Source organism: Mesocricetus auratus, unplaced genomic scaffold (assembly GCF_017639785.1).
Source record: "Mesocricetus auratus isolate SY011 unplaced genomic scaffold, BCM_Maur_2.0 Super-Scaffold_100691, whole genome shotgun sequence".
Classification (NCBI taxonomy): Eukaryota; Metazoa; Chordata; class Mammalia; order Rodentia; family Cricetidae; genus Mesocricetus; species Mesocricetus auratus.
Genome location: NW_024429267.1, coordinates 52092459 through 52236637, shown reverse-complemented (window position 1 = coordinate 52236637; position 144179 = coordinate 52092459). Strand labels below are relative to the sequence as shown.

Sequence of the window (144179 nt, the reverse complement as noted above, 5' to 3'; positions counted from 1 at the left end):
GCCAGGGCAGGAACCTGCAGGCAGGAGCTGTAGCAGTGGCAATGAGGGACAGCGGCTTACTGGCTCGCTCCCCATGGCTTGCTCAACCTGCTTTCTTACACATAGAACCACCAAGTCCGTGGGTGGCACCGCCCACAGTGGGCTGGACCCTCCGGCATCAATCACTTATCAAGAAACGCCCCCACACACTTGCCTAGACGTCAATCTGATAGAGGCAATTTTTTAATTGAGGCTCATCTTTCCAGACGACCCAGACGTGTGTCCTGTTAACAAGAACTAACCAGGATACTCAGTTAAGCCAAACCTTCAAAATAAGGAACGTTTCCCATTGCCTGTTCTTATCTAGCCCCTCTGCGCGGCTGGCCCACACCCAGAGCCCAGCCTGAGTCTCCCAAACGCTATGCTCATGTCGGTTCACATGGCTGCCCGCAGACATGCCTGGCTCATTTCAGAACAAACAAGCACCTTGTTCTACAAATCTTTTTTTTGTATTAAATCCACAGAGTCGCTTTGCATTAAAGCATATCAAATTCAATGGTACGCGCTACGGATCGTATGAAATAATTAGTTCTTCGACAATCAAGGAGGGAGCAACTGTGGAGGAAGGAGTTCCCAGGAGGCGAGAGCGAGGCAGGTGAAGAAGTTGCCCCCGGCCCAAATGTTAAGGAGATACTGAAAAATTTAGCAATTTAGGAAAATAATGTTTTAGTACAGTATTTCTTTAAAAAAAACATAATATTAGAGCCAGGGAGATGGCTCAGTGGGCAGAAGCCCTGGCCGCAGGAGCCTGGCAGCCTGAGTTCCCACCCCAGAGTGCATATAACAAGCTGGAAGCCAGCAGGGACCCTGAATTCCTGCATGGAATTCAGGCTAAGATGGGAAATGAAGATAAGAATCACCCTGAGGCTCACAGACCAGCTAGCCTGAAGCACAGCCCTGCAGTCAGTAAACCGAGAAAGACCCTGCCTCCTGAAAATATCCTCCTGATGGTGGCCACACTTACACACACACACACACACACACACACACACACACACACACACACACACACATCCTGGTCCCCGAGCCTCCAGGGTCTTCCTTTGTCTCTCTCTGCTCCCCAGCTCTGGGTCTCAGGTTTACAACACCATGCCCAACTTTTATGGGGATGCTGGGGATTTGAACTGACGGCTTCACGCTTACTCAACAAGCCTACTGGGTCGTCTCCCCAGGGCTAGACTTTTAAGGCACTTCCATGATCATGGGAACAACAGACCTTGGCCTGAGGCCCACTTCCCCATCAGCCTGGGAGCAGGCATCTGGAAGACAATGTTTACCAAAAACATGTTTACTAAAAACAATACAGTGCCCAGAGCCTGATAAGGGCTGGCCCACAGGAACACCCTGACCTTGAACTTTCCAAAGACTAACCGCCTCTTTCTGACCCACCCACTACCACCTCTGATGTTAGGGTTTATATAACCTGCCAGGGTAGGAATAAAGTAGAGCCTTCTTGAGGAGCCTTCTGGAAGCCACCAACTGGTCTCTGTGTCATCAATCCCGACACCCTCTGCAATTCTCGGATACAGGCTGCGCAGCGGGCGCGGCACATGATGATTTCTGTAGTGGCTACACTAATTTGTAAGAAAGTTTCCCCTACACACATCCATCCCCATCAGCATTTGTTGCTGTTTTTTTTACCTGATGATAACCGCTCTGCTTGGGGTGAGATGAAATGCTTTCCTTGATTTTGCAATTAAATTTCTTTTCTTTCTTTTTTTGTTTTGGTTTGGTTGGTTTTTGTTGTTGTTGTTGTTGTTTTGAGACAGGGTTTCTCTGTGTAGCTTTAAAGCCTGTCCCGGAACTCACTCTATAGACCAGGCTGGCCTTGAACTCACAGAGATCCTCCTGCCTCTCCCTCTTGAGTGCTGGGATTAAAGGCGTGTGCCGGCAACAATTAAATTTCTTAATGAACTTTATCATTAAAAATATTTGCAAATAAAATAAGCATCACACATCAAAATTAGACAGCTTTAAAAAAAAAAGAAATGTGAATGGCCAGTAACTGTTTTTCAAAGTTTTCAATATCCTTAACCATCAGAGGAATGAAAATTAAAACGACTTTGAGATACCATCGCATACCCTTGTCAGAATGGCTATCAACAAACCCGACAGATGTTGGAGAGGAGCTGGAGAGAAAAGAACCCTTATTCACTGTTGGTAGGGAGTGTAAATTAAACAGCCATTGTGGAAATAAGTTTGGAGATCTCTAAGAGTTTTGAAATGGCCTTTCCTTCACCTTGCCTTGTCTGGGGACAACTGATGCTGGGTTGTTGATAGCGTGACAAAAACACAAGATGAGTATGAGCAAAAAGCAAACAGAGGTTCAGAATGAAAACTGAAGATGTTTAAAGTTCCGTTCCAGCTCTTCTGTGCTTGCCTTAAATCTTAACACTGTTGCTCTTAACGAGGGTCTGTCTTAGTCACTGCTCTGTGGCTGGGAAGAGACACCATGGCCAAGGCAACATATATAAGAAAACATTTAATTAAGGGCTTGCTTAGTACCTGACCATCACGGTTCAAAACCTCAAGGCCCGCCCCCAGTGACACATCCCTCCTCTAAACAGTCCACCAACCTGGAACTGGACATTTAAATATGCTAACCGAGCCAGGCATTGGTGGCGCACGCCTTTAATCCCAGCACTCGGGAGGCAGAGGCAGGCGGATCTCTGTGAGTTTGAGGCCAGCCTGGTCTACAGAGTGAGTGCCAGGACAGCCTCCAAAGCCACAGAGAAACCCTGTCTCGAAAAACCAAATAAATAAATAAATAAATAAATAAATAAATAAATAAATAAATATGCGAACCTACGGGGTCATTCTCATTCAAACCACCAGGGGTTCCTTCCATTCACTGTTTACCAAACCAGCTACTGACCAAAGTGTTCGTTCTCTCTTCCTAGACCATATTTGCGACACGGTCTCATTACATGGAAGGCTGTATTGTCATCTAAGTAATTTCTGTGTAGTTTCCTCTTACCCTCTGAAAATGACCAGTCTGGTCATGTGAGCCATTATGTGATCCTATGAGCTATGCTAGGAATATTCTCCCGCAGTATGTCCCAAGTCATCACAATGGAGAAAACTCAACTCCGTCTCATCACATCCCTGGAGGAGTAGCTCTCCATCCCTCAAGCTGAAGTGACCAGCCCATCCCCCACCCCCATTTTAGCAGCCATGACAGAGTAACATGTATTCATCTGACCTTGCTGCTCCTGTCCTGGTCACTTGGAGGTCAGATGCCCTCCTCGTAGCAAGGAACCAATCAAAAGTTAGCTGGCGAGGCTGTGTTTTAAGGCTCTGAGTGTGCTTTACAGACAAGTGCACAACAGTGATGTGCAGAGCATGGCAACTGCCCTGGGAGGGCCTATGAGCCATAGCAACCAGTTGACCAATCAACACAGGGCAGGTCGTCCAAGCCTGGAAGCTCACCAATCCTGAGACTGTTGTGTATCCCTAGACACTCTTTATGCTGCCCTTTAAGATCTCCAACTTAAGGTTTCTCGGGGTCTTTCTCTAGCCATATGCTGCGGTGAATGGATGAAAGGCCCGAGCTAATGGGGTTAGCTCGTTAAACAATACAATAAAAGACACTTTGCTTTTGTATCGGAATGGGCCTCTTGGTGATTTTGGGGTTCAGAATTTGGGCATAACAATGCAACACTCCCCTACAAAAGGACCATCACCTTAGCAGCAGCATCAGGCAGATGGCACAGCCACCAGCAGCCTAAGAGGTCCTTTCTGAGCCTTTAGGGACCTCCACTTTGGTAAAGCAAGATACTTGATGCCATGGTTTGTATGAGAAATGCCGCCAATTGGCCTGCGTGTTTGAGCATCTGGTACTCAGGCGGTAGTGCTGTCCGGGGAGGTGATGGAACCTTTAGGAGGTGGAGCCTTGCTGCAGGAAGTGAGTCACAGGGGGTGGGCTTTGAGGTTTTATACCTGGCTCTACTTCCGGCTCTCGCAGCTTTCTGGCTGCAGTTGAAATGTGATCAAGCCTGCTTCCTGAGTGCTAGGCTGACCTCACAGCTCAGAGCCCACGCGTCCTCTCTGCGCTCATCCTCACAGCTCAACAGCCATGTCTTCCTCTCTGGAACTATACGCTAAAAATAAACCCTTTCTCCTCTAAGTTGCTTTCCGCCCAGGTATTTTATCACAGCAATAGAAAGGCCGCTAATACACTGGACTATGCCACAGAAAAGAATTTCATGATGAGCCAAAGCTAGAGAGTTTTAAGTAGAGAGATTGGGGGGGATGGCACCTACTCCCAAAACATGGGCTTGGGTTTCTTCAAGAGAGCCACACTCAGGTGCTTTCACAATGGTTGTGTTTGGTCCCTTGCTTTTCTAAGTTCACCTCGCCAATGCTTAAATTTGCAAGATTTAGAGATCCACCACACATAAACTTTAAGTAAAAAATGTAAAATTAAGTACAAATCAGGTACTGATGTATTTTTCTTTTTTTTTTAAAGATTTATATTTTTTGCCAGACATGGTAGTGCAAACCTTTGGTCTCAGCACTCAGGAGCCAGAGGCAGGCAGATCTCTGTGAGTTCAAGGCCAGCCTGGTCTACAGAGCAAGTTCCAGCACAGCACAGAGAAACCTCATCTTGAAAAAGATATTTCATTGTTTTCAAGTGTGCGTGCGTGCGTGCGTGCGTGCGTGTGTGTGTGTGTGTGTGTGTGTGTGTGTGTGTTCAGGTAACTGAGGCCAGAGGTATTCACTCTTCTTAGAGCTGGAGTTACATGTAACACAAATAATAAAAACCCACAGACAGACTTTGGAGCTAAAGCTGTACATCAGAGAAGCAAAGCAGCCAACCACTACCAATGCTCAGACCAAAGGGGCCATCTTGTCCTCTAATTGCAGTAACAAGAAGTTGTGAGCCACCTGGTAGGTGCTGGGGATGGAACTTAGGTCCTCTGGAAGGAGCAGCAAATGCTGCTAACCTTGGAGCCATCTCCCCAGCCCCTACTTCGTTTCTTATCTCAAAGAATTTCCTTTGACAAATGCAATTGTGAGATGGCTTTCTGAAGTGTATTTTTGGGGTTTGGGAATGAGAAAGGAGCTTTAACACACTGAAACTCAGCATGGTTTGGTGTTTTTAACATCCTTACCTGAGATTCAGGAAGACAGTCATTGTCTCTATAGCAACCTCAATTTTATATTGTGTTCAAATTTCCCTTAGTTCCCTTAGTTTCTCATGCTCCCTTAGTTTTCCCTGGTCATTTTTTTTTAATCCTGCATCAATCTGGTAGGTCAAAACAATAGTTCTGTTTAGATTAGAACCTCACAAAGACCAAGGATAAAATGTGTGCCAAGTCCTTGCAAGAAATGTTGGAAGCACTAATTAGTCTTCTGTAGAACATTGACCGGAGGTGATAAAATGATGGACACTCCCATCTCTTCCACTGCCAACTCCCAAAGAATGAAACATTTTATTGTACCATGGAATTCAGGAAAGTGGAAAGGTGTATGTATTTTGAAAAAGCTCCTTTGATACTCTGATGTTTATATTTATTTGTTGTTTCTTGCTAAGTCATGCTCTGTTAGTCGTTTTTATTTCAGCATTCTTCTGTTCTATGTGATATTTATGAGTTTTTGTTGTTGGTTTTGGAACAGTTATAGTGTATTTATCCTCCTACTTGCCCCTTCAAAAAAGATTTTGTTTCGGTTAGGAAACAAGGTTGTACTATGTAACCCAAACTGGCCTTAAATTTGTAATCCCCCTGCTTCTACTTCCCAAGTATTGGTATTACAAGCGTGCACCCCATGCCCAGCTGGGCCTTCAGAATGCAAGGATTATGCTGTGGTGATTTGAATGTAATTGCCTGCATAAGCTCAAAGGGAGTGGCACTATTAGGAGGTGTGACTTTGTTGGAGTGGGTATGGTCTTGTTGGAGGAAGTGTGTCACTGTGGAGGTGGGCTTTGAGAACTCATATATGCTCAAGTCACTACCAGCATCTCAGACCACTTCCTGTTGCCTTCAGATCAAGATGGAGAACTCTCAGCTCCATCTCCAGCACCATGTCTGTCTGCATGCTGCTATGGCCCACCATTATGATAACTGACTAAACCTCTGAACTGTAAGGCAGCCCCAATTAAATGTTTTTCCTTTGTAAGAGTTTCTGTGGCCATGGTGTCTCTCCACAGCAATTGAAACCCTAAAACATATGCTTTCTTTCCCTCTTGTTCTCCTGTCTCCTTATTTCCCTCAGAATCTCTTCTTTCTCTTATTATCCCTTCTCTCACATAACTCATCATAATGCAGAATTCAAGTTTAATCCTTTTAAAATAACTTCCTTTGGTGGTGGGGGTGGGAGTCTTTCTGGAAAGACAGCTTAGCAGTTAAGAGTGGATACTATTATTGCAGGGGATATAAGTTCAGTTCCCAGCAGCCATGTCGGGTGACTCCCAGATGCCTGTAACTCTAGCTCCAGGGGGATCCAGTGTCCCTGGCCTCTGCTGGCATCTGCACTCATATGCTCATATCCCCCATCTCACACACACACACACACACACACACACACACAATTAAAAATAAAACAACACATTTCTTTAAAAACAACTTTCTTGCCGGGTGGTGGTGGCGCATGCCTTTAATCCCAGCACTTGGGAGGCAGAGGCAGGTGGATCTCTGTGAATTCGAGGCCGGGCTGGACCGATAGCCTCCGAAACAATACAGAGAAACCCTGTCTCATAAAAACAAACAAACAAAAAAAACCAACAACAACAACAAAAAACCCAACTTTCTTTACTCTTTTATAATATTTAAAAGAATTTGGGGTGGCAGGGTTTAAATTTGTCTTTGGCATTTAACTCCATTTCTCATCCTGGGCACTGCTAGCCCTTTGGCCCAGGAATCCTTTGTTGCAGAGAAATCCTGTGTGGTGTAAGATGCTTAACAATGTGGTTGCCCTTAGGTGTCTGTGGGGGCCAATTTTAGGGCCTAGGTACTAAAATCTATAAATTTTCCACTCCCTTCTATAAAATCACACGTGTTTGCATGAAGCCCTCGTGTGTGCTCTTGTGTGCCTGAAATAATACCCATGATTTATGTACCTGAGTATTAGTTATTTTTCTTATCACTGTGACGATATACCCAAGTGACACAACTTCAAGGAGGACTCCCTTTCTCTGGCTCACCATTCCAGGGCATATAGTCCACTGTGGCAAGGAAGGTGTGGGAGACATCCTGGTGGCTGATGCATGTGAGTGGGACTTCTCATACCTCAGTGGACCAGGACGTGGAGAGCTTGGACCAAAACCAGAGCCAGTGTAACACAGTGTAAATGGTTCACAAGTACTCAGGTAACCTCATCTAACACTGTATAAATGGTACACAAGTACTCAGGTAACCTCATCTAACACTGTATAAATGGTGCACAAGTACTCAGGTAACCTCATCTAACACAATATAAAAGGTGCACAAGTACTCAGGTAACCTCATCTAACACAATATAAATGGTGCACAAGTACTCGGGTAACTGTGGGGACAACAGACCCTGGCCGGAAACCCACTCTTCCATCAGCCTGGGAGCAGGCAGCTGCAAGACAATGTTTACTGAAAGCATGTTTACTGAAAACAGTCCAGTGCCCTAAGAAATGTTTACCGGAGCCATAAGTTCCTGATAAGGGCTCCCTCACGGAAACACCCTGACTTTGATCTTCCCAATGGCTAGCCACTTCCTGCTCCCTGCTGTCACCGATTCTGGTGTCAGGGATTTAACCACCAGCCAGGAGGAGAAAGGGAGGATGTGTGGGAGATGTGTGCGTGTATGGATGGCAGAAGTTTTTCTGAAGGGAAGCATTTTCTTGGGAAGTTCTCCTGAGCCTTCTTGGGGAGCATAAAGATTTCTTAACGCAACCGACTGGTCTCTGTGTCATCAATCCCGACACCCTCACCACATTCTCAGATACAGGCTGCACAGCGGGCGCGGCAAGTAACCTCATCTAACACTGTATAAATGGTGCACAAGTACTCCGGGTAACCTCATTTAACACTGTATAAATCGTGCACAAGTCCAAGCACTTGGATAACAGTGGAAAAGTACAGTCTGGGCAAGTTTAGTACAGAGGCTTATTTTTGCTTTGTTCTTTTTTTTTTTTTCAAAAAATGTCCAGTCCGTGGACACAGAGTGACTGTGTACTCTGGCCTACATTCACGTCTCGAGACATAACAAATGACCTTTAAAGGTTAAAACCAGCTCTGGTTGAGAATCGTGAGGCACACAAGCACCTCCCGGAACTGCATTTATTTAGAGTCGCCAACTTTAATGAGGGTGTGTCTCTTTCAGCTCTGCCGTCTCTGAGTGCGTACGTACTCAACAGATACACAGGCTGCCAGGCTTCTCCCAAGCCCAGGCCTCCTCCTGCTTCCTCTGGGCAGAGACATTCTCCTAAACACATGGCACCTGCCATTCTGCACCTTCCCCAGCCTCCCTCCATCCGCCACCATGATGTCACCCGCCCAAGAGGCGAGCGGGATCTCTCAAGGCAGTTCTGTCAGGGTCAACTGGGATGTCCACCCAGCCTGAAGCATTCAAGATGCCAGCTTCAGGCTGATGCTGCCTACATCACGGTGCCCCCTGCACCAGGTTATTCCAGGCCCTTCTATGCCCCTCTGTATTTGGAGTCTGCCAGTCCCCCCACCACCCCCACCTATCTTGTCTCTGGGGTCCTCATGAAGGCAGGCCTCCCAGCACAATGATCTTCAGTTAGGCCAGATCATCTCAAAGGGAACATGCCCTCGGGGCTTGTGAATGGACAGCTTCTGACCCTGCAGACTGGAGGTGGGCCCTGAGGGTCTGCCTTTCCCAAAGGCTCCCAGGGAGGAATCGCCCCACAGTATAGGTCAGAAGCCACTGGAGTATAGATGTCTACACTCTTCCACCAGAGACACTGCCCAAAGGGTCGTGGGAGCCAGGCATTTGTGTTTGCAACGACTTCCCTCAAACGGTTCGGAGTCCACACCCCGCACAGGGCCTGACTGCAGCTCTTATCTTATAGGGCTGAAAATCTGGCCCATGAGGCTGGGCCTCTGTCCTTAGAGCCATAAAACCAGTAACACAGGTCTGTTCTCTTCCTGGTTATAAGGTTCAGCCCCAAGGCAAATCACCTCATGCAAATACCTGTCCCTGTGTCACCCTAAGGCCCTCAGAGAGAAGGAATAAGCCCAGGCCCTCGGCAGGTCACCTTCCAGACCTGCTGTGCCTCTGGCAGATAAGATGGATGCTGGTGCAAGGAGAGCCTTTTAAAGGGAAGGTGCCATGGCCAGTGTGGGAAGTGCACATGCTCCCTAGCAATGCCTTGTAAATGTTTGGCCACGGCAGCAAACACAGACTATTTTAGAGTCTCAAATAAAAATATATTTTCTAAATTATTTTTGTGTGTATTTGGGTATTTGTTTTGGTTTGTTTGGTTGTTTGCCTGATTTTTGTTTGTTTCTTTCTGTTGGGGGTCTTTCCATGATGCTCAGCCGGGCCTGGAGCTCCAAGCCCGGTCCCAAAAACCACAAACCTCCACCCTCGCCTGCCCAGGGCTGCAATTACAGCCTTGTGCCCCTACCTTCTGGGCTCTGAGTATTTATGACAAGAGAGAAAGTTTGAGGGGTGAAGATGGATAACGAGTCACACCAAGTACACCAGGAAGGGAAGTCGTATGATACTTCATTAGAGAGAGACGTCACTTCCATGAGAGGCCAAGAACCGAGGTCAGCACTCTGCTGGTCTGTGACCTCGACAGCAGCCCCAAGAGACAGCGTACAACCCCTCCTTCCTGGCCTGTATCCCTGTATCCCCCACAGACCTGTGACCACGCCCAAAGAGGCGTGGGCAATGCTGCGGGTGTGTGAGATCCCTGCCTCCAGAGAGGATCCTTTCTGAGCTGAAATCTAAAGGCCACCCTCTGTGGGGGTCGCCAGAATTCCTCGGCAGTCCATCCCCCAGGAATCTCACTTTCTCCCCCTGAGAACGGGCAGGAGAAAGGAAGGGAAGACAAAACGGTTCTAGAAGGAAGGCAGGAAGGGAGGGAGAGTGTCTGTGTGCTTATGTAAAGGAGAGAAGAGGGGAGGTATGAATGTGCGAGGGAGGAGAGAGGGAGCCCAGCAGCTCTATGACCCGCTTACCTGAAGGGGCCCCGGATGTCCAGGACCATGACCTGAGGGCGGTGTGAAGAGCAGAGCAGGAGCCCTGCTGTGGAGAGAGGCCCCGCTGGCCTCGCCTCTTCACACCTCCCCAGGTACAACAAGGCATCATCACTCCCACTGTGAGGATGAAGGCTCTGGCCACAAGATCTATGGCATTGGGTTTATAGCCAGGAGCCTCACACACAAGGCTGGCACATCTTATATATTCATCAATTTTCTCTCTGAAGTCAGTAAATAAATACGGTTTTCTTTATGGGTAAGTGAAGAAGTGAAGGTTCCAGGCATTAGAGAGAAAGTCCCCCCTGTGTGAGGAGGCGGTGTGAGCCGCATAGAGGGAATAGGTAACTCAGAGCCTTCAGCTACTTCACCAGGAACCCACAACTTGACAGGGTTTCTCTGTGTAACAGCCTTGGCTGTCCAGGAACTCACTCTGTAGACCAGGGTGGCCTTGAACTCACTGAGATCCATCTGCCTCTGCCTCCCAAGTGCCAGGATTAAGGCGTGCAGTAGGTCCTTATTTTCAAAGAAGTTCAAAATCTGGGTAAGGAGAGGGATGCACACGTGTGCTCCTGCGAGCATTTATTGAGCCACTGAGCATTTATTAAGCCACTGGGGTCTGGAGTATCCCTATGGCAGTAGCTGACATCCATAACCTACCTAATGTAATCGGATACTATGTCCAAAATTACCAGGGTAAGTACAGTATTGAAGCAGTATAATTTGGAAGGTTTCATGTCCCTTTTACCTGAGTGCATTTTGAGGATGGTGTTTTAGCTCATGGAGAGTGAGTGTCCACTGCTTGACCTTTCCAGTGCCCCTGAACTCTCCTCTCTCCCCTTCCCAGCTGACACCAGTAGTGACATCTATCAAGCCCTTCTCTTAAGTACAGCCTTCACAGAAATGTCCTGACAGATGTGGCGGGGATCAGGGTACATTTACCCAGGGAGGAAATGTCATTTTCAGTTTTCACAACAGACGTGTACCTATCTGACTGGACATGGCTTTTATGAGAAGAAACAGTCAACAGTTTACATTTTAGGCTCCGTCCGTCTGTGTGTCTGCCTGTCTGTCTCACTCTCTGTTGTAGGTGTAGACGGTTGTGCAGACTGTGCATGTACAAACCAGCTAGATGAGGATGTCCAGTGTTTCCACTGTTGCTTTCTGTCTCCTTCCCGTAACACAGGGTTGCTCATTGAGCATGGAGCTGGCTGCCTCCATCCCGTCGGGCTTGCAAACTAGGAAATCCCAGATGCGCTCCTGTCTCGTTTCCCCCATCTCCTACCAGCAGGCTGCAGATTCATATAGTTATATCCGATTTTTTTGTCACGTGCTTGCTGGGGATTCGAACTGAAGTCCTCATACTTAGTAGTAACAGTCACTGAACCATCTGCCAGTGCCCGCATTCTTACTCATTCCACTTGAAATAGTGAAACATTTACTGTCGTATCTGAAATTTTGGTATCACACTTGTTCCCCAATTTGTTTAGCTTAGGCAACTGGAATGCTTCTGCAAAACTTACCTTCTGTGGCTGCCAGTTTCAGCCTTCCTCTGTATTTCTTTCCGGCGGTGATGATGGCAGCTAGGAGAATGGTTGCCGGGCTTAGACTTTGCACACAGGGACACGTGCGCGCAGTCCTCTCTTTGCTCAGACTCCACACCCCTTGAAAGCGTGTCCCCCTGCATTTGGCCTTGTATCTGTACACCTCGCCCACAGGGCTAGAACTCAATACATGTTCAATAACTCCCAGTCTTAACAAAAAGGAGTAAATACGTTTTTGCTCATAAGTAAGTACGAAAACGGAGATTCCGGGTACCAGGGAGAAAGTTGGGTCTGTGTGAGTTGCATCTCCCAGGCAGCGCGAACGGCTTGGAGAGGATGGTGAGGAAAAGAATGTGCTAATGGGGGAAAGGAAGCCAACAACACATGGAAGTGATTCTCTCCCAGTTTCCGCCAAAAGCTTGTCTTGTCTGTGGCAATCACAGAGAGATAAATTGTATAGCTGTCAAGGGCCAAGGGGCACATTGGCTGACGCAGAAACAAATTTCAAAGCTGAAGAGCAAAGAATAAATATCCTACTCTAAGAACTGCTCTAAGGAGTGCGTCCTGCAAAATCTGTCAGTGCAGGGCTGGCACAAAGCTTGTGGGAGTTGTTGGGGGAAGTCCTGTGTATATGTCAATAAAGTACTGTTGAGCCTATAGAAAACCTAGATAGGAGGGACTAGGAGTCCAGGAGGATTCTGGGAAGGAGACACACAAGAGAGTTCGAGATGTAACCGCCATTGGGGTAGGAAGCATGGAAACCTCTCCGGTAAGAGACATACTTAGATTAACAATTATGGGGTAATTACTTAATGCAGAGCTAGCCAGTAAGGGACAAACAAGGCCAACAGCTTCATAATGAATATAGCCTCCTGTGTGTTTATTTGGGACTGATGCGGTTCTGGAACCAGGCTGGTGGGAAGGCTCCACTCAAGGAAAGCTTCTCTTAACAAAATGGTGATCAGGAGTGGGATCATGAATTTCCACGCAGCATGACAAAAGCTTTAAAGGAATTTTAGAAACAGAAGAACGGAGAGAAGCACAGAATTTTGGTAGCAGCATTTTCTCAGTTGTGCTCTGTTTTGCTATCAACAAGCCAAGATTCACGTGGCTTGCTTACCGGAGTCTTCCTGACTCGGCATAAAAAGAAAAAAAAAACCCAGCAAGGTTGTTTTAAGACACTCTGCTAACGATTGAAAGGTGTGTACGTACAGCTGGAAGTGGCAGCTTTTGCTGGATGTCAGCATGGACTGAGGCGGTAAGCTGAAGTCACGCTTACGCTCGCCATCTTGAAAAAAAAACGGCAGTTTAAAACAGCGCGGTTTTACAGATAAGACACGTGGCCAGAAAAACATAAAGATTTACAGTAAAGTCAGACTTGGATAAAAAAAACTTCTAAAGGTTTACAGTGTGTTTAAAAATATATGTGAGATTGAGAGAGAAACTGAAACAACAAAGTGGTAAATAAATACAAAAGCCGGCTGTGGTGGCGCACGCCGGTAGGAATTGCCCCAGAGGCAGAGGCAGGCAGGTTTCCGAAGAGAAACCCTGTCTCAGAGAAAAATAAATAAAAGTGAAAGAAATAAAGTAATAATAGATAAATAAATAAGCCACGTAAAGATGGAAAATACACAGAGAGTCTGGATACTGTACACTATTGTGTTTTTCAGTTTTTTGCTTGCTCAGGAAGGAACTGATACTAAAGTACACTTGCTTATAAATGCTGCTAAATTAATACAACTTATATCTTTTGAAAATACCTTGACTTCAAAATTTAAGCATAAGGATATGTTACTCGGAAAAGGAGTTTTTATTTATGTTTCTACAGAAAATGAAAAGCTGAAGATTTCTTCCAGGCTTCTGTGGTTTCACGAACCAAGACCCCCGGAAGCAGTGGACCAGGTGTTCCAACGACTGAGACAGTTAAGATGATGGAGCTTTACAGACCCCGAAAATACGGACTTATACAGGTTTCTGAGTTTTGTCATGATCCCCATGGTATAAACAGCGCCCCCTTCCAGCAGGAAGCAGTTTGGAATGAGCGACGTCCCAATTCCCATCTTGGTTATAAATCTTTGTTTTCATTTAAATGGGATTGTTTATAATTGGCTAGTGATCACAGCCAATCTTTTTTAATGGTAAAAAAGGGGAATTATGGTATGGATATTGTTTTTCATTTATTGAGACAAAATCAAGGTCAATTTTGTGATGCTTATATTTCTCCTCTTGATTAAGTATTGTGCTTATACTGATCTTTTACAACGTAATGCATAATTGAATACAGACTATAGATAGTTACTTATAATAGAATTTCTAGTTACATAAGTTAGGTTTCTAGATATACAGAAATATATTTGAGATGGACAGTCTTCAAACCTCTCAAAGACCTTCAGAACATGGCATTTAAAATGGTTTAGGGTTTGTCTTGACAATGAGAAATGTCTGCTCCTGGCAGCACCAATTAACGTCTGAGAGGAAGATGGGCATCGAAGAAACTCGTTATAAAGTTTGCTTTCAACATGGCAAGATTAGCCATTTGGGCAAGAAACTGCTCTTGCCTAGACTGTTTGACTATTGTTGTATAATCTGGACATGCAGGACCCATAGGGATGTGACTGCTGAACTAAGTCTTACAGTGTTCCTGCTGCATGAAAGAGTCTACGGGACTTTCTGCAGGACAAAGAAAAATGACTGACAGACTGCCAACGCAGATGGACAGCGTGAAATTTCCTGCTTTGCTGAGAAGTTTTCCAGACACATTGTGGCCTATGGGCTGAAGATGGATGCCCCAACGTTACAGAGGAACTTCGGGTGACTGTCCAGGCAGTAAGATATCTCTGTCAATCCTAGTGTTTATATATTATCCTTCTGTGGTCTTTGATGGAGTTGAAGACAGATAGTTATAGTTATAGTTTTCCTTAGTTATGATAAAAGATAAGCTACATATAGGACTTTGGACTCACAAGGATGGGATGGATGATATTTTCTTTAGATCTTGCTAAATGTTAATAGACAAAATATTGTAACTATGTTCTTATTTGATAACTGTTCTGTTATATACAATTTGACTATGTTAAAGTTAAGACCTTTCTTTTTGTTTAAACAGAAAAGAGGAGATGTTGGGGGAAGTCCTGTGTATATGTCAATAAAGTACTGTTGAGCCTATAGAAAACCTAGATAGGAGGGACTAGGAGTCCAGGAGGATTCTGGGAAGGAGACACACAAGAGAGTTCGAGATGTAACCGCCATTGGGGTAGGAAGCATGGAAACCTCTCCGGTAAGAGACATACTTAGATTAACAATTATGGGGTAATTACTTAATGCAGAGCTAGCCAGTAAGGGACAAACAAGGCCAACAGCTTCATAATGAATATAGCCTCCTGTGTGTTTATTTGGGACTGATGCGGTTCTGGAACCAGGCTGGTGGGAAGGCTCCACTCAAGGAAAGCTTCTCTTAACAGGAGTGACCAACCGACGTCAGATTTGATGCAGGGTCCATTCCCAACACTGCTTGGGAGACCAAGAACATGGGACGAGATAGCCCAGGGGCCTCCAGTAAAGCCAAGTACTACTGTTCAAAAAAAAGTAGGAATAAAGTAATTCCTAATGACATTCTGCTATATGTACAGACCAGTGCCTTGCTCAGCCATCATCGGAGATGCTTCCTCCTGCAGCAGGTGGGAACAAATGCAGAGACGCACATGTAAATGAAGGCTTCTCATCCTGCCTGCCAGTTCCCAAATAGCCACTCTAAGGCTTAATATGAATTATAATTGTCTGGCCAATGGCTCAGGCATATTACTGAGTAGCTCTCAAATTTAAATTAACCCATTTCTATTAGTTTATATTTTACCACGAGGCTCGTGGCTTATTACCTCACATTTTGCTTCTCTGGTAGCTACATGGCCTCTATCTAACTCTTGCCTTCTTTCTCTCCGTGTCTTTATTTGGATGTCCTGCCTGGCTCTATTCTGCCTGGCCATTGGCCAAATCAGCTTTATTTATCAGCCAATAAAAGCAATACATATTCATAGCATACTAGAAGGACATGCCACGTTGCCCACAACTAGACATTATACTACAAATGAGAGACCTTGGAACCCACAGCTCTAAATGGGATGTGTCCGCCAAATCCCTCCCCCGCTCAGTGAACCCTGCAGAAGAGGGGTAGAACCAGTGTAAGAGCCAGAGAGGATGGAGGACACCGAGAAAACCAGGCCCTCTAAGTCAACAAGAGCAAAGCACACATGACCTCAGAGTCTGCAGAAGCGTGCACAGGCCCTGCATGGGTCTGCACCAGATCCTGTGCGTGCACATATTACAGCTTCCAGATTGTTGTTTCTATGGGACTCCTGAGCATGCAAACTAGAGGCTCTCTGATTCTTATGCCTTCTCTTGGGCTCTTTCTCTTCTGTTTGTTTGTTTTGTCCAATTTGAATGTGTCGGTTTTTGTTTTATCTTTTTATTTTATTTTCTGATTTTCCCCCTAGAAGCCTGTTTATTTTCTAATGAGAGACAGAAAGGGAGAGGAGGTGGGGGAGGGGAACTGGGAGGAGCTGAAGGAGGGGAAACTGTAATCAGGATATATTATGTGAGGAAAAATAAATCTGTTTTCAATTAAAGGAAAAACACTTAAAATTTTAAAAAATGAAAACCAGAAACCAACAGGACTTAAAAGGAGCTAACTTGTAAGTGGTGTATGATTTTAACTCTAGGACTCTGGAGGCAGGGGCAGGGGCAGAGGCAGGGGCAGGGGCAGGGGCAGGAGGTCCAAGCTCCAGACCAGCTAGTATGCTGTGTTTGAATGTGAACTGTCTCCCATGGGCTTTTGCATTTGAACACTTGGGAAGTTATGGCGCCTTTAGGAGGGGGTGAAGTCTTACAGGTGTGCCTTTAAAAGACAGAAGGCGCAGCACCTTGTGGCAGGAATGGTTCACGTAAACAGAACATCCCTAAGTTATTGACCTAGACGATCTGGGGCCAAGCATGGGGAGGGGGCTGAACTGGCTTGACCACAGTCAGTCTGCCTGGGTTCTCCTCAGCTCATGTCAGGTCTCCTCACACAGTCCAGTTCCCAGGCAACACTGCTCAACCAAGGGAAGAGAGGCTACAAACCAGACCTCTCCTCTGGAGTCCCTGGCCTCCAGCCAGGACAGAGGTGCCCTCAGGACCAAGACCAGGTCCCTACTAAAACTTGTGGTGGTTTAAAAGAAAGGGAGTGACACTATTAGGAGCTGTGGCCTAATTGGAGGAAGTGTGCCACTGTGTGTGTGGGGGATCCTTTGAGGTCTCTTTGTAACAAGATAAATAAATGACCCAGAGACTGATGTTGGGCTTCACACTTCAAGCTAAAGATTAGAAAACCAAAGTAGTGGGGGATCATTAGCTCTTACCACTACCTCAGGCTGAATGAGTTGATACTGCGGCCTCTCCTCGGCATGGCTGGAGAACCCTGAGACTGAATGTCTTCCTGTCCTCAGTGTGGCTGGAGAATGAATCCCTGATATTGCCTACTGAAGACGGGGCTCCTATCTTTTATACCCCTCTAGTGCTGGGATCCCAGGTGCTGAGATCACCTTTGTGTGAGCTGTTTCTCTTTAGGACTGGATCAATCTTGTGTAGATCTGGGTGACCTTGGGCTCACAGAGATCTGTCTCCCTCTTAATCCTGAGTCCTAGGATTAAAAGTGTGTACCACCACTTTCTAGCTCTGGCTTCTGGGATTAAAGGTGTGTATCACTACTGCCTGATCTCTATAGCTTGAGGCTGTCTTTGCTTTCTGAATCTTCAGGCAAGCTTTAATAAATCATAAATAATATATCACCACATCTCTTCACTGAAGCTTCCTCATGTGACAGTCAGTTGACTTCCTGCTGCCTTCTGGTCAAGATATAACTCTCCACTGATCCAGCACCATATCTGCCTGCATGCCGCCATGCTCCCCGTCATGACAATAACGGGCTGAACCTTGAAATTTTAAGTGAGCCACCTCAACTAAATGTTTTCATTAATAAGAGTTGCTGTGGTCATTGTGTCTTTCTGCAGCCATAGAAAACTCTAAACAAAACTGCCTGGCCAGTTTTCACCCTCTGTTGCTGTCATCTCGTTGTTTCCTAAGTTTTATTTTAGTCAGGGGGACGTGGAAACTACCTCAAGTGACATATCATCAAGGCCTCACACTGCAGTCACTTCCTATAGCCCATACATGCATAAGTCGAAATATATCACCTACCAAGCAGAAAATATCCTCAAGCCAGGGTGTCCAATCCTAGCACTCAACAGACTGAGGCAGGAGGATCACCAGGAGTTTGAGGTCAGCCTGTGCTACACAGTGAGACCATGACACATTTTTTTTAAGTTTAAAATGATAACTTCCAAAGTTGGATTTGTTTTCCCCAAAGCCTAAAAGAGATTTATGGTTTGCATATTTTTTTTGACTTATTTGTGAAATCCGGATACTTCTTCCTCCGAGTTCTGAGTTTTGATTTGTGATTATTTCCCCCCTCTGGTAGATAAAAGCCCTACATCCTCTCTTGGCACTCTGCACCCTCAACTTAGTCACCAGAAGAAGCAGATGGCTGCAATCATATGATCAAACTTTTTTCTAATGACTTTTTTAAAGCCAATACATCAGTGCACGAGAGCAGCAGGCAGGCTGGGAGCCTGAAATAATAAGCCCCACAAACCCTTCTGTGTGTGAAGTGAAAACTTTTCTCTCATGTACTCCCTCCGTTCTGAGGTTCCACACAGCGTTGACACTCTTCTTCCCTTGGTCGGGATGATCGGTTACTCTTGACATCACTGTGTGCGATTCCGCAGTAACGCCAACAGCCAGCACTCCGCACTGGCAGATCCACGTACACAGTTACAGATGGGGACTTTGGGACGCTAGCGTAGCCCTCGCCTCCCTGTGTTCCTCTAAAGTCACGGAGCCAGCAAGCTCCTCTCAACACCTTGTTCTCCCCCTCCCCCTCTTAGCTTAATTAAGTCCTTTGTCGCTCTAAATAAAGCTTGGGTTTCACTGAACTCAGCAAAAGGAAAGTGTGTTTGTTAAAGTCCTCCAGTTGCAAACAGCACAAATACAATTAGACAAACTGAAACTCACCAGGGATGTAACTTTGATGCTGTGCAGTCTCCAAGGCCTGGGGACCCTGCGGGCAGAAAGATGTCAGGCTTGAGAAGAGCAGTCTGCAAATGACAAAACCAGAGTTACCTGAGCTGTTAAGGTCAGCACCCAGGCCAAGGCAGCCATAGCCAGCCAGGCTTGTGTCGCCCCCCCCCCATCCTCAATAGACCAATTTACTGACAGGTAATGGTGAAAAGCAGAAAAGGGAGATTTACTCAATGTCACTCAGTGGGATCACATTGGGAGGGAACAAAGAGCTCTGGTGATGCCCTATCCCATTCCATTTTGGGATCCTGACATGAAGTTCAGATCTAATTAGAAGGTAGGAGGGACGTGTAGCTAAGCACCATGGTCAAATGGGTCGCCCATCATTGTCTGGACTACCTGCAAGGTAGTCCGCTATGTCCTCAGAACTGTGTGAAGTATCTTGAGAGAGACAAACTCCCCTTCTGCCTTCAGCCTTTTCCTTCTCCCAGCATGAGACTGTCACATTCAATTGCTAGGCAAAGGGGATGCACAAGGATCTCTTCAGAATGACTCAGTTCCTGTCAGGGGAAGTTCTCACCAGGGGCGTCCTCTGCATACTCCGTCTCTGCAGGAACTGTCTGTCTGTGTCTCAGGCCAGAGGCATCCACTGATGGGGAAGTCCTGTGTATATGTCAATACAGTACTGTTGGCCAATAGGGAAGCAAGATGGGTGGGACTTGGAGTTGAGGAGGATTCTGGGAAAGAGAGACACAGAGAGACACCATGTAGCCACCATAGGGGTAAGAGGTCCGGACCCTTTCTCCAGTAAGAGAAATATTTAAATTAACAATTATGGGTTAAATACTTAAGTCAGAGATAGCCAGTAAGAAACAAGCAAAAGGCCAATAGCTTCATAATTAATATAGTGTCTTCTGTGTTATTTGGGGACTGCAACTGTGGCAGAGCCCAGGTGACTGGTGGGGGTAAAACCAAAGCGGCTGGCAAGGAAAAAACTACACTGTACAATCCACCCCAGAGCAAACTTCCTTCCAGTCTCCATCCCATGTGTCTGGTTTGGATCTGGTATGTGATCTGGTGCAAGTGGCTAAAACCAGAGATGGCATCATGAAGAATAATCATAGTGGCTAGGGGACCATGACCAGGCTGTGAGATGGAAATCATTTCTGGGAAAATGAAAGCCAACGGCTCATGAGACATACCCAAAGCAACCTACCAATGAATGCTATCTTTAAAAACATGACCAGGGAGATGGATGGCTTAATGGAACTTGCTGCCAAACCTGAAGATCTGACTTCATTCTACAGGTCCAAATTGGTGGAAGGAGACTCTCTCTGATGTGTACACACACACACACACACACACACACACACACACACACACACACACGGGGGGGGGGATTTAAGAATGAAAGTGCCCTGGAGCCAGGGAAATGGTTGAGTGGGTAGTGTTTGGCATGAAGACCTAAATTCAGTGCCCAGTGCCCACATAAAAATCCAGGCATGGTGCATGCACTTGTATTCCCAGTGCTGGGGAGGCAGAGCTGGTAGGATCATTGGAGCATGATGACCAGTCAGCCTAGCCTAGGCAGAGAGCCTCAGGTCCTGGTGACAGAAAACAAGATGGACAGCTCTGGAGCTAAAGAATAACACTCAAGGTTGATCTCTGGCCTCCACACACACACACACACACACACACACGTACGCACATGAGCACACATGCACCCCACTCACAGGTGCCTCATACACACACACAGAGAGAGAGAGAGAGAGAGAGAGAGAGAGAGAGAGAGAGAGAGAGAGAGAGAGAGAGAGAGAGAGGGAGAGGGAGAGGGAGAGGGAGAGGGAGAGGGAGAGGGAGAGGGAGAGGGAGAGAGGGAGAGGGAGAGGGAGAGAGGGAGAGGGAGAGGGAGGGAGAGAGAGATTAGTGCCTGCTCTTGGAAGGCTGAGGTAGAAGGACTGCAAATTCAAGGCTAGCCTAGGCTATATAAAAGCCATCTCGGGGTAATAGAAAAGGAAAAGAAGGGAAGGTAGAAGGAGAAAATGAGTATAAAAATATTTAAACACTCGGCAATTCCACAGAAAACAGGAAGCAGCAAGTCTAATAATTAGGGTGAAAAATGAGAATATTACTATAAGAAAACATCGTCCATTACTCTGAAAGGAAGTGGCTGCCGTGTGCAGCTCGCCACAGGAAAAATAATGAGGATTTGGGGGCAGTTCTCTTAAACCTTATTTTTGTAATGCTTGCTATTTGGTTCAAGTACCACGGTTTTCCACAGTGCCAAACAAATCTACATTTTAATAGAAGCTTCTAAATCCATTTAAAACCTAACAGATATTGCTTTATAAAAGTGTGTTGCTAGGTTTTTTCTCCCCTCCACCAAAACTCTGAAAGCGCTAAAGTGTGGTCAGCGCACCTCAGTGTGTCAAGTAATGTAGACAGCATTCATACTCTACAGATTTTCCTTTTACTCCTACTGTTCATTGCTTTCTTTCAACTTTTCCTCCCTAATCAGCTAGGGAAGGGGCTGGGCCCAGTGGCAAAACTCAAACAGTGCATTTTCTAGCTTGGGTTGGGGAATGAGAAAGAAACTAGCTTTGGTATAGACAGAAATTCAGAGGAGACGGAGAAGGAGACTTGGGGGGGGCAGATCAGTGAGGAGAGTGGGGACCATTTGCATGGATCAGCTTAAGACCAGCAGGAGGAGATGCACCCAGATGTGTTCTGATGACCCACAATCCCCCGGGATTTAGAAACAATCCTAAAAGAGATGAAGGCAGACCATTGTGCATTAAGTAAGGTTAAGTTCCTGCCCCTCAGCAGACTGGGGGCTCAAAACAGAATTAGGTTGTATGATGGGAAAATAATGTTGTGTGCTGTGCTCACTTGAAGTTCTGGACTGAGATGTACGCACCCGTTAAACAAAAATGCAGGGGAACGGGGAAACAGAAGGACAAAGTCAGCAGACCTGCTGGAAAGGCATTTGGTACTGCTGAGCACAGGGAGATGCTCCTCAGCCCCACTCTGTCTTTCCCACTTTGCTGAAGCCACCCCACTCTCTGTGTCTCACGGGTACTGGGCACAGGGAATGAAGCACGGGTAGATACAACACGGGTAAAAGGAAGAAGGTTTTGAGGTACAGCACGGTTCAGCTTGATGCTCTGGCCTATTAGCCATGCAGCTCTCCTTCCAGTGCGAGAGAGGCAGAGAGTTGAAGAAAGTCCAGCCCACAGCCCAAGGCAGGGACCCCTAGTGGGTAACCCCCAAACAGTGACTAAGAAAAAAGCATTTATTGTAAACCACAGAGGCTTTGGACTATGTGTTTTACAGGTTAACAATGGGCCATTACATATGAAAAACTTTAGCTCTGGGAAGTACGAGCATTCTGACGATGCCATGAAATCTTACCAGGGCATATGCTCAAAAGCAGTTATGGTGGGCAAGATGCCTCAGTTGGTAAGAGCACTTTCTGGGGAGCCTGACAACCTGAGCTCTATCCTCAGAATCCAAATGGTGGAAAGAGAGAACCGGCTCCCATGAGATGTCATCTGACCTTCTCATATGCACCGTGGCACACACTCACATGCACAGAGTGCAAAATAATTTAGAAACTAAAGACTAGGTATGTCTGGATTCTTCCTCTTCCATTCTGGTGGCAGTAACTCTACCCAGTTTTTCTGTCTTCTTTGGAGAAATGAACCCTACTGCTCTTGGAGACCTGGTTTTCTTTCCAATGGGATGCTTTTATTTATTTGTTTGTTTTTCAAAACAGGGTTTCTCTGTGTAGCTTTGGAGGCTGTCCTGGAACTCACTCTGTAGACCAGGCTGGCCTCGAACTCACAGAGATCCACCTGCCTCTGCCTCCCGAGTGCTGGGATTAAAGGCGTGAGCCACCAACGCCTGGCTCCAATGGGATGCTTTTAGTACTGGGATTGTTGTGGGCCATGTCCCCTCCTTCTTTGTGGAAGAAAGACATTGATGAAAAGAGAGAATGAAGCAAACACACCATCAAAGGACTGGAACAAGGACATAAATTTCTGTAATTGTCCCTTTCTTGCCCCTGCCTGACCCATGCCTGACCTTCCCAGCTGTGTTCATCACCACATTTCCCATTTTGTCTACAAACTTCACCTTGACCCTTGGCACCAAGTTTCTTAAGGAGTGGCCTTGAGTGTCTCCTACTCCAGCATCCCAGGAGAAGCTAACCAAGAAAATTATAGAGCCAGGCCCTCTCAGATTCTGCTAAATGTGGCTGTCTTTTACCTGGAGGCTGTCACTGTCTCCCAGGAAGGTGTGTCCAGGATGGTAGAAGAAGCACGATACATACATGACCCACATGGGCAAAGGACTTTGCGGAGAGGGTCGGTGGCCTTAGCAGCCCACCGGGGCTTCTCACAAACTCCCAGGAGGCACCTGTCTTGTTGATTCTGGTTGCTTTCTTTGATCCTCCACATTGTGGCTTCTCCCTTTGCACAGACAACAGGGAGCACCAACTGGACGCGAAGGCAGAAGTCGGTTTCTGTTTGTAGAGCAATGTGGAATAGGAGAGTTTGGGAGACAACTGGTCTTCAGGGTGTAACTAAGCAAAGACTCGTATTCTAGTCTGCTTCTGTTTGTGATAAACACCATGACCAAAAGCAACTTGGGGAGGAAAGGGTGCGTTTCATCTTACAAGTTACAGTCCATCATTAATGCAAGCCAGGACAGGAGCTCAACACCAGATCCTGGAGGCAGGGACTGAACCAGAAACCATGGAAGGGTGTTGCTTATTGGCTTGCTCCCCATGGCTCATTCCACCTACTTACTTATGCAACCCAGGATCACCTCCCCAGGGGGTAGCACCACCCAACGATAGGCTAGGCCCTCCCAAACCAATCACCAGTCAAGAAAATGTCCCGTAGACTTACCCACAGTCCAGCCTGATGGGGGCAATTGCAAAGGACATCCGTAACATTGATGAGAAACCTTGCAGTTGCATAACGAGGGCAAGACCCAGGGCCCAAAGCGCAAACTCCTATGAAGGACTCCCTTTGAAAGGAAAATGCCTGGAAAACAGCATCTGGGGCACTTGCCTCCAAGCCTAACAACCTAAGTTCAGTGCCTGTTGTTGCCCTTGTGGTGAAGGAGAGAACCGACTCTGCAAACCATCCTTTGCCCTCCACGTGTGCAACAGAGCACACACATAAGTAAATATATAAAGGTATGCATTTTTAAAAAAATATCTGAAAAGAGAGCCCCTTCAGGGTGCTCTGCTCAGCAGGACAGCATAGGAATGTGTTTCCTCAGGTCCAACAGCACAGGCACCTAGCAAGCCTGGTTTCATCTCAAGTTGGCGGAAGAACTTGGCACCATCCATGTGAGGCTGTTTTTACAGACATGCTACTGAGTGGAAATGTTACAGGATCATGAGGTCTGTGCCAAGGGCTGGGAGAAAAGCCTTTGAGGCCAAGTTATGTGTAGTGGAGTCAAATGAGAGGGCTATGTGTGAAGCTGTGATAGATACTGCAGCCAGGTTACCGTGGAGATCCCAGAATGCTGAAGATGCCAGGAGCACGAGACATCTGCCAGAAAAAGCTACAGATCCACAGGAGTCAGCCCAAGAGAGGGGCCGTGTGTGCTGCGGTGATAGGAATACTGGGGTGACTACCCCAAGCACACTGGCGTTCTCGGCATGTCACCATGTGCCCTGGGTGCCTCACTTGGAGCTGCAGGGTTTGATGTTTGCCCTGATGAGCTTTGGTCTTGATTTGGCCCCATCTTTCCTTGTCACCTTTCCATTCCTCCTTTTTTAGAATGGCCTCATTTACTCGGACCATTGTATACTGGACATCGATAACTTGTCCTTTTATCTCTCAGAGACCTGTAGTCAGGCTGTTATGCCCAAATCCTGAACCCCAAAATCACCAAGAGGCCCATTTTGATGCAAAAGCAAAGAGTCTTTTATTGTAGATGTTTAACGAGCTAACCCCATTAGCTCGGGCCCTTCACCCCGCCACCATGGCAGATGGCTGGAGAAAGACCCCAAGCAACCTCGAGGCAGGGATCTTGAAGGGTAGCGTAAGGGGAGTGTCTAGGGGCATGAAACAGTCCCGAGACTGGTGCGCTTCTAGGTTTGGGTGACCCGCCCTGTGTTGACTGGGCAACTGGTTGTTATGTTCCACAGGCCCTCCCAGGGCGGTTGCTATGTTCTGCACGTCACTGTTGTGTGCTGTCCGTAAAGCACACCCAGAGCCGTAAAGCACAGCCCCACCAGCTAACTTCTGATTGGTTCCTTGCCACGAGGAGGGCATCTGACCTTAGTGACCAGGACAGGAGCAGCAAGGTCATGCAAGCACATGTTAGCCTGTAATGGCTGCTAAAATGGGGGACTGGTCACTACAGGGCATGTTTCTTGACTGCCAGAAGAGACTTTGGACTTAAGAGCAGTGTACACCTACAATCCTTGCAATGGGATTGTAGGTGTACACTACTGTGCCTGTCTTTTTCAAGTGGGTCCTGGGATCCTTGTGCTTTTATGCAGCAAGTACTTTACCAACCAAGTCCTTCCAATTTGATGCACATTGAAAAATGTAAAATTCAGAAGAGTTTTGATTTATTCAAGCATCAGCAACTATGTACTCTTACATTTACCACACAATGTTATTGATTGGAATATTTTACTCTATCAGGATGAGATCACAAAAATGAAAAAGATGAAACAAACAGCCTAAAGGAGGTCAAGGTCTTGTCTAGGAGCCCCAAAAGGCAGGAGCAGACCTATACCAGACTTTACTGAGAAGCTGATTGAGTCTGACTTGGTAGAGTCTGGAGAACAGAACTGCTCATGAACTCAGTGAGTGGCTGATTTGAGCCTGCTGTTCTAGCAAGATGAAGAGTAGTAAGATGAACAAAAATGGAGAAGTTGGAGAGATGGCAGCGGGTAATGAGGGACCTGAGTTCAGATCCCCAGTGCCCACATAAAGGCCACATGCAGCAGTATGCATCTGTAACCCCAGCACTGTGGAGTGGTGCCAAGTGGATCCCAGTTGACTAGCTGATCTTGCCAAAATGGCAAGCTCCAGATTCCATGGGAAACCCTGACTCAAAACATTAAGTGAAGAATAGTAGAAGATGACTCTCAAAACCAACCCCTGGTGCCCATGAATGAACACACCCTTACTTACATGGGCATGCTCACACTCATACTGCGCACACACACTCATACACCACACACACATGCTAAGTCATCAAAAAATGAAAATATTTGAATACATTTGTGAAAACAACAGAACTAGTAGGTTTGAGTGAGGTATCTGAAGGAGAGCTAGATATAGGGGCATAGTTGCTGTTCTTGGGTGTGGTTCTAGAAGCTTCCATTTATCTACCTTTGTACCTTCTTCCTGGCAGAAGTGTCATGGTGGGTATGCACTGGCTACATAGTTTGCCAAAGCCCTTGGAAGTCTTTAAGCCAAAAATCAAGAGACATCCTCACTTGTAGAATGGAGTTAATAATATTCTTCTTCTATCCATTTCACAGGGTTCTGGTAAGAATCAAAACGAAAGAAAGCTTGTGAACATCCTTTGTTGTCTGACAAGCAATTTATCCCACATGGTAATTATTATCACCCACAGCCACTGGACCCATTTTCACATTCACACCATCCACATGGGGCTGGGTGGGACTTCCTCCAGCAACTTCACAGAACGTGTGAAAAAGCATGTAATACATGCAGGATTTTATTAACCTCACTGTGGATGGTGCCATCAACTAATCAGCAAGCCATAAACTTTTATGGGCTAATTAATTGATAGATTTTTCCCCAATTAAATTAATCTCTCAGAAGATGAAAATGAAGTTCTTTGGCTTATGTCTGGTCTTTGACCATTTCTCCTACAAAATATATGTCTCATGATATCAGGGATCTATCGATTCTGTCTCAAAGAGGACAGAAGAGAGTTTTGGGCAGCCCAGTGTGAGGTGAGAAATTTCCTTATTTCATGCACTGAAGAGCCAGGGGTTCATGAAAAACACTTGATTTGTGGATCAGTTCATCCTCAAGGCTTTGATTCCTTGGTTGTTCGGCTCCCTGTAGATGGAAAAGTCAGACTCCATAGGAGACGCTCTTAAGATGGCTGACGGGTAGACAAGACGCCTGCTTTTCCATCTTTACCACAGGGCATCTCAGAGTAAACCTGCCACCAAAGAAGCCTGTGTGGGATGTCTAGCCAGGCTGCCTGCCTCCTTTTGTTTCTCGTTAAGTGTCCTCAGAAGGGAGCCACACACTGGAAGCCTGCTGTGTGTAATTAAGAGATAATTGGTCTTCCCGGGCATTGCCACCTCCTATACCATTAGCTTATTTGCAAGTGGTGTGTAAATGTGGTTGGGATGACAATTTCAAAAATGAATAAAGAATATGTCTTGGAGGATGAGACGTATGATAATGTGAAAACCCGACTTACCTTGTTTTGTTGAGATATGCTACTTTCGCACTCCATGCCTTCACAACAAAGCTAGATTTTGTAAATGAAGCCAGCTTGCTTTGTTCTCTGAGAGTAACTGTGCATTTTGGCCTACTATGTATAGCCTAGAAAAGTTTAACTTTTGAGACCACAGCTTTTCTTCCTAGGAGATATGTAACACAATCTTTGGACAGCTTAATGTGATTAAATATATTCTAGGACAGTGAGGGATGGTTCCCAATGAATTTTGGAGCAAGCCTATTCAATTCCCCTACCATTAGCTAGATGGAGACACTGATGGTGCTAACCTGGGTGGGACTGTTCGCTATACTCCACAGCATGACAGATGCAAGTGAGCTAAAGAGAACAGAAAATCCTGCAACAATCTATAGAGAAAGGGCAAGTCATCTGGTCAGACCCTAGGTGGATGAGGAGTCAATGGATAAAGGCCAAAATGTTAAAGCAGAGTAATTCATGCAATCCCTGTTTTATTACCATTTCCTCTGCTGAAGTGCGAGATGCTGGTGCTTAGACTCTTCCCAAGGTGGCCTGCAGAGGTCTTAGGCACTTGTAAATGGTAACCCTGAGCTGTGCGTATGAATTAATTATATATTCCCAGTGCTCATGCAGCCAAGCTGTGTTATTGTGCAATGGGCCTGTGAGTGTGTGAGTGTGTGTGTGTGTGTGTGTATCTGAGCACATGAGCACTTATGAAGCGTGAGTGTAAGTATGGGTATACCTGTGCCATGTACATGGAGAGGCTAACCTCAAGGGTCTGCCTTCACCTTCTGCCACGTTTGAGACAGGGTCTCCTATTGTTTGCCATCCACCAAGCTAACTGTTAGCTTACGGGGTTCTAGGAACTCTCTCTCTTCCCTCCCTCCATAAGAGCACTGGAATTCCAGATGTGCACTGCTGCCCCTGGTTTTCTATGCAGTGCCAGGGTCCGGCCTGTATCAGTCCTACTCTGCAGGAGCTGTCTATTCTGGACTGATGTCTTTGGGGCTGCGATTGGAACCAACCAAACAGCCCCGGGTCCGACCCTGAGTGAGGAAGTGTGGATGAGGGAAAGCCTAGCTATCCAACGATGTTAAGGAGGAGACAGAGACATCTGGTCATCTCAGGAGGGCTCTCGGTCAACACTGGAGAGCACAGTTTATTCCAGCATCCTCTTTTTTGTTTTTTGTTTTTTTTGTTGTTTTGTTTTCGAGACAGGGTTTCTCTGTGGCTTTGGAGGTTGTCCTGGAACTCGCTTGGTAGTCCAGGCTGGTCTCCAACTTACAGAGATCCGCCTGCCTCTGCCTCCCGAGTGCTGGGATTAAAGGCGTGCGCCACCAACGCCTGGCTCCAGCATCCTCTTAAATAACTTTCCAAAAGTGGGGGTATTGGCCGTATGTACACACCAGCCTTCAGGGTGTGCGTGGTCTTTTGTTACACAAACTAGGAGCCATTCCCCACGCCATCTGGAGGTAACCAGCTGACATCTAAAGACTATAGGAGTTCTGAGCTCCTAGAATTCTTGACTGGGCCAAGGATATTTCTGAGATAATAAATTTTGGGCCCCGACAATGAAGGTTACTCAAACCTGGGCTCTCCGGCTTGCAGAACGAGCTCTTTACCCACTGAGGCATCTCCCCAGTCATTTATCCCCTCTCTCACTTAGGCACCTGACTTAAGAAAAAGAACAAGAGCCAAGAGCAATTCATTCATGCACAAGATACTTGAGAAAGTCAGTTTGCATTTAACAGTGTCCTGAGTAAGACACTCACTCACTTTCTTCCCCTCTCCTGCTACCCTACCCTCTGTCTCCCTCCCTCCCCTTCTCTTCTTTCCTTTCCTCCCTTCTCTCTTCCTTCCCTCTAGAAATTACTTACAAGGAGTTGATACAGCACTTATAAAACAGAAAGGATCCTGCAGAGATGGCTCTGTGAGGTAAAGTTCTTGTTACACAGGCATGAGGATCTGAGTTCAAATCCCCAGAACCCACAAAGAACAACCGGAGAAGCAGTGGGCCCACAACCCCACTTCTGGGAAACAATGATAGGAGGGTCCCAGGAGCTTGACAGCCAGCCAGCCAGCCTAACCAATCAATGAGCTCCAGGGTCAGAAGCAGACTTTATCTCCCAAAAATGAAGTGGACAACTATAGGGAAAGACACCCTAGGTCAACCTCTGTCCTCCATGTGCACACACACTGGTATGTACACTGCATAGATGTTGCACACGCGTGTGCACACACACACATGCACATACATATACCACACAAAGTAACAAAACAGAAGGTAGGAGTTCTTTGCTCCTTAGCAAAAATTATGTCTCTTTGTTGTGAAATAGATACCATAAGTAACATAGACTTAGAATTGACATTGTTATCAAATATTCTTTGAGTCCCTCTTCAAGGCACCTGCAGATTATTGTATTCATAGAACTGTTTAAAGCCAGTCAACGCCCACCACAGTCCATCCTCTATGGAGACCACCGAGATCATCACGGACCCTCCTCTCCTGGTGTTCAAACTGCCTTGGGCTCATCCCTTCTACACTGCTCACCTCCCATTCTCCTAAACTTGCCCCCTCATGAGAATCTGGGAGATAATCCAGGGAGGTGTTGAGAGTAAGAGAGAGGAGCAGGGAAGGGTAGGAAACCAAGTAGGAGGGTGTTAATTAGCAAGACTCCTGCTGTGGCAACAGGAGCTCAGTCCCTCCAGCTGGAGACCCATGGATGGAGCACATCTCCTTGGGGTGTCAGAAAGTGGGGGCATCTACTCTTCACTTCCTGCCTGGGGTGTTAAATCCCAGGCACGGGCACCTGGCAGCTTTGTCACAGAGGCCCAGCACAATCGCACATCCAGGAAGTCTTCTTCGCAGTGGAGGAAGAAGACAGCAGACTCCGTGGGGATGCCAGGGGCCACCTGGGGATGAGCGGTGCAGGGGAGGGGTGAGGGGGCTTTCACAGCATCTGCTACTCCACTTGGATGAAAGGGAGCCCTGGCGTAAAGCCATCCTTGGAATACTTAGGATGCAAACCATTTTTACCACTGTTTTAAGATACCATATACTTCCCTGTACTAAAACATTATGTAGTGCCTAATTTAGTCTTGAATAACCCATCCTGATTTTAAATAGCCTAGAAATTAGCACCCATGTCTGGATCATTTTTTATCACAAATGTGATACACTGTTTGTTCCCCCTTGTCATCGATTTTTTTTCCTTATAGGGCAATGAGTACCTAAGAAAAGAAATTATCCATCTTATATAAGAAGAAAATTGCCTCCAAGATTCAAAGTGAAATCCATGCTAACCAAAATATTATATACATTAATGTCACCAAGCCCCTCGGAGTCTGTTTCTGAGGCCCCATCCCTACCCAACAGGTTGAGTCGGATTCAGTTTGACAAGATTGCATTCCACAGCATCTGTTTTTAGTGTCTGTTCTCACATGGGGTAGGTTCCCTCACTCTGACTCTCCCAGTCTGACTGTTCATCCACCACCTCTGGGAGCAGAGGACTTCAGATGCTCATGTCACTTCTCTGGACCACAGATGGCGTCCTGACAAAGGACCTCACTTAGTTCTTCCTTAAGCTGGGCACACAGACCAGTTCCACCCCCCAACCCCCCCACTCAGATTCCCTTCCCGATTAACTCAAAGTTCTCAATGTGTTACTATACCGTGCAAGATTGGACCTTGGTGGGGTCCAAACCACTAGGCAGGTGAGGGACAAGCCGCACTAAGTTTTATTGGGGGAAGGGAATGGGGAAAGGGAAGGAAGAGAAGGGTGAGAGAAAGGGAGAGAGGGGAGAAGGAGGGGAGGGGAGAGGAAGGGAGGAGGGGAGGGAAGGAGGGGAGAGACAGGAGAAGACCTGCCTGTCTCTTCAGAGGCACAGCAGGAGAGAGTGGGAGTTAGCAGAGCTGTCTCTTAAGAGACCTTTTGTGCCTGCATACAAAGCCAGGATTCTGCTTGACATGTGCCCCAAGGGGCAAGGCCAAGGTGTGTCTGGATGCTAACAGGAAGCACATAGAAGTGCTCCATCTCATTATGTCCCTTGATGTCAGCCGTGAGACCTAGGAGACCCATGCTCTGCTGTGACAGTCTGAAGTGTTAGGACACTGTTTAAATTCTAAAGAGGGATGGGTTGAGGAGATGACTCAGTCTACGAGGTGCTTGCCACTCCAGAGTAAAGACCAGAGTTCAATTCCCAGGACCCACATCAAAACCTGGGCATGGTGGTATGTGCTTGCAATCCCAGCACTGGGGAAGCAGAACAAGGCCGATTCCTGGGATTTTCTGGCCAGCCTGCCTACCTATACAGCAAGCTCCAGGCCAGTGAGAGATTCTGTCTCTAAGCACAAGGTTAGATGGTGCCTGGGGAACAGCACCGGAAGCTGTCCTCTGCTGGGCTAATTCAAACACACAGATGTGTAGCTTGACTCTGTGACAGTCTCAGAGAGACACGTCACTCTCATCGTAAATCCAAAGACTTGCCTAACGCCTGGACATTTGCTGAATCTGACCTCCTGCTTCGAAGCATTAAGAGTCTCTGTAGTGCCCCTTGAAATAATTGCCTTAAGCTGGTGACAACAGCTTATAACGCCTTTGGGGGACTTGAATGACATTCTGTGACCAGGCTAAAGAAACTTAACTAGAAAGGATAAATGAGACAGATAGATTTCTCCACCCCCTGAATTTTGTCCTTCGGGACTCTGTAGCATCGAGCAGTGGGTGCTGGTCAGTAGCTGATTTGGGTGAGTCCTTGGCTGTGGCTATGATGGCTCTTGCCATCATGGAAGGCGATAGGTAATGCTTAGCTTCAAGGCCCCTGACCTGGACTTTGACCTTGTTAGTCAGTCCCCAAACTTGAGAGGAGCTTACCCAGAGGAAGGCCTTGAGTGGTCCTCACTGCAGTGGTCACGTGTTACTGGGACAGAACTGAGATTCACAGAGTAAAGTTTTGGAGCACTGGAGTTGCTGTCTGCAGACAATCCACTCCTACCCACTTTACTGACATAAACAGGCACAGAAAGGCAGGGTAACTTAGGAATCAGAATCTGATAGGAAAGCCTAATGTTTCATGTCTTGTGTTTCAAAGGAAAGACCTAGGAAAATGGAACAGACCAGGCAAATGGCTACTATTAGCAAAGTTACTTTAAAAAATTTTTAAATGCTATCCTGCTGACCAATTATTTGGAACACTTTAAAAAGAAACCTATCACAGCAGGACTCTCAGATGAACAGAAAGAAATCCATTAGGCCCCAATTACCACAGACACTGTTAATGTTATAAAAGTCATCACTGAGAAAGAGGAGGAGGTGGTGGCCAAACTATCTCCACGCAGGAGTCTCTACTGAAAAGCATGAGAATTCCAAGAAGCATTTGAGAAAGATCAATCAAAGATCCTGGGCAGGACTGAGAATGCCAGTTTATGGATTTTAGTCAAGATCTCATAAAAACTTTAAAAAATTTCCCATTAATCCCAAAAGGAAAGTTCTACAAAGTGCCAGCAGGTCCCTGTCCTGTAAGATGAAAGGGAAAGGGACACAAAGGTGACTAACTTAGCCCTTGGGAGAGCGTGAGGAGGACTCAGCTCTCGAGAACAGAGAATCTGGGGTCTTAGTTTCTCTTAATCTCATGTTAGTGGTTCTGGTCTCTCGTTTGTCACAGCTGATTCTTCAGCCCCAGCCGACCAGACACCACATATCCATTACCCCTATGACCTGGTAGAGTCTGTTCTTCTCTCTAAGCATCACAAGCCAGGCCTCTATCATCTGCACCGCTCTCAACATTCTTATCGGCCAGGCTCCTACAGAACATCCCACTGAGCTCTCAACACTCAATGGCTTTTCTAGCCCAAGGTCCTTCCACAATCCTCCCAAAACAACATTGCCAGGTCTGTCACAGAAATACCCCACCATCCTGGTACCAACTTCTCTCCTACTTAAGGTTTCTATTACCATGATGAAACACCATGAACAAAAGCAAGTTATAGAGGAAAGGGTTTTTTGCCTTACGCTTCCATATCATAGTCCATCACTGAAGGAAGTCAGGACAGGAACTCAAGCAGGGCAGGGAGCTGGAGGCAGGAGCTGATGACGAGACCACAGAGGAGTGCTGCTTGCTAGCTAGCTCACCATGGCTTGTTCAACCCGCTTTCTTAAAGAATCCAGGACCACCTACCCAGGGGTGGCTCCACCCACAGTGGGCTGGGCCTTCCCACATCAATCACTAATTAAGAAAATGCTCTACAGGCTTGCCTGCAGCCCAATTTTATGGAGGCATTTTCTCAGTTGAGGCTCCCTCCTCTGCAGAGATGTCAAGTTGATGTAAAATTAGCCAGCATACAGGAAGAAAAAGAAATAAAGATAAGCTTGTGATCTGTGTCAGGAGACTCCTCCTTCCTGTACCATGGAGGGTTGGTGGTTCTTTATCTGAACAGGAGAGTAGAAAGATGGGGAAGTGAGAAGAGAATGGAGGGAGGGAAGGAAGAGGAAGGAAGGGAGGGAAGGAGAAAGGGAGGGAAGGAAGAAAGGAAGGAAGGATGGAGGGAGGGGGAGGGAGGAAAGGAGGAAAGGAAGGAAGGAAAGATGAAGGGAGGAAGAGAGAGGGAGGGAAGGAGGAAGGAAGGACGGATGAAGAGGGGAAGAGAGGGAGGGAGGGAGGAGGGAAGGAGGGTGGGAGGGTGGGAGGGAAAAGGAAGATATGAGCTTGACTAACAAGGATATGTTGCCTTCAGGTGCAGCTTGACCCAGAGGCTCAATAATATGGTTAGAGAGTAATTTGTCTCTTGTCAGCACTAAATTTTGTTCACCCTCTCTCTTCTCAAGTAGATTCCCCTTTTGTGAGAATGCAGCAAAGATGACCCATTATCTCCAAATCGCTGGCTCCTTTCCTTTCTTTGTAATAGCACATCCCACCCCCAAAGTAGAAGCGTCATGAACAATTTACAAAATCAAGGCATATTTATTTTGGTTTTTAAGACAGGATCTCATGTAACCCAGGCTGGCCTGAGAGTCCATTAGCTAAGGATGACTTTGAACTTCTCATCTTCCTGCCTCCACTTCTAGGGTGCCTGGATTATAGGTGTATCCAACCACTCCTGGATTATGCAGAGCTGGAGAGAAAAACCAGGGCTTTGCACATTATATACTAAGCATGCTTTCTAGCAACCGAGCTATGCTCTCAGCTGTAAAAGGTATCTTTGAAGCCTGATTCAGTCCTTCCTCCTCCTTGTTGCCTAAAGCTCAAGTAGCCACCCTGGAAGCCCCTGGTGGAGCAGAGCACCAAGGACATCAGAGAGAAGAAGCTCTCTCCCTGATGAGCACGGAGCACCAGGTAGCCCTACGCCGCTACTTATGTAAGAGAAAAGCCATTCTAGAGGCTGGGGATCTGGCTCAACAGGTAAAGAAAGCACTGGTTACACAGACGTGAAGACCTGAGTTCAGATCCCAAGAGTGTGGACAAGCTGGTGCCACAGATGTTGTGCCTTCTGAGCCCAAGAGGCTTATTTAACTTCAGAGGAAGTCTGAAACTACTTTCCCAAGTGGAAATCAGGTGCTCAGCTGGGCAAAGGAAAGGAAAAGGGGACATCAAAGACCAGAGTTCGAGTCGTGGACTATTGCATGGGGGATAAATATTTCTAATAAAGCCCCCAGGCCTCAAACAAAATGAGAACAAGAGAACGTTTGGTGTTGACTTGGTGAGAACGCACTCCATCTTGTTGGGAGGGTCACGTGCAAGAATTAAATGCCAGGCTTAATCCTGTTCTACGTAGTGAAGACTCTCCTTCAACTTGAAGATACCCAGAATGGTTTCTTGGTGATAACCCTGGGCATTCTGATTCCCTCTGAAGAGCTGAGTGTCTTCAACATTCAGTGTGTCCCATACAATACACACACATATGCCCTGCCTGTAAGGTGCTGGCTCCGACAGTTAATGTGTCAACTTGACAGGATCTAGACTCATCAAAGAGACAAATCCCTGAGCATGCACCCTGCTTTCTTTCCTATTGCTGTGATGAGCAACTTGGGGGAGAAAGGATTTTGCTTTTTTTTTTTTTATTTTGTATTAGATGTATGAGAGTTTTGCCTGCAAGTGTGTCTATATGTGGGCATGGTGCCTACAGAGGCCAGAAGAGGGCTTCAGATCTCCTGGGACTAGAGTTACAGACAGTTGTGAGTCACCACATGGGTGCTGAAAATGGAATTTGGGTTCTCTGGAAGAACAGTCAGTGCTCTTAACCGCTGAGCCATCTCTCCAGCACAGGAACGGGTTTGTTTCACTTTCACAGTTCCAGGTTACAGTCCATCCTAGCAGGGGAGTCAAGGCAGCAAGTCACATCACACCCACAGTCAAGAGTTGACAGAAACAAAACAATATATACATAATTATACTCAGTTAACTTTCTCTTCCTTTATACAGTCTAGAAACCAAACCTAGAAAACCCTCTTGTAGGCTGAGTCTTCACACACACACATCAGTTAATATAAAGTAATCTCTGCCAGGCACACCCATAGGCCACCCTGATCTGGAAAACCTTGCTGGAGCTCTCTTCCCAAGAGATTGTAGGCTGTGACAAGGTGACAATAATAAATACCAAATCTTAGAGTGTAACTGTGAGAGACTATCTACATTAGGTTAACCAAAGATGCACCTGACTATGAGTGGCACCATTTCAGGGGCTGTAATTCTCGTCTGGACAAAAGGAGAAAGCCAGTTGAAGCTTCTTGACTATGGGTGTAATGTGACCAGCCACCTGGAATTCCAGCCATCGTGCCTTCCCTGCCATGATGGACTGTAACCTCAAACTGGGAGCCAAAAATAAGCAATACCCAAGTTTTCTTTTGTTTGTTATTTTGTCATAGCTATGAGACAAGTACCTAATACAATGACCTAGTTCTAAAATTCTAAAACATCTTTTAAAGCAGAGACAAAACAAGGTGTCTCCCGCTAGAGAGAATGCAAAGCAACAGTTAAATGCAGAACATAAATAAAGGCACTCTGAACACCAGAAAAAAAAATCACATTACAGATTTCATCACGCTCCTAAAAGTTACTACTTAACCCTTTATTATTTATGTCTAAAGCTACCCATACATGGATTTGATTTTTCCCTTCTACCTCTTTCTCCTCCTCTTCCTCCTCCTCCTCCTCCTCCTTCTCTTCCTCCTCCTCCTTTTCTTTTGATGCAGGGCTTCATTCTGTTGTTAGGCTGTCATGAAAGTCACTATGCATTCTAGGCTGGTCTTGAACTCATGACCATCCTCTTGCCTCAGTTTCCCACATGATGGAATTACAGGCATGAGGGACCATGCCTGGCAGAAATAAGAATTTCTTATGTCAAAACTACTTAGTTTTCACTGGATGGTGGTGATGCAGGCCTCTAATCCCAGCACTCAGGAGGCAGAGGCAGGCAGAGCTCTGTGAGTTTGAGGCCAGCCTGGTCTACAAAGCTACAAAGAGAAACCCTGTCTCAAAAAAACAAAAAAGACAAAACAAACAAAAGAACTCCTTAGTTTTCAAACTTGAATTTTGAAGTGTATTCAGAGTTAGAGGAACTTACTCCTGATTGTAGCAGCCTAAGTTTCCTGGACACTGGATTTAATGAGTGTTCTCATTTAGAGAAGTACAAACTTGAAATTCAAAGAGGAGGGGGGGTGGATTTAATTTTGAAGTTCATCTTCAGGTGTGTTGGCACATCTAAATAAGATTGCTTTTATTTGATTAGGTTCTCAATGTTGAAATGAAAGAGAGTCCACTTGGGGGTGCTGGGGGTGGTGCCAGATACTACTCAAGTCCATCCTAGTACTGGCTGGTTGTTTCCAGACCCACCCAGCTGGAGGAGCTGTAAGGTCCCATCTCCCTTCAAGGAGCCTCCACAAGTGAGCACTTACCATCCCGGAGAGAGGACAAGAAGGGTCCCACATGATAGAGAGTTCAGGGAGAGATCAAATGCAGCTCCTGTGTATTGGGGCCACAGCAAATAAGGTCATATTTAATAAAATCTGTATTTTTCCTCTTAGCTTCACTTCTTTTTTTTTTTTTTCCGAGACAGGGTTTCTCTGTGGCTTTGGAGGCTGTCCTGGAACTCGCTCTGTAGACCAGGCTGGCCTCGAACTCACAGAGATCCACCTGCCTCTGCCTCCCGAGTGCTGGGATTAAAGGTGTGCGCCACCAATGCCCGGCCTAGCTTCACTTCTTAAAACAATTTAATGCCATTATTTATTTTATTCTTTGTGTACAAGTATGGAGGTTAGAGGGCAGCTTTGAAGAGCAGGATGTCTCCTAGCAAGTGGGTCCTGGGAATCCCGAGCTCAGGTCTCTTCCAGCTTGGGTGGCAGCGTCTTCTGCCCACTGGGACATCCCACCAGCCCTTGACTTTACTTCTTGTTTGGTGAGTATGCAAGCCCCTGTCTCGGGATACCGCATTATGTTCATGACCCCTGAGGAGACACCATACTGATTGAGCTTGCATTTAACTTAAAAATACGTTGCTGCTTTATATATTTTTTTTAATATTTTTTTTATTTTCCATTTTAAATTTAGATAAGAAACAAGGTTGCTTCACAAGTCAGTACGAGGTCCCTCTCCCTTTCCCTCCCCTCCTCCCGTGCCCTCCCCCATCCCCCCCCCCGTTATCCCCTCATTCCCCCAGGGAGGGTGAGGCCCTCCATGGGGGTGTCCATAGTCTGTCATTTCATATAGGGCAGGGCCTAGACCCTTCCCCAAGAGTTCAGGGTGAGAGTGCACCTCACATTGTTCTATGGGAGTCCAGAGACCGTGTGTATACTTGGGATGGGTACTGATCTGCTGTCCAAGGCTCAATAGATTACCTAGGCCTCCTCACTGACACCCAGATTCAGGGGGTCTTGATCAGTCCCATGCTGGATTCCCAGGCTGATGCCTGGGATTCAAGAGTTAACCTTTGTCTGGTCAGCTGTTTCTGGGGGTTCAACCAGCCCAGTCTTAATCCCTTTGATCATCAGTCCTCCCTCTCTGATACTGGCTTTCTTGAGTTCAGCTCAGTACTTAACCAGCCAGTAAATGAAGTTTCTGTTTCCCAGACTCTCTGGCAATAGGATTGTAGGCTGGCACTCCCCAGATCTATGTCTAAAATCCATATATAAGAGAGTATATGCCATGTTTCTCTTTTTGTGACTGGGTTACCTCACTCAGGATGGTTTCTTCTAGTGTCATCCATTTGCCTGCGAATCTCATGATTCCATTATTTTTTTCTGCTGAATAGTACTCCATTGTGTAGATGTACCACATTTTCTCTATCCATTCTTCGGGTGAGGGACATCTAGGTTGCTTCCAAGTTCTGGCTATTACAAATAAGGCTGCTATGAACATAGTGGAACAGACATCTTTGTTATATGAATGGGCATCTTTTGGATATATGCCTAAGAGTGCAGTTGCTGGGTCTTGTGGTAGGTTTATTCCCATTTTTCTGAGGAATCTCCATACTGCTTTCCAAAGTGGCTGAACCAGTTGGCACTCCCACCAGCAATGGAGGAGTGTCCCCCTTTCACCACATCCTCTCCAGCATAAATTGTCATTGGTGTTTTTGATTTTAGCCATTCTGACAGGAGTGAGATGGTATCTCAGAGTTGCTTTGATTTGCATTTCCCGGATGGCTAAGGATGTTGAGCACTTTCTCAAGTGCCTCTCAGCCATTTTAGACTCCTCTATTGAAAACTCTCTATTTAGTTCTGCAGCCCACTTCTTAATTGGGTCCTTTGCTGTTTTGGAGACTTGCTTCTTGAGTTCTTTGTAAATTTTGGAGATCAACCCTCTGTCAAATGTGGGACTAGTGAATATTTTTTCCCATTCTGTGGGCTGCCTTTTTGTCTTGCTGACTGTGTCCTTTGCCTTACAGAAGCTTCTCAGTTTCAGTAGGTCCCATTTATTAATTGTTGATCTCACTGTCTGTGCTACTGGTGTTATGTTCAGGAAGCTGATCCTGTACCAATTCGTTCAAGGGTACCACCCACTTTCTCTTCTAAGAGGTTCAGTGTGGCTGGATTTATGTTGAGGTCTTTGATCCATTTGGACTTAAGTTTTGTGCATGGCAATAAACATGGATCGATCCGCATTTTTCTACATGCCAGTCTCCAGTTATGCCAGCACCATTTGTTGAAGATGCTTTCTTTATTCCATTGTATATTTTTAGCTTCTTTGTCAAAGATCAGATGTTCGTACGTGTGTGGGTTAATACCCGGATTTTCAATTCGATTCCATTGGTCTGCCTGTCTATTTTTGTGCCAATACCAAGCTGTTTTCAGGACTATAGCTCTATAATAGAGCTTGAGGTCAGGGATAGTGATGCCTCCGGACGTTGCCTTGTTGAACAGGGTTGTTTTGGCTATCCTGGGTCTTTTGTTTTTCCATACAAAATTGATTATTGTTCTTTCAAGGTCTGTGAAGAATTGTGCTGGGATTTTAATGGGGATAGCATTGAATCTGTAGATTGCTTTTGGCAGGATTGCCATTTTTACTACATTGATCCTACCTATCCAAGAGCATGGGAGATCTTTCCATTTTCTGAGGGCTTCTTTAATTTCTTTCTTTAAAGATTCAAAGTTCTTACGATACAGGTCTTTCACTTGTTTGGTTAGCGTACCCCAAGGTATTTTATGTTGTTTGTGGCAATTGTAAAGGGTGATGTTTCTCTGATTTCTCTTTCAGCCCTTTTATCATCTGTATATAATAGGGCTACTGACTTTCTTGAGTTGGTCTTGTAACCTGCCACTTTGCTGAAGGTGTTAATCAGCTGTAAGAGTTCCCTGGTAGAGTTCTTTGGGTCATTGATGTAAACTATCATATCGTCTGCAAACAGTGAAAGTTTGACTTCTTCCTTCCCAATTTGTATCCCCTTGATCCCCCTTTGTTGTCGTATGGCTATAGCTAGAACTTCAAGTACCATGTTGAAAAGGTATGGAGAGAGTGGACAGCCTTGTTTTGTTCCTGATTTTAGAGGAATTGCGTTGAGTTTCTGTCCATTTAGTTTGATGTTGGCTGTTGGTTTACTGTATATGGCTTTTATTATGTTTAAGTATGTCCCTGTTATCCCAGATCTCTCCAAGACCTTTATCATGAAGGGGTGTTGGATTTTGTCAAAGGCTTTTTCAGCATCTAGTGAGATGATCATGTGATTTTGTTTTTCAGCTTGTTTATATGGTGGATTACGTTGATGGATTTTCGTATGTTGAACCATCCCTGCATCCCTGGGATGAAACCTACTTGATCGTGGTGAATGATTGTTTTGATGTGTTCTTGGATCCGATTTGCCAGTATTTTATTGAGTATTTTTGCATCAATGTTCATGAGGGATATTGGTCTGAAGTTCTCTTTCTTGGTCTATTTAAATTGCTTATCTGTTCTTGATTTAGTTTTGGCAAATGATAGCTGTCCAGGAAGTCATCCATTTCCTTTAAATTTTCGAATTTTGTGGAGTACAGGTTTTCAAAGTATGACCTAATGATTCTCTGGATTTCCTCAGAGTCTGTTGTTATGTCCCCCTTTTCATTTCTGATTTTGTTAATTTGCGTGTTCACTCTCTGCTGTTTGGTAAGTTTGGACAAAGGTTTGTCTATCTTGTTGATTTTCTCAAAGAACCAACTCTTCGTTGCATTGATTCTTTGTATTGTTTTCCTGGTTTCTACTTTGTTGATTTCAGCCCTCAATTTGATTATTTCCTGGCGTCTACTCCTCCTGGGGGAGTTTGCTTCTTTGTGTTCTAGAGCTTTTAGCTGTGATGTTAATTCTCTGGTATAACTGTTTTCCTGTTTCTTCATGTGAGCACTTAGTGCTATGAACTTCCCCGTAGCACTGCTTTCAAAGTGTCCCATAGGTTTGGGTATGTTGTGTCTTCATTCTCATTGAATTCGAGGAAGTCTTTAATTTCTTTTTTTATTTCCTCTTTGACCCAGGGATAGTGCAGTTGAGCATTATTCAATTTCCATGAGTTTGTAGGTTTTCTGCAATTTGTGTTGTTGTTGAATTCTAATTTTAAGGCATGGTGGTCTGATAAGATGCATGGAGTTATTCCAATTTTTTTGTAGCTGCTGAGGTTTGATATGTTGCCAAGTATGTGGTCAATTTTTGAGAAGGTTCCATGTGGTGGTGAGAAGAAGGTATATTCTTTTTTATGTGGATGAAATGTTCTATAGATATCTGTTAATCCCAGTTGGGTCATTACTTCTATTAGACCCTTTGCTTCTTTGTTGAGTTTCTGTCTGGTATTCTTGTCTAGTGGTGAGAGTGGTGTGTTGAAATCTCCCACTATAACTGTGTGGGGCTTTAGATGAGATTTAAGTTCTAATAATGTTTCTTTAACGAATGTGGATGCCTTTGTATTGGGGGCATAGATGTTCAGGATAGACACTTCATCTTGGTGGGTTTCACCTGTGATGAGTATGTAATGACCTCCTTCATCTCTTTTGATTGATTTTATTTTAAAGTCTAGTTTGTTAGATATTAGGATTGCTACCCCTGCTTGTTTCTTGGGTCCATTTGATTGAAAAAATTTTTCCCAACCTTTAACTCTCAAGTAATGTCTGTCTTTGAGGGTGAGGTGTGTTTCTTGTATGCAGCAGAAGGAAGGGTTCTGTCTTCGAATCCATTCTGCTAGTCTGTGTCTTTTTATGGGTGAGTTAAGGCCGTTAATATTGAGGGATATTAATGACCATTGATTGCTCATCCTTCTTCGATTTGCGATGGTTGTTGTTGGTGGAATTATGGGTGGAATTTCACCCCTTTGTTCTTTTGGCTGTTGGTAGAGAGGGATTCTCTAATGCTTATGTTTTTCTGGTTGTAGTTAGCTTCCTTGGGTTGGAGTTTTCCTTCCAAAATTTTCTGTAGGGCTGGGTTAGTGGACACATATTGGTTGAATCTAGTTTTGTCATGGAATATTTTGTTTTCTCCGTCTATAGTGATTGAGAGCTTTGCCGGGTATAGTAGTCTGGGCTGGCATCCATGGTCTCTTAGTGTAGGTAGAATATCTATCCAGGACCTTCTGGCTTTCAGAGTTTCCATGGAGAAATCAGGTGTAATTCTAATAGGTCTGCCTTTATATGTTACTTGACCTTTTTCCTTAGCTGCTCTTAATATTCTTTCTTTATTCTGTATGTTTGGGGTCTTGATTATTATGTGGCGAGGGATTTTTTTTGTGGTCCACTCTATTTGGTGTTCTGTAGGCTTCTTGTACCTTCATTGGCATGTCTTTTTTAAGGTTGGGAAAGTTTTCTTCTATGATTTTGTTGAATATGCCTTCTGCCCCTTTGAGGTGGTTTTCTTCTCCTTCTTCTATACCTATTATTCTTAGGTTTGGTCTTTTCATGGTGTCCCATAATTCCTGGATGTTTTGTGTTAAGGATTTGTTGGATTTAAGGTTTTCTTTGGTTGATAAATCCATTTCTCCTAATGTATCTTCAACACTTGAGATTCTCTCTTCCATCTCTTCTATTCTGTTGGTAATGCTTGTATTGGTAGTGCCTGACTGTTTGTCCAGCTTTTCTATTTTCTGCCTTTCTTCAGATTGTGTTTTTTTTAGTGTCTCTATTTCAGTTTTCAACCCTTGCAGCGTTTGCATTGCTTCTTGCAATTTTCTGTTTATCTGTTCGTCCGTTTGTTGCCTTTTATGAATTTTTTGGTTTGTTCTTTCTTCCATTTCTTGCATTTTTTGGTTTGCTTTTTGTTCCATTTCTTGGATTTTGTGCTTTGTTTCTTCTTCCATTTCCTGCCTTTTTTGGTTTGTTTCTTCCTCCATTTTTTTCATTTTTTGCTTTGTTTTTTCTACCATTTCTTGCATTTTTTGCTTTGTTTCTTCTTCCATTTCCTGCCTTATTTGGTATGTTTCTTCTTCTAATTCTTGCATTTTTTGCTTTGCTTTTTCTTCCATTTCTTGCATTTTTTGCTTCATTTCTTCTTCCATTTCGTGCCTTTTTTGGTTTGTTTTTTCTTCCAATTCTTGCATTTTTTGGTTTGTTTTTTCTTCCATTTCTTGCATTTTTTGGTTTGTTTTTTCTTCCATTTCTTTGAGGGATTTTCCAATATCCTCTTTTAGGGCCTCTATCATTTTCATGAAAATGCTTTTAAGGTCGTTCTCTTCTGCTTCCTTCGCGTTGGAATATTGGGGTCTTGCTGGTGTGGAGTCTCTAGAATCTGGCGGTGTCATATTTGGTTTTCTGTTGCTGACTGTGTTTTTGTATTGTCTCTTTCCCATCTCTTCTTCTAGTGGGTGCAGAAAGAGTTCCCTTTTGGTGGGTGCTAGTAAGTCCAGTAATCTGGTGGTTCTTCTATGCCTTGTCCAAATGCTGGTCCGTGGGTAGAGAAGAAGAACAGGAATCTGGGGCGCTTAGCCTCCTACCTGGTCCCCTGGACCCTATGCTGGGTCCTGTTGTACCTGATCCGGAACAGCTACTCCCCTGGTCTCCCTGGCTCCTGTAGTTTCCTGGTCTCTTTGGTGGGAGAGAAGATCTGGAGTCTGGGGTGCTTGGCTCCCGCCGGGATTGGGAGCTCTGTGCAGTTCCCAGGCGATCTGCAGGCTCTGGAACACAGGCCGGGAAGCTGGCCTGTTTACCTGATGATGCCAGAGGGACAGCTACTTCCGCTGCTTTATATTTTATATCCTGTGTCCATGTCTGCGCACACACATATTCCATCTGTCAGGAAAGACACCCTCCCTGAGCTAAACCTCTTTCACACACTTGACACTTAAGACTCCTATTCCAGTAGTGCTTTGAGATGTACACTGCTGTTCCCTCCTGCCTTCGTGACCCAGGGTTCTTCCGCCCAAATTTTACAAGTGAAATATCTTCTTTGTAGCTGGAAAACAGCTTTTTCTCAGGGAAATAGCTAAGTGGTTCCATAATTACCATAACAAGTTTGTCTTGTTTTGTGTTGTTTTTTTGAAGGGAATGGAGAGACGTCACAATGACTAAGAACACACATCGTTCTTGTAGAGGATCCAAGTTTTGTTCCCAGCCCCTGTGCCAAGTGGCTCACAACCATCTCCAGTTCCAGCCCTGGGGGATCTGACACCCTCTGCTGGCCTCCTCAGGCACCTATACTCATATGTACATACCAACTCATAGGCACACACACATACACATAATAAAAAATTTAGAAATGAAATCTTAAAAAATATGTCCAGTGCTTGTGGACTCATCGTTTAGAGTACGGTCTGGGGCTATCTTATAAAAAACTCACTCAGTCCTGATCCAGACATCATGATGATGATGATGATGATGATGATGATGATGATGATATCTCCCCTCCCCAGGCAAAAAGACAGAAGACACAAATGCAGAAAGTCTTGTTCTCACAGCTATGCTCCCAGTTACTGCCCAGCTTCTAGAGATGTGAGAAATCCTTAGCTATTGATGCTCTAAGCAATTTATTTTTATAATTTTTAATTACGGGCAAGTGTCTGTGTCTGTGCACATGGATATAGTACCCATGGAAGTCAGAGGCATTGGATACCCTGCAACAGGAGTTACAGGGGATTGTGAGCCACCCAATCCGGGTGCTGAGCACTGAACTTGGAAGAGCATTAAGCATTCTTAACCACTGAGCCACCTCTACAGCCCCAACTACTGGTGCTTTAAAATGGGGCTGGAGTGATGGTTCACAGAATGAGAGCAGTGGCTGGTTTTTTAAAGGAGGGAACAGAACCCCTTTTCTGGCTCCCTTAGGCACCAGGCATGCACTTGGTGCATAGACTTTACATACAAGCAAATCACCAGTACACATACAATAAAAATAAATAAATAAATCAGGGCTTCTTCACTTGACTTAGCCAAAAGGGTGAGAAACAGCAAAAAAAAAAAAAAAAAAAAAAGAAAAAAAGAAAAAGAAAAGAACAAAGAAAAAAGAAAAAGTCTTCTTAAACCTTTTCACTTGTACCCTCTTTTGGCCAGAGAAGTTTTTCACCAACCCAGCCATAATGTGGATAATCAAGCATTTACCAGTAAAGAGCTCTATTTTAGATCAGTTCTCCTGTATACAGATAATCTTATCAATTGGCAAACTTGCATACTAAAGAGATAGGTGTGCTTGTTTATTTCTACATGAGAATTAAATCTTGGCTGAACACTTGCATGGCAGGATCAATGCTTTTCAGACTTGATCGATGTTTTGATTTTGTAACTGTCAATGCTGAGAACGCCATTTTGCACACACATGCACATAAAACAGCAAAGCAAGTGTAGGGCCTTTTCAGAAAGCGCCGGAATTCCTGTCCTGAAACGCTAAGCTAGGGTTCATCGAGCACTTTTTCTAATGAAACTCAAGTGAACAGCGCCAGCAATGCTTTTAAAATGAACACAGTCCAAAGATACACTAAGATAGTGCATACACACTAAGGAAAATACCGAAAGTCTTGGTTTTCTGTAAGTAAACCACTTTCCTACAAAAACAGAGAACTTTGTGGCATACACTGTAATTCATAGTGTGGGACCAGCTCAGTCTGAGCTGAGGTGAGCTAGACCCCTACTGCAGGACATTGCAGAACGTCCAGTGTGGGCTTGCTCAGCATCAAGGGTCATGACGCGCCATGTGCAGAGTTGAGTGCTTGTCATGTCTGTGCTTATAGCCAAGGCTGTAAGAGTTACGTGACGCAACACGGACAAGTGTTGCCAGAGATACCCCATACACATTATGCATTTGGTTTTGAATCCATTTGTGGCCACCGTGTGTTCAGAAACCTTTTGCTATCACCAACTCTCTTGTGACTTCATATCCAGTGATGTGGCCCAGCACAGGATTGTGGCCCACAGTTTAAGACATTTTGCTTTGGGGGATGGTGTTACACAGCTCAGCAGGTAAAGATGCTTGATCCTCACGACCCACATGGTAGAGAGAGAGAACCAAGGCCTGCAAGCTGTCTCTGACCGTTGTATGCATGTGATCAGGATTGAGGATAAGCATGCCCGCACCACATACTAACACATACACTACATACCCACCAGACAGAAAAGTAATTTAAAATAAACTGTAAAGAAGATCTTGAAAAAGAGAAATAGAATGTAGTTGTTGCGCCCCTTCCCCCCAAAAGAGGGAAAGTAGAGATTTGGGTCTATTGGACAGAATCCCTATCCGGCAGTTGTAGGATGGCCTCTGTGACAGGGATCCTGTTGTCACTGGATGTCCCAATGCCGTGTTCTGTCTTCTAGGTCCCAGAGTGACAATGCAGGCCATGTGACTGGCCTTGCCACGGGCTGGAAATGGAAGGAGTGAGCCACTGATTGCTGAGGAGTTTACAGAACAGCTGGGTACCTGCCTAGCAGGCACCTGGCCAGCGTGTGACTTTGCTGCTATCTCTCCATCTGCCAGGATGACTGAGGTCATTGGTCCAGACGGAGTGACCTTAAGGATGCAGAGCCTTCCTCAACTGCAGTGGGACACAGGTCCTCCTTAATCCTCTTGGATGTGAGTCAGCACCAGGAAAACAAGCAAGCAAATAAACAAATAAACAAAACACCTGTGTTAAGGCCTTAATTTAAAAAAAAAAGGCTTAGCCAGGCATTGGTGGCACACGCCTTTAATCCCAGCACTCAGGAGGCAGAGGCAGGTGGATCTCTGTGAGTTCGAGGCCAGCCTGGTCTACAGAGTGAGTTCTAGGACCGCCTCCAAAACAATACAGAGAAACCCTGTATCGAAAAACCAAAAAAAAAAAAGGCTTATTTGCTTTTGATATTGTTTAATTAACATAGACTATGAGTGTTGCCAGGTTCTCTAAGTGTTCATACAAAAGTCACTTGATCTCTGAGAACATCATTGCATTTACTACATTTTTTAAAATTACATTTATTTATTTACATCTTTGTGTATGGGAGATGGATGCACAGGCACCACGGCACCCGTGTTGAGGTCAGAGGTGGACGTTTTGGAGTTTGTTCTATCTCAGGACGTCAGGATTGTCAGCATCAGTTGCCTGTGAGCAACCCCACTTGGGTTCAGTTCTTCCTTGTTAAGGTGTGGGTGGACACATTTTCCTGGCATGGCTGACAACTGAAAACACAGGATGTGACACCTGATGGCTCTGACAATTAGTGTGACACCACACAAGAGCAGAAAGGCTTGGGAGACAGCTGAACTATCACAGTATGTGAGGGACTTTACTTTTTCTAGTCAGGGTCCCATGTAACCCAGGCTGGTCTCAACTCGCTATGTGTGGGTAGCTTGAATGTAATTAGTCCCCATAAGCTCACAGGGAGTGGCACTACTAGGAGGGGTGGTCTTGTTGGAGCCAGTGTGCCAAGGTGGGGCTGGGCTTCGAGGTCCGTATATGCTCAAGCCATGCGCAGTGTCTCAGTCCACTTCCTGTTGCCAGTGGGTTAAGATGCAGAACTCTCAACTCCTGCTCCAGCACCGTGTCTGCCAGCACACTTCCTGGTCACACCATCATGAAAATGAACTGAACCTCTGAAAATGTAAGCCACCCAATAAAATGTTTTTCTTTTATAGGAGTTGCCGTGGTCATGGTGTCCCTTCGCAGCAATACAAACCCTAAGACACTGTATAACCATTGATGACCTTGAACTTCTGATCTTCCTGCCTTCCCCTCCCCATTGCTGACATTATAGGTGTGTCCCCACCATGCCTGATTATGCTAGGGACTGAGCCAAGGGCTTTGCACATGCAAGGCAAACACTTTATTTACTGAGCTACTTCCTCAGCCTAGGACATTTTCTTAGAATAATTTATTACCAGAGTTCTATAAATCATGTATAACCTTAAGATAGCTAAAAGGTATCTCAAATACAATATTTAAGGTAGTATATAATGTACATGCATTTTATAAATACCTTTTGTTATGGAACCTAGTATTCATACTCTTGTGTGTTAACTGTAGTTCAAATCCCCTCCCCACTGGCAACAGACTCCAGGTGGGATGCCACTAAAATTCTCAACAGAGCCCAGGAGTTGAGGCTAAGCCAGTTAATACCCACAGGGATGGGTTCAAGGATAGAGGCACTGCCTGCTCAGAGCCAAATGTAACAAGGAGGGTGGGAATCCTTAATAAAAAAATATGACCTCCTCATCTGAACCTGAGATGTCCACACAGCTGCAGAGGCGGAAGCCACTGTCAGGGAATAGAGCCAGTGAGAGGTAAATGCTACCACAGATGGTTTTGATGGAGAAATCCTCAGGTGGTGTGTTCTGATCCTCTGATCAAACTGCTTCTAAAACTCAAACAGTGAGATTCTTGTGACAGTGAAATAGCAGATTCTCTTCTTGCTCAACCCATCGTTAAATGAAATTTTGATTAGAATTATGTTTGGTCAAAAGCAAAATACCTAACTTTAACTAGACTTAGTTAAAATAGGTATCACCTAAATTTAGATAGGACTCTTTCCTCTTCCTAGAGCTCCCAGGAGCTTCTCCACAGTCCTTCTGCCTGGAACCTGCACTGAATTCTCCACTTTCTCTGAAGCCCACATTCTTGGATTTAGAACCCTCCTTTGCCTAACAGTGGAATCCGTGGTGAGGTAAATAAAGCAGGTTTGTGTGCTTAATCACTGAAGCCCTAATATAATTAACATCTTTCCAATACAAGTTTACAACCGCAATATATTTTGTTTTCTCTCATGTAAGCAAAGCCTTGCATATAACAAAAGTGGATATTCTTTAGAGGAAGCATACCAGTCCAATAAATATGTAACTTGCAATTAATAGTGTTTTCTTATCTTAAAGAAAGAGAATGTGTAAAACACATTGAAATTCATTCTTGCTTTTGGCTCATAAATTTGTTGCATGGAACTTTAGAAACTACGCATTATTAACTGTATTTGTGATAACCAGGGAGCATGAGTGATATTTCTCACAGATTGAATTATTTTAAATTTACCGTTCTCCTGAAATAGGATTATATACTCGGGCTCTTTGCCATGAGTCTTTAGAACAATCCTCAAGAGAGTTGATGATATAAAGAGCCCCGCCTTACTGATGTTACATATAGCCACAGGCTTGCTTGGGTTAGCAAAATATTGGTAAACACTATACGAACAGCCGGTTTGGATCTGTTTGCAGATGCTGAAGAAGTGGGTCAGTGGTTAAAAGCACTGCTATTCTCAGAGGAGCTGGGTTCAGTTCCCAGTCCATACACAACCATCTGTAATTCTAGTTCCAGGAGAACGGACAGCCTCTTCCGGCCTCTGCAGACACTGAATACACATGCCATATATAAACTCCCACAAGCATCCACACACATAAAAATTAAATAAAGAAATAGATCTATTTGTACAATTTGATTTAGATCATGAGCTATCCTCTGTTCTTAAAAACATATCCAAATAGCAAACAGGAGCAAGGAAACATGAGACATTTGAGTTTTTTCCATTCTTTTTTTTTTTTTTTTTTTTTACAAGACAGGGTTTCTCTGTATTGTTTTGGAGGCTGTCAGTCCAGCCTGGCCTCGAACTCACGGAGATCCGCCTACCTCTGCCTCCTGAGTGCTGGGATTAAAGGCGTGCACCACCACTGCCCAGCAAGTTTTTTACATTCTTTTAAAGCTGAGTTTGGCTGGTATTAGCTGAGCTCAACAGAATCACAAACTACTCATCCTACCAAAATACAGTAGAAAAAAAAACTTGCTGTGATAAGTTACTGTTTTGGGATTGTTTCTTATACAGCACTGTTGTGTCAATAGTTCAACTGATGCATTGTTATTAGAAGGAAATGCTAACACACACACACACACACACACACACACACACACATACACACAAAGGCAGTGCTGGTGCATACCTTTAATACAAGCACTCAGAAGGCAGTGATAGGTGGATCTCTGTGAGTTTGAGCCCAGCCTGGTATACAAAACTTCACAGAGAAACCCAGCCTCAAATAAATAAATAAATAAAAATAGGGACGGTTTTAACTCTAATACAGTAAAACTATATACAGTAAGAACTATTTTTAAGTAAGAAATTCATTCACAATGTCCAGTCCATTAGCATTTGGAAAATTCAGAGAAAATACTCTATTATATATCCTATTTCAGTAAGTCCAAAGTTTTGTACCTGACTTAGTTTCTATTAAAACTACAAAAAACTGTAACTATAACTGTCTAATCTTCAATCTCATCAGAGACCCGAGAAGGATATGACATTACCTGATTGAACATGAAGTACAGTGTAAACAACTTCCAATAGGAACAATAGACATCTATCTTCCTGGACAGTCACCCAAGTTTCCTCTGTAATGCTGGGGCATCCATCTTTGGCCTACAGGCCTAGAATATCTGATAGACTTTTTTGTGAAATAGGAACTCTGAAGGACTGTCCTACCTTGTCTTGGCAAAGTTTAGCAATTGTTTTCTTTGTGTTCAGCTTGTATGATTTTAACAGCATACTGTCAGCAGTCGAGGCAAGGGAAGTTTCTTGCCCAGTGACTAACTTTGCCACATTGAAAGCAAACCCCATATACAGGTTTTCAATTCCCAGCATCCTTTTTTAAAGTAAATTGGTGCTGCTAGGAACAGCGGTGTCGAAAAGCACTGAGTTGTTAAAACATTATAAATGCCATATTGTGTAGGTCTTTGAAGTGTTTGAAGACCATCTATGCATTTAAAATACATCTCTGTTTGACCGTGAAAACATACCAAACATGACTACAAGTTGTCTGGTCTCTGTGTAATTGGAAAGTGCAGGATTTATCAAAGTTCTGCTGAGAGTATTTGTTAGACTGGACCGTCTCAGCTAGCCACTTTGAAGATGTTCTGGGCAAATCTCTATCTATGCCATATAAAAGGATGGCATGTAATAATAAGTCATGAGGACTCTGTAGCCAACAAGATTTATCATGTCTCATCCAGTCTCAGAGTTGTTCCCATGTCAAGGGATCAGCTTATACAGCACCTTGCAATCTTCCTTGGCTTTTTTCCTCATGTCTGTAGCCAAGATTTTCAGGAGGTCTCCCCCAGTCAAATCTGATCTCTATTAACTTTGAAGTAATCCATAGCTTTTTGTTTCCTGTGGAAACAAAATTATAACCTCTTCCCCAATGCAACATGCTTTTTGATTTCCATTCTGAAGCCAAGATATCTTTAAAGTATATAGGCTGGTTTCATTCAGAAATCCCTTTCATAATCCAATGTCTCTCAGCAGCTATTGTTATCTGTTCATTAGCATTCAAAAAAGTTCAACAAAGCACCATACAGGATAGAGATAAGTTCAACAAAGCACCATACAGGATAGAGATAAGTTCAACAAAGCACCATACAGGATAGAGATGCCCAGTGTATTTTCCATCTTTATGTGCCTTTTCTTTTTGTATATTATTTTACCTCTCTTTAGAGACTTTATTATTTTTAAACTATTTCTTTTTTATGACTTTCTATACATTTTTTTCTTTTTTTAGCATCTAAACACATTTTTAAGCATATTGTACCTTTTAGAGTCTTTTTGTGCCTGGACCTGGCTTTACTAAGCACCTACAGCATTCTTTCACTGTGTGAGACAAACTTTAAACTGCTATGCCAGCTGCTTCGTGGCTCAGCTTATCACATGGTGCTGGTGGCTGGCTCCAGCCTGCAGGCAGCATCCAGGAACTGAATCTCTATATGTACCTGAGCAACTACAGGACTAGAAATCCACATTCAGCTGTTTGTCCAGAACTTCTGTTATTTTTCTCAGGCCCTATGTTTGGATATTCAGGCCTCACATTGGACACCAAATGTAGTAAGTTTTTTCATAGGCTGCCAGCTTCCAAATAATAACATGGAGACTTTTTATTAATTATGAAAGCTCGGCCTTAGGTTAGGCTTACTTCTAACTAGATCTTATAACTTAAATTAGCCCATTTCTATTAATCTATGTGCTGTCACGTGGCTCATGGCCTTTACCTCTCCTCCTACATGCCCTGCTTCCTCTGCATCTGACTGGCAACTCTGCCTTCTTCCCAGCATTCTCTCTCTGCCCAGAAGTCCCACTTCTCTCTCCTGCCTAGCTATTGTCCATTCAGCTTTTTATTACACCAACCACAGCAATACATTATTACACCAACCACAGCAATACGTCTTCACAGTGTACAGACACCCCACTACACGCACTTTGTGACCTCCTCAGACCCAACCTTGAGAGCTGCAGTCTACATGACACTTGACTCCAGGACATCACCTGCACCCAAAATCCTCAAGGTCTCTCTACCATTTATGTCTATCCTTCCTCAGACCTTTTCCTTCCAGCACTCTGGTTGCTGGAAGGACCCAGAACCTGATCACTTAACCAGTGACTGACAGTTGTTCAAGTAGGAATGCCTCAGCTCCTGTGCCTACTCTACGCATTTGAGAAGATTGAGCTAAAGAGTTTCTGCATGTCTGAGATGCAACTATACCATGGCTTGGATACTTACTTAAATATTTGCGTTGTCTTTCTGATTTTTTTTCTTCCTCTGAGAACATTTTCTTTATAAATCACCTAAAAAAAATTCCCTTCAAATTCAAGGGTTATATCTAAGAGAACTGATATAAGACAGATGCTCAAAAATTTCATGAGAAACAAACAGATGTTAGAGAGGGGCTTTCAGTAAACAGAAGCCACCACATGATAAAAACTGTGAAGATGCATCAGCAAAGAAATTAGAAGGAGGCCAGAAAGATGGCTAAGTAGGTAACAGTGCTTGCCTCATGAGCCTGACAACCTGAGGTGTATCCTGGATCCCATGGGAAAGAAAGAACCTCGGCATTGTCCTCTGACCTCCACGTGTGCCATGGTACACACATGCTCTCCCCTAATAATAATGAAATAATACTAATAACAATAACAGTATTTAAAGAGCTTAGGACGAGCAGGCAGTGAGAAGGCAGGCAAGCAGCCACAGCAGGAACCGGAGCAGAATGCAGAGCCAACCTCAGATCTACGCTGCAAGACGCGGCACACAGGGGCAGACGGACCCTGCCACATCTCCCAAGACGCTGCACACAGGGGCAGACAGACCCTGCCACATCTCCCGAGACGCTGCACACAGGGGCAGATGGACCCTGCCACATCTCCCGAGACGCGGCACACAGGGGCAGACGGACCCTGCCACATCTCCCGAGACGCTGCACACAGGGGCAGACAGACCCTGCCACATCTCCCGAGACGCTGCACACAGGGGCAGACAGACCCTGCCACATCTCCCGAGACGCTGCACACAGGGGCAGACGGACCCTGCCACATCTCCCGAGACTCACACAGGGGCAGACGGACCCTGCCACATCTCCCAGAGAGCTGCTGTGTCCTGGGATAACTTCCTGTCTCCTGCATGGTCTGGCTCTGCAGCTGCTGAGACAGCTTTGTGTGCCTCTAACACCTCTATGCACCTAATTCCACTCCCCAGCAACTCAAACAGAAGCCTGGTGTTTGACAAGAGCCCCACATAGCACCCCAATCATAAATGCATATACAGTGCTTGGGATAGTTACCACTTTTTATAATTAATAAGTCCCTTCAGCTCCTTTTAATTTTGTTTTTATTATCAAAATTATAATTTGGTTTTCTATTTTATAACTTCTAGTTAATGTGGCCTCCCATTCTTCATCGTGTCGCTAATTTAATAACCAACAAAATCCCTTCTAATTCCTTAGTAAATGAATTTGTTCTGTGTAATTATTAAATGGAATACATTTATTCAGCATAATATTTATTGTGCCTAAATTTAAAATTAAACATTTGTGATAACAACTTATAATAGGAAGTAGGAAGAGCAGGAAGTTTTTTTTTAAATGTGTGATGCTGTAGCTTTGAATCTATTAAGTGTTCCCATTAAGCCAGAGAGACTCCTTATTTCCTGAGAAGATGGGGTACCATCTTCATACTCTACAAATTTCACATTTTATAAACTTCTGCTCATAATAGCCCTCTGTCTTATTTCATGGTCCACCACTGAAGAACATAACTTAATCAATTTTGTTATAAACTGAATGCAGTTACTCATCTTAGGATTGCTTGGATTTGTTTGAAAAGCAAAACAAAGAAGGAGGCTCCATGACCATGCCGCATCCTGGGTGCTTTGACTACTAGTTGAAATGCTTGGAGAAAAAGTACCGTAGGGAGATGGCTCTCTTGGGAAAGCGCTCATTGCATAAATATGAGGACCCAAGTTTGGATTCTCAGGACTCACATAAAACTGGATGCAGGAGTGTGCATCTGTAATGCCAGCACTCTTGCAGAGAGATGGAAGGGGGAGACAGGGGAATCCCTGGAAGCTTGTGAGCCAGCTAGTCTGACTGGCATGCCCCATGACAAAAAAATAAAAAAGACATCTGCATAAGTGAAGATAGAAGAGGACCAAAATCTGAGATTGTCCCCCGATCTCCACAAGCACAAGTTACAATATTCACATGCCTACATGAACACGGGGAGAAAAGGGTGTCAGGGAGGACTACAATATGTGCATGCCCACATGAGCACTGGGAGGAGGGTTGTGGGAGGAGGGAGAGTCAAAAGAGGGAGCAGACATTTGGAACGGATTTTCTCATAAAACTCTCAGCAAAGAGAACACAGTATAGCTGGACATCAGGAAGGCACAAATGTTCATCCTATTAGAATAAACAAACTGTCATGCTTCTACCAGAAGGTGTGTTGCCGACAGTTACTTTATCCTCAGAAAATATCTAACTTTCTTAATGCACCATAAAGAAAATCCCTTTATGGCTTCAAGGATAATTTCATGAAATACATGATCTAGAATAGATAATCTAAAGGATATTTTGAATTGAACATTAGAAGAGCTATGCTTTTTAAAAAGAACATATTCGAATGAATTTAATATGGATGACCTTGTTTGCTGAGCAACGAGCAAATAGAACTATACATGTTAACGTTTTCCATAACATTGGCACATACTACTCCAATAATTATGCTAAAGAATATACAATCAGTGATGGTAATTCTGCCTCATTGAGAGTGTGTAAAGACTGCCTTAAATGTTAAATAAGTACCCTCAGCCTAGCTCAGAGAGGAAATGCAAATTAAAACTACTAGTTTCCATGTCATCTGTTGGCAGAGAGTCAACAGTGTGCTAGCACACTGAGTGAACCCTGGGAAGTGGGCTTCTCACATATTTTGGAAATTCAATAATTATAAGCTCATATGGAGGAGAATTTATCTGCAGAAATTACAGACGGACATATTTGTACTAAATTTTGCTCACGGTAAAAATTACTTCTGCTGGTGCTTATTAAATATACCCTTGTTTATCATCGTACTAGACTGGAAATAGCCAACGTTCACCAAAGAGTGAGTTATTTGACTAACTACAGTATATCTTCTAGAATACTGTCTTAGTAAGGGTTACTATTGCTGTGATAAAAACACCATTAAAAAGCAAATTAGGGAGGAAAGGGCCTATTTGAATTATAATTCCACATCATAGTCCATTATTGAAGGAAATCAGGGTCAGAATCTGGAGGCAGGGGCTGATGCATAGACCATGGATGGGTGCTGCTTATTGGCTTGCTCCTCATGGCTTTCTCATCCTGCTTTCCTAATAGAATCTAGGACCACCAGCCCAGGGATGGCATCACTGCAAATGGTCTGGGCCCTTCCCCATCAATCACTAACTAAGAAAATGCCCAACAGCTGGATCTTATGGAGGCATTTTCTCAGTTGAGGTTCCTGTCTCTCAAGTGACTCCCGCCTGTGTCAAGTTGATGTCAAGCTAGCCAGCACAAATACTATGAGACCATAAAAAGAGATGAAAGAGAGTCAATGTGGAAAGCTCTTGAGGATAAATGTTTAGGGGAAAAAAATAAAGATGGACGGAAACGTTTAGAGCATGGAGGAAGAATTGAAAAAGAATATGTTCATCTGTACATTGAAAAGAATGAAAGCAACATCTTATCTGGCTGAGACTGAGGAGAGCTGGGGAGTCAGCTTCCAATGTGGGAGGCAGAGCCTTTACCGTGAACATATGTCCTCTTACACAGAATTAATGAAAACAATATAATAAATGACAAGAAAGGCAATGGGGGGGCTGAAAAGGCTTGTAGCGTGAGTTCTAATTGGTCTTAGTAATAAAAACCTGGAGTCAGATGTTAGGGGGCAAAAGCTGAAAGATCAGAGAAGCAGAGCAGCCAGCCGCTAGTGGTCTTACCTCTATGAGATCCCCAGGCCTAGAAGAGGCCAAGCTACTGTCTCCTCTCACTTTATATTCCTCTCCCTACCCAGCCACCTCATTTCCTGTCTGTCTTTACAGACCTCCAGACCTCTATGGTTAACTAGTGGCTAGCTCTGTCCTCTGATCTTCAGGCAAGCTTTATTTGTTAGAGTACAAACAAGACATCTTCACAAAGGCTCATTTCCCATGTTTACATCACTTCCGGGTAACAGATGCTGTAGTTCAGGGGTGGGTGAGCAGCCACCTTCATGCCAGCTGCGGCTTGTGGCGTGCTTCCGTAACACATTGCTTAGCTCCGCGCATTGCCGACCGAATGAAAGACGTAAAGGAGGAGTTCTTTACTCTGCCTCACAGCTGCAGAGCCGTCAGTCTATGATTGGCTGGCTCCCTTGCTTTGGACTGACCACCAGGCTGACTATCTAGGTAGCAGGAGCATGTGTGGCGGAGGAGGCCGGTTGGGGTCTGGATGTGCAATATCCCTCACAGGCTCCTGTTTGCACCGCTCCTCGCCAGGGAGTGGTGCTGTTTGGGAAGGGTGTGGCATCTTTAGGAGGTGCAGCCTGGCCAGAGATCACTGAAAGGAGCCTCTAAGGTTTTACAGCCAGGCTCTACTTCCTGTCCACCTTCTGCTTCCTGAGGTCAGCCTCCCACTTCTCCCCCACGGCCCCTCCACTTGAATGACCCTGGCTCTCCTCACATTGCTTCTCTTCAGGTAGTCAAGCCTCTTCACCTCCTAGAGGGCAGGAGTCAGGGAAGCACAGAAAGAGAGACTAATGGGGCCTGAACAAGATTCAACCCCAAAGGCACCCTCTGTGAATGACTTCCAACTAGGCCTCTTCAACTCAGGTTTCCCAACTCTCCAAAAGCAAGTGTCACAGTTGGGGACCAACATTTTGACCCGTGAGCTTACAAGGTACAGTTCCTATCCAACCATTAACGCCAAATCAGATTTTATGGAACACGGCCAATCATTTACTTATGTATTGTCTATGACTGTTTTAGCTTCAGGGTACCAAAGTTGAGTGGTTGAACCAGAGAGCTGATAAGGTCTAAATATTCACCATCTGAACTTTCACAGAAGCGCTTTACCAGCCTCTGCTCTGGGCTCATACCAAGTTGCATCAAGCCATAAATGAATAAGGAAAACTGTAGACACATACCTTAAAATATACATTCCTCAAATTGAGGTTTCTCACAACTAGAGTCTTGTTCAAATCGGGATCCAGAGTGGCATAAGCCAATGAGTGTTTGTCATCTTGGCAAAGTCCTAGGTCAGGAGTTGGTACATGATCTGAGTTGGGCCACTCAGAGCCACAGAAACACAGCTGCTGCTGTCAGCAAGGCCAGGCATGCCTGAAGAAATGGAGCTCTAGCCAGGAGAGACACCGAGTCAGCACACTTGTGGGAAGTGGCAGTGCCTGTGAGACCTGAGAGAAAGTTTGCCAAAATCATTTTTGGAAAATGTGTCCCCCACCCCCAAAACAACAACCACAAAAAAAGGGACCTAAGTGACAGTCCACACCCCACCCCCACCCTCCACCCCCCACGTAATTTTTTCCTTCACACGCTAATTTCACATCTGTCTTCAGCCCTTCAGTGCTCTTACAATGCCAATGCATTCGGGAGTTAAGCATGTATTACTGTGTTCACTGGGGAAAACAGAGCTATTCTGGGTGTTTCAGAAATAAAAGCTTTAATGCAGGAATGATTACTTACACGAATATCAGAAGACCACAGGGAACAAGGATCAGGGAAATTGCCGCTCTGAGTTCAGGGCCAGGGAAAGAGACTGAACACTGCAGCCCGAAGGTCTGAAGAGCGTGGTTCCCAAATGCTCTCTGGAAACTGCTCAATTGTCAACCATCTCCAGAAGCTCCCACAAACTCCTAAGCTGGTTCTCCCACCAGCCCCCAAAACATTCTTCTTTTTTTTTAAAGTTTATTGTAGATGAAAGGGAGAGCATAGGTAGGGACAGAGACATCTGGAAGAGTCCAGACTGGACATGACCAGACTGAGCTGGGCCACGTGGGGAGAGGGGCAGGGGGTAGAGAGAGGAGAGGAGGGGTAACTGGGTACCGCAGCCAAAAGGCCTAAGGTACAAAAAAGGGTGGCCCTATACATTTTTGTTTGTTTGTTTGTTTTCGAGACAGGGTTTCTCTGTGGCTTTGGAGGCCGTCCTGGAACTAGCTCCTGTAGACCAGGCTGGTCTTGAACTCACAGAGATCCGCCTGCCTCTGCTTCTCGAGTGCTGGGACTAAAGGCGTGCACCACCACCACCCAGCTGGCCCCGTACATCTTACCTGTCATGCTCTTCCCTGTATCTTTGACACCTCCTCTTTGTCTTGTCTGTTTTCCAGGACTTCTTTCTCTCACTGACAAACTGTGATGTAGAACCAAACAGGGCTAGGGACCTGAGAGTTGAAGGTCTCAGTTTCTTCTACACAGGGAAGAGGAGGCAGTGGCAGGTGCCAGAGATGAGCTACAAGGACATACAATCCAGCACACACAGCAAAGGTACAAAGCCTCCAGGGCGTCACTGAGGGCCAGAAACCAGCAGCCACACAAGCCCACGTTATGGGAGAGAGTATACCACTTTGTTTAAGCTAAGACTTCTTTGTTGTGGAATATTATTTTAAGACATGTTACGATTGTTTAATGCTGTGGGTCATTCCTTTTCATGACGAAAAGATATGTTGCGTTCTTTTATGCTGCATCTGTTTAACTCTGTGAAGCTGTGCTGCTTTGCCTGTCGAAAACACCTGACTGGTCTAATAAAGAGCCGAACTGTCAATAGCAAGGCAGGAGAGAAGATAGCCAGGGCTGGCAGGCAGAGAGAATAAACAGAAGGAGAAACAGAGGGATCAAGGATGGCGAGAAAGAGGAGAAGAGGAAGAAACGAGGTACCAGCCACCCAGCCATGGAGAGACAAGCAAAGGAAGGTATACAGGAATAGAGAAATAGAGAAGCCCAGAGGCAAAAGATAGACATAATAATCTAAGAAAAGCTGGCAAGAAACAAGCCAAGCTAAGGCCAGGCATTTACAAGTAAGAATTAAGTCTCTGTGTGTGATTGCTTGGGAGCTGGGTGGCAGCCCTCTGCCCCCACAGAGGCAAAGATTAAAACAACAAACAACACTTCTTTCAATTTTTCTACTCATACCTCTTCTGTCCTAAAATATTTTTGGGTGGTGGTGGTGGTGGTGGTGGTGGTGGTGGTGTGTGTGTGTGTGTGTGTGTGAATTATTGAGGGTCAACTTGTCAGGTTCTAGGGTCAGGTAAGAGACATACCTCTGGGCATGTCTGCAAGGAAGTTTATAGGCTGGGTTGATTGAGGTGGCAGGAGGACACGCCTTGAATGTGGATGGTGGCACCATTCTGCAGACTGAGCCCCAGACCAAATAGAGAGGAGAGAGTGAGCGGCATCCATTAGGCCACCAGTCTCTGTCCTCCAGCTGCCAGTGAAAGGAAGCATCCGTCGGCCTCTGCTTCCTGACTGTGGGTGCCATGTGACCAGCCGCCTCATGCTCTGGCTGCCGTGCTTCCACCGCCATGCTGGATCGGACCTTAAACCGTGAACTCAAATATCACCTGCTTTTCTTAAGTTGCTGCTTGCCTGGTATTTTTGTCACAGCAATGAAAAATTAACTAATTCAATATGTTTATAAAATAGGTATACACATCAAACATATGCTGATAATAAATCATAAAAGTGTATTCTAAAACAATTATATATTATATATATGCAAACATGTACACATATGTTTACCATGTGTTAAAGATTAAAGCAAGGCTTGAGATATAGTTCGTTGATAAATAACACACGACTCAAGCCGGGCGTTGGTGGCGCAAGCCTTTAATCCCAGCACTCGGGAGGCAGAGGCAGGCGGATCTCTGTGAGTTCGAGACCAGCCTGGACTACCAAGCGAGTTCCAGGACAACCTCCAAAGCCACAGAGAAACCCTGTTCGAAAAACCAAAAAAAAAAAAAAAAAAGAAACCACACGACTCTTGCAGAAGATCCAAGTTCTGATCCCAGTATCTGTTTTGGGTTTCTCTCAACAGCTGGTAACTCCCAACTCCCGGGGATACAGTGCCCTCTTGAGTACCTGTACTCATGTGCACATACATATACATAGACACACACACATACATAAACATTTTAAACATTAAAAAAAAAAAACAGGAGTGCTGGAGAGATGGCTGAGCCGTTAAAGGCTAGGCTCACAACCAAAAAAAAAAAAAAAAAAAAAACAGGAGTGGCCAGGCAGTGGTGGCACATGCCTTTAATCCCAGCACTTGGGAGGCAGAGTAGGCCTGGACTACAAAACGAGTTCCAACAAAGCCAGGGCTATTACATAGAGAAACCCTGTCTCAAAAAGACAAAGTTAAAAAAAGGAGTGGTGGGGTGGTTCAACTGTTAGAGTACTTGCTGCTCTTGAGAGGGCCCAGGTTCTATTCCCAGCACCAACTCAGCGGCTCATTCACCTGAACCTTAGCTCCAGAGAATTTGGTGTCCTCTCTGGCTTCCATGGCCACTGAGTCCACATGGTACACTAATAGGCAAGCAAAATACTCACGAATATTAAATAAAATGTGAAATATTAAAAAAAATAAAGTTAGCCAGGTGTTGGTGGCGCACGCCTTTAGTCCCAGCACTAGGGAGGCAGAGGCAGGTGGATCTCTGTGAGTTCGAGGCCAGCCTGGTATACAGAGCAAGTTCCAGGACAGCCTCCAAAAACAATACAGAGAAACCGTTTTGAAAAACCAAAAAATAAATAAATAAATAAAAATAAAGATTAAAGCAAATGTACATGCCAATGACATGAAAGTACTTTATTATTACACACGGAATTATTCTCAGCTGAGTATATGTGGCAGGGTGTAGACCATCTTCAGTTCTTTTGAGTGTTGATTAACATTTTCATTTTAGAATCATCAATGTTGACAATGCCACTTTGCACAAATATATGGCAGGAGTATGTTTAGTGTTACTTCTTAAACTACTGGAAATCCTGTCCTAGTCTCAAGACAGAATTCATTTAATGATTTGTTTTTTAAGCGAAACTCAAGTCAGCACCCAAACTGCAATCGGTAGAATCAAACATTCTAACACGACCCAGTCCAAAGACATACTAACTTGACCCTACATGCTGAAGAATGACGGTGATGTGGAAGGCTTTGTTTTTCCAAAATAAACACTGTGTCCTTATAAGAACAGCATAAATCAGTTGTGTACACAGAAAACCATGGTAAGTCCTTACATGCAAGCACCCTGACCCCGAGCCGCCAGGCTTCAGAGGGTAATTGTGTGTCACAGCAGGCTACACAGCACAGGGTGCACATGTCTGTGTGTTCAGAACCAAGGCTGCAGAAAATTCACGACTCATCGTTGGCAAACTGCAGCCAGAAGCATCTCACATTCATTCTGGGTTTCACTTTGAATTAATTATATGTTGTTGCCTGCTCAGGAAGCTTTTGCAGTTGCCAAATTTTTCAGAGGCCCCATATTTAGTTACAAAACCCCATGTCACAACCCACCGTTTAAGAGGTTGTGGTTTGAGCCACCATCTCCCGGCTCTGTGTTACATTTGGCTACATGCTTGCCTAATTAACAAGCCTTTCTTCTATCGGAGCCACAAGATAATGGACACAGAAGTGGGAACTTCCAGAAGAAGACACAATACTGGTTGGCCTTTAGGTCCTCAAGTCTAAAACTGAACGGTGCCTTTGTTTCAGTGGTAGCAAAGAATGATAAACTATGCTTGCAGTGGCTAGCTTGTCAACTTGGCACCACCTAGGATCAGCGGGGAGAGAAACTCCATTGAGGAATCGTTGGCCTTTGGGGTCTTGGTTATCGTCATCGATGCGGGAAGAACGAACCTGGCAGTAGGTAGCGCCGCTCCCTTATTGGGGGCCCTGGACAGTATTAACTGAGCTCTGAATGCGCATGCGTTTCTCTCTCTGTTCTCGACTGTGGGCATGATGTGACTGGCCGCTCCAAGCTCCTGCCTCTGTGGCTTCTCTACAGTGATAGACTGTAACTGGGACTTGTAAGCTAAAATAAACCATTTCTCCCTTCCGTTGCTTGTTGTCGGGATAACTTACCAAAGCAAGAAAAATGAAACTAGGCCTGTACTACTGCTCCAGCTGATGGCACTATTGACAAGTGACCGCATCATAGTAGTGCTAACTTCACTAGTGAGTTTGCATTGAATGAATGAGTGGACGGTGGGGTCCAATGGAGGAAGTAGGTCGCTAGGTTCATCTTTGAAGGGTGTGGCTTGTCCTAGGCACCTCCCCTCTCCCTCCCGTCTTCCACACGCCCTGCTCCCTGGCTGCCATGAGGGAAGCTGCTTTCTTTTGGCAGACCCTTCCACTTGGGGGTTTTGCCATAGCCTAAAAGTAATGGAGCCACTGATCATAGACTAACACCTCTTCTAAGTCAATTTTCTTGAGTATTTAGGCACAAAGATGGAGACTACCTAATACTGTGTAGGACCAGACAAAAAAGGGACAGATAAGGTCCCTGATCCGAATTCTAGATTCCTGTTATAAAGCTGCATGGAACAGTCTCATAGACTTGCAGAGCCATGCTAACACAGCTCTGTGTAGTTTACCTGTGCATACGGGAAACTTTGGTGACTTCCCTCAAGTCACTTGACCTATTAGTAAAGCTCTCCCTGAAGTTCAACTCTTGGGTCCTGGCTCTTCAGTATGGCCTTTCGTATCTGAGGACTGAGGCTAAAGTGCCAACTCACATCTCATGCAGTGTTTCCCCAAATACCTTCTGGTGAGTAGATGTTTCACGTTCTGTCAGCTAGCACTATGAGGAAAAGGCATCATAGGGTACTGAGGTCCACTATCTGCATTTGGGCAATCCTGGGTTAAATCCCTGGGTCAAATTCCAAGGCCTCCAATATAGACTCGCTTAGCACTGATTTACTTTTTTTTCCACTAATACATAAAAAAGTGCATATAATGCAGTGCTTCGTGATGTTTTAATGTGTGACACAAATTAAATATTGCATAGACATTATGCAACATTTAAATGAGGGTGAATGTGTCTCTATCTCCATTTATCATTTCTTATAGTGGAAACATTTGAATTGGTGCCGAGCTTATTGAACTATGCAGTGCAGAGATGGTGTCTATAGTCCCACTCTGTGCTACAGCACGACAGGGCGGCTTACACTTATCTAACCTAATATCTACTTAGCAACCTCTCTTTTCCTCCCCCACCAAACTCCTTAGCCTCTGGCAACTCTACGGATCATAAGGTTTGTAGTGATACCAGCTCCACACCTGTAGCACTAACCACGCCTTTTGGGCGTGGTCACAGGTGTGGACATGACAGGTGATAGGATTAGGTCTGGTGCTCAGGAGCTCTCTTGCTTCCTGCTCGGGTCTCTGAGAGAGCATCCGGGTGGCAGGGTTGGCATCCTTGGAGCGGTAATCTGTTTCCTGTGTAAGTACAATCTCCCGGACTAAACTTCACTTCACCTGTACAGAGTCTAGTGAATCTTGATTCCCACGCTCATAAAAGCTGATTTTTTTAATATTCCAAATTAGGGATTTTAAAATTTTTATTTTCATCATTTAAAAATGTTGTGCGGGTATGTGCACACAAATACAGGTGCCTGAAGGGGCCAGAGGCATTGGATCTGCTGGAGCTAGATTACAGATGATGGTGGGGCCCCTGAAGTGGTGTCTAGAACTAACTTCAGTCCTCTGCCAGAGCAGTGTGAGCTCTTAACTGCTGAGCCATTTCTCCAACTGCACCAACTCTTTGAAACTCCACACAGCGGGGCTAGAGAGATGGCTCCACGGTTAAGGGCACAGGGTTCTCCTGCTCAGGAACCTGATGCAGTTCCCAGCACCCACAAGGTGGCTCACAACCGTCTCTAACCCCGGTTTCAGGGAGCCTGATACCTTCCTCTCACCTACTTGGGGGCCAGCCATGCACATATATTCATATTCATTCAGGCAAAACACTCATGCACATAAATCTTTTAAAATATTTTTTAACTAAATCCCCCACACAACTGCCATGATGCAGAGCTTATCCTTCCGTGCCTGGTTTGTTTCACTTAACATAATCACCATCGGGTCTCTGTTTTGCTAATGAGAGGACTCCATCCTTTTGCAGCAGGTAATACTCTGTGGGCGTAGAAGCTCATGAGTTAAGGGAAACTTTTAGTTTCTTTTCAGTGGCTGTGATAGGAACGTGCTGACAACAGCAACTCATGTTCCTCTGAGCTCACTGAGGCTACAGTCCGTCATGGTGGGGACATCAAGACAGCAGGAGCTTGAAGCAGCCGAGCCCATGGCACCCTCAGGCAAGAAGCAAAGAGAGCAATGAGGGCAAGTACCCTGCTCATTCCCTCCACTTTATACAGTCTAATATCTCCAACTGGGGGATGCTCCTGCCCACAGTCAATTAAGACAGCTCTTGCCACACCGGCTAACCTATCGCGGACATTGTCAACAGCTAACCTTAATCTAGGAATTTCCTCACTGGGCTCATGGAGCCTTGTCTCCTGGGTGATTCCAGATTCAAGCTGACACCTGAATCACTATCACAGACACTCGGGTTGTTTCTGTTTGGGGCCATTATGAATCGTGTTACACTGAACACAGGCATGCACCTTGTCTCTTCAACATACTGACCTCATTTCCATTGGATAAGGCCCAGGGCTAGGTGCTCCATCACATGATGGTTTAGGTTCTAGGTTTCTGAGGGACTGCCGAGATGTCTTCCATGACTAATCTAATTTTGTATCGCCAATTCTGTCCTGGGATTCCCTCCTTCGCTCCACATCCTCGACATCCCTTCTTGTTTGTCTTTTCCCCAACAGCTATGCTTACTGGGCTGAGGTGTTGTAAGGCTCTGATTTGCATTTCTCTGACCCTGAATTCCTTTCTCATACAACTATTAATCACTTATGTGTTTTCTTAAGAGCCACCCATTTAAGTCTATGGCCTACTTTTACAGCCAGGTTGTCTGACCATAAAGAGGACAGCGAAGCCATAGATTTGGTTGTCTGAAAGCCCCACTCCTTGGACTGCCAATGAGTCTGTGGGATGAGTGCCCATTAGGGTATTCTTTCACTGGCACAGTAGGGATGGAGGGTGTTTTGTCCTTGCTGGTTATGAGTTTTCCTGGTTGGTTTCCTCCTTTTGAGGAAGTTTGCCATTCTTCAGTCTCACTAATCTGTTAGCCACAACTGTGTGAGAAATAACCCTGGGTCTCAGAAGCTTAGGAATATGATGATTATCTTACAGCTCTAGAGCCTAGGAATCCGTGTGCAGCTGTGGAAGGCCCGTGTCTCTGTGTCTCTCTGTGCTGCACTCAGGTGACTGAGAACCAAGCGGCTGCTTTCAGGCTTACAGCCGTTGGCTGACTGCAGGTCCTGCGCATGGCTGGCCAGAGACAAGGGTTCCCTGCCCTGTGGTGTTTCTTGTGTATGTGTGGGCAGGCGCTGGGGGAGATGCGGGTTTTATTCCATACGAGTGCTCTTGAGCCTGAAGAAACAGAGGGGCCTCCGGATGGGCTTGGGCTGGGGGGGACTCCTTTCCTGATCTCTAGGAAGTCGAGTCACCTTACCACCTGCCTGCACAAGGCAGTGGTCCCACTGACACTATTAACAGCCACCACAGAGTGCCCGCTCCCCTTTGGACCTGGCACTGCTCCGAGTTCTTTTCATGTGTTGCTCCTCTCTTTCTGAACAGCACCCGTCTAGGAAGGGACGGTTACAAACTCGGAGGCACGGAGGTGGAGTGACTTACCAAATGGACGCAAGGAGAGCTGAGTGAGGATGGTGCCCGGCGCTGTCTTCAGAACCATCTTCTGCCACAGTATCATGGCAGGAGATTTAAGCTGACACAAACACATGACTCTGTGTTCCCCATGACTCTGTGTTCCCCACTTTGCTTCCCTCTCCTCTCTGGGGACTGGAGACTCCCAGAAAGCCATTGTGGCAGGCAGGACAATACAAGAGTCACCCAATATTTGTCATTGTCAATTACATGCCCGACCTCTGGTGTGTTCTCTGCAGGGCAAAAGTGTGTACCATCCTGGTTTTATGTCTCTAGGAAGGGTGGAGTCCTATCTTAGACCTTTGTCTTTCCTGAGACATAGACAATCTTTATCCTGTTTGCAGCCATGCATGTGGGCTAGCTATGTGTTCTTTTTTTTAATGTTTATTTTATGTGTATACATGTGTGCCTAATACATATACACCTTATGCATGCAGTCAGAAGAGGGGTCAGATCTCCTGAGCTGCAGGCAGTTGTGAACTCTTATGTAATAGGACCTGAACCTGGGTCCTCTGCAAGAGCAGTAAATACTCTTAACTGCTGAGCCGTCTCTCTCCAGCCCCGATGCTCTTCTCTTGGCATGACTTGGTCTTCTGTACTTTTGATGCCAGACCTCTGGAAAAAGTGTAGTCTATGCTCTCTCCTACCATTTGTGTGGGTTCAATCCAACCAGTAAACTTGCTAAGGAAACTGGCGAAATTCCAGCTGCCCAAGCAAAGGTTCACTTTTCAGCTCAGCAGGGCCATGACAGGCACCAAAGGACCATGGAAGTTGTGTATGCAGTGGTCCACACACAGGAGTTTCCTCACAGGCTGGAAGCCGCTTTTCTACATTGACAGGCTGTAAATCCAGAGCGTGTAATATCCGACTGGAAACCCATGGACTCTCACGAGACAGTCTACTGACGTGCTCTTACTGCCTCCCTCTCTAAGCACTTTCCACATTGCAGACCCAGGAGTCTTAAGGCACACGCTTGACCAACTCACTCGTCTCAAACACACTCTACACCTAACTTCAACGCTTTATGGTCTCCCAGTACTCTCGCGTTAAAACAATGCAACAATCTTCCTCTGAGCATGGCCTCTTGATTTGCTCTGCAGCTGTGTGTGGCAGCTGTACTGGCTTTTTCCCGGGTTCCTTGTATTCTCCCAGCACCACGGGGCCTTTGCGTCTTTGGGTAGCTCTCTTCCTTTCTTCCTGTGATCCACTCACCCCTCTCCCCAGTGCTGCATCCTCGGGTCCCTCCCCGGTGTCAGTCAACTCTCCCTGTACTGTTCCTCTAATGTTTGTGTGCTCACCCTACCCGCTGGCACCACTTCCGGAGGCTGACTGATGTGGCATTGTGAGGACAAGGCTCGTGTCTCCCGGGCTTCCTGCTGCAGCCCCGTGAGACCTCACGCTTTGACAGAGCTTTACTCGTGCTTGCCATGTCATGACCCCGCATTTCCTTATGTCCCCAACAGTGACCCATAGTGGTCTCCTAGGATAAGCTTGTATTATATTAACTAGCCACACAAGTGTGAGGACCTGAGTTTGAACGCCCAGAACCCATAAGAAGCTGGGTATGCTAGCAGGCACCTATGATCCCAATGCTCCCATGGTGAGATGGGAGGTGGAGACCAGAGAATTCCTGGAAGCAAAAAGGCCAGCTAACCTGGTGTACTTGGAGGACCAAAATCCCAGCACCTTATGATTTCCACATGCACGCCATAGTACCCACATGCCCACTCTCACACACAAAGATTAAAGCTGACTTTAAGAGTTACAAAGGGGAGGGGGCTGGAGAGATGGCTCAGAGGTTAAGAGCACTGACTGCTCTCCCAGGGGTCCTAAGCTCAATTCCCAGCAACCACAAGGTGGCTCACAACCATCTGTAATGAGATCTGGTGCCCTCTTCTGGCCTGAAAGCATATGTGCAGACAGAACACTGTATACATAATACATCTTTTTTAAAAAAAGTTACAAAGGGTTGTCCTACCCAGGTGACTTGCGTTTTTAATTATGATTGCTTTTACTCTCTTTCAGACCGGACCTCCAGCCTCTAAACAACCAAGAGGGGCAGAAGATAGCGTCAAACCCAACAGGGAACATCTGCAGTAAGACAGACACTCAAGCAGCCTAAAATAAAAGTCACGAGATAATTTCCGTTATTTTAGGTTGATACGGCATTGGCTCATGCAACATTGGCAAAAAATGCTGCCATTTTAATGTGTACTTTTCTGGCTCCAAGAAAGGATGTCACCTCTCTTTGTTTAAAAAGGGTTGGCTAGTACTCTACCATAAATCTTATTAAAATTTAGATGTTTAATGAATGTTGGATGTGAAGTTGGTGGTGAGGAAGTCTATTTCTGGGAAGCTTCTCATTCTTTCTTTAATAAGATCATTTATTTTTGTAAGGAAACCAGCAAAGTTAAGTCTCCTAGGTTGGGAGTGGCTGGGCCTGTTCAGTTTCAAAGAACAACCTCAAATTAGGTACACTTGCTCATGTACCTAACCTCTGAGAATGAGCAACGAAACACAATTTGTATAAATCTTTTCACACATTTAAAAAATTCCAGTGTTACCTAACGAGATGGATAGTTGTGAATGTACACGAGACACCAATCAAAATTAACTGGCCCGTGTTCTTTACAACTCCTTCACCTGCTATTGGGGGCTTCTCCCACAGCCATGATCCAGCTCTGACCTTTGAGATTTGGGGGTGAAGGAAGTTCGTTGTGGAGGAGGAGGAAGGTATAGCAAGCCGCCCAGACAAGGCAAAAGTTCGTACATAGGGCCTTTGATCATTAGTCTGGGCAATGGCCAATATAGTCCAGGAAAAGCTAGTTTGGAAAACAGTTACGATGGAACGTAGGCAGGTGTAAACAATAAATTCTTGCAGTCAAAAGATTTAAAACCCGCTACATCCTGCTCGGACGAATCTGCCCTCTCTAAGATTTCGGCGTGGCACAACGGGGACCCGAGTATGCAGCGACCGGGCCACCCAGGCACGTTCAGCTCAGCAGCTGGACCCACGCGCCCGGGGCCGCGCACCGCGCCTGCGCGCCCAGTCACGTGGCGGCACTCGTCGCCCGCCGAGCGGGTTAAAAGTCACGGCCGCCGAGCACCCGGCCGGGTGGTGCTCCCCGCGTCGCTCCAGCGGGCTGGGACGCGGGGCCATCTCCTGCTCCTCGGGTCGGGAGCCACGCGGGGAAGCAAGCCGAGCCTCCAGGCACCCTTCCTCGGGGGTCCCCTCCCCCCGAACAGGCCGGCGCGCGAAACCGCGTCTTTCAACTGACAATGAAATCGTAGCCGCCGGCGGCGGCGAATAGGCGCGAGGCCGCGAGGCGGAGGGAGGGAGGGAGGCCGACCGGGGAGGGCCATTGCGCCGAAGCCCCGCCCAGGGCCCCTGCTCGCGCTCCCATTGGCGCCTGCCGCCATTCCGGCTCCTCCCCTTAACGGACCTGTCGCTCTGTGACAGGCGGAGGGGCCAGTTCCTGTTGGGCGAGGGGGCGGAGTCAAGGGTTGCTTGAGCTCCGCCCGGACTCCGGGGGGCTCCTCCCCCTTTGTGCTCCTCACGGCGGGGCGGGCGTGAGGGGGGAATGTCATTGCCGCTCGCAGCCGCCGCTCCTCTGGCGCCCTCGTCCCGTCGGCTCTCGCCGCCGCCGCCTCCTCAGCCGCACGGGGGACACGGATGGCTAGTGGGGCGCAGGGGCCTTCTGGGTTGAGACCGCGGCGGTCGCGGCCGCTGCCGAGGCGGAGACTCGGGATCGCCGCCGCCGCCGCCGCCGCCGCCTCCTCCTCCTCCTTCTCCTCCTCCTCCCCTAGTGTCCCGGCCTCGCGGTGCTGAGGGCGGGAGCGCGCCCAGCTCTTCCTCCGCCTCCACCTCCTCCTCCTCGTTGTCGTCGCCGTCGCCCTCCTCCTCCTCCTCCTCCTCCTCTGGGTCTCCGCCCAGCACCCCTCGCTCCAGGCGGCGGCGGCCGCGGAGGACGAGCGAGACCCGCCGCCGGGGCACAACATGGCGGAGCCCTCGGCCCCGGAGAGCAAGCACAAGTCGTCCCTCAACTCGTCCCCGTGGAGCGGCCTCATGGCTCTGGGGAACAGCCGCCACGGGCATCACGGGCCCGGAGCCCAGAGCGCGTCCAGGGCGGCGGCGCCGCCGAAGCCGGGGCCCCCCGCGGGGCTGTCCGGGGGCTTGTCGCAGCCGGCCGGGTGGCAGTCGTTGCTCTCCTTCACCATCCTCTTCCTGGCCTGGCTGGCCGGCTTCAGCTCGCGCCTCTTCGCCGTCATCCGCTTCGAGAGCATCATCCACGAGTTCGACCCGTGGTGAGTGTGGCCGCCCTTCCCCCGCAGGCAGCCCGCGGTCCCCGGCGTGTCGGGAGCCCCCTCGGATTCCAGCCGCTCGCACGCGGCCCGGCCCGGGCCGGGCGCGCCCCCCGCCCGCCCGCTCGCCCGCTCGCCCGCTCGGCGAAGTTTGCCCGGGAGCCGGAGCCTCGATCCTCGGCCGCCGGCGGCGGCGCCTCCTCCCCGCCGCGCTTCGGCTGCCTCCCGGGGCCCCTTCCCCACGCCCTCTCCGCCGCAGCTTTGCGCCTTGTTGCATTTTATTCCATTTCTCTCTCCTTCCTGCCATCCGGGCAGCCCCGGGATCGATCGCCTCCTGGCCGCTGGAGGTGACTGGATCTCCTCGTCCGTCCGCTCAGCCTCGCAGTTTCTATTTTCTCTCTCGGAGAGCGGGGTGTTAGAGGTTAGGGAAAAGGTGTATTGCCCCGAAAGCGAACGCCGCGCTAGGTGTCTTCCCGCACCGGGTATTTTCAAGTGTGGCCCCCACCCCCCAAGGCCCTTAAGTGCACTCAGAACGCCACAGTTTCCACGGTTGTATTGGGTTGCTTTTTAGAGCGAGATCGTTATTCTGTTAGCCCAACTCTCGCCCTGGGTGTTACCACAGTATCCGACCGCGGTGCCTGAGTTCCTTGATTGGTCTCTCTCTGCGGGAAGGTCTTGGAGAAGGGAACCGACAGGACCAAGGTGCCGGGAGCTCTAGATTGTGCCCAAGTTGCAGACACTGCATGGCACTGACCGACCTGAAGAGTTTAGGGAATTACCCCCACTCCGAACACTGAGTTACCTGGAGGGGAAGATTGCTTTAACTTTTTCTCCATCAGTCCAACCTGAGTTAAGTTTTTTTCCACCTGGGAGAGAGAAAGAGAGAGCATGCCGCTTTAGTTTATTCGACTGGCTGCCTATCAACCTTGAATTATCCTAATTAAACGTTAGGGTATTTGTCTTACCATTTGAAATGCACAGAGAATCTTCTTAAGAGCAAATAAATAGGTTATGAGTTTTGGTGGGAGGTTTATATGTTAAGTATCAGATTTAAGTTGTGCTTTAAGAAAAATATTTATGCTGCAACATCTATTGAACACCAGAGGGGCCTACTCAAGGAAAATTCTTTTTAGAGAAACAATTATGATGACAGACTTCTGTGAGATGCTTTCGTCCCATTTTAGAGGTTTCGATTTTTTTCTAACGTTAGTTTTGCTTTTAAAATGATCATTATGTTATTTGGAATCACATATTGGTGCAGATTACATATAAACTTGTGAAGTATTGCTAACTGGATAGGGTATTCTTTTGAAACACTAAAGCATTAGATTAAAAATGAAATTGAGACCAGAAATGAAAGCTACTAGAATTTACTGAACAGCATGAAAAGAGAAAGTTGTGTCTTTTCAGATGAAGATAGCACAGGGTGACTGATTGGCCAAACGTTTTGTGTTTTAAGAAAAATTGTTAGTATTTCCAGGGTAATTTTACAAATATTTCCAAAAAGTAACATTCTTATAAGTGGAAGGCTGTTAACTGCTTAAGGGTTACTCAAGTTGAAGTTAATGATTGTGGTTAAATGCACAACTAAAGTAAGTGATGTGATTTTTCTTTTTCTTTTTTTTTTGTGTCATTTTCTGCCCTATTTTGCAGGGGGATTATAAGTCTGCATCAACTGCATAGTGTAATGAGAAGGCTTAGATTGTTTTTCGAAGCAGTTACGCTTTTAGGAAATGAATAGGAAAAGTGAGTAGCTTCAGTTTCAGATAATTTGAGAGTGTAACTTCATTCTCATGAAAATCTGTTTTGTTTCTATTCTGCTATGTATGGAAACACATTTTAGTTATATATTTGTCTGAATCTGTCTCATTTGAATTTTAATTCTTACTGATCTGCAAGTGTCCACAGCTAAAGGCTACTAAAGTTAGCTATTCCATCTACCTATGGTAGTGTTAATGTTTATTCTTGATGAAATGTTGATGCTCATGGTGTTACAGCTTTCTAATTAGGAAGTAGATAGGGGTAATAAAGCAATTGTTCCTGCACCTCCCTGCATGGAGCCTTGTCTGAATGAGTGTCATGAAGTGTCTAATTCAAGTAACCTAATGAGAGAAATCAAGTTCAAGCAAAAAGATTGCTCTGTTTAGTTTTTCTTTTCATGGCTGTTAATGTTAGGCATGCCATTCATTCCTCCGTCTCATAATCATTCTTGAAATTTTTTTTTTACAAGGAAGGTTGTGTAGATTGCCTGTTCTGTTGCCTGTCATTACTTTTGACTTTAAAAGACAGTTTTTCTCCAAAGCTAGTAATACCCCAGTGTCACATACTACCTCGGAAGTAGCTCAGACTACCCTGCACAATGAGGGGGAGGGGGAACCTCATTGCACAAACCAGTTTATCCTGGCCTTCCTCCTTCAGCTCTCTCCCCTTCCGATTCTGTATCCTTTCTGTGAAAGGCTGTTTGATTGTGAGCTGCTTCTATAAATTTTACAGGAGCTCTTGAATTGTGTGAGGTTTCAGGTAGCTGCCCAAAATGACTTGTCGCCAGGTTGCATTTTTTAAATTTGTTACCCAAGTTATAAAGTTTACCAACTGTTATAAGATGCAGTGTGTGAGGCTTGTGAGTTAAGCACCTTTTATGTTGAGAACTTGGCAACATTTTTGGATTACAACCTCCCCTTCTCAAGCCAGTGATTTCCTCCCTCCTCAGTTGAGTTGATGAGATTCCAGGAAGCAGTAGAGACTGTTCTGTAGTTGCCAAACTTTGGTTGACCAACTAGTTTAACAGCATCTTTTTATCTTTTTATCGGAAATAATATTAGTCCTTGCAAAGTTTCGCTGTGATTTATGAACAGTTTACATGTTACATTAGCCAGACCCTTACCTGTTAGCTTCTGACAGATTCTGGTAACTCTCTCCATTAGCAGTACGCTGTGAAGAGAGTCCCTTGCAGCTTTTGAGGGGCTTCTCTTTGGAGAGAATTTAGGAAATTTAGAGCTTTAGGTTTTAGCTGCAGTTATCAAAAAGGCAAAAGAAACTGGGCACACCTGTGATCCTGTTCTCTCCTAGTAGATCTTGTCTACACACACCTTTTTTCTGTTTTGTTAGGGCAAAGTTTAATAAAACAGGGACAGGGAATGCTTTTTTCTTAGAAACTGTGGTATAAATAGGTTAATTAGCACATGCACATTTTCAAAGGAGTGACAAGCCTTGGAAAGTAAGCTGTTTCTGACTTGGGGACTGCTTCCTGTCTTTTGAGGTCTCCCATGTTTTTCTTCACTTTACAGGTGACAAAACAAAACGAAATTTAAACGACAAACACCTAAGTGTTGACCTCATTTCTGAAGAGGGCGTAGTTGTAGAGTACAAAGCTTCCCAGGTCTTAGAGCCCCTACCCGACTGTGGGGTCATTAGCAGCAGTCCAGCTGCACTTCAACCACTGACTTCATTGTAATCTGCACCTCCTAACCGGGAGCTTCTGGATCATTCTGAGTTAGAAGCATGGTGTCATGGGAAGTGCTTGAGTGGCTGTCTTTGATGGTGGCATTAGAACCTGCCCCTACTTTGCAGGCACTATAACTTAGTGGTGAATTTCATGAAGTGCATGATAGATCCCGTAGCAGTTAGGAGCTATCACCAAAGCCCATGGAATCTTTTCCTTGAGGATTTTTTCTTTTAGGACCAAAAAGGGCTGCATGCCTCTCAGTGTCATGAGTGGTTTGCATGAAGATGGTTGTCCACCAAGCATTAGAAACTAATATTCTCTGCTTCTGTACCTATGGATGTGGAAGTAACTTGGCAACCTGCCTCTGCCTGACATCCAATCTTCATGCCCTTAAAGTGCTGAGTGTATAGGAAAAATTTAAAATATTCTTCATCGTACTATCTTAGTATTCTCACCAGTATACCTGTGTCCTCAGAAGTCACTTTCTATAAGGCTGATGTTATTTGAGTGACCAAGTCTCATTTTTACTTTACGAAATCATAGGGTACAACAATATTGCAGCTGCTTAGAGTTAAAAGCCTCTGCATTTCAGTAGGTCTGCCTTCTACTAAGTGATTGTGCTATAAGTTTTCAACATAAAGAAAGTTGAATTTTAGAGTCAGCATTACATTACTACTACTTATGTTCTCCAATTGATAGATTTTACTTCACTTTTAACGCCTATAGCTGTGCTTACACCCTTCTAGACTTGAGAGACTGCTTGCTGGGGCGTTGTTCCTGTGATACAGGATGCTACCCTGATTTCCTCTGCTTCATGATAAAGGAGAACTTTCTTTCCTGACCAAATTTGTTTTCTGTAAAACCTGAGCCCAGCATGCACAAATAACTCTTTGTATATCTCCACTTGGACTGCAGGTTGGGATCTGATTCCATCCCTTTCAGGTTTGGTCAGTAGTTTTACCTGAGGACACTGTAGGCCAGTGCATTAGCCAAGTCTGTTGAATGACTTGGCTTTGCTTAACCTGAAGTAGGTTTTTTTTTTTTAAAGTTTATTTATTCAAGCCATCTTCCTCTTACAAGCAAAGGGATGGTGGAAGATCGGTGTAATAGTCACCGATTTGATACAAGGAAAGATGAGCTTAGCGCCCCATGTGCTTTCGTGGTCCACACACAGAGTAATGGTCCAAACCAGTGCTGTGGTCCCTTGTTGCCTGGGGATGGGTCCGGGTTCTCTTTACTCATCTGTATAGCCAGTCGGAAGTGGGTTCACATGAGGGTTGTGGAAAAGGGCATGGTTACCATCTCCCCAGGGGAAGGGCTTGGTCCTGATGCGGAGGTGGGGATAAGTGAGGCATTCGGGTTTCTCCTGCTCCCCATGCTTACTCCCACCCCGGGCAGCGCCATGAAGTAGCTGAAGGCACCACTTGACATGGGCTGCCCCACCCATGGGAGGGTCCAGCCCAGCAGCCCAGACACCCAGACACACGGCCGACAAAATCTTGGAACTACCTTATGGTTGGTTTTATTAGACTTACTTCGATAGAACTTCTAACCTCTTGAATGTCTTAGTGTTTAGCCTGTTGTCTCTGCCATGTTTCATCCAAATAATACATACAGAACCTGAAAACATATACACCGATATTAAGGTAGCCAGATTTGGATCATCCTGCTGCTTCTGATTGATGAGACTTCTCGTTTTTAAACATTTTGGTCTTCCTGAGAAGGGTTCCCTCCTCACCTTAGCCTATTTTTTCTTTCTTCCTCTCCTTAGTCTGGCAAGGACTATTAAGCTGGCCCAGACTGGCAGGCAGGAATATATGTGTGTTCTGCCACACCCTGCATCTCCATTTACATACTTCAGGCCATGAATAATTTACCTAGAACTTAGAAATGGATGGAAATGGCAGTAAATGGGATAAAAGAAAAGAGCTCCATATATAGTGGGAGTAAATGTTGGTAGAGATGGGGCAGTTGTTTCAGAAGCTCCTGTATTTTGAGCAGATTTGTTAACTGGCATTTGTAGGCTGGCCAAAAGATCTAACCGCTTTTTATAGTTTGTGTGTTTGGAAAAATGTTTCCTTAGTTAGTTTGAGACATCTAAACATTTTGGAATAGATCTTTAACATAAATTAATAAATGCCCATTTATCCAATTTTGCACCACTTGAAGATAAGCAAATCTGAGTAAGTTAACCATATCCCCTGTAACCTTTCCTTTACAGGAAACAGTAACATGTTTCAAGTGGTGATGGCACACCTAAGTTGAACAGTGTCTCCCAGTCTGACAGTTACCTTTGAATTGAGGAAATCAGGAGTAAAATCTTTAGACAAGCTGTATTTTAGTTCAGTGCTTTCCCGATCTGGGTGATTCCAAAGTCTTTTTACTGTACCCCAACTTCTAAGGCAGGCTTTAAAAAAGTCTTCCTTTTTTTTTTTTTTTTTCTTTTTTCTTTTCCTGGAGACAGGGTTTCTCTGTGTGTACCTGGCTTTCCTGGAACTCACTCTGTAGACCAGGTTGGCCTTGAACTTGTGCCTCTGCCTCCTGAGTGCTGGGATAAAGGGGTTTGCCACCACCACCTGCTTCATACGTTTCTTAGTCATCTAGTCTAATTCTAAACACATTGGCCAATCAAAATGCTTGGTCACAGCCCTCTTTAGCAGAGTAAGCTTGCTAGTTTGATGATAGCTAGTTATTTTTATCATTTTAATGTAGGCAAAGAAGAAAAGCTAATTGTTTTAGTTTGGGCTTTTTTTTTTTTGGTGAAAGATGATTAATGGATTTTCAGAAATGGGCCTTTTAAAAAAGTAGCTGATAGCCAAGCGGTCGTGGCACACACCTTTAATCCCAGCACTTGGGAGGCAGAGGCCTGCAGATCTCTGTGAGTTCATGACCAGCCTGGTCTACAAGAGCTAGTTCCAGGACAGCCTCCAAAGCCACAGAGAAACCCTGTCTCAAACCACCCCCCCCCCAAAAAAAAACCAAAACAACAACAAAAGTTAGCTGATTGAGAAAAAAAGATGATCAAATTAAGTTGAATATTTCCACAGGTTTGTTTGTAAAAAATTCATAGTGTTGAGCTTGGAAGCATTAAGTCATTCCATCATGGGAATATTGAGCAAACAGCTGTGCTTTTAGAGTAGACTCGGAATTCTATAGGTAAATAGATGTCACCTATCTTGCTTGTTTCCAAGATAAAGAACCTAAAGGTAGTTGAGGCCTTTTCCTGTTGAGGTTTTTTTGAAAGTTCAGAATACGAGAGGGTGTTTTTTGTATATTACCACTCATTTTGAATTGAGGGTGTTGAAAATAATAGTTCAAGTGTAGATTTGGAAACAGTACTTGCGTGTAAAGTTTAATTTGGAGTTGGTGATGTAAAAAAGCTGTAGGCATGAATTGTCTGTCACTGCCATAAATTAAGTTATAAAACTATTTTATGTTCATCCCTGTCAAGAGACATGTCTTTGGATACAGTAGTCAAAGAAATTATATTTGTATGAGTAAAATTCTAAAGTGTTAATTGATAAGCAAGTTGATGAGTTTCTTTTCTAAGCTTTATATAAGCTTATTTATTAATCCTTCTCAAGTACACATTTTTTCTCCCTAGCATGTTTTTTTTAAGTGATAGCTAGCAGTCCTTTCAACTTAAAATGATTTTTTTTTTACTTAAAATATTGGCAGTTCTTGCTTTTGCCTCTTAGTATCTAATGTTGCAATTTATGGTGTCTGTGTTTGTGTGTGTGTGTACATGCCTGTGTACTAATGTTGAAAATGAACTATTGTCAGCAACACCACAGAAATTAAAATTGAGTAGTAAGTAACTCATACCAAAAGTGTACATTATGCATGTTTTATATTATTTTTGTTGCTGGTCACATTTGTCTGAAGAAAAGCATAAGGTCAAATTAAACGGCTTTGAAGAAAAGAATCATGCCCAGAAATCTATTTATGAAAGTAAATTATTGCACTGTGTGCAGTCTACAGCAAAAAAAAAAACTAAAATAAAAAAGCGAATGCAGTGTTATCAAAAAGAAAGCAGTACTCTTGTAGTTTTTGAGATGTTCTTTAAAAGTAATTTTTAAGTGCTTATATAAGAAAGAGTAAACACATTGGCAAAGACTTTATAGGTGAAAAGGGGTTTCAGTCTTTAAGAAAGCTGCTACACAGTGAAATGAGGACCCATCTGACCGTTCCTCAGGTCATGGTCAGTTCCTCAGGTCATGGTCATTGTCATCTACGACACTGTTTGCTTCCCCAGTCTGTCTCCCACACCGCAAGTCAACGAAGTAATTATGTCCTTTGTTTCTTGCCATAAGAGGTGAGCTTTCTGTATTGCTAAATAGCAGTTTAGTTCATGTATTTTAGTAAGGCGGAATTGTAACTTTTATGTCTTTCTCTTTTTGCTCATCTCTCAGAAGATTCAGAACAAGTGAACAGTAAGGCCCAGCAGTGTAGCACCAAGGATTTCGTCTCTTCTTTTTATAGCACAAAGTAATTAAAGAGGGAAAAGTTTCCTTTTCACTTGAAATAACAAGTGATCTTTAAAAAAATTAAATTTATTTTATATGTATGTTTTCTATCTTCATATAGGTACCATGTGCATGCCTACTGCCCACAAAGCCCACAAGTTACAAATAGTTTTGCACTGCCATATAGGTGCTGGGGACTGAACCCAGGACCTCTGAGGAGCAGCCAGTTCTCTTAACCACTGAGCCACCTCTGCAGCCCTAGATGATCTTAAAGCTGACTCTTTAGATGGAGTCAGCCTTTTCTCCAGATACCCTTGAAAGATTGAACCTCTCAGAAGATGAGGCTATAGGAAACAGGGCATGAGAATGCTGCTTCATTCCCTTTCTGGAGACAGATGATAGTTGAATCAATTAAAAAAAAACCTGCTCAAGAACTGGGCATTGTGGGAGGGAGCCACAGTGGTATTAGGCTGTATGTATTCCTGCAGTCCTAGTTACTTTGTGAAACTTTTCGGTGGGAACTTTCTTGAGCTTCTGGTGTTCAAACCATCCTAGCCAACATAATGGGACTTTATCCCAGACAAGAACTCGATTGTATCAGCCGTTGCTCATTTTTAAAGTGTGTACATATATTTAGTGAATGGATGGTTGGTAATTCTTTTGTAATTTCAGACAGGATTTTACTATGCAGTTCAGGATGGTGTAGAACTTGTGAGGTAGTCCAGACTGCCTGGAATTCTCCATCCTGCTTCCTTCCCCTAAACCCGCTCAAGTGCTGGGACCATGCCTACCAGTAAGTTTGAGGTGTGTGTGTGTGTGTGTGTGTGTGTGTGTCTGTGTGTGTCTGTGTGTGTCTGTGTGTGTACCCACTTGCACATATATGTGCATGCATGATCACCTGTGTGTAAGCAGGTTGATACCATGTGTCTTCCTTGGATCACTCACTACCTTATATATGTTGATCCATGATCTCTCACTTGAACCCAGCTTATGTTGAGTGAGCTAGTCCAGTTAGCTCAGGGATCCCTCCTAGCCTCCACTTTCCAGCAAAGTAGGATTGCAAAGGGGTGCCATCACAGCACCCAGCATTTGCACGGGTGCTGGCCATCGGAACACCCATTAAGCCAGTCCTTAGCCCTCTAGGCAGTGTATTCTGTAAAGACGGGGGTTTGGTATCTGAGATGAATTTAGTAAAGTCCTATGAATGTGCTGTTTTATGTGTTGTTTTGTTATTTTTGTGGGGAATTGCTAGTTTTGGGTGGTGTATGTTTGTTTAGATTGGGTTTTTTTTTTTCGTTTTTCAAGACAGGGTTTCTCTATATTGTTTTGGAGGCTGTTCTGGAACTCGCTCTGTAGACCAGGCTGGCCTCGAACTCACAGAGATCCTCCTGCCTCTGCCTCCCTAGTGCTGGGATTAAAGGCATGCGCTGCCGAAGCTCAGTTTAGACAGGGATTCTTAAACGGCTTTCCTGAGTTCTCTTACTGTTTCCCAGGTTGCTTTCTTCTAGTGCAGCAGTTCTCAGCCTGTGGATCAAACAAACCTTTCACAGCAAAACTACAGTTAGGAATAGCAAGGAAAAAATTTTATGGTTTGGGTCACCACAATATGAGGAATTGTATTAAAGGTCACAGCATTAGGAATGTTGAGCTAGTGTGGTTATTTATTTTTATCTTTTTCAATTTATTTCCCTGATTGTTTACTGGCTGTGACTTATCTTCAGGAAGATTGAGAAAGAGGCATATTAGGAAGAGTTTCTCAAAAACCATCTTCAGGATAAAATTAATTCAAAGAATGATACAAGGTCGTTGACCTTCATGTGGAGACCTGAACTGTGTTGGGCTGTGAGAACTGGTTGTCTGGTAGCAAATTAGTATCAGGAATGTGGCTCTAGTTGCTAAGGCTTCCTTTTATAATTAGAAAGCACTTTCTTAAGTGAAACAGACGAGGAAACTCAACATGCATTTCTCTTTTGTGTTTGAATGAGTTTGATCAGATTTGGTGGTGTTTTCTGCTGTGCATTAGTATAAAACCCATGCAACTTGAGTGGATAACGTTTATTTCTTTTGTGAACAAATAATGGGCTGTCATCAAACTTAATTCATCGCTGAAGAAAAATTTAAATCTGGAACTGCCTTTCTTAAAACTCTCAATTGAGCCCAGCCAGTATTTGAATTCTGTAATCGAAACTTTAAAACTTAAGCCAAATATCCTAAGAAAGATGTTTAACATATCTCATCATCTCAGATTCCATTCAGAACATGGCCTGGAATGATGCAAATGCCTTGAATGAAACTCACTTGAGTAATGCTCCCATGTAAGGATAGAAACCCCTTCTAATGCTCCTGATAGTTTTCATGTATGAATTCCCAAGTGGAGATCCTCTCCTGAAATATCTTAACTGTTATGAAACATGCCAGACACACTCCTTTTGGAAAAATAATCTGATAATCACTTATCTGCTGCATGTGAGAAGTTAATCAGTGTAGGCTCTATTAATAACATTATAAAACAATCTTTTGTTAAACTTCGAGGACTGTGCAGCTGACTAAACAGACTGAAGCCATTTTTTGAAGAATTTCACATCTGTAAAGTAAAAATACTCGAGAGTAGGAGTGTATGTGAGAGAGAGAGAGAGAGAGAGAGAGAGAGAGAAATTAGGCATTGTTGTTTGGATTTCGATGCTCATTTGCCCCTATAGTGAATAATGATTTAATGTTACCATAGAACACAGAAAAAAAATCCTTTTAGTCAAGAAAATTATTTGTATTCTCCCTGTAATATTTTATACAATATTAGGGTGTGGTGAACACTCAGTGAATATTAAAAACCTTTTGTCTTTAACTGTACCATTTTAAAAATTACCTTCAACTGGGTGTTGGTGGCAGCTCACGCCTTTAATCCCAGCACTCTGGAAGCAGAGGCAGGGCTACACAGAGAAACCCTGTCTCGGAAAAGAAAAAAAGAAATGAACTTCGTCTTAAACTGTATCTGTTGTTTTGGGGATAATGGTCCTATAATAAGTCTCCTGGGTATGACTTTGGTAAATCTTGGGTTCTACTGTAGCAGCAGTAAAGGCATATGCAGTGAACATGGTAACTCACTTTCACTAGTGCTTTAGTTTTAGGGTTGCTGGAGTGGAGTGAGACCACTTGAAGAAGAGACGGTTGTGACCAGCACTGCTGGCCACTAGCAGTAAGGGTAAATGGCTGACTGGATGCATTACGAAGAACTTTGAAGAGACTGGAGAGATGGCAGTTAAGAACACTGACTGCTCTTCCAGAGGTCTTGAGTTCAATTCCCAGCAACCACGTGGTGGCTCACAGACTTCTATAGTGAGAACTGACGCTCTCTTCTGGCATGCAAACATACATGCAGACAGAATGTGCAGGCATAAAATACATAAACCGAAAAAAGGAAAAGTGTAATTTTAGTTGCATGAGTGTTTCTTTTTTTTTTTTTTTTTTTTTTTTTTTTGGTTTTTCGAGACAGGGTTTCTCCGTATTGTTTTGGAGGCTGCCCTCCTGGAACTCACTCAGTAGACCAGGCTGGCCTCGAACTCACAGAGGTCCGCCTGTCTCTGCCTCCCGAGTGCTGGGATTAAAGGTGTGCGCCACCAACGCCTGGCTTGCATGAGTGTTTCTTACAAGTACAAATATCTCTCAAACAGTTCCTTTTCAAGTTTTAACTCATTAGTTGAACACTGAATCAGACCAAAAAAAAAAAAAACAGTTAAAAATCTATAAGCCACCTGAAGTATAAAAGTTGTATTGTTATTGAGATGATGGAAAAGATACCATTGATAAAAATTAGTTTACAAACTAATTTGAGTTTGAGGAATAGTAAGAGCTGAACTTACTGTATGCTGTGATATTAGTTAATACACACTAAATTTATGCCAACAATTTAGTTTAGGTAGGGTTGGATGAAGGTAAATGATACATAAATCCAGCCACACTTCAGGAGGCATCAGAGTTCTAACCTCATTCTGAACTTTACCTTAGAGATTAAAGGATACTAAATAAAAAATACTCATTATTAGGAAATAAATTACCATCTTCACCAAAGTGTCTTTGCAGTAGAAGTAACTTTGTCTATATTTAATTATTAGTTGGGTCATTGAATAGTAGATATTAGTATATCTACTATTAGACTCTTTTCAATTTTTAAATTATTAACCAAGCTCTAATAGAAATGATCGGTCTGCTATATAATTACACTGCTGAATTCCATGTCATAATGGTGGCACTCCTGTAAGTCCTTGAACTGAAAACCTGGAATGATCTCACATGATTTTTTAAATTTTATTTAACAATACTATGTGCCTAGGAAAAAATTCTTTATGTATCGATGCACTTTAAAAAGAAAGCCTGATACATGTGCAAAGCCCCTAGTCTCCTGCACAGCACAAGAATGATGACAGCAGTGAAAAGAGTCCTCTTATCAGTGACTGGAATTTGTTCAATACATTAACCAACATTGTATACTCAGTCACTTTTTAAAAAATCTTAATACACCTGTCTCATGGAAGTATAACCTGGTTCTCACAACATTTTTACTCTAGACTTTAACTAAGGGAGGCTTTTATTTTATGCTACACAGCTTTCTGGTATTTGAAGGAGGAATATGATAATGAAACCATGTGAGATAAATGAAATCTGATCTTAACGTGGTTTAAAGGTCAGTCATATGTTCAAAGTAGAAAAACGAGCTTGAGCAGTTAATTTTAAAAAAATCAGCGATTTATTTATGGTCTTAATTTAATTGAGTCGGCCACTTTAAAAAGGAGACATTTTCCTCCCCATTTAAGATTATTTTGGTTGTTAAAGTAACTTACTGAACTTAAAATGTCTAATATAAACAGCTTTTATACAGAAGGCTTTCCTTTTAAATAAAATCACTTTGGATATTACAAAATATTTATGTTATTTAGTGATATTAATTAGACCTATTGGGTTTGAATCACAACATATGACATTACTAATAACTAGAGGTGTGTTTAAAATGTAACATGCACATAAATGGAATATGTGTACTCTATATAATTGTGAAGCTTACTGATGACATTGGGAATCTTACCCAGCGGCTGCAGAACAAGGACATGGCCATCTTTATATTTATCTATTAACTCTCTAGCCTGTCCTCTTATTTTTTCTGTTGCAACTAGGAAACCATTCTGACTTTTTAAATAGAGATTTGATTTTTGACTATGTGTGTAAGTGTTTGGCAGGGATATGGGAACCTGAGTATAGGTGTCCACAAAGTCTAGAAGAGACTGAAGAGCTAAAGTTATAGCCACTGTGAGCCACTGGATGTGGGTTGTAACACATAAATAAGACAGAAACCGATATTGGGCTTCAACCCGAAGATCAGGGAAGTAAAGCAGCCTGCCACTAGCTTCTTCTACTTCAGGCTGAATGGGCTGAGCCTGTCTCCACGAGCTCTCACAAAGCCTCAGACTACCTTTCCTCATCTTGACTGGAGAATGAATGCCTCTCTGAGACCTTGCTTCTGTCTTATGTACTTCCCTAACGTTGAGATTAAAAGTATGAGCTATAATTCTCTTTTAAACTGATTCACTCTTGTGTAGATCTGGGTAGCCTTGGGCTCACAGAGATCCCGCTATGTCTTAATCCTGAATCCTAGGATTAAAGGTGTGTACCTACCTGTATGGCCTGTGGCTGACTTTGCTTTCTGAATCCTCAGGCAAGCTTTAATAAATCATAAAAATATATCACCACAGTGGGTGCTAGGAACTGAAGCTTGGTTTTTGCAAGAGTAATTTGTATTGTGTTTGTAAACTGCTGAACCATCTCTCCAGCCCCCATTTCTATCGCTGCCTTTGAAAACAAAACAAAAAATCACTTAACAGTATATTGGTAAGTTTTGGAATTTTAGAAGACAGCCTTCTCTTTTAAAAGTTCTGTGTCTTTGAGTGAGGGGCTCACTTTAGCCCTGGCTGTCCTGGAACTGGCTGTGTAGATCAGGCTTGCCTTTATAACCCATGGTTATCTGCCTGCCTTTGTAAATGCTGGGATTAAAAATGTGTGTTGCCACATCAGACAATAATAATCTTACTTACACATGTTTTATTTTGACTTAGATTATTGCATTTATTGGCTAATGAATTTTGGGCTTCTAATTTTGTTATGAATAATGTTGCTAATGATAAAACTTTTCCAATGTATACATGTGTTCGCTTGACAGCTGTGTACCTCAACTGACATTTTATTTCAGCTTTTTTTGGGGGGGGTTGTTTTTTCGAAACAGGGTTTCTCTGTAGCTTTGGAGCCTGTCCTGGCACTGCCTCTGCCTCCTGAGTGCTGGGATTAAAAGTGTGCGCCACCACCACCCAGCTATTTGTAAAAGATGCCATTTTAAAACACAGCAGCCAACACTTTCCCACCATTTTGTGGGTTGTATTTACTCCATTGTATCAGCCTGCATGTGGTAAAGATTGTAGTTGTCTCCACAGGCTGTAGTTAGCTGGAGCAAGAATGTCTCAGATGCCTGGGCCTTGGTGACATCTGGAACTTTGACTTTTTGGCTTTTCCCGTGTTGTTACTTTGGCTGCCTCAATATGTGGCTCCTGTACTCCCAGAGAGAATGCCAAGATGGGAAAAGCTGGCTGACTGAAGGTCAGAGTTGGAGTGTACTCTTATCAGTTCCAGAATATTTTACTGTTCAAATGACAGAGGCTACCTTAGTGTCAAAAGAGAACCTTTGTGTATAGATAGGTGCGGAATTATTTAGGACTACTTTAGAAATTCCACCACAATGTGTTTATCATTTTAATCTCCTGTGAATATCTTTGGCCACTTTGGATGTTTTGTCTTTATTGGCTTATATTTGAGACAGGGTCTTGCTATGTAATCCAAACTGCTTTCTCCTGTCCCAGTTTCCCAAATATTGGAGTATCAGGCATACACCATCAAGCAGTTTTTAAAATGGTCTTTTTCTTAATGATTTAATAAGGGACTACATATATATATGTATATTTATACACTCTACACTGAATTGAGATTAAACTTGTGAATATTTTATTTCAGCTTGTGACTTACCACAATCCTATGGCATCAATATTTTCCCCCTACTTTACAGATGTGCTGTAGTTAGTGTATGTTAAAAGAATGTAGTTTTGAAGTCAGATGGCTCCCAAAGGTGACATTTTGTTTTAAAAAATGGTGTTTGCAAAGGCATATGGTGTCCCAACCTATTTCCTTTCTCAAACGAGGTCAAGGCTTAAAAAAACTTCTGATTATCACTCTGTGACACTTTGTTAGGAATACACTGAGAACAGGTAGTGCTGGAGAACTAATGGCTCTAGAACCAGTATATTCAGCTCCAAGTGTTCTCCAGTGCTGCTCGCCTTCTTCATCTCTTGGTTTTCCTTTCTGATCCTGGGATCGGTCACTGTCTGCATGAACTTGCATACTTGTTTCCCATAGCCAGGCTAATTGCTATCAGTGCTCTTTCTGAGAGTGTGCTGAGTTCTCAGAGGGCAAAGGGTTTGACTGACACTTAAGATTCTCTTGACTACCCCTATACTTTTATATTTTATCATAGAAATTACGGTTGTTAAGTGTTGTGGCCAGAATAGTTTCAAAATTACATAAACTTTAGAAATTCTGTGAGTATTCAAATGTTTGCCCTATCTATGTTCTTAGAACGTAGTGGACAGGTACCAAGCAAGATTAAAGTCCAGGATGCAAAGCTTTGAGGGAAATGAAACTGCATTCTTTCATGCCTGAGCAAATAGAAAAAGATGTAAATACATTTGTAGACACTTCCTCTCTGCTCTCAAATTAGGAAGATTTGTTTGTGTGGTTTCCAGTTATTTCAGTTCTGTACATTGATGGCAGGCACCCCAGTAGGCCCAGTACGAACACGCCACCTCACATTTCTTGTATTTAATATCCAAACACAGCACTGCACACCTATTTAAACTTTAATCCTAGCAATAGGTAGGCAGATTTGTGAGTTCGAGGCCAGCTTGATTTGCATAGTTATGTTCCAGGCCAGGCAAGGCTAAGTACTGAGACCTTGTCTTGGTAAATAAATAATAAATATCCAAAGGCAGAGGTAGAAGTTAAACAGCATTTCTTATTGGAAAGATTTTTCTATTTTTTCTTTTTTGGTGGGGAAGTGGAGGAGGAGGAGGAGGAGTATATCCCTGACTGACCTGGAACTAGCTCTGTAGACTAGACTGGCCTCAAACTCAAGAAATCCACCTGCCTGTCTGATGGGATTAAAGGAATGCACCACTACCTCTGGCCGCAAGGATTTGCACTTATAGTGGATTCACAGCTTCTTGGGTTTTTGATTTAAGTGTCTGGTGTGGCAAATTTGCATAATACTGGTTCTTTAGCGTCTCAAGGGCTGAGCAATTTAATGAGACCAAGTCACAAAGATTCTGACTTGGGAATGCTATCCACCAGTGACTTCCATTGCGTGTAGAAGCTTTTTCATTTTTGTTCTTTGACTTTAGGGTCATAAAGTATTAATTACTCTTCCCAGAAAACTGAATGCAGTTGAGTCTGTGACCCTGTTATCTTGATAAATTACTGGTGTCAAGTAATTTGGCAAAAAAGTCAAATTCCACCATGTTGAGTGTAGTACGGGCCATTTGCAAAACGAAATTCAGTAAATGGGTCTTTATCTTGGTATCCAAGTTGAGTATTACGACACGGAGTATTTAAGGGTATCAGCTTGTGAATATGCCTCCTCTTGGTCTTGAGAACTAGCATGTCCAAGAAGGCTTGTATACACTGCCTTCTCTGGGCGACCGCTGTTAGTTCATCCCTTGTTACTTCCCTACCCCCATGAGAGTATTTCTTGTAGAATGATCATTTTGCTTTTGAGTTTCAGTTGACCAAACCACTGTCATCATAGCAAATTGTAGATCTTGGGACATTATTACTTTAGATCATGTTTGCTATACATGTTATTTCTATAGCAGATGAATTTATTTCCTGGTTTATATATATTTTTTATGTATACAAATACATATTATACATATAGCTGATTAGTTGGAAATTCTATTTATGTAGTACAATACATAATTTTGTGCCTAAAGTAGTATTGGAGATTTCTATAATATATATTTTATAACATACTGTATGTATATTTAATATCGTATGTATATTTAATAATTATTGTTTGTATAATAAGAAACATGCTTTTCTTTACCTTAAGTTTTAGATTTAGTCTATATTAGACTTAGCTGAGCGGAGCTCGTTTGATAGAATCAAATATTTTTATGTGTACTAATTTTTTGGTTCATATAATAGCATATAAACCTTATTTGAATATTTAATTTTTAGTTCTTGCTAACTTTTCATTTTTCACCAATTAGTTTTTTCTTTTTATTTTGTGTGGGGATGGGAAGTGCTTACATGCCATGGCACACAGGTTGGAGGACAACTTGCCAGAATCAGTTCTCATCTTACCATGTGGTTTTTATCCACTGAGCCATCTTACCAGCCTTCTGGTTTTTTGTTTTTTTTAATGTCCATTATAGCCAGGTGTGGTAGGATGCACACGTAATCCTAGCACTTTGGAGGCTGAGGTGGGAGTTTTCCAAGTTTGAGGACAAGCTGGCCTCAGAGGAAGAGCCTCTCCCCAAACAGCAAACCACATGTCCTTGATAGTACAGAGAGATTGTCCACTTCCAGGGTCTGCTGACCGGAATTGGCAGCAGACAGTAAAGCAGTTTTGATCAGATGGGACTCAACCAGGGCCCTTATTTGTTGTTAATGTGCATTGTGAAGTTCTGTGTGTCACCTGACCCTTTTGGTCTTGTACATGTCCCTTTGAGAGAAGAGAGCGATTTAAAGGAGAGTGGCAAGACAGTTGCAGACTTTACACAGCCCTGTGCTTTCTCCTGTTGTGCTCACCAGGAGAGAAGCAGGTGCTTTGTCTCAGGACATGCGCTGTCTGCTGAAGGTCTTGTATCAAAGTGGCCCAACTATCCATGAGTGGAGTCAGGGAGCATCATTTCAGGGCCAAGTGCTAGTGCGCTGCTGAGTACATTTATGGTGGTACGGCAGTGGCTGTTTGGTCTCTTTGACTTGAAGTTCTTTTTCCATGTGTCATTTGTAGTCCTCTGCTGTGAATATCTATAACATTCTAGCCTTGGCATACCTTTCTTTGGGTTTCCATATCTTAAGTTATAAACTTGACTAATGGAGTTACATAGACAGTGCTCTTAAGATGTCAGCTGGTACAAGTGGGTTTAAAATAGCAGAATAAAGCAGGCTTCCTGTACAGGCTTGCCTGTAATGAAGCTGTCTGTGAAGTCTGGCTTCCTTGGTTGGGTTTTTGATCCTGCCACTAGGTGGCAGGGATAATAAAAGGCAGACAGAAATGCCAGTGTTAGTGTACGCTTAGCTGGTGCCCTTCTCTAGCTTCACTAGTACTGAATTTGGGGTGCGTATTGAAGGGTCAACTGGAGGACCTACCTAACTCTGTAAGACAGCTGTAAAACGTATCTTGAGCAGAGTTAGTAAGTAACAAAGTAAAGGAGAAAGAATGGAAAAGTTTTTGACCTTGAGGTAATCATTGGTGTTCAGTTTAAAAAGTGTTGCTGTGGTGCTGCTGGTGGTGTGTTTGCATGATGTGTATATGAGGGTTCACATGCCATGGTGTATGTGTCAAGTCTCGCGGAGACAACTTTGTAGAGTCTGTTCTTTCACATTTACATGTGAATGGATGGAATATTTTGGGGATGGTCACCAGGCTCATTGTGACAATCACCTTCACCTGCTGAGTGTCTCTTAGCTGACAGTCAGTGTTCTGACCTGCCTTGCATTCTGTATGCACCTTTATTAAATTTGACTTCTCTATTTCTTGATTCTGTTAGGCTTACTTTAGTGTCTATAACTGGTCATTCTTTTGGTGCCACTACTTGCTTTCCTACTAAGTTGAATACATGTTAACATCAACAGTATTAATGGTTACATGTAAAATCCTAGAACTATATGTATAAAATGTAGAACTTCAGAGTGTCCATGTAAATCTTTTTGCCAAATAGATTTTCTAAAGATCTTGTTTGTTGATAGCCTGGTAAATGCTTTATTTGTAAGCACCTAAAAACATCAGACTTCCCTAAATACATGGGGGTTTGTTTTGTGCCGGGCGTTGGTTGCGCACGCCTTTAATCCCAGCACTTGGGAGGCAGAGGCAGGTGGATCTCTGTGAGTTCGAGGCCAGCCTGGTCTACAAGAGCTAGTTCCAGGACAGCCTCCAAAGCCACAGAGAAACCCTGTCTCGAAAAACCAAAAAAAAAAAAAAATCATTTTGTTCTGAATTTCTTGTTGCTACCTCAGAGTTTTGTGAGGAGGTAAAGAGGAGAAGCTAAATTGCTGTGTGGGTTGGTTTCTGTTTGGTTTTGTCTTGTTTTGTGATACAAGAGCTAGTAAACAAGAGTGATGTGAAAAGCAGCTGTGTGGTCATATGATACTGTGCCTAATTGATACTGTCTTAGTCTTCCCTAATCGAAATAACTAATTATTAAATGATATAACACGACAGAAACTTGAAAAATAAGTTCAGTTGGATCACCCCAAAGTGCCCTGTCATGGGGACAGTTTCTGAAACTGCTGAAGTGGACCAGTGCTGCTTGCTGAGTCTGATTTTTTCTTTTACTTGATGCCACCTTTTGTGACTTAGATTGAGGATATTTCAAAACCAGTTTTGAATTGTACACCTGTATGTAAATTCTAGTGAGGGAGTTCATATTGTCTGTGGCTGTCATCCAGAAAGAATAGAAACCCTGCTCTTGCCTCTGTTTGCTGTGATGCTTATGTTGCCAGCTGCCAGTTTTGCCAACTTGTGAGACGCATAGCTAGCCATACGGTTGGCAGGAAATTACTCCGTATTGAGCACTTGCCTGTGCTGAACATTGTCAGTGTGTTTGATGTATTTGTTGTGTCTTGGCTTCAATTCTGTTTTTACTCTATTTCTGACCTTTTTGGTTGGAGAACTATATCATAATTCCTGGGCTCCACTGACTGGCCTCTCTGCTTCTCTATTCCAAACCACCCCTGGCGCCGTATAATAAGAAGGATGAACAGAAAACAGTCTGTTTAGCAAACCTGTTTTTTTTATTAGAGTCAGAACATGCTTGTTCTGGATGGAAACTTCTGAGGAGTTTAGGAATGCCAAAATCTGAACCTGTTGGCCTTGGCATATCCTTTCACCTTCTATCTTAGCTGCTGCATGTGCCTGCCTGCTTGCCTGCCTGCCTGCCTGCGTGCGTGTCTGTGTTTGTGTGTATGTATGCATACATATATTGTAGGTGTGTTAGAAATAGATAACATTTCTGTGATTGATCATAGATTTTCTAACAGGGCTAGTCTAACAGGGCTCTTGAGGAAGGAATATAGGGCTTTAAAGACCGTATGTTTTTCCACACTCTTTTTGACTTGGTGTTGTAATTTCTACTAAGTTTTTGAGTGTGTATAGTGTGTATTATGAATAGGTTTAAATAGGAATGACTCCTGTAGATTCATGTGTTTGAATGCTTGGCCCATAGAGAGTGGCACTATTAGGAGCTGTGGCCTTGTTGGGGGAAGTGTGTCACTGTGGGGGTGGGCTTTGAGGTCTCATCTATGCCCATGCTATGCCCAATACCCAGTGTCTCCTTCTGCTGCCTGTGGATCAAGATGTAGAACTCTCAGCTCCTTCTCCAGCACTGTTTTTGTATGCATGCCACCATGTCACGCCATGTCTATAGCTCTGAAACTTAACCCAGTCCCAATTAAATATTTTTCAGGGTGTCTCTTCACAGCAGCAGAACCCTTGTTTTTTTGTTTTTTGTTTTTTTAAGTAAAATGGGAATTCCTGTTAATCAGTTTATACTCTGTTGAGAAGTAAGCACGGAGAGCAAGCTTTCTGTGTGAGAATGCTTTCATGTCCTCCTGCTACACTCAGCACTGATGTCATTGCTGTGCTGGAGTGGTAGCAGGCATTTTTATTAGCTGATCTCCCAAAGTAGTTCTCGATACTGGCCAGCACAGTGGGAGGAGAGGTTGAGCCTTGTTGGCAGAAAGGGAGGGTTGTTGTTGTGCTCATGCTTGCACATCACTTCGTAAGACAGAAGTACAGTGTACAGCACAGCAGGACAGATAGACATCAGCTTACTGAGAAAAGGTCCATCAAGGCTGATAGAAGTTGAACTTAAGTTATGTAGTGCCAGAAAGGTTCAAGTAGGGCAGAGATGGAGACACACTGCTCTGGTTTCCTTTATGAGAGGGAAATGTTTGAAAGAAGGCATTTATAGACAGCATGTGACCTTTTAGGAGGTGGTGGTCGTTACCCACCAAGCAGGTCTTGGTTAAGGCCTTTAAGGGTTGTTGTAACTCTACTAAAGACTTAAATCTGAAGCAACACAGCCATTTGCTGAGTTTCTGTGCTTTTGTTTCCAAAGTAACTTAAACAAAAGTCTTACATTTCAAGGGTCCACCTCACAAAGATTTACCTGCCTCTGTCTCCTGGGTGCTGGGATTAAAAGATGTGTGCTGCAAGTTGCATTTGAAAACTTGTTTTGTTTTCTCTAAGATTCATTTTGTGTGTGTGAGTGGTTAGCCCCCCTCTCTTGTGTATGTGTACCACATGCATGCCTGATGGCACAGAGATAAGAACATGTTGTATCCCCTAAACCAAAGTTACAGATAGTTATGAACTGCCCTGTGAGTGCTAGAAACTGAACCGGATTATCTGTTAGAGCAGCAAGTACTGTTACCCACTGAGCCATCTCTGCAGCCCAGCATCTTAAAACATTTAAGAGAACTTTATCAGTGGTTTCTCTTTACACATATTTAAACATGTATAAACAGTGACAGTGCTTTTCAAACACTTTTTTTAACCTTTTCATTAAATGAAGTTTATACAAGAACCCAGTACATAAACAGAAATGCAGATTAAATACAAGACACTGTTGTCAGGAACATAGCCATGGGGGAGTCTTTTAAACTCCCAAGCAGTTTGAAATCTACTTCAAAGTAAACAACAGTGCCCAGAAGGTGATGTCAGTGAACCTCTGTAGCCACTGCACTGATGACCTTGCTGTGGGTGCTGGGACCAGAGCTGCCGTTCTTGGCCACTGCACAGCTGTATGACTGGTCAAGTGATAGACATTTGTGTCTTAATTCAGTCATCTCATTCAAAGGTGTGTGTGTGTGTAAATGTGTGCCTGATGAATAAATGAAGAAATACAATATTTTAACACAAGTTACAAGAATTGTAAAGGTCTTGAAACACATCTCATAACCACTTTCCCTCTCGGGCACTGTGACCGCAAACACCTGGGGAGAGGGATCTTCAACTGAGAAAGTGACTTCATCAGATGAGTTTGTGGAGCCTTCCCTGGATGATAGTTGATAGGAGAGGGACCAGCCTATTCTGGGCGAACCCACCCTGGGCAGGCGGTTCTGAGTTGTATTAAAAACTGAGCAAGCCGTGAGGGTCAAGCAGATAAGCAGTGTTGTTCCTTTGTGGCCTGTTTTATTCAGTTCCTGCCCTGACTTCCCTTCATGGTGAACTGTGATTAGGACATAGAATCTGAAATAAACCCTCTCTTTCCCCAAGTTGCTTTTGGTCCAAATGTTTTATCACAGCAATAGAAAGCAAATTAAGACAGACGCCGCCTTTCCGAGCTTTGCATTGGCTTACTAGTTTCTTTTGAGTAGATGACTACTTCATCCTTAAGTGGTTTACAGATGGTGTGAGATAGGACTTTATCCTTGCTTAGAGCAGTTTGTCCCATCTTCTAATTTTACTCCTGTGTTTTGGTGCCTTTCCCATCTATAATGATCTGCTTTGTGTTTATTGTACTTAAAACGGCAGAAAAGCACAGTTTCCTTTTTCAGTCTATATTCTTAGCACCTCACAGAAGCTTTGTACATTCCAGTTACTTGAAGAATTTTAAAAATAAATGATTGTTATGTTGTAGAGGTAAAGCATAGAGTAGTCTTGTAGAGAGGTATGAGCTATTCAAATGTCTTGTCAGACAAAACTTCCTAGGAGTCTTGTCTTTGTAGGAGCCCATGTTTCCTGATTTTTTTTTAATATAAACTACAGTTAGCCTAATTTCTCAATTTAAAGCAAATTAGAATTTGGGAGAGGGGGATTCAAGGAACCTGGCTGTAAAGGGACTGTGTTGACACACTGCAGTGTTTAGTAGCCTTCCTCACTCCACTCCTTTTTGTCATACTGTTTCTTTTGTTTTAGGGCTTTCTTTGAGACAGGTTCTTCTTGTATAGTCCCTGGATGGCCTGGGACGACTTCTTTCTCATCTGAGTTCAAACCCACAAATCATCACACCTGGCCCTTTCTCTCTCTCTCTCTCTCTCCATCACCAGCTGCCCTTTTTTCTGCCCTCTTTGGTTACTATTCTTCTCTGGTACTAATTTTTCTGCTGTGTGCATTGGGTTTGATTTGCAAAGGCTGAATTAGACTTGTACTCATGTCTTGAGTATAAAAGATTTGTGAACTCAGCATTTAATATCTGAGACACTGTTTATTTCTCATCTCTCTTGTTTGTATTGGTGTGCTCTCTCACTACTAAGTGGTTGGAGTCTTCCCCATAGTGATTTTAAAATTATTTTTTCTTAATGTGTTTTTATAAAGACTGGTCTCTGAATTGCTGCAGTGTCTACCATGTACCTCTAACAGTGTGCTGATCTTGGATCTGAGAATGTGATACAGAAGTGGATAGAACCTCGTGTGGTAGTAGCACGTGCCCTTAATCCTAGTAATTGGGAAGCAAAGGCAGGGAGGGGATCCCTTGAGTTTCCAGCTAACCAGAGCTCCTCGTGAAGGGTGAATAGAGTAGAACTATTTACAGGCCCTTGACAATCATTTTAATAACAGCTATGAAAAAAATAGTGCTACTCACATCCCTCCTCAAGAAGCGTAATAGTTGATTGATTACATACATACATTTGGATGCTCTTTTGGGGGAGAATGTGTTTTAGAACAAAGGACAGAGCTGGCCCATGGGAAAGTTGTTTTCCTTTCAGTACTATTTGTAGCACACTTGGGTACTAAAACCTGCTCTGACTGTGTTATCTCTAAACTAGATGAAAATTATTTTCCAGCTTTTCTGGCTCATCCTTTACATGTACCATATGATATTAAAGCAATGTGTGGGATCAGAGCTCAGTGGTAGAGCATTTGCCTGACATGCTTAGGACTCTGAATTCCTTCCCAGGCACATTAGTTTTAGGGTAAGTCACAAAAGCTTCAGTCAGTGTTGATCAATGCTAGGGTGCCTAGAGGAGTAAACTGTTGCAAACATTGCTTGGCACTCGTGAATGAAGTGCCCAGAGCTAGCTGTACAGGGTATAAAATTACCCACCCACACAGCGTGCATGATGAGGTGAGCTTGTAGAGATGTTTCCAAAGCACCAATTAAGACAGGCTAGGGTGTAGGGAGGCAGAATCGTCCATCAGTGAAACTTTGAGATCAATTAGGAGTCTCAGCTGAGTGACTGCTTGAAGAAGGGTGATACAGTGTGTGTGTGACAGGTGAGCTCTGAGAGAGGCCATGCTAAAAATGCTCAAAAGAAGGTGATAAATGCATTCCATTTCAACTTATTATACTAGGAAATAATAGCCTTATAGTTAAACTAAAGCCTCTTATGTTTGCCTTGGATTGAATTTGTAGTGTTGCAACTGAGAATTTGCTTGAAAGAAAATAACCAGACTATACTTAGCAGTAACAACCCAATCTCCAGCAGATTTGTAGTAAGTTATATATAAATTTAGATTGTGGCACTTTCTGTTTTATACATTTAGATTGTGGCACTTTCTGTTTAATGTAACCGTGACTGTTTAATGTAACCGTGAGAGAAGCAGACATTTAGTATGTAGTCCTTTGACCAGGAGCCAGAATTTTCTTAGACCCCTAAGAAACTTTGGTTTCTTAATTGATGAATACCATTTAACAGCAAGAAAAACTTGTGCAAAAATAGACTTGTTACTGTTTGCTGTAATCTGAATAAGCCCAAACACATAAACATTTAAGTTTGAAATTAAGTTTCTTTTGAGTTCATGAAGATTTTATTGGGAAAAAAAAGCTGTTCCTTGAATTGGAAACCCAGTTGGAACTTAATGGTATATGTTTTTGTTAAATCTTTCACTTTGAATAAATGGTATTCTCCTGACTTTTATGAGTGAATATTTGGCAGTTGCAGGGATACTGAAGGGATAGAATGAGACAGGAGTTTATGACCTCTTTTAGACAGTGTTCTTAAAAATGTCCATCTTTGAGAAATCTCTTCATTTTTAATACCAGGATATTTATTATTTTTCACATTTAAAATGTAGTAGAATCCAGTGATGGTATAAGTGTTAACAAGCATATGCAGGATATTTAGTTGCAGAGTCTTTTAGATAAGATTGCATTAGAAATGAGATTAAATCTAAGCAAAGGTATTCAAGACTTGTAAGGTGAAACTGTAAAATTTGTGGAGCAACAGAAGACTTTAATAAATGGATATCAGCCATATTCTTGAATTGACTGTATCCTGGTTATAAAGATGTTAATTCTTAAATTGATTTGAGATTAACTGAAGTTTGCCAGGTATGTTGGATGGAGCTGACAAACTTGCTTTAAGAGTAATATGAAAAATCTGAGGCAGGAGGAATTTGCCACATAGGGACCATTCTTAAGACCCTATGTCAAACCAAAGAGACAAAATTAAATTATTTTAATTAAATTCAAATTCAAATTAAAAACATTATTAGTGAGAATGTTCCCTCATATTCTAAGATTAATTCAAAACTGTGGTGGTGATGAGTTCCAGATTTATTAGGGATGTAGTGGGTAAACTCAAACTGCTAATGGGAGAATAAAATAAGCAGTGTCTTTATGATCATGTTATAGCAGAGAAATTTGTGTTTAAAGAGTACCACAGGGAGGAGACTGGGAATCTGACACCCTCTGACTTCCACAGGCACATGCATATACATGGTGCACATAAACTCAGATGCACATAAATATAAAGAAACTTAAGTATTTAAAAATTATCATTGGCTTGCTAAGAAGATTGCTTACAGGGTAAGGGTACTTGGATGCCGAGATGACCTGGTTTCAATCCCTGTCCCATATAGTAGAAGGAGAGAAAAGATGCCTGCAAGTGTCCTCTGACCTTGGCAAACCTATGCCTACTTCTGGCAAATACTGCAATTTAAAATACCACTGGTGGAGTAGAAAGAGAAGCTACAGATTGAGACTGACAAAAGAGTCATGCTCAAGATTTATTCAAATACAGACAGATGTAATGAACTTGAACACATGATATATTCTCAGAGAGCTGCCTCCTGCCAACATGAAATGTTGGGACCAAACTAAGACCCAGCCCTTGTGCTTCCATTTCTATTCAGGGTTTAACACTTGACTCAAGTGTTCAGTAAACTCTTAATGCTTTGCTTGGATCTCAGGAATTAGAAAAATGTCACTTTGGAGAGACTTTGGTTTTGTGGTTACATGACTGCTGACAGAATGCCTTTACTGTCATGTATGCAGAGCTGCAGTCAAGGAGCATAAGACACTTTTTGAGCAAGTGGTCAGTGCAAACACTGATGGAAATACACCATCCTTAGAAACTGCCAAGATTCATAGAGAGTTAACCAGGCTGACAGGATAACAGCAATGCCCCAGGTGGTCGTGGGGCTCAATAGAGATGTGGCTTTGGGGGATGAGATAAGTCTGCAGGATGGAAGATCAACATGGAAAGTAGGGAGTTAGCATGGTGTAAGACTTAGCAGTCATGCAAGAGCTTCCTCCACTTAAGTGAGAAGTAGATGTGGAAAGACAAAGCCTGAGGGGAGTCTGATGAGGAGAGGTGTAGTGTGGTTAGGTTTTGTTTGTTGGTACACAATTAGGAGGCTAACAAGAGCTGCGTGGTGGTGGCCCACACTTGCCTTTGATCCCAACACTTGGGAGGCAGAGGCAGGCAGATCTGTGTGAGTTCTAGGCCAACCTGGTCTACAGAGCGAGTTCCAGGACAGTGCAGAGAAACCCTGTCTCAGGAAAAAGAAGGAAGAAGACAACTCAGAACCTGGCTATGACTCAGGTCTCTTGGGGGGAGTTTTAGAGTGAGTTATCACAGCCATCTTAAGTAGACGATGATGCCCCCTGTAGAGAGAGGAGCAACAGCAGCTCATGGAGGGGTGGTCACCACTTACCTAACCCAAAGGGAAAGTACCCGAGGACAGCCTTGGTGGTGAACATGCTCCTGGTTTGTAAGACAGGTTGTTTACTTACTAATCATTACTTGGAGTACTTTTTTTAAATGAAAAAATATGTTGAAGAAATTTAAACCTTGATTCTTGCTGTGATACTGGCTCTTTCATTTAATATTGCCACAAGATTTGGGGATGTCACTCTACTTTTCTAGGGTGGGCTCTTGACTAATTGTTGCTTCTGAGTGCATCTGGAGCTCTGCAGTGCTATGTGGTTTCTGTGTATACCAGTAATTTAGGTGTCTGGGGCTTGTTTTTGCAGATAATTCTGTGGTGTGGGGATTTCTGTGTTGCACCAAGAAGAGTATAACTTTTTTGTTCTTAAAAATTCCCTTCTCAGAAAAGTTTTAAATATTACTCTATTGCCTTACAGCAGCATCCAGTAGTTACACCAAAAGCATACCTGATTTTGTTGTTTCTTCATAGAGTAGCATTTTGCTTCTCTAAATGAGTGAAGTACACTTTATCAGTAACATTTTGAGTTTTATCTTTGGAGCTTTTTCTGCCCTCCAGTCCTTGTAGAACTTAGATCTTTATGATGAGTGTAAGAACTTCGGGTGTCCCTTGATTTCTCAATTTTCCATACCCTTTTACCTTGTACTTTGCCCTTCACTTTCGCCTTTTAAAATAGCCAATTATGATTTAGCTGGATAGTTGTAGTTTTCCTTCAAACTTGGAAACGGTCTTTTACCATATGTGTTAATCATAGGAGTGGTAGCTTCATGGGAGTCCTCTAGTTTGCTCTTCATAGCCACCTCGCGATGTAGGAGCATGAAGAAGCTACAGCAACAGAGCACAAGTAGCTTGCCGGCAAAGCCACACAGCATGTCAGTGTGAGCCAGACACATGGGGCTGAAACCTGTACCCTGTCAGACTCCTGGAGATGAGATCCACGGCCTCCTGTAGAGCTCTTGTTTGCTTTTTTGTTGCTTACTCTCAAGGTGTTTGTGCGCTCAGTCTCAGATGTTTAATTCAGGTATACACCAAATTGACTTTCCAGTGCACTTCTGTGAGTCAAGCACTATTTCGAATCCTTTGTCCACATGTCACCCTAACATAGACAAATGCCTCCGTGGCCTGTTTGCCTCTTGGCCGCGGTAGGGGAAGAATCTTGACTGATGGATGTACTGCCATCACCCAGAGTGTCACCCCGACCACTGATGCTGGTCTCTCCTGCACGCCATAGTTGCTTTAGGATAATGTGGGAGAGCCCTGAAACCGCCTTCTGCACTTCACATTTTTCTTCTGCTTATATTTTGGACTTTGGTTTCCTTAGTTTCATTTCTTTTCATTTGTCTTTTCCAGATATTAATTATAGTTCTTCTTTAAAACCATAAAACCATATTCTGTTTCCTGGTGTGTATTGGTGCTGGGGGCTGAACCTAGGGCTTTGTAAGTACTTATCTAGCCCTCTAAACTGGGCTACACCACCAGACCCAGACCCAGACCCAGACCCAGACCCAGACCCAGGTTTTCACTGTGCTAGCATAGTCTGCTCTCTTAGTTGTTGTTTTTTTTGTTTGTTTGTTTGTTTGTTTTTGGGTTTTTTTTTGTTTTTGGTTTTTCAAGACAGGGTTTTTCTGTATTGTTTTGGAGGCTGTCCTGGAACTCGCTCTATAGACCAGGCTGGCCTCGAACTCACAGAGATCCACCTGCCTCCTGAGTGCTGGGATTAAAGGCATGTGCCGCCAACACCTGGCTACTCTCTTAGTTTTTAAGCCACTATTTTATTGTTCTATGTAAGCTTTTGGGTGATACATGACATATGCTTCTTCCTCAGTTTGATGCCATCTTGTTAATGGTTCTTAGTGTTTTTGAATCATAGACTACTTTTATGATGATGATTTCTGGGCATCCTTTTTGTTTTCCTGGTTGAATTTGAGCCCCCTGCCTTGGACCCCACCAGTGGTTCATATTAAGTTGAGCATTACTAGTTTCTCTGTGGATTTAAGAGAGTACTGGTGGTATAATTAGTTATGTTAGAGATACAAGCATTGGCTTAATATTTTCAGGGCTTTTTTTGTTATTCAAGTTTAAGAAATATTGCTATGGTATATGTTATATATATGAGCATAAAGAAAGGTATTGTGTTAACCAGTTTTATAGCATTTCCTTTTCTTTTTTTCCCCAGGTTTAACTATAGATCAACACATCACCTTGCATCTCATGGGTTCTATGAATTTTTAAATTGGTTTGATGAAAGAGCGTGGTATCCACTAGGAAGAATAGTAGGTGGCACTGTAAGTATGTTAGCTATTCTTTATATTATATTAACTGTAAACTGTTGAGCAAACTATTAAGTGCTGGTGGGATGAAGGTCTTTAAAAGCTGCATATAGTTCACATAAACATCCTCTGTGGCTAATTAGCTAATATTTCTTAGCTCTATTCTTGGCAGTTTATTTGTGGGATATCTCACACTGGCCTCTTAGAAGTGTCAGGCTGGATTAAGAATCTGCTGTCAGGCCAGCACTCGAGACAGGTGGATCTCTGTGAATTCCAGGACAGCCAGGGTTACACAGAGGAACCCTGTCTCAAAAAGGAAACCAAAGTCTGCTGTCACAAAGCACCTCAAGTCCAGGTTGTATTTTTTGTTTTGTTCTCAAGCAGGTGAGTTTAAAATAAAGCTTTTTTTTTTTTTTTGGTGGGGGAAGGAAATAGAAATTTAGAATAATCAAAATAATTAAACTTTTCAGGCCCCAAGCTTCTGAATTAATCTAGATAATTGAATCTTGGTTATAGTTGGTGTAGAGTTCTTTGGATCCAGAATGATAACATAAGGTTCTTAGGATTCAGCATGAAAGAGAACTTGTAGAGGAGGGGGAAGATATGGCAGCTCTTGAGGAAGTCTGTGTGCTTGGTCATTTCTTCTTGACTGGCTTTGCTAGAGGTTTATCAGTGTCACTGAGTATTACCCCAAATAATCTTTTGCTCTCATATCATTAATTCAAATTCATTTCCTGTCTTGTATATCTCTGAATTTATTTTTATGTTCCTTTCCCAACTCCCTGTGATTTCTCCAGTAATTTTCAGCCTTTTTCCACTGTTGGCTGTGTTTACAGCTGTCAGACTCAGAGTTACCACTGTGCAGTTAGCACCATTTCTGAGTTTTGTGTGCTGTTCCATCATCCTTCAATTTTAATTCCTATTAGAATTTCCTCTACTGTGCAATTTTATTTTATGCTCACTCTGTAGCCCATGCTAGCCTTGCATTCAACAGTAATCCTTCTTCCTCAGCCTTCCAAGTGATGTAATTATGGATGTGAACCACCATGCCTTCACAGAAGTTCATTTATAACGTTTAAAAGAGGATTTGTAGTACTCTTCAAAAAAATTTCCAAATGGATTGTGATTAGCAAATATTATGTAACTTTCAGCCCTTTGGGTTTTTTGAGACTTTATTATAACCTAAAATACATTATTATTATTATTATTATTTTTTTTTTACGAGACAGGGTTTCTCTATATTGTTTTGGAGGCTATCAGTCCAGCCTGGCCTCAAACTCAAAGAGATCCGCCTGCCTCTGCCTCCCGAGTGCTGGGATTAAAGGCGTGTACCACCAATGCCCGGCCTAAAATATATACATTCTAATTTAGGCCATGTTCCCTCTGTTTGGAAAGGGGTATGCACATGTGTGTGCACATGTACACGTGGAGGTCAGAAATCAGCCACAGATGTTCCTTGGGTGCTGTCCACCTTGGGTCTGTTAGTTGTTTGAGCAGCCTTTCACTGGCCCAGAGCTCCATAATTGGGCTAGGCTGATCAGCCAACAAACTCTAGGAGTCTACCTGCTTCTGCCTACCATTCCTCATCTCTAAGCACTGGGTCTGGAATAATGTGCCAGCACTGTGGGCTTTTAAGATGGGGCTTGGGGATGGAGCCCAGGTCCTTGTGCTGTATCGGTATTATTGCCTGAGCCATTTGCACAGCCCCATTGTGAGGCTTCTTACATCATAATTTACTCTAGTTTATGTGTATAGCCAGTCTTAAATTTATGTGTACATGCATTTATGTATGTGCACCACGTGTATGCCTGCGGCCTGCAGAGGCCAGAAGATGAGTTGGAACCCCAGGAGTTGTGGACAGTTGTGAACTACCGTGTAGGTTAGGTGCTGGGAACCAAACATGGGTCCTTCATGCAAGAGCAGCAAGTGATCTTAACCACTGAGTCATCTCTCCAGTTCCAAGTTTGAATATACCTTTGTTGTTAGGAGTCTTTGGTTTTGGATCTTTCATTCAATACTACTTTGTATTTTAAATGTTTTCTTATGTTAGGTCCATCTGCCATATTATACGGATATGTTGATGTACATTGAAAAGAATTATCAAATTCATGTCTATTTGTGTACTGCTGACAAAACTATACAGTAGGACCTAGTATTGGCTATGAAATGGGACATAATTTTTTGTGAATTGTAATGACTTACTATACTGTTGTTCTCCACTCAATCCTGTTACTCTGTGCATTCACTAGACATGGAATGTACACTCTGCCTGTAATGTCCTTGACACTGAAAAAGACACTCTTCATCTGGAGTGTGTTCTTGTGAGGTGGAGCAGTTGAAAATAAGATTTATAAATAGTGTCAAGGCCAGGAGAAGAAGCAAGGAGGGTGAGTTAAAGACTAGGGGTGAGAGGCTGTTGAGACATGCAGATTTAAACAGGACAGCCAGGGAATGAATGTGCAGCAGCCGTTGTGAGTCAGGCTTGGGGAGAAAGAGAGCCTTTGAGGGCTCGGGGGTGAATGCAGATAAAAACACACATACTAGTCACTGAGGAATAATTCGAAATGAATATCACCCTATACCACATCTTCTTGTGTTCACTGCCCTTCTCTTTATGTAAAGGTAGGTGTTATCATTAATGCTTTGGATATAGAACTTTAACCCTTTTAGTATTCGTTTGATTCCCCAATGACTGGTCCTTCTCTCTAGAGGTGCTTACTTTCTGGATCTTGGATTTAAAAGTAGGGGGAGACTTATAATTATTTCATATATATATATATATATATATATATATATATATATATATATATATATATATATAGAACGAAGTGAAAGTGTTAAAATCCCAGGCCTGAAAAATACATGACTAAGACAGTGCTCAGAAGTGAGGAAGATAATTAATGGAATAAGCACCATTACTTATTTTTTGTTTTAGTCACACTTGTTTTATATTCTCTGCTCTCTGTATTCAGTGTATCCTCTGTATATGAATTTGTTCTTTGTATCTATTCCAAAAATATTTTATTTTGTATTACATGGAAGGGAAAGCTCTTAATCTCCATCTTACTAGTGTGTACTAATAAAAAAGAATGAGTCCTGTTCTTTGTAGGCATCTTGTTTTATATGTAACTAAATTCCTTTCTTTCCCTCCTAGGTTTACCCAGGGTTGATGATAACAGCTGGCCTCATTCATTGGATTTTAAATACATTGAACATAACAGTTCACATAAGAGATGTGTGTGTATTCCTTGCACCAACTTTTAGCGGCCTTACATCCATATCTACATTCCTGCTAACTAGAGAACTTTGGAATCAAGGAGCGGGACTGTTAGCTGCTTGTTTCATTGCTATTGTACCCGGGTACATATCTCGGTCTGTGGCAGGATCCTTTGATAATGAAGGCATTGCAATTTTTGCTCTTCAGTTCACTTACTACTTATGGGTAAGTACCATTAATGCTTAGATATCATTAATGCTGGTGACCTTCTGCCCTAAGTCTTTAGGTTGGTCATGTGTCTTTTACCAATAGAGTTGCACACAGATCTGTCACTATTCATAATAAATTTAACAATAATAGGTAACATTTAAAGCACATCAGGCATTTTTCTGTATATATAACTGGATTAATTTTTACAGTAATCTTATTGTATCTACTTTGTAAGTCCAAAAAAAAAGCTAGCAGGAGCAGCCTGTCAGCTATACACACCTTTTATGTGTGAATACTTTTTATACATCTAACTATATTTTTAGGTCACTAGATGAATGACAGCATCACTTTCTCTTTAATAGTTACTTTAAATTCCCTTAAAAACTACCTGGTGGGCCAGACAGTGGTGGCATAGACCTTCAATCCCAGCACTTGGGAGGAAGAGCCAGGCAGATCTCTGAGTTCAAGGCCAAAGAAACCTTGTCTCGAGGAAGAAAAAAAAGCTCCCTGACTTGTGGGTATTTTTGCTTTGACCTGGAATTCTAGGAAGAATGCTACAGTATGATCTGTAGAGGCAATCTCTTGACCTTGAATTTCAAAAGAGAAAAGCATCCGTGTAAATGAGTATGATGACAGCAGTAGGACATTTATAGTGTTGTTGTCACCATCAAAAAATGTCTTTAAAATCCTTTATTTACTGCATATACCTGGGGAGAAAAACCAAAAACACTACCCCCAAACTTAAAATTTTACAATCTATCTCAAGCCTTTTAATTATGCAAGTTTTCATACTAAAAATAATGTATGTGAGTGTGAATAGATTTCATTAATATAATGCCAGTGGGGAAATGAGTTGTAGTAGAATAGTCATGATAATGATTAATTATGAGTATAAAATTGAAAGACGGCACATTAGATACTCTTTATGCTGTTTGTTGCAAAAGTACAGCAATGAGGAATCCATGCATCAACTTCATGACATGCTTTTTCTTAATGTGTGTGGTTGACATTGAGGAAACAACATTAAAGGAGATTCAACCTATGTTGGTTAAATTCTTTTTTTTTTTTTTTTTAAATAAAATTACCTGAAGTAAATAATGACTTTGATTTGAATTTGGAAGTCTGGATAGATAGGTTGGTAACTGTCTTAGTCATCTACATTCTATTACCTCATGTTTACTATAAAGAAAAAAATACCCTAATGTGGGAAATTTGTGCAACAGATAAGTATGAAGGAACAGATCTCATTTAGGAATAACTAACTCACTTAGAAATAATTCATTTACAGTTGGGCATTAAAAAAAACTAACATTGATTGTAGTTTTCTAGCCACATTTGTTGCTGTATTTTGTTACAAGGCCTTGGCATGTGTCTGAAACTGGCCTCAAATTCCTGCCTGTGCCTGTGCTCATGCCTCCCAGGTTCTAGGATCATAGTTGTAAGCTGCGCCTAGCTTATGTATAGTTTTTTGTCCTTCATTTTCTTTGAACAAGTCTGAACTATTGATGTAGTGTCCTAACGGAAATCTCAACTACCTTTAGCATTTTAAAATGTTTCCAAAATTGTAATAAAATTTGTGTTATTTTAAAGAATACAATTAATCCTTTTTAACTCATTAATTGTTGTACAACTGCGGTCACCACTATTATTTATAGAAAATTTCTTCAGTCTAAAAATTGTTCTTATACCTCAATCCTGTGCCTCTCACGTCCTCCTTCTCTACGTTCTGAGGTCACTGTGCATCTGCATTTTAAAGTTTTGTTTATTGGTACTTGTGTATGATGCAGTCATAAAGGCTCACATATGCTTTGGCACACATGTGGAGGCCAGAGGACAATTTTGTGAGATTGGTTCTCACCTTCCACCTTTTTGTGGGTTCCAAAGATCAAACTCAGATCATCCAGCTTGCAAGGCAAGCATTTTATATTCTGAGACATCTCACTGTCTCACTGGTTTTATCTTTTATGGATTTACCTAGTGTGAACATTTCACATAAATGCAGTCTTACCTTTTGTGTTTAGCATAAATGTTGTACATACATCTATTTTTTTTCCTCCAGCTTTTTTTTTATTACGGTAAATCACACAGACTGTAACATTTACCGAGTGCCATAGTTTAGTAATGCCATATAACTTGTAATGTTTTTGTAAACATCCGTATCATCCACCCACATCTTGTAATACAACCATTCTACTTGTCTCGTTGACTTTGGCTAATTGAATAGGTAGAAATTCTATAGTATACAGCTTATATATAACAGTTACATTTTTAGTGTTTTTATGGAACCACTATACCATTTTCTTTAACTGGCTTTTCAGATTTCTATCAATGGTGTGCAGATGTTCCAATGATTCCATATGTTCACCAGCACTTGTTGTTTTGTGGCTAGCCTCAAATCCCCAATATTCTTGCTGCAACCTCCAAAATAGCTGGGATTCCATACATATACCACAATGCCTGGCTTGATTTTTCTGGTTGATTGGTAGAAATAATGCTAATGGGTGTAAGGTAGTGTAGCTCGTTCTGGTTTGCATTTTCCCAGTGATGAATGGGAAGTACTTCTTTGTGTGTCTGGTAGCCAATTAGGTATTTTTGTAGGATACCTGTTGAAGTCCTTTGCTCATTTTTGAATGTGGGTTTTTGCTTTTTTGTTGTTGAGTTTTATGAGTTTTCTGTGTATGCTTGCTACTAATCTCTTGTGGATTAGCTATTTCTGCATGTTTTCTACCATTTTGTGGACTGCCCTGTGGGTGTCTTTTGATACATAAAAATAATGTTCATGAACCTCAGCTTCTCAGCATTTTCTTTTGTTCTGATTTCCAGGAAATCATTGTAAAACACACAGCTGTGAATTCTTGCCCTATGTCATCTTTTAAGAATTTCATAGTTGTTCTAAGCTTTATATTGAGGTTTTTCCATTTGTTATGTTTTAAGTGATGATTAAACCCAGAGGTTCTGTAACATAAAAAAAATAAATGACCTGGAGACTGTTAGTGGGGTTCAAGCTTCAAACTGAAGATCTGAAAAGCAAAGAAGCCAGACACTAGCTCTCATTCTACCTCAGACGGAAAGGCGATCCTGACTCCACTAAACTGCTGCCTCTCCTAAGTGTGACTGGAGAATCCTGAGACTCAAATCCTCAATGTGCCTGGAGAATGAATGCCTGATAATGACTGCTGAAGACCCTGCTCCTATTTCTTATACCCCTCCAGTGCTGGAATTAAAGGCGTGTGATCCCAGGTGCTGAGACAATCTTGGCGTGAGCTGTTTCTCTTTAGGACTGGATCACTCTTGTGTAGATCTGGGTGGCCCTGTACTCACAGAGATCCCTCTACCTCTTAATCTTGAGTCCTAGGATTACTACCTCCTAGCTTCTGGCTGCTGGGATTAAAGGCATGTATCACCACTGCCTGCTCTCTATAGCTTGACACTAACTTTGCTTTCTGAATCCTCAGGCAAGTTTTAATAAATCATTATTAATGTATCACCGCAAGGTTCAAATTTATTAATTCACATGTTGATTTCCATTTTTCCTTACTGGGTTGATCTTGGTACCTTGTCAGAGTCATTTGTCACACATGCCAGGGATACCAAGGGCTGTGTGTCTGTCTTTCTGCCAGCACCTACTGTTTGACTTATCAGAACTTATAGTACATTATGAAATTGGGGAGTTGGAATTCTCCAGCTGGGTTCTTATTCACAATCATTTTTCGTATTTAGGATCCCTTGACAAACCCTCTCTTAACTTCTAATTGAATGGTCTCACTTAGCATTCTTGTCAAGTAAATTCACCGTGGTGGTGGCTTTACTTCCGAACTCGCCTGTCTCATTGTGCTTCTACCCACACATCTTTATCCCAGCACTGCAGATTTGGTTACAGCAGCTCCATTGTGAAATTTTAAGGGTGTCCAGGAGCCACTAGATCTTTCCTGGCCCCTCATTGCACAGCTGCAGTGCATTCCCACCACTGGTGAGTAAGGATGACCCTAGCCTGTGGCCTTACTAGCCTGGTCTGTCTTTCTAATGGCAGCCATTCTGACTGGGTGAGATGGAATTGTATTGCAGTTTTAATTTGCACTTTAGCTAAAGACACTGAACTTTTTTTTTCATGTTTTTATTGGCCATTTGTTTTGAGAACTGTTTGCTCATTTGTTAACTGGATTCTTTCTCCCTTTGGCGTTTGCTATTTTGAACTCTGTATATTCTGATTATTAATCCTCTGCTAGATGAGTTGCTGGCGGAGATTTTTTTTCCCACTCTGCAGGCCTTCTCTTCTGTTTGTTGATTATTTCTTATGCTGGTCACAGCTTTCTGTTAGATTGGTACCAAAATAAATCGTGATTTTGGACAGCAAATTTTAAATCATTATAACTAGGTTCAAACACCCCTTTATTAATAGGAAATTACAAACAGCACATTTTGCCAGTAAAAAGTTTATATGTTTTAAGTTCCTATGGTGTAAAAATCCATGTTTTGACATTCGACAAACTCTTGGAAAGTATTTTTGACATATATTGATGGTTTTGGAAATGTCTCCCTGCACACAAAGTTGTGGAGAAGCTGGATTTTAAAAATGGTCATCAGTTGGGAAGAGGTAAGGTGACCATGGTATGTGTGGCAAATGTTTGAAGTCCAGTTTGTTCAACTTTTGAAGCATTAATTGTGCAATGTGGAGTTAAGCACTTTTTTGACCAGTGCCAGCCACAGGCATTGGGTTTTTGTGTACCTCATTTCCTGTGTACGCTTCTCGGATGTAGTGGTTTGTCAGGGTTCAGAAAGCTGTGCTGGAGCAGACCATCAGGAGACCAGCAGGCATGATTGCAACTGGTCTGTGGAGCAGGTTTGTTTTTGAGGAGTGCTCTAGAGCCTCTTGTCCAGTGGCTGAGCTGAGATCACATGTGACAGTCTGACAAGGAGCAGGCTTGTCATATAGGACAATGTCATATAGGTAGGTCAAAGTGATGAGTATGGATTTTCAGTGAGTTCACAGGCTGGTTCTTGCTTCAGATTTGTTGAATGGTTGGTGTGGAGTTCTTGGCAGCTTCTCGGGTAGTTGTAAGAGGACTGGTTTGATGACTGCTCTCATTTAGCTGTTGTCAACTTCTGATGGCAGCCACTGTGCTCTTAATCTGGTCTCCTTTGCAAAATGTCTTGCACCACTATTGTATGTACATTTGGTGACTGTTCCTGAGCCAAATTCGTTATTGATGTTTATGGCCCATTTTGAACTTGAATAGAAGAATTATTTTCATATTGAATAAAATAAGTTTAAAAATAAGTCGAGAGGGTTGCATACTACTGTGGCAGATTTCAATGATGCAAAAGCCACAATCTTGAACCAGCCATAACTTGATGCCATCCCATTTGTCAGTTGTTGCTGTTATTTCCTGAGCTGTTGGACTCTTGTTCAGAAAATACATGAAAATCTGATGGTTCTTTCTCTTTTTTTCTTCAGCATGTTCAAAGTTTCGGGTAGGTCCTAGATTATGGTCTTTGGTTCCACTTTGAATTGGGTTTGTATCCATTTTCAGTCATTAGTAACCTCTTGTTCCTCTATCTTCCACAAAGCAGCCGTCTGCCTTTTCCTTTGTGTTTGCATGAATTCTATGTAAAGAATATTATGCATATTGACCTTTAATACCTTTTTCCCTTAACAGACTTTTCAGTGTTGATCCATGTTATATTATAGATACTTCATGTATTTTAGGTTGAATAATATTTAAATTTTGACTATTATAAACAATGGTACTGTAAACGTTTGTGTCCAATTTTTTTCTACATTTTGAACAAATAGGAAAGGATTTCATCAATTTCCTGTACTCTATCTTGATTTGTTGATTTGTCTCTTTCTTCCGTACTGCAGATCTGGTCCTTATACATATTCATAAACATGCTATCACTGATTGCACCTATCCCATCATTAATTTTTAGTTTAAAAGTTCTCTCTTTCCCTACTCTTTATTGTGCTGAGGGCTGAGTCGTTTATATGTTAAGCATGTGCTCTGTCACTGAGTTTCACTCCTGCTCTAGGTCCAGTATTTTCTGTTTTGCCATGTGACTAACAATGTTGCTAAGAAGGCTGAGCCCCTACCCCAATCTTTGCCATGACAACCTGGTATGAAGCTGCTTGTATGTCTGTACTAAGAACATTTGGTACTTTGGAGATTGCTGAGGGAGTTTTCTCATTGTTGAGGTGATATAAAATTCTCTTTGCACAAGAATTGAGCAGATCTGTTAGTACTGTGAACTTACACAAGGTAACCCATCTTTATAGATATAAAGCAATGGTTTCTAATAGAACTGTCTGTGATAATAAAGTGCTCTTTATCTCCTGCTTAATAAAATATTTACTGGTCATAGTATATGAACTTATGGATAATAAGTGCTTGAATGTTATTTAGTCAATCACATTGAATTTACCTTTTAAATATTCATCTCTGTTGTTTCTTACTCACTTTGCAGCCTAGGTTGACCTTGGACTTATGCTCTTCCTGCCACCACCTTCCTAGTGCTGATGTTATAGGCATGTGCCACCAAACTTGGTGTTATGTGGTGCTGAGGTTGGAACCAAAGGCTTCATAATAGGCTCATGTGTGTGTGCGGGTGCGCGCACACGCACACACACACACACACTGAACTTAGAGTTAGGGGTGTATATACACATATGTAGATACACATACAAAGATAACACTCCTCCAATTTTTATTTATTTTTAGAAAATTAAGAATATTGACTTGTTCTGGTAACAAAGGACCTTGAAATTTCTGAGAGGAATGTTATTTTTAAGATTCTTTGAGGAAACACTCTGATTAGGCCTGCATTGTCTGGATCCACTTAGGTTCTCTCACTGACTCTGAACGTTATAGAGAGTCCAGCCCAGGATTGCATGGGTTGTGTCTTTTCTGTGTGTCTAGGCTGTAGCTAAAATTTTATCTTGTAGTCAAAAATTTGTATAGTTTAAATTTTTTAGTTTGTGTGTGAGAGAGAGAGAGAGAGAGAGAGAGAGAGAGAGAGAGAGAGAGAGAGAGAGAGAGAGAGAGACTTTAATGTGCACCACATGAATGCAGTTATGGAAGGAGGCTGGAAGAAGGCATCAGATCTTCAGGAGTTACCATTAGTTGTGAGTGTCCAGGAGTTCTGGGAATTGAAGCAAGGTTCTCTGCAAGAGTGGTTTGTGCTCTTAACTGCTGAGCCATCTCTCTAGACCCCTAGGTTTGTTTTATATTTATGTTGGTGATCCTTTTGACTGTTTTGGCTACTGATCATGTGTCCTGTGATACATTTTATAACGTCTGTTTGCCTCGGAATTTCCTAAGATTTTAAACATACCAAGGTCATGTTATCTACCGTCCCCCAAGTAAAAAGGCTAGCTTTGCCTTTTTCTCTCCAGTGTGTATACCTGTTTTCCTTCCTAGTTTGTACTAACTAGGATCTCAACACTGTTGAATATCAGAAGCAAGGAAAACAGATGCCCTTTACTTGCTCTGACTTTAAGTACTTGTGTGATGTTAGGTTTGCTGTCCTTTATTATAGATTAAGGAGGCTTTCCTTGGTTTTCAGATTTTGTTTCTGTCACTTTGAGGTTGATCTTTTTTTTTTTTATTTATGTTATAGTCGTGTTTTCTTAACCTCTGCACTGTTAATACTTTGGTTGGGGTAATCTTTTGCTGTGTTGTGTCTTGTGTATGATAGGCTGTTTATCTATCTCTATACACTCTGTAGGTTTTCTTGTTGTGACAAACAAAAGTGCCTCCAGACATGGCCAAATGTTCCCCAAGGTTCAGAATTCCCAGACAGGGGAATCACTGGGTTAGTTATTTTCAGATGTTAAAACAGTTTTGTTTCAAGCCATGCATTGGTGGCACACCCCTTTAATCCCAGCACTCGGGAGGCAGAGGCGGGTGGATCTCTGTAAGTTTGAGGCCAGCCTGGTCTACAAAGCTACACAGAGACACCCTGTCTCAAGGGAAGAAAAAAAAAAAGTTTGTACAACCTTCTGCATATTGCTGTATTTATATTATGTATTTCTACGTTGATGAGAAGTCATGTCTGGTAGTTTTCTTGGATTGTTTTTGTCTGGTTTTGATATTAGATTTGCAGAATGCTTCTTTGATAAGTTAGGGAATGTTTTTCATCCATGATGTGAAAAAGTTTCTATGAGATTGCCATTGTTTTTTCATTTAACATTGAATTCACCATTGCACCTGGAATATTTTTTTTAAATTACTGAATCAGCTTTGTAATGTCATTGTTCCGATCTGATTTTTCTCTTCATGAGTAATTTGGTAATATGTATCCATTTTGAACCACTTTTATTTCATCTCAATTGTCTGATTTGTTGGCACAAGTTATTTACAAGTCACTTATTTCTGTATAGTCTGTAAATGATGTCTGTTATTTCTGCTTTTAATATTTTGTATCTTCCCTCTTTAGTTGATTAGCCTGGCTAAGGTTTATCTAACCTTTGCGTTAATTTCCTTCCCCAATTGTATTATCACTCAGAAAAGACTTGACCCTGCTTTCATCTCGAAAAGACTTCATGAAATTGAGTCTCAATCTGTCCTGACCAACTCTGCCTCTTGATTAAGAGTGTTTGGTGAATTCCCACTTAACACAGCCTTTTCTGTGGTTTGACTTGTATTTGTAATATAGTATCTTTCTATCTGCCAAAGTATATTTCAATTTTACTTGTTCCAATTTAAAAAATCTTTGTGTGCAGTGTAGAAAGCACACCATGCATCTTCAACTTACTATAATTTGCTTCAGGTTATTACTAAGATATTTAGCAGTGTGGCTCTAATATAGCTCCATTGTTTTTCTCTCATGCCATTATCGTGTGTGTGTGTAAAAATTCAGATAATTGTGTATTCATACACATGTCATAAGTATAAAATACACATATACAATTGATGGTTTTGTTCTATTCTATTGTGATAAGGGTCTCGGGTAGCTCAGGTTGCTGTTAAATTTGCTATATAGCTGAGACTGTCTTTGAACCTGTTCTTCTGCCACTGTCTCCCAAGTGCTAGAATTATAGGTCCTTACCCCACACCAGAAGCCTGCCTTCATGTTTTAATGATAGTGTCTTTCTTAAGGTTGATGTTTTGTTTTTTTTCCTGATGAGAGGTCAGCTAATAAGGATTGTTGCCATATGTTTTTTTTTTCCTTTCTCTTCCTCTTCAGAATTTGCTCTTTGTCTAATTTGGTTTTCTTTTATTTATTGGGGTCCATGTCTCTATAGATTATTCACCATAGAATTTGGAAAATTGTGATTTCATAATATACCCTCCTCCCCTATTCTCTTGGAATTTTTCTCTGTGTTCTTTGGCTAAGATGGTTTTAATCAATTTGTTGTCTTGTTCATTTATGCTTGTGCCATCTCGAATTTGCTCTTAAGCCTAGGTCATATATTTTTCATTTATTGTGCTTTTCTCCTCAAATTTCTAGTTACTTCTACTTTCTTCACACTAGTACAGAAGTGTACATATTTTACTTCATTACTGATGCTCCCTATTGTAATATTTCTTTTTAAAAAAAACATGTATCTTCATTAATTTATAATAATAGTTGGCTGAAGTCTGTGTTCTCTAAATCTAACACCCTGGCCCATTCAGATCTAGTCTCTGCTGACTACTCTCTTTCTCTGCAAGTATGGGCCAGCCTTTCCTGTTTTGTGCGTCCTTTAAACTTGGTGGAAATGAGTCATTGTAGGGAATGCTATAACTTTGGACTTTGTTTCATTTTTTTCTGAGTTCTGTTGCATGGTTAACCCTGAACTAAAGCTGCCAGCTCTCTGGTGTTTTACCCTAATGCTTTTACTATTACTTTTAATTTCTAATCTTTGTAATTTAATTTAGCTTCTTAAAGATCACTGCTGTCTGCATAAATACAAATACAGTCAAAGATCTGCGTGGAGTTTATGTTCCAGCATTTGCACACAATTGATGAATGCCTTCAAAGTTGCATCTGATCTTCAGATAGTTTTCCCAAGCTATGTGTGAGTTCTTACCTCAAATGGCCTTTTCTTTCCAGGTTTGTGTCATTGGTTTCTGACTAGTGTGCTGGTCCTAGCTCTTCTTGTGACTTTGGGTGAGCAAAGTGGTAGATGACCTCATGTGTTCAGAGTTTGCTTTTAGCTGGCAAAGCTGTTTTTCATTTTTACCACGATGATTCTACAGTGAATCCAAGGGCAATATACTGGCTGGTTTTCCATTTTCGCCAGCCAAGCTGAGTGGAGGGAAGGACAAGCTTTGGGGACATGAAGACCTCCGTTCTGCGTTTGTTCTTTTGATTGATTTCATGTACACTGGAATGGTCATTTTGTGTGTGTGTGTGAGAGAGAGAGAGAGAGAGAGAGAGAGAGAGGGAGAGGGAGGGAGGGAGGGAGGGAGGGAGGAAGGGAGAGAGAGGGGAGAGAGGAGAGAGGGAGGGAGAGAGGAGAGAGAGGAGAGAGAGAGAGAGAGAGAGAGAGAGAGAGAGAGAGAGAGAGAGAGAGAGAGAGAGAGAGAGAGAGAGAGAGAGAGAGAGAGAGAGAGAGAGAGAGAGAGAGAGATTGAACCTCATGTGTTAAGCAAGCAGTCTACTACTGAACTATTCCCCCGCCCTGACCCCCAGTTCTGAAATGGTTGTTTTAAACTAGTTAGTTCTGGTCTTTGCTTTCTCTTTGCCTTTAGTGAGTAATGTGAAACTTCACGTCCCTATCACCAGAAATATCTCATGTCAAAGTTTTTAACTGATAAATTCCATTTCAATTAGCTTTGGAAGAAAATGTTATTTCTGATGCTGGGATCATACAGGGCTTTGCACATATAAAACCACATTTAATGGCATATAGCTGAGAATTCAGCAAAAAACTTACAATCTCATGACTATTTCTTAGTCTGGTTGCAGGTTAACTTTTGTCTTTCTGTTTTCCACTAAAGTGACTTCTAGTTGATCTTGAAACTTACTCTTCTATCTTATGTTTTTGTTAGTTTCAAACTTAGTCCTTTCAACTTGTCTGCTAATGAAGCAGTTTAAAGGTAAGTGAGTGCTAATGGATAGTGAGCTTGTCACATTTATTCCCACCAAGCATTGTCAAAAACCAAATTACAAAACCCAAGTCCCCACACGAGCCATCTGTGGACCTCCTCAGAAAACTGTTTTTTTTTTTTTTCCCCCTCCAACAGTCCAGATCCAGTAGCTCACTCTAAAATATACTGATTTGGTCATGAACGTCACCACTTCTGTCTGTCCACTTCTGTTCTAAACTGATACCTCAGTGAAGGGCTTCTGGCTCTCCTCTTACCTGTTCTTACTTCTTGTGACATAAAAGCAACTCTTGAGCTTGTCCTGCACAGCCCCTTCTGTGTCTTACCTCATCCACCAGAGCCTCTCTTGTTCCTTTGAGATAGTGGCGGTGATGTTATGTCCCCTCCTTACTACAGCCCCTCAAGGTGTGCCTCTTTGAACCCTTGACACTCCTTTAGGGAAGACTCTCTTACTCTGGTCATCATTTCTAAGACACACACCTTCCCAACCCCCATGCTGAGCCACCCCTGTTATTACTGTCTTAATAAATCCTTACAAATTTTGTTTAATTGTGTCTGTGGGAATGTATGCCCATGGAGAACAGAAGAGTCCATCAGATCACCGAGAGCTGGAAGTTATAGGTGATTGTGAGCTTCTGTGTTTGCTGGGAAATAAACTCCAGTCCTCTACAAGAGCAGTAACCACAGAGCCATCTCTCTAGCCCCTTACATCTTAAATATAGTAAAGATCAATTTTCTCCTTAACCTTCTCTGGGTTGTTTTTATAGACACATAGTTTTAAGTTTCATACCCCTCCATCTGTGTTGCTGCTGTTATTCCACTATGGATATATGCCTTGCATCATATCTGAAGGTTCTGTATAAATTCTGCTACTTCCAAAGCTTCATGTATTTTACCTCAGAAGCCTTTCCCTGCGGTTAGCATTCAGAGCAGAGCTATTAGATACTCAGTGCCTGACTGCACTGTATGATCTCAAACTGTACTTTAACTGAAATTCTCACCTTGTATCTTTATCCCCTCACAATTAAGTCAAAGAAAGACTTATGTATCAGCATAGTTTAGCAAAGTTTTTTGTCAACACTGATGAATATTTTTGACTATCATTCTTTGATAGTTCAGTTGGCTTTGTAGCATGAGGAAATGAAGTACATGGAATGTGAACGGAGGACTCACCTGTAATCTCAGCAGTTGGACAGGAGAACCTGGAGGATTAGGAGTTTCCAGTGGCCAGACTCAGCTGTGTAGCAAGTTGAGGGCCAGCCAGGGCTCTGTAAGACCCTAACTCTATCTCAAAAGAAAAAAAAGCAAGTCTGTGGGATGTATTTAGTGGCTATATGCATTGTGATTTTCTTGTAAATTACAATAATCTGAGCTCACTGAGAAAGGAATAGTCACAGAAATTAAAGAAACGTGTATAAACAAGGTTATTAACTGTGATATACAGGTAATAAGGTAGAAGGAAACTGTACTGTAATGATGGGGGCATTGCCCAAGAAAGTATGGCTTGGCAGGTGCTATGACCCTTAATAGTTTTATGTTCATTCAGCCCATTCATTGATGGCAGAGTTCAGTGTCTTGGCCAACCAGAAGCAGTTGAAGTGAAACACTCTGGAGTGTAGGCAGGTGAGAGATTGAAAACTTGTTACCTGTGGCATGCTGGGTATCAGGTGGAGGAGAGGCATGGGTGCATGGGAGTCCTGGGTGCAGAAAGACCAGATCCTGGTGGCACAGTCCCATCTACATCACAGGCAGGTCCTACACTCCCTGCTGCTCCAGCTCTCTGCTGAGATTCCTAACCTGCCAAGTTCCGAGTGATCGTTTTGTCCATCGGCACCCTTGACACCGTTGTATTGTCCTGCTCTCATGCCTTGCTGGACAGTCTCTGCTTTCTTGACCCTTTCATTCTGGTTCTCTGCTCGGAGAAATCTCAGTTTCATCCCATCTTGCTGCTCTTCCTCTGTAGGGCATTTGAATCTGTTACTTCTTTCTAGCTCTGGGTTTTTGTAATGACACTACCCCAACTCCCTCTTTGATATTTTGTGATTACCCCTCAAATGGATTGTCTCAGGTTAGCTGAAGGAAAGGACATTTCTTGCTTTTAAATGTTCGTCATTTTAGTATTCTTTCTTCCTTGTTCTCATTGAGTGCTATAAATTAGAAATGTTTTCTTTCCTCCAGGCCTACCTTCCTTGCTTCCTTCCTTCTACTGTATTCTTTTTTATAACTTGTACCAAAGTGTAGACATCATTTGAAGTTAACTCTACTGTATTATTAAAATTCTGTTTTTAAAAGTAACGAGTTCCTGGAAATTACCTTACATCTGTGTATGCGCCTCTAGTAAGTCATCTGTATGCCGCCATTAAACATGTGACTTACTAGAGGCGCATACAGACTTCCTCCTACACATCTGAACACATCGCTCAGCACCAAGAGATAAAATACAACTCTTTGACTAGAATTCCTTGTAATAGGACTTACTTTCATGTTTCCTTAGGTATTCATCTTAGGTCACCAGAGATGACCCTTTCCCATGTGTTTAGGTCTGCGTCAGTTATTTTGAAGATACTGTTTGTTCTTTTAGGTGGTTACTCATTTGGAAATTACTACTTTTAGATCAGGATTGGTTGAACTTTGATTTCTTGTATGAAGCCTTTCTAACCAAGAATTTTACTTATGCAATGGGCCTTTTGGGAGACAGTTCAACAATATGCGTTTTAAAATATTGATTATGGTATCTACAACTTGCTTACTGTTACAGTTTTTCAAAATGGAAGCTTAGAATCTATGTATGTGATCATGTGTTCAAATGAAGAGACAAAAAAGGTATTAGGTCTAGCAAATCAACCATATGAAAATGTAGATTTACACATTTATTTAAGGGTCCAATTTGTTATTAACTTTCTCATGGAAGAAAATGAAAATAAAAGGTAATTTGTTCCTCATTATTCTTTTTACTGAAGACTAACCAAAAGAGAATCAGTGAATGAGTTATTAAAATGTGACTTGTTCAGTGTTGAAAAGTGTTTTAAGTCAGTCAAGATAGCCAAGCCTCAGTCCTCACTTGGTACCTTTTAGATGGTTAACCATCTTGTTTTACAGTAGGATTTGCTCTTGTTTTTAGGTGAAGTCTGTGAAAACTGGGTCTGTGTTTTGGACGATGTGCTGCTGCTTGTCGTATTTCTACATGGTAAGATCCGTGCCTGCCTGCTTTAAGGGCTCTGAGCAGCAAGAGCAGCTCTTTTCTCCTAACCTCCTGTCTGGGGTTGGGGTTGGGGTTTGGGCTCTGCTTAGTGGACCTATATTGCCTTCCTCCTTGCCTAGGTGCTGGAGAGATTGGGGGCAGGTCTTTGTCAAGAACTAATATTCAGTCCTCAAATGCAGTATTGATTATAAATAAGTGAAACAAATCATTTTTTCTTTGCATTGACTTTCTAAAAGATTTTAACTTATAAATGACACCTAGAATTGAATTTAAATATATTTTATTCTTATATATTTTTTCATCTTATAGACAAGTAAAATATCTTCCCAGTTACATTACAGACTAAAAAGAAGAACTTTACTTGTCAAATACGGAGCAGAGAACAACGTTTAGATGAAGTTAGCTTCTGTTTAACAGTCAAGTAGTTTTAAATATTTAAACTAAAAATTAGTTTTCCTTTGTTGAAATTGACTGTTTAATGGTCACATAATCACTAAGTTGGGAAAGCCAGAGAAATGAGGACACTTAAGGACTCTTGGTGAAAAGCTCTCCCAAAGGAAGGTTACCTGAGAAGACAGAAGGGAGAGAGAGACTTGCTGTTCTTCTGGCCCACTGTGTTCTCTTCATCCCTTAAAGTGACAGAAGTTTTCTGTAGTGTGTATACCAGAGAAGAAGGAAATAAAACCCCTAGTGAAAGACCATGCAAAGGATGAGCAAGGCTGCTTTAAAACATGAGACGTGTGTTCATATTGCTTCTAGTTTGTCTGTCTGTGAGTGGACAGAGATGAGGTGGCTTATTGATTCTGGCTGCACTTGAAGAATTCCAGAACTCCTTACAGTCATTACCCAAGAATCGCTCAAGTGCTCTGTGTTAACTCATACACTACCTCATAATTTTTAAATGGATTTCTGGGGGCTAGGGTTCAATATTGCTTTTTCACACTTCTGCCTCTTTTTCAATCAAAAGCTTATGTAGTTTTTTATGTGAAAACTAACAAGATTTAAACTAATTGTTAAAACTTATTTCAGTGAATGAATAAACAAATAGGTGTACCAGTTTTCTGTGGTCCTTCTAAAGTGGTTTGTGTTGTGCCCTGTGCTTAAGCAAGTCACTTTCCATACTAGGAATACCCAGGGACTCTTACATTCAGGGTGACATTGGGGTTTTAGTGGGTAAAAAAATGTGTGACTAAGCAGTAAACAGGTGTGTGTGTGTGTGTGTGTGTGTGTGTGTGTGTGTACTGATGGTAAGTCATTAAGAAGTTACTTTGATAACCAATGACTCTTTCCACCTTCTGACTAAATGAGACATGACAAGCTTTGATCCTAAAGAGCTTCTTGTCTGTTCTGAGCATGTGAAAGTCATCCATGGTAGTATGGAGAATAAGTGTTGACTTTTAAAAATATTTATTTAGACTTGAGTGGCCATGGTTATTCTGGTTTTAAAAATGTGCATACATGTAATACTAGCCAATGACATACATGTTTTTTAAATAGAGTTCTCACTTATAATCCATTTTGAGACCTCAGCCAGTCAGCACATTAAGAACCTCACAGTGTGCCCGGGGTGTGTGAGTGCCCTTTATTGAGTCATTGGCCAGTGCCGGGATTCATTGTTTTTAAGCTCAGTGAACTTTCAGTAAATAGATCATCATAGATGAAATAAAAACTGGTTTGTTTCTAAACATATTCTAGAACCCATTTCCAAGATAGCCTATTTTATGCCAATTCTCAATTCTTAGCCTTTCTATTAAGTCAAATTTAACTTGAGCTATCCTTCAGTTTTAAAAAGCTACTGGGGGCTGGAGAGATGGTTTAGCAGTTAAGATCACTGACTACTCTTCCAGAGGACCAGGGTTCAATTCCCAGCACCCACATGGGTGCTCACAACTGTTTATAACTCCAGTTCCTGGGGACCTGACATCCATGGCAAAACACCAATGTACACAAAATAAAAATAAATAAAAATTTCAAAAACTTAACTGGGTTTAGGAGATGATGTTATTTTACTTATTGATAAAAATTAGAAGTGTGTGTGTGTGTGTGTGTGTGTGTGTGTGTGTGTGTGTGTGTGTGTGTGTGTGTGGGTTGCCATAACAAATGAGACATACCTGTTTTAGGAAATGAAAGAAACCATGTGTTTAAGCCTCTCTTTTCCCATAGGTCTCTGCGTGGGGAGGTTATGTGTTTATCATCAACCTTATCCCTCTCCATGTGTTTGTGCTGCTGCTGATGCAGAGGTACAGCAAGAGAGTCTACATAGGTGAGTGCTTCTACCTCTGTGCTCGTTCTTAGTAAACAGACTTCCTATTTGGTCTGTATTGCCCACGAAAAGGTAGTAATTTTTATGTTTAACTTGCCTTTCCTGTTGGCTGAAAGAGACCCTTCTCAAAAAAGCAAAAACAAATAGAAGTGGGGCATTGTCACATGAAGTATTAGCAGGTAAAAATAGTTTGTGTGATTGATTCTGATTACCTGTACTAATACTGAATTTATTGATGAGCTGCCTGTTCCAAGGTCTTGGGGAAAGAAGGGTAGGAGCATTATGTGGTGGGGCATCCCATGTAGGGATGAGGTTATTTGATGAAACAGCAAAAGAGCATAGATGTCTCATATAGGACTTGTATTACTTTACCACAACAATTTCACTTATGTTGATGAGAACTTGGATATAAAATGTCAAGGTTAAACATGATGTATGATTCTTTTTTTCTCAACGAGAGGTATACATCAGCCAAGACTTTGCAAAGTGAGTTAATTATGTCTGTACTACAGAAGGTTTTGGTTGCTTCTGAAATTTATGCAGTAGAATGTAAACTATTTAAATAATCCATTGGTTATTTGTGGTGATTTGTTCTTTAGGTAATAGGACATTGGTAAAGCTCATTAATTAGAAGCTATGCCTGTAGTTTCAGTACTGAGAAGTAGGAGGTTTGCAATTCAAAGCCAGGCTTGGATATGTAAGAAAGTTTTGCTAATTTAAAAATAGCTTATATTATAGTAAACAGCTCAGGATCAAGAGCAGTAATTACCTAAATTTTTATATTTGGCAGAGGACAGGCACACAGTGGAATAGTGGTCGGTGGTTCTCCTAACAATCTTACTAACTCATTGTAGCACTTACTCTGGCACTCACATTCTGATTGTTTATTAGGGTTAAGTTTTTACTACCATAAAATATTTTAGTATTTGTAGTGCTGTTTTCTGATTACATTTTTTTTTTTTTTTTGGTTTTACGAGACAGGGTTTCTCTGTATTGTTTTGGAGGTTGTCGGTCCAGCCCAGCCTCGAACTCACAGAGATCCGCCTGCCTCTGCCTCCTGAGTGCTGGGATTAAAGGCGTGCACCACCACCACCCGGCTGGGGCTGATGGTTTCTAAAGCTCCCTTTTCATGGGTGTGTTGTATTAAGTAGATATTTTAGGGATTGTTGGGGATTCCCTCAAGCTTTGCATAGCTTAATTTACAAAGAATAGTCTATCAGTATCTTCCTATCTTCAGTAAGACTCAAGGCATGTAGAGCAAGGGTCTTTCTTACCTACAGAAAGAAAAGTGGGAAAGTGCTTTGGTGCTGTCATAGCTGAAACCAATCTTCCTGAGATCCACATGTGTTGAGTTGGTGAGGAGCGTTTCTTGTGTAGGTATCTTAAAGTAAATGCCTAAGAGCCTACTCACAGTAGATAAACTAGTGTTGTGGCTCACTTAAAATCTAACACTTGGAAGACTGAGGCATGTAAAAAGAGGCTTTTTCCTTGAGAGAAGCCTTCCCGCCAGCCTGGTTCTAGAGCCACATCAGTCCCAAATAAACACACAGGAGGCTATATTAGTTATGAAGCTGTTGGCATTGCTTGTCTCTTACTGGCTAGCTCTGCTTTAAGTAATTACCCCATAATTGTTACTCTAAGTATGTCTCTTACCGGAGAATAGTTCCGGGCTTCCTACCCCATGGCGTTACATCTTGACTCCTTGTGTTTCTCCTTCCCAGAGTCCTCCTGGACTCCTAGTCCCTCCTATCTTGGTTCCCTATTGGCTCAACAGTGCTTTATTGACATAATCACAGGACTTCCCCAACAGAGGCAGAACTGCCCAGAGTTTGATATCAGCCTTGCTCACTGTGAATTTCAGGCTACCCTGGGCTAAAGAATTGTAACCTTCTCTAAACAAAAAGAAAAGTCCTGCCGGGCGATGGTGGTACATGCCTTTAATCCCAGCACTCGGGAGGCAGAGGCAGGCGGATCTCTGTGAGTTCGAAGCCGGGCTGGACCGATAGCCTCTGAAACAATACAGAGAAACCCTGTCTCGTAAAAACAAAAAAAAAGAAAAAGAAAAAGTCCTAAATAATTTTTAGTGGAATAAATTTGTAGTTTTGTTCTTCTATATCTGTTTTACCTCATTTATAAATTGTGTTTGCTGATAATTGTCTGTTGTACTTTTTGATACATTAGGTAGTTATTACATAGCTGCAGGAGAGTAGCCAGGTGTGGTGGGTGCATGCCTTTAATGCCAGAAATGTAGAGGCAAAAGCAGGCAGATCTCTGTGAGTTAACACTAGGCTGGTCTACCTAGCGTGTTGTAGGACAGCCAGGGCTACATAGATAGACCTTGTCTCGAGAGAAAAGAAAAGTTGTGTAGATTTCATGAGTTCTTTCTATAATATTCACACAGTGTGTTACTAATCTCCTTGTAGTCCCATTAACACTTGTCAGGACTAATGAATTGCTTCTACAAGACAAAACTAGAATTTTAAACTTATTTTTAATTTTATTTTGTACATGTTTTATTTTGTCTACTTGTATGTCTGTACCATGTGCATGTCTTGGTGTCTGCTGAGGCCCGAAGAGGGTATCAGATCTGTAAGCCACCATTTGAGTGCTGGGAACTGAACCCAGGTCCTTTGAAAGACAAAGCCAGTAGTATTCTTAAGTGCTGAGCCATCTCTCCATCCCAGAACTAGATTTTAAATCTGGATGTATTTTCTGTAGATCTTTATCCTTAACTTCCTATTAGATAACAGCAGATGGTGTATTTTTCCATTAGAAAGTGTAGTTGTCTCTGCTCAAGTATATTGAGTCATTATTTGCTGCCTTTACAAGTTTGGAGCTTGTAAAGTGTGTCTGTCTCAGTGTCTTACTCTGGTCGTTGTGAATAGTGCTCTGGGAAGGAGCTGTCACGATTGTGTCTGCTAAGCCGATCAGGTGTTTTCCCTACTAGTCAGAAGAACTATTTGTCTTGCTGCCCTCTGTTTCTGTTACTGGTTTCTCACCGTTCTTTACCCTAAATATTTACCAAAATTCTCAGTAGTGGAAGTGATCACAAAATAGCAAGGTGACTTTATTAAGTTAACTTTTCATTATTCTTACAGACTTTTAATTGTGTTGGCAATCTAATAAACCTGATTGGATTATAAAGTCCTTCTCTTCTGTATCTTGTCTGACAGAAGGATATTTTATTAGCAATCCGCATTAGACATTGTCAAGAGATTAAGTAGCTCAAAGGCTAACAGGATTTAATAGTGGGCTAATGTTAATGAGTTTGTGTGGTCATAGGCCCTTCTCTAAGTTTGCAGAAGGAAGAATCAGTGGTAAGTTAAAACTCCAGAGAAGTGGACCGAGGAAATGGTGATGGGCACCTTGTGAGGACCTGATTGGATCTCCAGAACCCATGTGAAGCAAACATAGTAGCTCCATAATCCAAGCACTAGGGTGAGCACCAACCAAGAGATGCTGTCTCAAGGAGGAAGTTGAATTTCTCTCGGTTGTCCTCTGACCTCCACATGCGTGCTTGGCACTCCAGTATAAAAGATGTCAGAGTACTGCCAGGTTGTTGTAATGGCTTGTCAGAGATGCGCTGCAGTGAGAGCAGCACGAGCTCCATTAGCACTGGATCTCGGTGGAGCTGGAATGCAACTTTGCCTTAGCCACCCCTCCGCTGCCTCCATGCCCTTGGGATTGAAGAATTTGAGTGGAAACAAGGTTAGGATTTCATCTCTAATCAGATTTTTCTTTGGGTAAAAAGAAACTGTACATGTGAATAAGTCCAGTTGTTTTGGGGGGAAGGTTTTTATCAAAAGTGTGGTCTTCGGCAATGAATGCCAGAAACTGTGCTTCCACAGGATGGCAGTGTGGGAGCATTTTATGATGTAATGAGTGATTTACAGTATTATTGGGTTGTACTTTTTTTTAGAGCTTACTTCTTTGATGGAATAGCGTAGTTGGGTAGAAAGTTGTACTACTGGGTGGGGTAGTGGTTTGGTCAGGGTTCCTAGAGGAGTTGTAGGAAGAATTGGCGCTGCAGGTTTTCACTGCTGAGGTCCTATAAGAACACAGTGGTGCTCCTTTTATACTACTATTCACGTTCCTGCTTGCATAAGCCCTCCCCTACCACTGTCACAAGTGCTAGCTGTGCGCTATGGTTTGTTAGTATCCATATGATTTTACCAACTTCTATAACTTAGAGGTTAGGTGGGATTGACTTTAGTAGGGTTTTCTGTTTTTAAAGTGTCATGGTTATCATACATACAAGGTCTTTTGATAACATATTATTGGGTGCTGTCATAGTCTGGCGAAAACATGCTTTTATTTTTTCAGTGGATGGAGGTTGTGTTTATTCTTAAGAATCTAATTTCCTTATTTCAACTCAAGTGAATCTAATTTCCCACTTTGTTTTAAAATGTAAATTTTTATAAATGAGATGTCAATTAAGATACTGAGATGTGTGTGTTATTTTACAAATTCAGGAAGCACAGTATCTTAAGTGAGGTAAACATGTGATGTTTTGCCCTGTATGTAGCTTGGTCAGCAGTCCCAAACTTGATCTGGTAGAAGTGTTCTGTCTACAGAAGGGGCTGTGTGACATAAGATGTGTATTTCTCCTGTGTAAACCCTTCATAGAGTCAGTGATCCAAAACTATTCAAGCTCAGGCTGCCATGGGTCCATCTGTCTTTTGGTTTTTCGAGACAGGGTTTCTCTGTATTGTTTTGGAGGCTATCGGTCCAGCCCAGCCTCGAACTCACAGAGATCTGCCTGCCTCTGCCTCCCGAGTGCTGGGATTAAAGGCGTGCGCCACCACCGCCCGGGGTCCATCTGCCTTAAATGGTGCTCTGGACCACAGCCGTGTCCCGGGAGGCTGATCAGTGCAGGGACCTTTCAAAGCTGTAGCATCAGTTTCTATTAGTTTGTTTGATATTAGCCAAGTGATGAGAACTCAGCTCTACTTTGCTTCTTTAAGTTCTTTAGACTATCCTTCCCTCAAACGCATTCCTGGCACTCTTGCTATTAATTTGAACTCTAATGTGTTTGTTTCCATAGAGACTGGGGTCTTGTTACTTGGTTGCATTGGGTGTTTCCTGGTCCTGAAGATTGCACCTTAGGCATGCTAGAGTAGTGCTTCACCACTGGGCCACATGCCCAGCCCTGTATGTCCCCTCCTCCTCACTGATGACAATGAGTGTCTATGAAATTGTAGTCTTCCTTTTTTGAATATTCCTGGAAATGACTCTGAGCAGTCCCTAAGAAGTTGTTTCACTTGGGTTACCAAACAAAGAACAGTGGAAATGCCTATGTTGACAAATACAGACTATGTGTTTGTGTGCGTGTCTGTTAATGTATTTGGGGGCAGATGGGGTAGATGTTCTCACTTTCTATTGTTAAAAAAGGGGGGGCTCTAGAGACAGACACAGATGTGTGGCTCCCATGCTCTGGGAAAGAAGGGAGCCAGGAAGCAGCTGTGTGATGTGGTGGAGGTGGGGTTTCCTTAGGGGTTGGTCATATGTTTGAGTGGTCCCACAACTTAAGAGTCCCTGAATCATTCATTGTAAGGTGGTTTTACTACCTAATTTTCTCTTCAGTTTTTTTTAAGGGGTTGTTTATTTTTTTTAAATCAGTTTGTATTGTCTACTATATTTAGTCGAAATCCTGTCAGCATTACTGAATTCCATGTTTGCATTTCTAAGCAACAACCCCAGACCGAGGTGACTGCACTGTTTGTGTGCAGGCTTCATTGAAGAGAGCTCATCACTCTTACAAGCTTTCCTGGTGGTATCTCTGTGTGTTCATGTTTGGGGCTTGGTTTCTCAGCTTTACATTGTAGGATGCATATTGATCATAGTGGGCATGGGCGTTACCCAGCTCTTGTTCTGTACTGATGGAACTGTAAGTGTTTGATTCTGCATTCTTGGAGATCCCATGGTAACCTTGCCGTCTTCATGGTGTGGGTGTGGGTGGGTGCATCTCGTCCCGTCGTTGCCCCCCTACGCCATTCCATTCTGCTTCTGACTCTGTCAGGGCTTCAATAAAGATTAATTAGTTAAAGAAACTAACTAGAAGCCCTTTCAACCACATAAGCAGACTCAAAATTGAGAGCAGTACCACTGCAGCATGTGTTTGCACAATTCACTTTGGTTGGATAGCAGAGCTGTGGCCTTCATTAGCTCTCAAGTCTTGGAAACTTTGCTTACAGACTCTAGCCTCTTCTATTAGATTTACAAACTCTCTTCCCAACACAGTCATCACTTACCAGACAGCTTGGGAAGTAGTTGTAACATTTAAACTAATAGCTATCAGTTTAAAAGTAAATAAATATAACTACGTTAGGTAAAGAGGAGTGAAGTGTATGCTTTATACTTATGTTACACAGAGCATAGCAGGCCAAGGTGATGGAATAGCTTGTATTCCAGTGCACCTTAGACTTCCCTTTTTACAGTAATTTATTTGGGTATATTTATATAAATGATGCAAATAAATTTTATGAATAGAATAATAATTTCACATCAGCTTATTTTAGATAGACCTTTTACAACTCAGTTGAAATTTTACTTTCAGTGATGCCAAATACTTTCTAGCCAGATTGCCTAATCTTAATCTGTAGTCATATATAAGTGGAAAACCAATCTTTGGCACAGATTGTCACCCCTCTAATGCAGTTCTGTGCATTAGGGTCAGCCTAAGCTGAGGACAGCCACTGAGTTAGACTCTGCCTTCTGTGACTGAGTTCTCCGTCATGCAGAAAGCCAGTTGTATTTCCTGCTTAAACTCTTAAGCTTCTATCCAAAGAGCACTAGGAGGCTGCCTGGAAGACATAAAATACTTGGTTGGTACTTTTGAGGCTAGCTGGTACTCATGTAAGTTAATGATGGTGTTAGGTGTTTGTGAGGCCATGAATATTTTGGATTAGTAACCACAGCAACGATAGGTAGTTAGTGCGTGTGCAATTGTATAGTTTCTTGGCCTTTGTATTGATTACTAATGGTGGATTTTTAAAAACTTGATTCCATTTGCTAGAAAATTTAAAATATTTTAAAAATGGATAGAATATTTATGATTTATAATGGACTGACATTCACACATCCAATCAGTCGCTTAAAGATTCTATTCTTGCTGAGCAGTGGCGGTGTGCACCTTTGACCCCAGCACTCAGGAGGCAAAGGCAGGCAGAGTTCAAAGCCAGCCTGGTCTACCAAGCAAGTTCCAGGGCAGGCTCCAAAGTTTCATAGAAACCTTGTCGGGGCTGGGGTGGGAGGGATTCTAAAGTTCTGTTAAATTCTTTCTAAAAATAAGATTTATAAATATATTTGTGTGTTGAGTACTTCATGACAGTAGTAAATTATCCTTGTTTCCTGTTTTGTTTTTATAGCATATAGCACTTTCTACATTGTGGGTTTAATATTATCCATGCAGATACCTTTTGTGGGATTCCAGCCAATCAGAACAAGCGAGCACATGGCAGCTGCAGGTATGGAAGAGTTTTTTTAAGTTAAGATAAAAGGACATTGTAAAATGTTTTGTCCACTTAAAATGTGTGTGGCCTTGAAATTATTTTTCTGTGTTGATATTAAAATGAGTTTTCCAGCTACTTTATTATATCATGATTTCTAAGAGACTACAATAATGTTAGCTGTTCTGCTTTGCTTCATATTGCTGTGATAAAGTACTGATCAAAACCTACTTGGGTAGGAAAGGATTCATTTGGCTTGAGTGAGCAGCTCCATCACTGAGGGAAATTGGGCAGAAATGTAGTAGAGGGCATTGAAGAGTGCTGCTCAGAGTAGTTCCCATGACTTGCTCAGCCTGCCTTCCTATACAAACCAGGACCGCCTTCCTAGGGGTGGCCATTCTAATCTGATAGAGTCATTTTCTCAATTGTGCGTCCCCTTCTCAGAAAACCTTAACTTCTGTCAGTTGACAAAAAACTAGCCAGCACATCAGCACAGCAATAACTGTGTAATGTTTTAAATCACAATGATGCATGGTAGTGTCAGTATGTACAGTGACTGCTTTTCTTGTCTGGTACATTCTGATCACTCTGGAAACAGTGTGCAGTAGAATTTTTTCAGATGCATTAATTGGTAGGTTAACCATCAGGTGACATAGGGAATGTTGACTAGATGAAATAAGTAGTCTCTGGTGTGAAGGGTATAGGGTCTTCTAAGCCTTTTGTGAGTGAAAGTGTTGAAGTGGCGTTGGGAAAATGCTGTGTTGGTACTCACATGAGCCTTCTTGTTAACTAGGTGTCTTTGCATTGCTGCAAGCTTACGCCTTTTTGCAGTATCTGAGAGACCGGTTGACAAAGCAGGAGTTCCAGACCCTTTTCTTTTTGGGTGTTTCACTAGCTGCCGGTGCAGTGTTCCTTAGTGTCATCTATCTGACATACACAGGTAGGTGCCATCTCCTGTAAGATTCAAGTTGTGGCTCTAGACTGTTCAAGAACAGTCTTTCACAGGTTCTTCTCACATACTGCATTTATTCTAGTATCAAATACTATGTAATGTCAATTTCAAAAGTTCTAAGCCTGGAGAGCATATTACATATCACAATTTTCAAAAAGCATGCGCCACCATTCCTGACTTTAGAAAAAACAAGCTCATCATAATTTTACTGCTTTTCAGACTCTTGTAAATCCACAAACATCCTTCTATTGCTGTTAAAGAACCAAAAGTATTGAAGACTCAGCATCTGCGATAAGCTGTGTGTTGTTACCTTTTCTTATGTGCACTCTCTCTTACCCTGGAAACTGTTGGCCACACCATTTCAGCATGCTTTGGATCTAACTTTCTCTCTAACCTGAGCTCACAAGTCCTGAACAGCAGTTACAGTTTTCCCTGGGGGTGTTCTGTCCGCCCAGATATGTACAGGCCCAGCACAGAGTGAAGGGGGTGTGACTGGGGTCACCCAGCTAGGTATTTGGAAATGAATTGGCACCTGTAAAATAAAACCAATATTATTTGAACATTGGGTTAAATTATCCATAGTTATTAAAAGTAACAAAGCTCTGAAATGACAAAATTGGATAGATACAATGGCTCAGCCGGTAAAGGTACTTGCTGTGCAAACCTAGTGACCTGACTGTGCCCCTGGAACCCGAGTCCAGGTGGAAGAGGAAAATCAACACCAGAGAGTTGTCTTCTGACCTCCACATATGCACTGGAATGTACCCAACACACACTAATAACAACAACTGTAATTGTTGTTGCTATTATCATGGTATGCGTCCGAAACACACCAGTAATTGTTGTTGTTGTTGTTATTGTTGTTTTGTTTTTATGTGTATGGGTGTTTCTCCCATAAGTACATCTGTGTATTGTGTTTGCTTAGTGCTCACAGACACCAGAGTAGGATGTCAGGTCCCCTAGAACTAGAGTTACAGACAGGTGTGAGCTGCCTTGTGTATGCTTGGAATCAAACCCAAATCCTCTGGAAACCCAGTGCTCTTAGCCACTTAGCTCTTGGGGGGTGGAGATTGCTGTATTTTGTAAAATTGTTTTAACAGCATTTGAGGGTTTGAGGTAGGAGGGCTGCTGCAAGTTTGAGGCAAGCTGTGGGCAGGAGGGACTATGTGGCAAGGGGACCTTAATCTCAACCACCACCACCAACCCAGAGAGAAGATTTAGGAAACAATAAAAAGACAGATAATTTCCTCTGTTTTTTCCTTCCAGGTTACATTGCACCATGGAGTGGCAGATTTTATTCATTGTGGGACACTGGGTAAGTTCAAATATACTAATTTGGCCTCCTAATCAAATACCCTTTCTCCCTATTCCTATATTGTAAGCATTTCAGTTACTACTTAAGCAACAATAAATACCCAGGCTGAGCCATTTGAAGTGAATACACTGTTGTTTTATGACATAAGTTCTATATTCCTGCTCTGCTACGGCTAACTCCTTATTGTTTTGTCAACACAGAAGCATTTTTGTGTAATTTTTTTTAAACTAATGAATATACAATTTATATCTTGAGTTTTGTTAAGGATAAGGTACTGTGTTTCAGATTTATATAACATAGGTATGAAGAACTTTTTGTGCAATCAATTTAAACTTCTGCTTAAAAAATCTGAAATATATCAGAGTATCTGGTACATTTTTGAAAAGTGCTATATAAAAGGAACTAATTTTTAAAACTTGGGTTTGGGATTAGACCAACAATTTCAGTGAAACTTTTTGTCTTTAAAATGGCTTAATGCTGAGAGGATGTCACTGTTTTTGCGGTTGCTTTCTAGATGATCCTATAAAATCCTACCCTATTTATTGACCAGGTGTCCTTCTGATAGGGTACCTAAGGGCTGCTGTGCAAGTATGCTGTTTTTAGCCTGTGGATCCTGAGGACTAGAAGGAACCAGTTACAGAAGATTGTCCTGATTAAACTGAATTCCAAAGTTGATGTGTGCTAGTTATATTTACACTTGAAGTCATTTTGACCACTTTGGAATAGCTTATGTTCTCATCACCCATGCCAAACCCTTGTCTACAAAGGCGCTGGAGCATAGGAGTTCATGGGGAAGTGTTTCTGCCACCAATGAGAGGTGGAGAAACCCATTGATACAGTTGTAGGCGATAGAGCTGCACTGTAGATACCTATCTGAGCAAGGATTAGCAACCAGAGCCAGCAGTTTGAACCCTAGATAGCTCTGCTAATTTAAGGGTGCATGTTAGCTTTAGTTTGATCAGTGTGTACCAAACAGATTGATTTCTACTATAGCTACATCAGTTAAAATGTAAGTGTAAATAGAAAAATTGGGGGGAAGAGGTCAATGAGCAAAGAAAATTTCCTCATCTAAAAGGAACTCCTGTTTTATCCTCTACTTGTAAATAATAATGGACTTTTTTAATATCAGGTATGCAAAAATACACATTCCAATTATTGCATCAGTGTCTGAGCATCAGCCTACGACTTGGGTGTCTTTCTTCTTTGATCTACATATTCTTGTATGTACCTTCCCAGCAGGCCTATGGTTCTGCATCAAAAATATCAACGATGAAAGAGTATTTGGTAAGATTTTTAATAACCTCTTCAATTCAGAACAATTATTTCTTTTCCATTTTGAGATTACTTCACTTTATTGTTTTCCTTGACTTAGTTCTGGCTAGTGGAAGGCAATTGATTGTCATTAAGTGCTACCTGATAGTAGGTGTCCATCCATCATGTTTGTGTTCCTGTTACTCATGTTTGCTTTAAAGGAGTCTTTACAGCAGACATTGGTGCTGGCTTTCTGAGCTGTTTTTGGTTCCATAAACTCAGTGTGCCTAATGATGTAATACACAAATGCATTGTCACCTGTCAACTGTGGGTTTTATAACGTATGGTGCTATTGACACGTAACATGACATTTAATTTCCCATATCTGTAATTAATTAATTTTTAATGACCGTACATTTCTCTGACTGGTGATGGTTTTTAATTAGTCAACTCAACAGGACTATTTGATCTGTATTAACAATCTTAAACAGTTGCTTTGTGAGATGCCTACTTGCAGGCTTGTTCTGTACTGTGGTATTTAACATATAGTTTCCTACGAGCATTTCCTTCCCCTCAGTGTTGACAGAGAACGTGTCGTTGCAGTTGCTCTGTATGCAATCAGTGCTGTCTACTTTGCTGGAGTGATGGTGCGGCTGATGTTGACTCTGACCCCAGTCGTCTGCATGCTGTCTGCGATCGCCTTCTCCAATGTTTTTGAGCACTATTTGGGAGATGACATGAAAAGGGAAAACCCACCTGTGGAGGACAGCAGTGATGAGGATGACAAAAGAAACCCAGGAAACTTGTATGACAAGGTGAGAGGTTGTGCTGTCTCAATCTTTTCAGTGCCAGGAGTGTCCCCTGATGGAAGCATGCTGAAATAAGGGTATAGACTAGCTGTGACTTCTATAGTTTCTCTAAAATCCTAGTTTATCTTTGAGCTCGGAGTAAACAGAATGAAATCAGAGGAGGGATTGTTAACCTTTTTTTGGCCAGTTCCCTAAGCACCCATTGTATGTTAATAACTTTCCACACTTTTGAGAACACACTTCTAATCGGGTTTAACCATGTGGACCATTGCTTTCACTTGTCCTTAGTCTGTATTTGGTGTGACTTTGGTGCTGAGAGTCAAATCCAGGACTTCATACATGTTAAGCAAGCACTCTACCTCTGAACTCCTCTCCCAGCCCATGTATAAAACTTTAAAATGGTAACTTGGTCTTTAAAAGTGGTGTTTAGATAAACACTTGTTTGTTAGCAATTATTTGTTGCTAATAAGTGGAATTCACTTTTAGCCTTAGTAACAATGGGAGTAGGATTATATCGAACAAAATTGTGGGAAACACTTAAGAATTAGAACACTTGTATTGAATGACTATTAGGCTCCACTATTTTAATGCTGACTAACCTTATCAATACTAATAGGCAGTGGAACTCTAGTGTAAGAATTGGCTGGAATCCATTCTTTCATTACTCTAAAATTCATAAAGATTTATGTTAACCAAGCACATACTTGTGTTATTTTTTTCTTTTAATCAGCCTTTTAACTTAGAGTTGATGACTAATCTGCTCTCTCCTACAAAAAGGGGCATGTGTCCATGTGTGCATCCGTGCATGGAGTTTCTCTCCTAGTAATTTCCTAATCTGGGTTTTAGGTTTCAAGAGTATAATTCTTTTGTTGTCAGAGTGGAGCCCCATGGTTTATTACTTTAAATTTAATTAAAAGCTGCCTTCTGCCATAGAGATAAGTTTGCTCTGAGATCAGCTCCTGGGTTTGAGTGTATTTTCCCATTCACATTGACTTTAAAGTTTATTTTGAATTAAGAGTAAATCTCCCTATCAGCCGTAGATTATCTAATTGCATCTTTTCTGACCACGGAGTTATTGCTAGGCTAATATTCTCCCCACTTTTCCCGATTGTGTTAATAAAGCAAGCACAGTGGCAAGGCTTCTCACATTGTTCTGCATATTCAGGCAGGTAAAGTGAGAAAACACGTAACAGAGCAAGAGAAAACTGAAGAGGGCTTAGGCCCCAACATCAAGAGCATTGTGACCATGCTCATGCTGATGCTCCTGATGATGTTTGCTGTGCATTGCACGTGGGTCACGAGCAATGCCTACTCCAGTCCAAGCGTGGTCCTAGCCTCCTACAATCATGATGGGTAAGAAAACAACCTGGCTGTTGGAAAGTTTAGGCCTATCCTTTTTATTTTGCCTCAAATATATATATATTGTTTGTGAAACTCTGCTTCTGAGTCCACTTTTTAAGACGTGTAGAGATGTTACTCAGGGCTGCCCACATGCTAGGGCAACCCCACCCCCCTAAATTTGCATTGTTTTTCATGTGGCCTTTCCCAACCTTTGGGATGGGTGGTAGTAACTATATTTTGTTCTCTTTTCCAAAATCTTTCTGCATATGTAGTTGTGTATACTTACTTGGTGGCCACTGGACATCATCGTTAGTGTGAAACTTGGTAGAAATGCAAATTATGGGGCCCACCCCAAGCCTACCTGAGAGACGTGGGGACAGGGCCCAGGTAGCTGTGAGTTAATGGTCACTGATGATTTCAGCATAGCTAGACTTCTACAGCTGCTTTTATAGTGAGTGCCACATCTCACCTTTCTACTTCACACTCGATCTTACAGACTTACAGAGGATCAGACTTTGTGCTAGAGTTAGTCCATTAGAATCTGATGTTTTATCATACCGGTGATTAGTTTGGGAAACTCTAGTATAGACTCAGCTTCCCACCCTACCCTTCCCCTGAAGTAAGGGCTTCTGACTACCATCTTTAAAATGAAATTTTTCAATGACTAAACTCTCCAACGTTTAATCTTACCTCCTTCACACTTAAAGGTGTCGTTTAAAATAATACTGTGGTTCTTTTCAGCACCAGGAATATCTTAGATGATTTTAGAGAAGCATACTTTTGGCTAAGACAAAATACAGATGAACACGCCCGGGTCATGTCTTGGTGGGACTATGGCTATCAGATCGCTGGGATGGCCAACAGGACTACTCTGGTGGATAACAACACCTGGAATAACAGTCACATAGCACTGGTGAGGACTTGGCATTATTGTTTGTTTTTAAAGAATAGAAGATTTCATGCTACTTAGCAGTCTGACTTCACTTTATAATTAAACAGGAAAGATGATACAGGTTAAAATACTTATCTGCCTGTATATTCTGGATTTAAGAGTAGTATTATGTATTCAGAATTGCAGGCTGGTTTACAGTAGCTTTTCATATATGTATCTTGCTGAGAACAAAGCAAACTCTGGAACTAATGTATATTTTTTATATTGCAAATTTCAGAAAAAGTTTGCAAGTTTGAAAACAACTATTTTATGTTGTGCAAGTAATAGATATCTACAACTTATGTCTTCAATCTATTATATAGTGAATCTCCATAAATTAATCACATCTGTGCTTTAAAGTCTGAATAGATAACTAGGTCATAAATAAATCAACTCAGGTTTTGTGAGTGCTGTGGATAATGATCAGGTGTCTGCTTGGCTCAGAGTCTGCTCTGGAAATCATGGTCAGGCTCAGCCTAAGGTTGGGAGAAAACTCTCTCTTTAAAAGCTTGCCTTTTGGGTTGGTGGGAGGGCACGGGAGGAGGGGAGAGAAATGGAGAGGGACTTGGAATTGACATGTGAAGCAACCTTGTTTCTAATTTAAATTTAAATTTAAAAATAAAAAATAATATAAAAAAGCTTGCCTTTTTCATTTTAAAAAGCTCTAAAACTTAATTATTAAAACATACATTCTGATTTTGACACTTCTGCTATAAAATGGTTACCATAGTTAAAATGTTAGTGAATTTCTCTAAGTCTATTGCATTCATAGAAAATCATTCCTACCCAATATTCATGTATATCAAACTCAATGAATTCCATCTTACATTTTTACTTTTTATCCTACAGGTAGGAAAAGCTATGTCTTCTAATGAAACAGCTGCCTATAAAATTATGAGATCTCTGGATGTTGATTATGTGTTGGTTATTTTTGGAGGAGTTATTGGGTATTCCGGTGATGATATCAACAAGTTCCTTTGGATGGTCAGGATAGCTGAAGGGGAGCATCCAAAAGACATTCGGGTGAGGAACACACTGGACATGTTAAAGAGCTCATTTGCTTTCTTCTTTCTTTCTTTTTCTCATTGTGTAACTCTGGCTGGCCTGGAACTCAGAGGTCCTGCCTTGGCCTCCTATATAAGATTAAAGGCGTGCATCACCACGCCCAGTGGTTGCATTGTTTTCATTATCCTATCCTCTGTTCTACTGCCTTACTCCATTACTAAAAATACTAAATGTATTTGCTAGGTTTGGTAGCCTCACATGCCATGGAACACCATTAGATTGATAACCCCATATATTTGAAAGTATTATGCTAAACAGCATGGGTATGTAATAGATAGTGCTGTCTAGATTCATGTTTGTGCACTCTGATGTTTCCATGGTGAAGGGGTCACCTTACTCATGCTTGTCTTAGAACATACTCTCGTGATTGTACCTCCATCCTACCCTTGTCAGGTCTTCGGGCTTTTTAGTCTCCTAGCCTCTTCCTTCATCCTTTTGATTACATTTCCATTCTGCTCCACCACTACCCTTAATGTTTATAAATCTGATAGAGACCAGTAATCTAGAAATCACTGTCCTTGCCTTGGCCCTATGTCTTTTTCCATGAAATATGACATTCATTGATCATGTCACTTAATGCTTTAAAAGCCTGCAACAGATAGGGAAAGTGGCCTTGAAATCAAATAGATATTAATCAGAATTAAAAGTGTCAGCTGGGTGGTCCAGGCAGGGTTTTGTGCAAATCAACATAAATGCTTTGAGTATTGGGTCCTTATCTTGGAGCTAGAATTAATGTGGTATCCAAGGCAAGCCTTGGGCTCTCACTACTAAAGACGGGTGAGCCTGCGTATGGTGGTGGTGAAAACATTTGTAGTGGTGTAGCTAAAGCCTCATCTTAGTATGATACTTTTCTTGGCAAAGCCCTGTAAAAACCCTGGAGCGTAAGCCCTTTAAACTTAGCCATCCTTTGCCAGTCTCTTGGCCAACCTTACACCACTCACTGCCAGGCCACTCTGGCCCCTGAATCTTGCCGATGGTTCCTTTGCTTGACTCATCTGACACGTGTTTTCAATATTCTGTCTTGGAATGCCTCTCCTTCCACACACTTGTCACCTCCTCTCCAAAGCCCTTTCAGGGTACACCCATGCCTCTGTTTGTCCTCAGAAAATTGCTTTGTAGTTAGATTTTATTTTCTGTCTCCCACTTTCTAAGGACAGGTAGCTAGGATTGTGCTCAGGTGAGGAAGGCACAAAGATAAGCCCCGGGCAGAGGAGAAAGAAGCAGGCAAAGATGAAGCACAGTCCCAGATGTCCTGCTCAGGTGAAAATGCTATCACATTTCCTCTCAGCTGTAATTAACAGACACTTCCTTAGACTACGCTAAAGTTTAATGCTCTTAAAACATGGTTTCAGGGAGTGAATTTCTTGGCACCATTAAAAAGTTGCAACATGATTGTTTCCAAATGTGTACTGTGAGCACACACGAATTTCTGTGCTTTTTAAATATTATTTTTAAACTGTGTCAATAGATAATATAAAATATGCAAAGAGCATATTCCTCACAAGAAGAGAATATATTCCTCTTATAGTTAGTATCTGCATGTCATATACTGCAAACTGCTGAGAGACTAGACTAAGGGTGTGGGATGGTGTGCGTTCTACAGTGTGTGTACCTCACAGTGCATGATGTGTGCCCTGCACGGTTTTGTCAGGTAAAAGAAGCCACTGGTCCTTCTTAATACTATTTTGTGTCTTGAATTTTACTTACGCAACTAACTAGAAACAAGGTATATATGCTGTTTGCTTCTGTAGACCTTAGGAATCTGTTAACTGTGGCCATTTTCTTGATTTTTTTTTTCCTCCCTTACAGTGAGTGTTCCATTAGATGTATTTGTTTACATGACTTAGCTAGCCTTTCTTCTCTATGATGGACATTTATGTCTGTGGCATAGTATATAATTTTGTACAGTCATTATTTGAATCATATAGATGTATCTATAGAACATAGTCCCTGTAAAAGGGATGTCCGAATCAGAAATAACATTTTTACTATCTGAAATTACATTTTTAAAACTGTAACAAACTACCCCTGTAGAGGGGTTAATTTATAAAGTAACGTTATAAAAATTACTACATAAGTAGTGCTATATATTCTTTCTAGTTTGCTGACCATAGGGACACTTGAGGACAAGCTCCAAGATGTGGTGAATGAGGGCAGTTGCTCAGAGTTAGCTCTATCTGGTGATAAAGCATGGAGTTGGAGTCAGTTTCATTCTTTGTGGGGTTTGTTTGTTTTTGTTTGTTTTTGTTCTGTTTTTTGTTTTGTTTTTTGAGACAGGATTTCTCTGTATGGCTTTGTAGACCAGGCTGACCTCAAACTCACAGAGATCGTCCTGCCTCCGCCTCTGCCTCCGCCTCCCAAGTGCTGGGATTAAAGGCATGGGCCACCACTGCCCGGCCCAGTCTCGTTCTTTTTAACTGTTTAGCTGGAAATCTGACAGGATTAATTTTGGGGCTGTGGGATTGAAAAAAGAGTGTAATGTGATGGTGCTGCCTCCACAGCAGCTTTGAGTGTACTATGTTGGCTAACCTTAGACTTGTGGTTTCTTTCCATAGGAGGGAGACTACTTCACCCAGCAGGGGGAATTCCGTGTAGACAAAGCTGGATCTCCTACTCTGTTAAATTGCCTTATGTATAAAATGTCATACTACAGATTTGGAGAAATGCAGGTTGGTTCAATCAGTTCTTCTATAATCTCTATTGAAATGGGGAAGGGACCTTATAAGGTCTTTTTTAAAAAATCAGAATAATGATGTCTTAATTTACTGAAGAGAAATGGGCAAGGCTTCTTTCCTGTTATGTTTTGATTTCAAACCCCTGATCCTCTTGCCTCAGTGTTCTGAGTGCTAGGCATGTGTCATCATGCCTAGCTCCATTTCTGATTGTTTGTGTGATGTGCTAGAGAAAATGTAGACCAGTGTAGACCAATGACTTTTTCTTGTCTGTAAATAATGGGGGAGGGGTGCTTAGATTGATGACTTGGCTTTTGATGGAAACCAAAATTTGTTATTCTGACATTTAAAAATTACTTTTGCACTGAAAGCAATTAACAACAAATCGAGGTACACTATGTTCATCCAGCCTCATTTCTGCCTTAAAGGCACAAATTAAATTCTCATTTACTGAAGATAATGCTAACTCTAGATGCCTCCATCCAGAGTGGGCACAAAAGCAGTCTGCATTAACCTTACACTCCCTCGGCTTTTCCCCCAAGCACTCTTGCCATCACTTCCCCTCTGTGGAAACCTCAGCCGCCTTCCCTTGTGTCTCCATCTTACTATTCTTTGTCGAGTGTGATCTGGGGATGAAATTCTGAGACTTTTCATTGAAGTTTCTCCTGTCCTGTGTTGCATGTATTGCTAAACTTGTTTATGCTGCTGTTATTCTGTCTTTTGTTGCAGGGACCCCTCTCAACCTAAGAAGTCATAGGCGTTGGAGGAAAAAGTGTCTTCCCTAACTATTGCTAATCCATTTTATAGCCTGCAATACTAAGTTAATAGTTTCATTCCAAGTTGTAGTGAAAACAAATTCCATATTACTTTCTAGTCAGCTTTAAAATCAGAGGAATTATTTGTTTACTTTTCCACCAGGAAATGATGTTATCTCTAACTGTAGGATTTGTCTGAACCTCAACATGAAGCATTTTATGTTTGTAAAATACAGTGATGATAGCTAGCATGATCTAGAATTTATATGTTGTTGCTTTCTGTGTTGCTCCATGGTAGATGGGCATAAGCAGGTATCTGCCTCATTTTCACCTGGGCTCACCATGCCCATGCAAAGCACCATGCCCACAATAATCTAGATGTAAATTATTTGTGTTTGCCTTATTTAAAGACCATTTGCCTGGGATCCAAACTCATGCTAGGAAAAAAGCACCTGATCTCAATAGTGACTCCAGAAAACAGTTTTTCTGGTATAAATGATGAGTTCTCAGCATGGAGGAGGATTTTCTCCCTCTTCAGGTTTATGAACTATTTATTTAAGCCCTGTTGGTCTCATGCTTTAAGAAGCATGCATGTTAGCGCAGGAGGTGTAATTTTTCTGTTATGTGGACAAGCAAGAATTTCCCTTTTGCTTTTTTGAGCTAGTTTTACACTGCTTGGAAAGGGGTGTTTGTTTGTCTTACAGTTCAGGTTTGTGTCTGTTTGAGCTTGATTTAAGCATGTCCTTTGCTCTTTCGTAAATCTTGGTTCAGCTGACTCTGCTTTTATTGGAGCTGCCCTTCAAGACATAAGAGCATTGTTTATATGAGCTTTTCTTTTACCTAAAGAGATGGTGGTGTTTCGACTGACTTCGTGAGAGCTGAATGAAGACCACGTGGCATAATGAAACAGATAGCTATTGTGAGGCCCTAAGGTGAAAGGAAGCATCTTCTTCCTGTCCCTCTGTGGGGCAGCTTTTGAGACAGGCTCTCACCATGTAGCTTTTAGCTGGCCCTGAAGCTCACTAAGTAGACCAGGCTGGCTTCAGAACCAGAGATCTTCTTGCCTTCACATTCTTACTTGCTCAGGTCAAAGGCATATAACACCACACTTACACTACCCATCTATTCCTCCCCCCCCCCTTTTGGGTTGTTGATACAGGATTTCTCTGTATAGATTTGTAGACCACACTGGCTTTGAACTCAAAGAGATCCACCTGCCTCTGCCTCCCAAGTGCTGGGATTAAAGGCCTGAACCACCACCACCTGACTTGCTCATCTATTTTTAAGGAATATATTCTGGTGTGTATAGTTTTTTTCATGATAAGGAAGGTCATTCATATAGCAGTTGCTGTCTTACAGTACTAAATGTTTTCCAATAAGGATGACTAACATTTGGTTCTGATGTTACTTTTGCAGCTAGATTTTCGCACACCCCCAGGTTTTGACCGAACCCGTAACGCTGAGATTGGAAACAAGGACATTAAATTCAAGCATTTGGAGGAAGCCTTTACATCAGAGCACTGGCTTGTCAGGATATATAAAGTGAAAGCGCCAGACAACAGGGAGACCCTAGGTCACAAGCCTCGAGTCACCAACATCTTCCCCAAACAGAAGTACTTGTCAAAGAAGGTGGGTCCCCCAGTAAAGTCACCTTGCTAGAAGGATAGGTCAGACTTGATGGTTTAGTAGGCTGGTATGGAAAATGCTGCAAACTTTTCATAAAGAAAAGACTGCTTGTACAAGGTAGACACAGGGTTACTCAAATCCCTCTCACAGCGGGCACATGAGCAACCCTGAGCCACAGTTCTCCAGGTGGACTGCTGGTTATTGGCCAGCCAGCCCAGGAAGTTTTTCTAGAGATGTTCTTACTTCAGTCTGTGCCATGCTCATTGGTGGGATGTTTTCTAAACAGTACCTGTGGCCATTATTGTCCAAACCTGCATTAAAGTAAAAACTTAAAAGAATTTGTAGTTATTGGTTCCTCATCTTCAGGTTAAATTACATTTATATTCAAACTCTACTCTTTGAATGGGGCTTTTATTTTATTTGCTGAGTAAATTGCCTGTGAATACATAGTTGAGTGAAGCCTTCTGAAGGAGAAACCAAAGACTCAATCATTTTCCTTAAGCTACTTTTTTTTAATGTAATTATGACAAAGCTTGTAGGCAAGAATTAGGAGACCATTGCAGTTCTTTTCCAATAATGGGTTAGGAAGTCTTTTGCTAGGGGTCATTATTGCTCATTTAAGTTGGGTAGATCACTTAACCTTCCTATTAAAGATACCTGACCTTAAGGGTGTGGGTGCGGGATGGGAGTGATGGGCAGTCAGGGAGAGCTGCTGTCCTGTAAGTAGGCTCTGGGTGTACAGTTCTGATTAGTAAACTGGTCTGTTACCACTTTTCCAAAGGGTGCTTAGGTGTTTCCATAACCCAGAACAGTTAATTTAAACTGTTAAAGTACACACCAAGTATGTCAGAGCACAAGTCATGTTATTTTATACTTTAAAAGTGATGTTTTATTTACTTTTATAAAGTGGTCTTGCTGTGTACCCTAGGCTGGTCCGAAACTAGGGATTCTCCTGCCTCCACCTCCTTAATGCTAGGATTACATGCATATATTATCATGCTCACTAGATGTATGATATTTAAATAGAAATTTATTTTTAAAAATTGCTTGGTTTGGGGAATGGAGGAGGCATACCGCGTGAGGCACGTAGATCAGAAGACAATTTGGAGCAGTTGGTTCTGCCCACCATGAGAGTTCTGGGATCCACTGAATAGCAGCCTTGGTAACATATGCCTTAAGAGGGTTTTTTTGTTTGTTTTGTAAAAACCTAGTTCCTTGATGGTGCAGTGCTGTCTTCAGGATCTTGGATCTGGCCATTCTTTTGGTTTAGCAGTTTCTACCAGCATATCTGCAATAGTCTAGTACCAGAAAACTTGTGTGGGGCTGGAGAGCTGGCTCAGTGGGTAAAGTGGTCACTGACTCCCAGCACCACCATGAGAAGCATAGAAAGAAGCACAGGTAGATAGATCCTCATTGACCAGCCAGCCTTGCTGAATTGAAGAGTTCTGGGTTCATGGAGACCCTGTCTCATAAAACAAGGTGGGGAACAATGGAGGTTGACCTCTGACCTCTGCTCATGCACTCAAATGCACACATGTATTCACATAACATACACTGTATATATAAAAAACTTACTTATCTTGAAGTGTTTCCTTCCTAAAAGGACATGACAGAAAATGGCAAGTGATTTTTGTATATAAGTTTTGAAGTTTCTGATGCCTTAGATTGGTGACTAGGATCTGTCATTGTTACCACCGAGCATGTAGTGGCTGAGGTGGTTACAGCCAGGAACCTAGTTATATTCACCTCAGCCTCTTCAGGGACAGCGATGTGAGCTGAAAGGGTCATGTCACAAAACTAGCAACAAACTTAGTGAAATTCTTCATAGCAGAGTAAGCTGGGTGTGTCTGGGTGCTTCAATCTGTAGGAGACTGGAACTAATACCATGCATTCTTCTTTTTCTAGACTACGAAAAGGAAGCGTGGCTACATTAAAAATAAGCTAGTTTTTAAGAAAGGCAAGAAAAGCTCTAAGAAGACTGTTTAAACACACTGTTCTGGCCTGACTCGCAGCAGTCGTCCTTGTGAGAACCGGTCTTTGCCTTCAGCTCATGTCCTGTTTCACAGCACCAAGGGTACAGAATCATCGCTGGGCCAGGTCAATGTACAAAATTTTCTGGCATTGTCTCATTTAAAAATTAAATTGGTTTATTGAGAACAGCTGTTTTCAATTTGTAACGTGAAGCAAGACAGAGCCGTGCTGTGAGCATCTGGCAGAAGATTTTTTTTATTCTTATTATTGGTACATATTACCCTTCAAATCTGAGAATTTGGACTAATTGCACCAAAGAACCCTCTAATTTGGTCCCTGGCACATGCATAATTGTCAATTGTTTTTATCCTTTTACAAGACCTGCGTTTTATTTGAATTACCCAAATAGCAATATGTAAGACACAAATGACAGACGTAACAAGAGCTTCTTGACCAGTAAGCAAACTAGCCCAGGTCTGAGAAAGAAGTGTCAGAAGAGAGTCCTTCCATGAACTCTATTTATTTTCCGGTTTCTCCGGTGTGAAGAGTGTTTCATCAAATGTTCACTTTGTCGCTCACTGCCGCTGTAAGCAGCTGCTGCTGACAGTGGGCCTCTCTGTAGTTAGCGGACTACATAGGTGTTTGTGTTCAGGCATGCATCCGCACTGCGGTTAGCAGGTGTTTTCACCAGGTACTTACAGAGCAGATTTCATGCATTGTTCATTCAAGGGCTAAATTTATATCCTTTGGGAATCATGGCAAGCACACACAGAATATTGCTGGCTAGGATGGCTTTGTTACCTTAGTACTGGGGTTGGTACCATGTTTACATGAGGAAGATTAAGGGGAAAGCCCTTAAAATGGACAGGTATCCAAAGTTCATTTCTGTGACCCTTCAAAATGACAAAGGATTTGTAAACTTTGCCTGGATTTTCCTCATTTTATACCAGTTTTGTTCATCACAATGATTTCTGTTCACTGCTCCATGTTTTTTAATACCTTAAGCATTTGATGAAACACTCTTTAGTGCTATATAGGCATTTTCTTACTTTTATTACAAATGTGACAATTGTCAAAAGATGCACTAAAATATAAATGGAGACTGAACATGTTCATTTTCCAGCTTATAGGTAACTTTATACAGACTTGAAAACTTTATCCAGTTGTTTAGTAAAGTGAGAGAGAAAGGTTTCCTGCCGCAGGAGAACTTTTTATACAACACGCCACTGCTTTTGGTGGGAAAGTACAGACTAGTATGTACCTTTTATGAAGAAACCGCAATTTACAATGTTCTGTGAGAATGTTCCTGCTGATTCCCTTTTTCAAGGTGTAGAATATTCTTTGATTTATAGAATTCATTTTTGACCCAGATGATGGTTCTTTTACAGACCAATAAAAAAAGGCTGAACATTTTCACAAATAAAGTGTAACTAAATCTGGATTTTCTGATACCTTGTCATTTAGGGGATTTTATCTTAACTTTGTTGCTTTACAATTCAATGCAGAGAAGTTATTGGCCGTAAGGGAAATAAAGTTAATTCTGATTTTGTGTTAAGCGTTGTCTTTGGCAGCTCTTGTTTTTGGAAGAATCTGCAGAGCTCTGGTCCCATGTCCCTCTAATCATCTCCCTCTACCCGTCTCACAAAGGTCTTAGCCAGTGTGTGGAAAAATAAGTTTATGTCAAACCACTTTAAAATCACCTCTTTACTCAGAATAGAACATACTCACTCATGACTTTTTGGTGTCGAGTAAGGGAAGAAAGGAGGCCAGGCTGTGAGGAGTGCCCACTCCACAGGGCTCCAAGACTGAGCCAAGTCTGGAAAGCTCACAGAGACAGTTGAGAGTTCAAGGTGCTATGGTGGGGAAGTGAGGAGTGGTGGTTTTATCACACTGGAGTGTCAGCTGCTGAGCTTACAAGATTATTCCAAACCTAGATGTATTCCGTGTGTGATCACTAGCACAATTTCTCAGTGAAAGAAAGTTCAGCATTGTGACCTTGACGTTCTAGATTGCAGTTCCGTTGTGTGCTTAGAGTGTAAACACTGCTGTCCTACTTAAGTTTGCAGTGGTGGCATTCTGAATGCCCGAGCATTCAGAATGGATGACCAGGAGGCCAAAGACTGAGCCGTGTTCAAGTATCCTCTGCTACACTGTTGCTATAGCCAAGGACCCTCAAGCCGTAGGCTCTGGCGCTGTTGCTTCCATTTTGAAAACTGTTAAGAGCCTTGATGGTGTTGCTCACT

The 144179-nt window shown here is 42.7% G+C and overlaps 1 protein-coding gene and 2 long non-coding RNA genes across 3 annotated transcripts in view; 1 reads left to right on the top strand and 2 right to left on the bottom strand.

Moving 5' to 3' along the window:
* The window catches only part of LOC121137448, a 4541-nt gene extending 4471 nt beyond the window's left edge, over window positions 1–70 (bottom strand). The window contains exon 1 of the long non-coding RNA XR_005874675.1: window positions 1–70. This exon is cut by the window's left edge and continues 28 nt beyond it. This is a non-coding gene — a long non-coding RNA (uncharacterized LOC121137448).
* Window positions 71–15089: 15019 nt separating this feature from the next.
* Window positions 15090–19557, bottom strand: LOC110341803. Its single transcript, XR_002383808.2, has 3 exons — window positions 19416–19557; window positions 18830–18875; window positions 15090–15393 (listed from the first exon to the last, which is right to left on the bottom strand). It is a non-coding gene; the product is annotated as an uncharacterized LOC110341803 (long non-coding RNA).
* Window positions 19558–69821: 50264 nt separating this feature from the next.
* On the top strand, window positions 69822–143491 carry Stt3b (STT3 oligosaccharyltransferase complex catalytic subunit B). Its single transcript, XM_005075037.4, has 16 exons — window positions 69822–70496; window positions 99785–99893; window positions 103033–103320; window positions 117457–117522; window positions 119701–119800; window positions 127168–127266; window positions 128042–128188; window positions 129467–129515; window positions 130645–130799; window positions 131370–131581; window positions 132741–132928; window positions 133658–133829; window positions 134697–134870; window positions 137468–137581; window positions 139756–139968; window positions 141871–143491. Exons 1-16 carry the CDS (start codon window positions 70189–70191, stop codon window positions 141949–141951), a joined length of 2475 nt encoding a protein of 824 aa, XP_005075094.1. The 5' UTR covers window positions 69822–70188; the 3' UTR covers window positions 141952–143491.
* The last annotated feature ends 688 nt before the right edge of the window (window positions 143492–144179 follow it).

Bases quoted from the DNA above. Each gene is read 5' to 3' on its own strand.
- Stt3b (XM_005075037.4), top strand. From the start codon at position 70,189: ATGGCGGAGCCCTCGGCCCCGGAGAGCAAGCACAAGTCGTCCCTCAAC. The intron at 70,497-99,784 runs GTGAGTGTGGCC...TTTTTTCCCCAG, and splicing joins ATCCACGAGTTCGACCCGTG to GTTTAACTATAGATCAACAC. The intron at 129,516-130,644 runs GTAAGTTCAAAT...TTTTAATATCAG, and splicing joins TATTCATTGTGGGACACTGG to GTATGCAAAAATACACATTC.